Genomic DNA, 144179 nt, shown 5'->3' on the forward strand with positions numbered 1-144179 from the left:
AACCAATCATTTCTTGTTAACAATGAACCCCCAAATCTTGGGTAAATATCAACATTTTTAGGTGCCTGTGGAAGGCCAGTAGAGAGGGAACATTACAGATCTCAACCAGCGGGACCTTCTGCAATTGGGGGTAGCAGCAGAGAAGGCTCTGTAGCACATACTCAGTAATCTTGCTTCTTGAAGAGTCAACATGTGAAGCAGAGAGTAAGGGCAGAGTCATTCTGTGAATCAGTGTCCTCATGGAGCAAAACCTCCCCCTGCAATTCACCTCAAATGTTGTTCACTAATGCAGGTGGGTCAATTGCCTATGGCTGCTAGAGGGCCGGATTCACCTAGTGCGGGGCCTGCAGCATAAGTTATAAAGGGGCCCTAAATTATCCAATTAGATATTATAATTCCAATATCTCTGGTTCTATTGCTCATTGCTATTTGCAATGGGGGGAAATTAATGAAATATGCATTTGAAAACAAATAGTTTATGTAAATAAACATGTGAATGTCAGGAATAAAAAAGTATGATTTGCCAAGCAGCAAGCCAAGACCATATCAACAGTTTATGTTACAAAAGCTAAGCAGCGGTATCAACAAAGACTAGTGAACAATGAAATATTTATGTGACTGTTGTGGCTATGAGCGTGTGCGGATCACATGCACTCAACAACCAACTTGAACTAGGAATAGTGTTCTGAAAATTATCTGTTTAATTGATTATTGAAATTCATTTTAATTGAGGTTGTGAGGTTGAACCTCACAGTCTAATCCAAACTTGCATGTTCCTGAGCTGGTTCAGACTACCGAAAATCAGGAAAAAAATGAGGAATCATGAACTGAGTCATGCCACATAAAACTGTTGAAACATCCACCACATCTTCTCATCACTAACCACATCCACAACACTCTCTCACATCACACCACACTTTTACATAACACTCATCAGTCTAAACATATACTTAACTCATTCCATAAAGTTAAATTTGAATGAAATTATTTATTCGTATCATGTTATTAATGACGTCCATAATGACTACGTACGACTTCAGTCATGCTCGAGGAAGAACACCATGACGAGTTCGTATGTGTATTTTCTCTTTCCCCTTTCCCCCTCAAAGCAGGCATTTATGCATGGCACACAATCACACTTGCAAGTCACAAAGTGACAGTAATTAATTGACAGCCACTGATATATGACTGTGTCCAGCCCTGGAGTCACACATCCCTTGTGGGCTCGCCGTGCTGGCGCACCCTCCAGCGGCGTAACAGCGCACACTATAGCGGCTTGGGAGCATGGGAGATAGCACAAAGGACACCACGCCTACACACAACACAGCAAGGAGCCAACCAACACATGCCTGCACACACAAAATCAATTTGTGAATCATGATAAATAATGTTAAGTACTCGGACTGCACACGCAGAACCCACAACACGTACCATGCAGCATGCAGCACCCCAGCGTTGCCGGATTGTGAGAATACGGTGAGATGCCGATTTCACCAGACAGCTTGCAAACGTTTAGTGTGGGGCCCTTGAAAATGCGGAGCCCATAGCATATGCTACTTTTGCTACTAGGTTAATCCAGCACTGGTTCACAACTCATGTGGTGAACTCTAGCAGCCAATATGGCAACAGGAGTTTCTGGGAAGTGTGTCATGGGGATGTGAATTCCTGTGGTGAATGGGAAATCAAGATTAGTTCAAAAATGCTGAACAGTTTAGGTTTTTGTAACAGACAATACTATAAGATGGTGGTAGCATTCAGGATCGAACTGGAGTGGGTTAAAAAGTATAAGGCATCAATCTGTCTAAGAAAACACAACTATCTTATGAAAAAGATTGCCAGTCACAACTGTAAACAGACCCACTTAAGTCCTGGCGGCATTCTAACAAGAGACATCTGAGGACTTTCTGGAATCCTGTTATATGCCATCTAATTTAAGAAGCGTGAAGAGAAGGATAAATTAAAAAAAAAAAGCTCACATTTCATTGCTGCTCCAGTTTCAGCAATGGGGGCTGGCATCTTTTAGCTACCCATAGAATAGAGAGTCCAGTTAAGCTGCTGCTCTGCCAGCAGGAAGAAGTAATAAGAGCAAAAAGGAACCATTTCTGTCAGACTTGCATGCAAGGTTGCTGTGGCAATTGGCGTTTTATGTTTCGGATTTGAATGCCTCCCTCACTTAAAGACTGTGTAACTCACCATGCTGTGTATAAACAACCATATATCTTTTTACATGGCGTAGAAGTGCCGTGTCTCATTGTCCTGTTTACGATCAGCACCTGAAATCCTGGCAGTCTAATCTCTTTGTCTGGATTATTTTCTTTTCTCGGTGCTGAGCTACCTGGGAATGACTTAAGTGCACTTTCGGGTTGTTACAGATAGGTACGTTTGGGAAATCAATTTCTGACTCCTAAGCAAGAGTCAACTTGACTCACTTACCCTCATTGCTATTACATTTGGTGGAAGGATGCTGAAGTTCCAACAATGTACTAGACTCCGAGTACTTAACATTATTTATCATGATTCACAAATTGATTTTTCCCGTCCTACATATCTATAACAACCAGTTGGGGTTTTAAAATGCTATCTTTTTAAATATGCTAATGAATAAGACTGTGATTTATAGCCTTAGAACAAACACTCCGACTACAAGCCAGCACTTTAAAAGAACTCTGTTGTACCATGAATTCTTTAATTTGCCTTGTTTTATTCTCTCATTTTTTATGTATACACTATCCTTTTACATACTGTTATTTTAACCCTCCCCTCGCGTTTCCCCCAGCACCTCCCAGCAGGTTCTCTCCTTTTTATTTCCTGCTGCTATAGCAACACCATAAATTGCACCAATATTGTAGGTCTGGTTCTGCAGATAATAGTGTTAGACCTCCAGGCCAGTTAATACAGGATCGTAAATTAAGCAGAAATCCTATGTATGCTTGTATGTGCAAAGAAGTACCAATGAATTCAGTGGGATTTACTTCTGAGTAAATAAGAAGCGCAAGTAAGAGTGCCTGAGAAAAAGAGACATTATCATATTGCTTGGAGCAGGGTTACCCAACCTCTGGTACTCCAGATGCTGCAGAACAACCTCAAATCATCCCCAGCCACTGGGGATGATTTGAGGTCGTTCAGCAACATCTGGAGTACCAGAGGTTGGGAACCCCTGGCTTAGGGTGTTATGGTGCCTTGGTTTCCCCACTTCTCAAAGCTGAGAGGGAGGTTGCAGTGCACCTTGGATCCTGGTTTCCTTTGGTGGAGAGATTACAAAGACACCAAAAGTGTCTTTGTAATATTTGGCTATTTGCCCAAATATGCAAATTGAGCACTGGTTGTTGTTGGTAATACTAGAGCATTCCTAAAAGCAAGCAGCAGATAACATCAGGTTCCAGAGAGTCTTCCTCCTAATGCCAAAGCATCTGCCTAGGTGCTTCCTCTGTAAATCCAACAATTAATCTGTCTCCCTGTATTTGTCGCAATTGAGCTGCCTGAAACTGCTCAGGAGGAGGGAGGGGATAATGAAGAGAGGGAAGAGCTGCCTTATGCTTTCCCATCAGTCTCTTCTGTCAGAATGATGGGAGGCTCATCACTACAGTGATGATGCAATCCTTAGTAGCAACAGAGCCTCTCCTCCTTCACTAGCAGCATGCAGGACGTTTGAGGAAAGATTGAGCAAGTGTGCATTAGGGGTGTGCACGAATAAAAATCTGTGATTCGATTCAAGGTCAAATTGAATCACAGACCACTGAATTGATTTGTTGAAAGCAGCTGCCTTGGCCAGCTGCCTTAATGAATCAGCCCTAAATCCCCTGAATAGAGTAGGGTGATTCACACGCCAAATTGAAGCCCACTTTGCTGGGAAAATGGGCCTCAAAATGGCACCCCCCCAGGGAGGGCTGTCTACCATTTGGGATCGGTGGGTAGACTAACCTTACTCTCCAGACTTGGCATGTCAGCCCACCTTGGAGGGCAGGTCTACCTGGGTAGACCTGTCCTCTGTGGTGAGCTGACACGTTAGGTTGGGAGCGGAGAGTTGGTCTACCCACCGATTCCAATTGGTAGAACAGCTCTCCCCAGAAAAGTACCATTTTGAGGTCTGTTTTCCCAGAACAATGGGCCTCAAAATGGTGTTCCTATCACCCGAATCGATTTGGGTCAAATTGAAGGTGATTCTCCTTGACCCTGAATTGGGCCCTCTATTTCGAGGGTGATTCGATTCAGGGTCAAATATACAAATTACTTCTGATTCAACCCAAACTGATTTGATGGCAAATCAATTTACACACCCCTAGTGTGTGTGTTCTGATCTTGGATCAGCGGGGCACTGTACTGTATGTAAGCCACTCACCCAATAGCTGTCTATGACAAGTCAATAAAACAAACAAGCACACAAACAAATGGATACCATGCCTCCCATACATATTAACCTCTTGCTAGTTTCACCTATATTAGCCCCCATTTCAGCAGTGTGACACATGCTTAGTCGTATTATATACAAGTACATTGGGCAAAGGGCTGCTTCACATGTCCTGCAACAGCAAGGGATGATTTCCCCTCATGTGTATGTATAGCTATACACAGGGTAAACAAAACACTCCTTGCTGTTGCCGAACATGTGAAACAGCCTTTCACTCAAATTATTTGAGTACAAGATGTGTAATAATTCATGATATTCTTCCTTTCTTGAAGGAGTTCAGGGTGGCACATGTGGTTCCTTCGTCCGTCCTTCCTTTTCTTCCTCACAACAGCCATATGAGGTAGATTCAGCTAAGAGAAAAAGAAAATGACCGTGTGTATGTGTGTGTCCATGCAATGGAGAGATGCAATTGATCTCAACTCTTTGGCATGTGTACTGTAACACACATGGGTTGTACACATACACTTATTGCTACCTGTACATATAATGGCCTCAATCACATGAAGCTAGTCATGTGCCATATCAGAAGATGCCTTGAGTCAGTTTAATCATGTGCAAGTGGACATCATGATTCAGATGCACTTCCAAAGGTATGCATGAAAACCAGCTTCCACGTTTTTTCCAGACCATGCTGCACCTTTCCAGTCTCAGTGTCATCTGCACCTCTTTAACGTCTTGAATTGAATGCTGCTATGTGCTCTATGTGGGGCTGCCCTTGAAGACCACTCAGAAGCTAGGGCAGAGTTATGTTGCCTGCTTCTTTGGAAGTATGGGAAAGAATGAGACCATTTGACCAGTTTTTCAGTGAAAGCCCTATGAAAGCCTTTCATGGCTTGGGACCCACATACCAGGGGTGTGCACGGAACCAGTCTGGACGGGACTCAAACCTGCCCTGGCCAGTTCGGTCCAGCACCCCCTCGAACCCCCTGTGTTTGGTCCAGTCCGGGGGGTGGTGGTAGTCACAAACATTTTTTAAAAATTTAATTTTTTTAAACCTACCCCCTTTGGGGCAGTTGCTGGAGGCAGTGGCGTGGGGGGAGGGCGTCAGTGGAGGTTCCCCTCACCCCATTGACCTGCCTTACAGCCCAAACCGGCCCATTCAGCCGGTTCTTTGGCCCGTTGAGGCCTTTCCCCTCCGGCGCAGTGGCCATTTTGGAGGCCACTGAGTCCGCGATTGGCCTCTGTGTGACCCAGGCCATGCAGAGGCCAATTGTGCAGGCACAGCAGCCTCCAAAATGGCCACCACGCCAGAGGAGGAAGGCCCAAATGGGCCAAAGAGCCGGCAGAACGGGCTGGTTTGGGCTGTAAGGGCGGCCGGCGGGGGCAGGGGGAACCTCTGCGGATCCCCCCGCCACTTCCAACAACTCCTCCGAAGGGGGTAAGTTGTTGTTGTTGTTGTTGTTAATTTTTTTTAAAAAGTCCACAAACCCTCCTAACAGTTGGGGAGTGTTCAGTTTGGGGTCGGACTGAACAGGGGATGGTTCGGTTCGATCCCAAACCATTGAACCTGTTTACACATCCCTACGACATACCTCAGAAACCTTCTCAACACAGTTTTTAAATCTCCAGTTAAGATCTTGTCTGGGTGTCCATCTTTCTAGGAGCTCAAAGCAGCCCCATCAAGAAGCTGGGCTTTCTCAGTGGTTTCTCTGGAGTACTGGAACCGCCTCCTACAGGAAGTGTGACCTGATGGTGTCTGCAAAGGGTTATACACTTATTCTGGGGTTGGGGGAGCTGAAGCGATCTGGCTAGAGGTGACTGTTATATTTTTAATGCTAGGATTTTTAAAAAATATATATATTGTTGGGCTAATTTATTGTTTCAAACACTGTAGGAGAAGTGGGATAGAAATGTCCTGATTTACTAGGTAGAGGATAGAACTCCCTTGCTGGGATAGAGTTATAATAGACTTGCCCTGCCTACGACAATTTCCTAGTTTAAAGTGGCTACTTACCAGCAACAACAGACTTTATAACAGGGACACAAATACAGGCAGCAGACATTGCTGCAAATCTCAGTGCCTGCTCTGTCCCTGTATCTGCTCAAGCTATCATAGGACCTAATGACATCAGACACACGGGGGCTCGTTCATCTGCTCATCAATGCAATATATCACCTGTCGCCTGTCAACAGCGCCCTTCTCTGTCCACATAGAACAAACAGGTCTGTAGCTACATAAAAGAACAGAAGGACACAGATCGGAGATTTTAAAAATGGCAACACTCAGAAACCAGTGGAAGAACATTTAAGTCTCCCAGGACACTTGGCTGCTGACATGAAAGTCACCATTCTTTAGCAAGGGAGCTTCAAAGGAAAACTACAGTGCAAATCTACTGAATTAGAATTTCCCGAGAGGCCTGACTGCATTTGCACAGGCTTGAACAGAAATAATGGGTTTCTCTCACATTACAGGGTTATCTTAAAACCAGCTTGGAGGATTTTATCAATTACTGCGATTGTGAATTGCCATTGTGCTTATCTTATTTACATGGAATTGTCACAGACTTCAAACTTATTCAGACATTGGGCTGATACAGATGATACTGTTCTAGCACTTGTGATTAGGGAAGGGCTCCACCAGGAGTGTGGCCTTTTGCACATCCACTGAAGTCTTGACACATTCCCAGTGTATCCCATTATCTTGTGGGGAGGCTGTTCACCTGAATGGTCTCTCTACATGTTTTCCAAATGTCTGTTTAATCCAAATACTTATTTAAGAGTCCTGGAGCCTGTACTTTTCAACTTTCCCCTCTATACTTCTGAATTTTAATTTTTGCAGAAAAGTCCAAAAAAGGCGGGGGGGGGGTGTACCAAAAAACTCCACACAAAACCCAGATAGAGTTCAGCTCAGGGACAAATATAACACTTCAGTTTTTGGTTTTTTTATTACTTCACTTTAGAAATTTTAAAATACAATAACAATATAACTTGGAGGATGGAGTAGAAGTGATGTTTGTCACATTTGCACATGGCATGAAGTTGGGGATGATGGGTAGCTAATATCTTAGAAGACAGAATCAAGATTCAATCTGATCTGGACAGGTTCAAATATTGGGCCAAAACCAACAAGATGCATTTCCACAGAGAGAAACGTAATGGCCTTCATTTGGATAAGAAAAATCAAATGCACAAATATAGGATAACGGAGACCTGGTTTGGCAGCAATACAAATGAAAGGAACCTAGGTGTCACATTAAATATGAGCTAACAGTGTGATGCAGCTGCTAAAAAAAAGCTAGGCTGCATTAACAGAAGCATAGTGTCCAGATCATGAGAAGTAACCTCTCCACTCTATTCTGTGCTGGTCAGACCTTGCTTGGAATACTATTTCTAATTCTGGGCCCCACATATTTAGAAGGATAGTAATAAAATGAAACGGGTTCAGAGGAGGGCAATAAAGATGGTGAGGGGTTTGGAAAACAAGCCCTATGAGGAGCAGTTGAAGGAGTTGGGTATGGTTAGCCTGGAGAAGAGAAGACTTAAGGGGAGATATGATAGCTGTCTTCAGAAATCTGAAGGGCAGTCACAAAGAAGGAGTGGAGCTGTTCTCTGTTGCTCCTGAGAGAAGGGCCAGAACCAATGGGCTGAAATTATGAGGAAGCAGATCCATGTGAGACACTAGGAGGAGTTTGCTGAATATAAGAACTCTCTGCCATTGGAACAGTCTGCTTCACACAGTGGTGGGCTCTCTGTCTTGAGGTTGTCAAAGAGAGGCTAGGCAGCCATCTGTCAGGGATGCCTTAGCAGTTTCCTGCAATGAGTAGATGGTTGGATTAGGAGGCCTCCAAGGTCCCCTCCAACTCTAAAATGATATGATTCTATGACGTTGGTGCAGCCAAATGCCATGCACTCTATAGCGTCCATTCTTTTGTCTGGAAGAAGATTCTGATTTTGAGGTCCTGACTCTCTGTCATCAGAGCTGGTCTAGTGCAATGATTAAGGGACTGAGCTACAGATCAGGAAGGAAGTCCCTGGTTTGAATCTTGCTCTGTCTTAGGCATCTCTCTCTCTCTCTCTCTCTCTCTCTCTCTCTCTCTCTCTCTCTCAGAGCCTCTGCTGTCCCATCTGCAATACACACCTACTGTAAGGTTAACAACAAGATTGTCAGTGTGGAATGCTTTGAACACTCAAGGGTGCTATATTTGTATTGCTGATAGCCAAAGGTAACTGGAACCCTTTTCATGAAGTCTCCTTGAAAGGGACCAGCTTGTGACTAGTGCATGCTAGTGATGAAAGCACTTTATAGTAATGAACCCCACACTGGCAGATTGGATTGTTTGGCAACAGCACATCAAAAAAGCAAAGCAAAGCAGAGTCATGCTTTTTAAAGTGGCCGTCTTTATAAAACCAATCAATTGGACGCTGCTAAATTGCAATTTGAACATTTATTTGGACAGCCACCTGCTGTAACAGTGGGTCCCTCAGGCCTATTTTTCACATGATTACCTGCCTCCAAAAGCTACATAGCCTCTGGTTTATGCTTAGACACGTCATTAGCCACTGAGCGCCACAAGAGGGCTCTTCCCATAATTATTTTCTAGAAGATCAGAGCATCTCTGCTCAAAGAGTTTAGGTTTAATCTCTTACCTGAAGTGAATTTTGGATCTTTATTGCAGTCGTTTAACTGGCTCTGAACAGGTTTGAATGGCCATCTCATCATTTTATTTTCAAGCAGTCTTCTGCTTTTTTAAAAAAGGAAGCAGTTTTATGGGATTTTTATAGAATTTGTGGGATTGGATTCCACTTCTTGAAATGGGGCATCAAGTGGTTTGGTGTATAAATATAAGAGTAAAAACTCCCCAGGGTCCATAATGCATCTTCCCATGGATGCTGCTGCTTTTCTTCTACACAGTTCCTGAAGTTACATAGCGTCCCACTATGTCTTCTGTTTAGACATGGTAAGAAGAATTACAAATGGGTTCACCTTGCTTGAATGCACTGCAAAAATAAAATAAAAAGGAAAGTCTCCAGAAAATGCTGTTCCCATATTAGGAAGATGAACTCTAAGATTCATGAGGAGTTTTGGTCATTGTTCACCAACCAACCGATACTTCATCTGTCAAACACCAGTCAATAATACAAGCCTGCCCAAGAACTTTTTTCCACTATGGAGGCTCTCCTTTGGGTATCTCTGTAGATGGAGAGGGTCCTGGGAGAGGGTCTTCTCAGTTGTGGCACCTAAGCTCTAAATCAGCCTCCCAAAGGAGGTATGCCTGAAGCCCTTCACTGGCAATTTTGTTTTGATGAACTTTCCTAAAAGTCCAATTATTGTTGTTTCCAAAATTTATTAACCTATTCCTTAAGTTTGTGTAATATGTTGGTTTTTAAGGGCTTGGGGTTTTGTTTGTTTGCTGGATCTGAATGTGACATTATCTTTGTTTATAATTTGCCTTTAGCATCTTTATAGAAAAGCAGGGTATACACTTCAACAAATACATACATAAATAATACGTTCCTGTTTGTATACCTCTCTTACTGTATGCCAGGCTTGTTCAACTTTGACCCTACTGCAGATGTTGGCCTAGAACTCCCATAATTCCTGGCTTTTGGCTACTGTAGCTGGGGATTATGGGAGTTGTCATCCAAAAACAGCTGGGGGGCCAAAGCTGAGCAGGCCTTCTGTGTGCTGACACAGACAGGGTAGCCTTTTAAGCCACCCATCTCACAATCTGTCCCTCCCATTGCCAAGTTCCAATCATAGCAGGGTGTCCTCACGATGCTGAATCAGGCAGGAGACGTCTTCTACCCATGTTCGGGAGCTGTGCACACTCCTGTTTTCTGCTCTTGTATGAAGTGGGAGGGCAAGGGAGTAATTGTCTGCAAGGCTCCTGTTTGTTCAGAAGACTTCTCCTTTTGCCTCATAAAATAGCTGGGTACAGCTGCTGGGTTGGAGGGAGCTCTGACCAAACACATGCCTCACGGACTTCCTCCCCCTCCAACCTCCTTTTTAATTCACACACAAGCAGAAAACGGGAGTATGCACAGCTCCCGAGCTTGAGTAGCACACATCTCCTTGCGTATCCATCATTGTGAGAACTGTTATAGTAACAAGATTTCTAGACGTTTGAATTCATGGTTCTTCCAAAGTTCTTAGTTTTCCATCTCCCATTTCGTTTTTGATCCTCCTCCTCTTCTTCCTAAACTCCATTCCACCCCAGCTGCTATGGATTTAGGCAGGGGCGGATTAAATGAGAGGCAGGGGAGGCAGCTACCTGTGATGGCAAAATTCCCCCAGTGGCAAATTTTGGAAATAAATAAGTAATTGGTGCGGCTGACTGAGATTTATGTGTGTGTGTTACAACCAATATGCAGGGGGCGGGCTGCGGCAGCGGCAGACAGACGGTGGCACGACATGCAAACTCGTTGGGCTTGGGCAGAAACTAAGCAGCCTGATGTGGCAGTTGCGGGGGGGGGAAGTGTTCTGTGGCGATGAGCGGCATTATTTCTGTGCTCTCTCTGTGATCTCACTGTACATCAGCTTTGGTGGACATCAGTGTGTGCACGTGCAGGGCAGTCAGCCTAGGATTGCAACCAGGCTAGTTGTAATCATCATTGGTTGCCGCCTGGAGCCAGAAGGAAACAGCAACCAATTCAAGGCAGGTTGGCTGGGGGCTCTGCTTCTTGGCACGTGCGTGCGCGCGCGCGCACACACACACACACACACAACATGTCACGTTCTCACTCAATCAGTTTTACACCGCAGCAGATGAGAGAGAGTCATGTGTATTATTATTATTTATTTGCACAGTCAGACTGGTGTTATTGACTGGTTTGTTTTATCCAGACATCGAGTCCTTCCCAAGGACCTGGGATGCCAGAATTGTATTGTCAATGTTGTTGCTCTTGTTATTGATATCGTCGCAGAATATAGGCTGTTCCCAGTAAAGCTGCTTTTTGTAATTGGCTGATGGTGATTTCTGTGGCCCCTATGGTGTTGAGGTGCTCTTCAAGGTCTTTTGGAACTGCACCCAGGGCGCCAATTACCACTGGGATTATTTTGGTCTTCTTCTGCCACAGCCTTTCAATTTCAATTTGTAGATCTTTGTATTTTGTTATTTTTTCTATTGCTTTTTCTTCTATTCTGCTATCCCCTGGTATTGCTAACTTCTTGTTCTTTCTTCTCGACTACAGTTATATCTGGTGTATTGTGTGGCAGATGTTTATCTGTTTGTAGTTGGAAGTCCCATAATATTTTTGCATCTTCATTTTCTTCAACTTTTTCAATTTTATGGTCCCACCAATTCTTGGCTACAGGTAGCTTGTATTTTTTGCAGATGTTCCAGTGTATCATCCCTGCTACTTTGTCATGCCTTTGTTTGTAGTCAATCTGTGCGGTCTTTTTACAACATCTGATCAGGTGGTCCATGGTTTCATCTGCTTCTTTACAAAGGCGGCACTTGCTGTTTGTTGTGGATTTTTCGACTTTTGCTCTTATTGCATTTGTTCTTAGTGCCTGTTCTTGTACAGCCAGTATTAAACCTCTATTTCTTTATTCAAGTTGCCATTCTTAAGCCATTGCCAGGTCTTGGTGATGTCTGATTTTCCACTTATATTGTGCAAATATTGACCATGCAGGGGCTTATTTCTCAATTTTTCTGCTCGGTTCTTGACTTGTTCTTTCTTGAAGGCCTGCTTTGTTTCATTGGTGTTGGATAGTTTCTCGTTATTGACCATTTGAAGTGCATCTTCTTCACTGTCCTTGATATATTCTTCAAGGCCTCTTTTCTCATCCTCTACTGTTTGATGGACTTGCAGCATTCCTCTTCCACCTGAGCCGCGAGGGAGGTATAGCCTATCTACATCACTGCCGGGGTGGAGAGCATGATTGATGGTCATGATTTTCTTGGTCTTACGATGTAGCGTCTCTAGCTCTGCCTGGGTCCAGTCCATTATTCCTGCAGTGTATCTGATAACAGGTATAGCCCAGGTGTTTATGGCTTTTATGGTGTTCCTGCCATTGAGTTTGGACTTTAGGATCTTTCTAACTCTCCTGATGTATTCACTTCCAATTTTTCTTTGAACTTCAGTGTGTGCAATGTTATCAGCCTGGAGAATGCCCAAGTATTTGTAATGTTCTTTCTCTTCCAGGTTCTTGATCTTGCTTCCATTGGGTAGTTCTATTCCTTCTGTTTTTCTTATTTTTCCTCTGTTCATTATTAATGCAGCACACTTGTCTAGTCCAAACTCCATTGCTATATCGCTACTGAATATACGGACAGTGTTTAGCAGTGATTCAATTTCTGATTGGGACTTTCCATACAACTTCAGATCATCCATGTACAGCAGATGGTTGATTTTACTTGATGTTTTAGATGTTTGGTATCCGAGGCCTGTTTTGTTTAGTATTTGTGAAAGTGGGGTCACGGCGATTACAAACAAGAGGGGATAGTGAGTCCCCTTGGAAAATGCCTCTTCTAATGCTAACCTGTCCAAGTGTCTCACCATTGATTGTTAACTGTGTACTCCACATGCTCATTGCTTTTTTTAAATAAATATCTTAATGTTTTTGCTGACACCAGTTGTTTCTAAACATTTTAGTATCCATGTGTGAGGCAATGAATCAAAGGCTTTCTTGTAGTCAATCCATGCAACACTTAGATTTGTTTTTCTTCTCTTGCAGTTTTCTAAAATCATTTTGTCAATCAGCAGCTGGTCTTTTGTGCCTCTGGTGTTCGGGCAATTTCCTTTCTGTTCAGCTGGAAGCTGTTTGTTAGTTAATAAGTGTTGCATCACTTCATCTGCTCTTATTCCAGTTAATAATTTGAACATGGTTGGCAGGCAGGTTATCATTCTATAATTATTTGCAACTTCACCTTTTGCTGGGTCTTTCATGATGAGATGAGTTTTCCCAGTTCTTAGCCATTGTTCAATATCACCTCCTTGCAAAATGTGATTGAATTGTTTTGATAGTTGTTTATGAAGGCTTGTTAGGTGTTTAAGCCAAAAGCCATGCAGTTCATCGTCGCCTGGTCCAGTCCAATTTTTAATTTTCTTTGCTCTTTCACTTATTAATTCTGGTGTTATTATTAGGTCTTGCATTTGTTGGTTACATTTTTTGACCTCTTTCATCCAGCCTGCTTTTTTATTATAATCCATTGGATTGTCCCAATATTTCCCCAGAATTGCACTGTTTCTTCTTTATTTGGTGTTTCTAGCTTTCTTGCAGTTTCTCCTTCTATGCTTTGGTAGAAACGTCTCTGATTCGACTGGAATTGGAGATTCTGCCTGTGTTGTGTAATTCTGGCTTCGTATCTGCTACTCTTCTTGACACTGCTGTTATTTGCTGCTTTATTATTTCCAGGAATTCTCTAATTTTCCTTGAATCTAGATGGTATTTTTGGATCAGATACTGTTTGGTGTTTTCATTCTTCATCTTCTTGTATCTGATCTGAGCCTGGAGATTTTATTTTCTAATCTAATCTTCCATTTAGGTGATGTTGTTGTTGTTATTATTATTAATTTAATTTCTATACTGCCCTTCCAAAAATGGCTCAGGGTAGTTTACACAGAGAAATAACAATCAAATAAGATGGCTCCCTGTCCCCAAAGGGCTCATATTCTAAAAAGAAACACAAGATAGACACCAGCAACAGTCACTGGAAGTACTGTGCTGGGGGTGTTTCCATTCAGAGCTCTTAGGAAGGTAGAGTGATTGGTTTTTGATTTGACCAAAAAAGGTTAAGGGAGCTTGAAACCCTTTTGTCTTTAGTTTCTCCTGGACAAATAATTTCCCTCTCCCTGGTAATAACCAGTAGCTGTCTTGGCCTCCTCCCTGTCTGGTTCTCTGGATGGTTGTGGGGATAAACATAACCATGTAAATCACTCTGGGCTTTTGGAGGAAGAGCAGGATATAACTGTAAATATAAATAAAATCAAATAAATATTTGGAGGATTTATCAGGCACACAGAAACCCCATGCCCAAAGTCTGACAAGGATGGACATGTTCTTTGTCATTCAGGATCTACTGTCCAGGTCAACAGTGAGTGAGTGAGTGAGTGAGTGTGTGCATGCATGGTGGAACAGAGGAGCTCCAGCTGTGGTGGTGGGGTGGGCCTGGGGTGTGTGGGGAGCACAGTGGACTGCCTCAGCCTGGTCATTGGCCAAGGCTTCATTGTCAGACTTGGTCAGAGCAGAGGAGAGCAGAGGGTGCGCTCAGCCACCATGTGCCGGGGAGCCCCTGCCATGGCCTGTGGCAGGCAGAAAGGGGAGGAGGACATACACTCATGTGAGTCTGATTGATTTATATTCCTGGAGAAGTTTTGGGATTGGCTTTGGCTTGGGAGTGGGACACACATTTGTTGGAGAGGAGGGGGTGGCAAATTCCTTGCTTGCTTATGGGTGGTAAAAGGGTTAATCTGCCCCTGGATTTAGGAACTGCATCAGGTTATATCCATGATTTCCCAGAAAACACATTATATTGTCCATGTGCATGAATATTCAGGGGTGGTTAGGAGCACTCATGTGCAGAAGGAAACATCTGAGCCTAATTCTCCCTCAGAGCCTAATTCTCTACCATTGTTCAGTTGATGGGCACCATTTCCCCCCTGTAGGACTGAGTGTACAGAGCTGCTATATCCAAACATCGGAGGGGGGAGTTGAGCCTAGAGAGAACATTTGCAACCTTAAATATGCAACTGGGAATGCAGGGTTCTGAAGATGGACTTATAGTGGCAGTTCCTGAAGAGACAATCACTTTGCAGAGGAATGCCCTCTGCATTAAATAGAAAGCGAACACAGGAAGAAGTGATACATACAACATCATTTATCTTTAATCCTTTGAAAGAAAATATAGGAAGATTTATTCACTTCTATCCACACATTGATATGCTTTGCCTTCATTTACACAACCATAGTCCAGTTTAGGACAAACTGGAGTAACAGGGTTGTATCCTAAGGTGGCATTCCATGAAGCACAATGGGGGTTTTTTCACTGTAGGAATGTCCAAAATGTTTCACCTTGAAATGGGCCATTTTGAGTATTTCGAGCTCAAAACAAAACACCCTTTAAATAAAGGCCCTGTGAGTGCAGCTTGTTCCAGCCATAAGAAACAATGGGGAAACTCAAAACATCCCATTGTTCCCCTTGCGTAGCTCCTAGAGACACCAAAGTGGGTTGGATGGTAGCTCATGATGAGTGCCACCTACCACCCAACCCACAAAAGAAAAGGGCAAATCGGCAATTTTAAACAAATTTTTAACCTTTCCTCCAAACCCCCATATGATCCTAAGAGGGCTTTGGGGAAAGATTAAATAAAAAATAAAAAATAAAAAAATTGCCCGCTTTTTCTTTTGTGGGTTGGGTCAGGCCCATCCTTAGGGCGGGGCGACCGGGGTGGTTGCCCCAGGCCCCGTGTTTGGAGGGGCCCCACTATGCCAGTGAGTGGCAGGCAGCCTTGCAGACTGCCCACATGATCGGCTCCTGGTGGCGATGCTCGCAGCGGCCGCTGCAGCTGCCCACCACCTCCATGTGTGCTTGCCTGGGGGAGGGGGGAAGCAAGCCCCACGCCCTTTCACCTGACACAGGGGGTGCAGCATTGCTCTGAAATGGGGCTGCACGCTCCGTTTCAGAGCAAACACCAGCAGCGTTGCATTCACTGTGGCTGGGAGCTGCTTTCCCTGCCTTAAGGCAGGGAGAGCTGCTCCTGACCACGCAGCATACGCAGTGCTGGCCGGCATTTGCTCTGAAATGGGGCGTGTGGCCCTGTTTCAGAGCGAGGCCACACACCCTGCTCCATCTGACGTCAGAAGCTGCTGACGTCAGATGCAGGGGTGGGCCCCTTCACCACAAGCCCCACACTCCCCAAGGGACAGCGCTGGGTTGGGTAGTAGGTAGTACCCATCATGCCCTACCCTAGAACTCACTTTATTGATTGATTGATTGATTGATTGATTGATTGTTAAATTTATATACCGCCTTTCATTAAAGCAATCCCAAGGCGGTTTACAGCAAAAAATTTAAACATAAGATGGTAAAAAAGACAAAATTAAAATATTAAACGAAAAAAATATTAAACAGATCTGATTAAAAATTTAAAACAAAGGCATAAAAGCAGTACAGATTATAAAGAGCAGCAGCAGAGAATCAAATAAATGCCTGGGCAAAAAGCCAAGATTTTACACTTTTCCTAAAAGCTGTGATAGAGACCGAGGAGCGAATAGCCACCAGGAGAGCATTCCAGAGTCTGGAGGCAGCAACAGAGAAGGCCCTTTCCCGCGTGCACGAGGGACACTCATTGTCGGCACCTGGAGCAGAGCCCCCTCAGATGACCTCATCAAGCGGGCAGCAACCCTTGGGAGCAGGCAGTCCCTCAGGTATCCCGGGCCCAAACTGCTACGGGCTTTAAAGGTCAAAACTAGCACCTTGAATTGGACCCAGAAACAAACTGGTAGCCAGTGCAGCTCTTTCAAAATGGGTGTGATGTGCTCCCACAGGGCAGCTCCAGATAAAACCCTAGCTGCCGCATTTTGCACTAGCTGCAGTTTCCAGATATTCTTCAAGGGCAGCCCCACATAGAGTGCGTTACAATAATCCAGCCTTGACGTGACTAAAGCATGGGTAACTGTGGCCAGATCTGCCTTCTCAAGAAAAGGACGCAGCTGGCGCACTAGCCAAAGCCGTGAAAAGGTACATTTGGCCACCGCCTCCACCTGAGCTTCCAAAAGCAGAGCCGGGTCCAGTAATACCCCCAAGCTGTGTACTTGCTCCTTCAAGGGGAGTGCAACCCCATCCAGAACCGGTAAAATCTCCTCATCCCGATTGGCTCTCCTACTGACCAACATTACCTCCGTCTTGTCCAGATTCAATTTCAGTTTATTAGCCCACATCCAACCCATCACGGCCTCCAGCCCCTGATTCAGGACATCCACCACCTCCCTAGGATCAGGTGACAAGGAGAGATAGAGCTGAGTGTCATCCGCATATTGCTGACAACTCAGTCCAAGTCCCCAGATGACCTCTCCCAGTGGTTTCATGTAGATGTTAAACAGCATGGGGGACAAGACCGAACCCTGTGGGACCCCAAAGGCCAATGGCCACGGAGCCGAGCAGTAGTCCTCCAGCACCACCTTCTGGACCCCGCCCCCAAGAAAGGACCGGAACCACTGCAACGCAGTACCTCCGATTCCCATACTCGAGAGGCGGCCCAGAAGGATACCATGGTCAATGGTATCCAACGCTGCCAAGAGGTCCAGCAGAACCAACAGGGACACACTCCCCCTGTCTAGTTCCCGGCATAGGTCATCCACTAGAGCGACCAAGGCAGTCTCAGTCCTATATCCAGGGCAGAAGCCAGATTGAAAAGGGTCCAGATAATCCATATCATCCAAGACCCTCTGCAGCTGGGACACTACCACACGCTCCATCACCTTGCCAAAAAAGGGCAGGTTAGAGACCGGTCAATAGTTGTCCAGGTTGGAGGAATCAAGGGAGAAAAAAGAAATGCCTTTTCTCCGCCTCCATTGCTTCTGCTCAGTGCAGACCAGCGGAGCTGTTTCGTGTAGCTAAGACATTGCTCCACACATCCCCCCAGGTAATGGGGGAGGAACCATCCACAGCCCGCTGTGATCAATTTGCGTGTCACTTTGCGGATAAAGTCGCTCGCATCCGTGCTGATTTGGACTCCAGGGTTTTGGCAGTTCTGGCAGACGTGCCTCTGGTACCATCTGGTCCTATTGTGTTGGATTCTTTTCAGTTGGTGCAGCCTGAGGAAGTGGACAAGATCCTGGGCACTGTGTGGGCGACATCATGTGCCCAAACTTTGGTTTCCCTAGGAGCTAAACATGGGGAACAATGGGGTATTTTGGGTTTCCTAATTGTTCTCTGTTGCTGAAACACTCAAAACGTTTCAAGTTTGTTTCATCGAAACAACCAGGTTGACCGCTTTTTCAATGAAACATTTTGGCCATCTGTGTTTTGTTTCAAGCTTGAAACAAAACGCAAAATCCATTCCAGGCACATACCTAGTTCACTGATCCCCCCCCCCTTCCCACTGCAGTTCTGCATTCATCTTGCTCTGGAGGATCTCCCACCCCTCAGAGCCTGTTTCAGGGGGCTGTGGAGGGAAGACGATCAGCAACATTTCTCCCCTCCTCTTATGCAAATAGAAGTTCTATTTGTGGAAACAATCCATTGGGCGTTTTGACAAGTAAAAATACAAGGACTTCGAAAGCCCTTCATTTTTCATTCTCTTTTCTGTCTTTCCCCCTTTCCCCTCATAGGTTTATCTCGCTCCCCACACCATCTCCTTTGTCTAACAGCCTTGCCCCCACCCCTACACCCCATATGCCACATTCCATATTCCCCACATTCCATACTGTGCAATAAATGCTTAATATTGACTCTGAGGTAACCTTGGTAGACATGAGGTTTTGAACTCTAATCCATAAAAGTTGCTTTCCATTTCAGGCTCAGTGTTAAAGGGCATTCTCAGGCCTACATTCTGGGCTAGGTTTTCTTTAAAACACTCTCACCCACTTTTATTTTACTCAATCAGGTTAAAGAGCAGAAAGAGACAAAGCAGTACGTAATAGAACAGTTCTTTCCTCCACTCTTTCTGAAGAAAATACTGTATTAAGGCAAAGTGGTAGAGATTCTCTTTGTGTAGACCTCGAAGAAAACATTAGACATTATAGGTTTGTGAGAAGACCCCGTTGAATGTATGTATGTATGTATGTATGTATTTATTTATTTATTTATTTGAAACATTTAATATACCGCCCACTCCGAAGACTCTGGGTGGTGTACAAAAACATGCAAAGCAAGACAACATTAAAATTACATTCTAAATTAAAAACGAAGGTAACTAACAAAAGAGAAAAAACCAAATGGGTAAACTACAGGACAAAAGCCTGGCGAAAAAGAAAAGTCTTCAACAGAGATTTAAAAATCAGTAACGAAGGGGCTAAACAAATCTGAAGGGGAAGGGAGTTCCAGAGAAGTGGGGCAGCAACCGAAAAGGCCCTTTCATGGGTCCTAGCGCCCTGAACCTCTCAGAAATCAGGGACTGACAAAAGGGCCATCTGAAATGATCTGACTGGACGGGATGTAACTGGATGGGAGAAGCGGGTTCTGCAGGTAGACAGGCGTAAAACCCTGCAAGGCTTTGAAGGTCAAAACCAGGACCTTAAATTGAACTCGGAAGCGAATAGGCAACCAATGCAATGACTGCAGGAGAGGTATTACCCTGTCATATTTTCTGGCACCCAAGAGTAGGCGAGCTGCTGCATTCTGGACCCGTTGTAGCTTCAATATATGTTGAAAGAATGAAAGACACCCACTGAATAATAATTTTAACCACCCTGATAGCACACTCACATGAACAATTAAAATATGTTAAAAGTTTATTTCCACTACACACACTTGAGACTGCAGTCCAAACAGCTGTGTGTGATGGCCAGTCTAAGTTTTTCTTAGTAAACCCAGGTCTCAGAATCCCAGCGGTTGCTTCCCCATTGCAAAGAAGCAGCAAGAACCTTTGCAGAAGAGAAATGGCAGGCAGGGGTTTGTGTGTAACCCTTCCTCTTTCCGCTGCTTGCCCCATAAAATCCCCATGGATGCGAACTCTATCCCATCATGACCTGTCCAGATTTGCAGATGTGGGCTTGTTGTGAAAAGTGGAGAAAAGTGGCTACGGGGTGGAAGATTAGGAGAAGAGTAGTGTTAGGGGAAGGATTAAGTACACCCTGGCCTGCTGCGTCTCTCCTGCAAATCATGTCTTTTCCCTGCCTCTTTACAGCAGAAAAGTGGTAGACGGAATGTTCACACCTAAGTTTGCCAACAAAAGTATACACTGGTCCTTATGCTTAGGACCTTGCATTGCAGCAGTGGCAGATTTTTCAGACTCACGCTAGTCCTTTCTCTAATATTTAGTCATTGCGAGAACAGAGCCATGGGGTTGTATTTATTCGAGACAAAATTGTTTAAAGTGTGATTTGTTTAATTGTCCAAAGGTATAAGGAGGTAAAGAGTGAGTCTCCCAACCATACTCTAAATTCTCCACTTTTAATCACTGTGCGAAAGGAAGCAATAAGAATTGTTTCCTCCATAGCCACCAGGTGGCAGTGATGCAAACAGGTTGTAAGCAGAAGGGAGTTTACCCTGTCAGGAAACAGATTGTGTGACTGACTGTTATGGGAAGGTGTTATTTAATCTAAGGACAAAATTCTCTATTAATATTTACTCCTCTCAGATGGGTTTTACTGGTTTTCTACAAATTCAGGCAAAATGCATTTATTGCATTTTGTTCACATTTAAAAGGTTTTATTGGAAGGCAGAAAATATTTTGTTCTCAATCCACTTCTGAATCAATATAAATTAAACAGAGTTGTTTGTTTCACATTTATTTATTTTATTTTATTTTATTTTATTTTATTTTATTTTATTTTATTTAGTTGATTTCTATACCGCCCTTCCAAAAATGGCTCAGGGCAGTTTACACAGAGAAATAATGAATAAGATGAGTAAGATGGATCCCTATCCCCAAGGGGCTCACAATCTAAAAATAAACATCAGATAGACACCAGCAACAGTCCCTGGAGGTACTGTGCTGGGGGTGGAGAGGGCCAGTTACTCTCCCCCTGCTAAATAAAGAGAATCGCCACATTAAAAGGTGCCTCTTTGCCAAGTTAGCAGGGGAGAACACAAGGGGTCACAGTCTTAATGCAATTTGATCAACACTTACTGTTTCCAATTTAATGTGGTCATTTGAGTAGCAACAAATATCAAGCAAATAGGACATTGCACTACAGAGATACATGTGACAGAGTGACTATCCACTTCTGTGTCATGTTCTGCCAACCTCATGACAGTCAGCTTTCAAATGAGAACTGGAAGTGAGGGACTGGAGATGGTTTGCTACTATTCCTCTTAGCTAGAGTTAAACTGAAATGGTCCCCGAGTGCATCATCTCATTTGCAGACTGCAAAGGTGGGTACCATTTAGCAGTGGCAGCACTAGAAAAAAATTGAGGGGGTGCACAGATGGGGCAAAGTGCCTTTCCGGGTGGACAAGCTGTGTCTCACATGCTTAATTTCTGAAACAGAAATGCGGGGAGGGCAAACTCCTTGTCTGGAAGGGTGCCTGGCTTCCCTTCCCTTCCCTCTGGAACAGCCCTTGCCATTTTGGCATTTGGAGGGGAATGTGAACAGGAGTGAAGTTCTCCTGCACTCCCTTTGCCAATGATAGCATTTACGCTCTATGATGTCTACAGGCTGCCACCCCACTCCCTGCCTAGCCCTCTCAAATTTGAGCCAGTATTTTTTAAAGAGCTTTCAAGCTCAGCTTTACCCTTGTTTTCTTCTCTATGGAAAGCCTAATTCACATCTTGAGTCGGCCAAGAAATTTGCTTATACTAACACTACTGGTGATTAATGAGATATCTCTCTCATTCTGAAGGGTACATAAGTTGGTCCCAATGCACTAGGGCCCAAACTTAAATTGCCATTAAATTCTTCTTCCACATCTGAACCACTTCCCACTTCCTCCTCAGCTGACACCCACTTCCTGTTCCCTCCCTAGTTCCCTCCTGACTGCCATATCTTACAAGTTCAGAGAATGTCTACAACATTTTGCAACACATCCAACATTCTTCCAATATCATTCCTGTTGTCATGGTGACAAGGTGATCAGCTCCTGTTGTGTTCCTTCTCAACAGCTCTTTCCCTTTCCCAACCTTGGCTCTAAGGGCAGTGCACAAATGAGTGAATGCTACTCCCTACCAAAAAAACCCCACAACTTCTCAGACTGAAAACTTTATGGCAGGGAGAAGGTGAAACTCTCCCTGACATCTCATATTCTGTGTACAGTATGTGTATGTGTGTGTGTAGAATCATTCAGTCATATGAGCCTCCACTACCAGTTTGAAATAGTAGAACCCAGACACAGGTTTACCACCACGTTTGTGAGAATCAGACCTAGATTCTTGCTGATTATGTTTCGTTGTGGTCTTGTGGTGGCTAAAGCAGGAATGTCATATAAAGCAATTCCCTTTGACATCTACTATCTCTGAAGTTATTTGACTGGTGCAATGCATTTTTATAAGCAATGTTAATTACAGTCATTTTATTATATTTGTATTGATACTTTTATTGGGTACTAACTGACATCCCTGATATAAGATTGCATTATAATATGTTTTATCTCATTCTGCTTCATTATTGTCAGATGCCTTGAGTTTTGATGGAGTGTATAAATACATACATAAATATAAATGACACTATATCTTGAATATCTTATTGATTTTTAAATACAGAACAATCAAATAATTAACTGTCAAATCTGAAATCTATTAAATGCAGGGATAGTCTTTTTTGGAAAAACAGATTGTTTGGTCATTGAATATTGTTTTCTACTGTGATGTGTGTGATGTGTGATATGCTGCAACAGTATTCTTCTCTGTTGCTAGCAAAGCTTTTCTGTTGGCTCCCTGGAGCACTCTCATTTGTGTTTGAGTCTCCAGGCTTGGAGATATCACTCTGTATATGCTCAGGAGGCTCACAGCATCATGAGTTCTCTGTTTATATACATGGGGACAGGTTACTTAGTGACAGTGAGCCAGTCACTCCTAGATTTGACTCCTAACAAGCAAATTGTAAAGGGGAGCAGATGTATGCCCTCCCTAGCATCCTAAATAGACTCCAGAAGTTAACTAAAAGGAGGTTAAGTCTCTGCCAAGGCCATTCTGCACTCAGGGTGAACTGCCTTGTCTTTTGCCTCCTTTCACAAAAAGGATAGCAGCCAGCTAATCTGCCAATTAGCTCAACAGGAAGAACATAGATGAGGCTTGCAGAGGTAAATCTTCCCCCCACACAAAGGAGGTTGAGCAAGCGATATGAACCTAAGAGATGCACCCATCAAAAGTACTGATTAGATTATGTTTTTGCAGATGCACCTTCTCAGGTCTATGCACTCTGTTTTCATGACAAGAGCCTTGGCATACCTTGGCAATTCCCACATTGTTACACTTAGGAAGAAAGATCAGCAACAATGGGATCCCGGCTGGTCCCTCCCAACACACCTGTCAGACAGCAATGGTCAATTGGAATTTGGAACTTCTCTAAAAGCCTCTTTCTCTTGCTCACCTGGGAACTTACACAATTAGGACTCTAGGCTAAAACGCCTCATTGCAGTTAAATGTATTTTTTAAAATAGTAATATTGTTCTAACCACACATTTCTCTCCTCTGTACCCCTCCCTACAATAAATATCTTCTTTTTATTTTGAAACGTAAAATCTTGTCTCAGTCCACTTCATTTCCTGCATCCATAACTTTGCACAAATTAAAACTTATGTGAAACTGTTCCTTTCTGAGCTAAATTCCCCGCATGAACCCAAAAAGGTAGATTCACCCCGGAGCAGTTTCACTAACATCGCTCTTGGTAAAATTTCTACTCCCTACTGGGAGGGCCTCACCCCACCCCCAGTCCAAACTACCACAATGGGGCGATTCAAACATTACGCAGACATAAATGAAAGCCAGGATTCTGTGCATTGTCTCTGAGCCTTGGGAGTATGCAATTCCCCTCCCCATCTCTGTGTGAGCATTGACTTGTGCTCTAAAATAGATTAAAGTAAACTGAGATCGCCTGCTTGCATCAGATAAGCTGAGATCTGTAACATATTTCAAACCTTGGATACAGATCCTACTTACAGATAAATAGGCTAGAAGAAGCTGAGATTGGTGGGTTTGGATGTCGTAACCAATTTTGGTTCACCTTAACCTAGAGTGGAAGTGGACACTCGCACAGGGATTGTAGGAGGGATCATGCGCTCTTGAGTCTCAGAGGCTTTGTGCAGAGCCCAGCTTTAACTGAAGTTTAACGTGACATCTGAACCAACCCAACGTCACAGATAACCTCTTTTTTTACTATATGATAAGCCTACAAGAAACAATATGTTGACGTGTTGGGTGAGTTGCTGTTGGGGATGAACTAGATTTCAAATGAATTGTCTCTGCCTCCTGCTATATGGCACGGAAGCCCTAAAAAACCCCCAATGCAACCTCACAGGTAGCCTCTAAATAATATGACAAAACAACAAGGAATAACAAGGCTAGATGCAAGATCTCACAAATTCAATTGTATAAAGAAGGTGGGATGAGAGGCAGTAGAGGCAGGTTGGGAGAAAATGGTATTAAAATAAAATGCTCTCGCTAAAGGCAACCTCCAAACAAACTGGGAGAAAGACAGTGGATTTAATCAAAATACTAAACAGAACCAAAAGAGAGGAATTGTTTTGCTTTGCATGGAGAAAGGCAAAGCCCAGAAGCTTTTGTTTCTCTGTCAACAGAGCAACAAGGAAGAATGAAGGCAGGAAGAAGCAGCCACATGTTGCTTCTATGTTTTATATTCTTGCACATTGTTCCCCTTGCCATTCTGTGGCCTGGTGTCAAGAAGCCCTATCAGATTGTTGAACACTTTGACTAGAATATGTTTGAGTTGAAGATTAGAGCGTTTACGTTGTCAGTTTCCACCCTGCACTCTCTCTTTCCCTTCTCCCTCCCTGCAAGCTGCCGCTGGCAAGGCGAAACCAAACCAAAAGGAACAAAGGAGAAATGGACAATATCAAACAAACTGCTGCTCTCTCAGGTCTTACTTATTCCTATTGTGTGTGGTCTTTAGTAGGGCTGTGCATTCAATCAGGCTAAATGATAATCAGGCTGAATTCTGTGTGGGCCCTATCAGACCATTTTTCACCAGATTGGGTCCAATGGAAAATCTGCCTGATCAGACTCAGTCCAACTGGATCCGATACAAGCGTATCCGATACACCCTATATAAGATAAAATCAGATCAGATTGGGTGGGGGCTTACTTCGTGGCAGTGTGGTGAGCTCTCTTCTAAACTTCAAAAAATTGCTTTCTTCTGGGCAGCCAGCCCATAATTCTCGGGGGAAGGAGGCAGCATTTGTTGCCAGTAATGCACCAGAGAAAAGACACAACATCACCTTCCCCAGAGCAGTATGGGTCGGCTGCCAGGAAGATGGAGTTTTTAAACTCAATTTTTGCTGCCTATTGAGGCAGCATCTTTTTCAGGTTAGAAGAAAGAAGGATAGACCATCATGCTGCAGCCAAGTGAGGCCTGCAGTACATTGGCCCAGTTTGATGTGGGCACTGCCCCCCTCCCCCAAGTGCATTGGTAAGCTGAAGTACTTGATCAGAACCAGATCCAATCTGATAGGTTCCAGTCTTTTGAGCAATGTACAGCCCTAGTGTTTAGCCATGAATACCAAATTAAATGAAAGGGTGAAATCTCTTTTTTCCATTTATCATGAACCGAATTCAGCCCTCTGCATCATATGCCTCTGCAGAAGCTTCTGTGTTCGCAATCACAAACTGAATTTGCTGATTTACCCTTGGCCAGATTCTCATGCGTTCTTCTGAAGACTTTCATATATTTTTGATCTCTTTGTTATGTCACTTGGCTGCATTAGAGCGAAGAAAAAATAGATTTCCACATAGGCTGTGACTGAGTTGTCATCTAAGAGAGTGGGATGCTCACCGCTAGCTTACGTTCCTCAGCCTGTACAGAGGAGGCACTGGTTACTCCACTGCCTACTCAGAATTCTTCATTGAGCTTGAGAATTACAGTCGTCCCATTGGGCTGATGGTGAGAGTCCGATGCATGATAGAACTAGACTGCAAGGTAGTGGGGCTATTCACACAACCGACCGCATGCACGGGCGGGCGAGAAGGCAGGGTTCAACGATTGATGGTGAGCCTCTCAGTCTTTCAATCCAGACGATTGATCGTGAGCCTTTCGGCGCACAAGCCGCACACCCACACAACCTGTGCTGCCAAGAGCAGTGTGGAGCATCAGAGGATGGGACTCATTTTCCCAGCCTCCGCATATCCCACAAGGCACCACACAATAAGTACAGTGCCAGGGAGGATTCCCTGTCAAGCAGATAAATAAAGCATACTGGGATCTATGAAAACCCAAAGTCCACACAAAGGTGAGATATTGCTAAATTGGAACAAAAGAGCTCTAAGAGGGGTCATAATCTTACATTGGAAGAGAAGATAGCCATTAGGGAAGTGCGAATCAATTCAGATACAAATCGATTTGTACCCGAATCTAGCTGATTCGTGTGATTCAGAGACAAAACGAATCACCCCTGTGGTCCATTGGCTAGATTCGGGTACAAATCGAATCGCGGCTGATTCGATTTGAATCGATTCGGGTTTCGGATCTGTCCTGTAAATTTCCCCAGATTCCCAGCTTTCATTTTTAAAAAAAGCTAAGCTCTAGCCCTTATAGAAGTGGAGTTATGGAGCAAAATGTATGGTCACTATTTTTTAAGTGTTCGGATTCTTTGGTGTATAATAACTTTCACTCAATGAATCCTTATGAGGATTCATTACACACCTTTCATTTCTTTTATTCATTCTTCTGTCCTTTAGACAGTGCCGATTGTCAACTGCCATGTGCCAACTACACCCCACTCCCACCCGCAAGGCAGTGAGGTACTACTCAGTTTAAGTTAAGTGCCTAATGGGTAGAGGCTACCAACCAAATTTCAGAGGAATTGGACAAAGGGCTGGTTTTTGGTGAATTGTTGAAGGTTTGGTGTCTTTGAGGCAGATTTGGGGCATAAAGTGGGATCTGGGGTGGAAGAGTGTGGTGAGGTGGTAGTGCCTAATGGGTGGGGGCTACCACCCAAATTATTATTATTATTATTACTACATTTATAGCCCGCTCTTCATCCAAGGAACCCAGAGTGGTGGATCTTGCTTCTCAGTGTAATATCTTTCACATGGACTAGTATTTTTTGCCATTCACTCTGCATCATTTCTTTATTCTAACTGTAATTCCCTTTCCTTCTAGCCACCTAATGGAGCAGCGGGGAAATGGCTTGACTAGCAAGCCAGAGGTTGCCGGTTTTAACCCCCACTGGTATGTTTCCCGGACTATGGGAAACACCTATATCGGGCAGCAGCAATATAGGAAGATGCTGAAAGGCATCATCTCATACCGCACAGGAGGAGGCAATGGTCAACCCCTCCAGTATTCTACCAAAGACAACCACAGGGCTCTGTGGGCGCCAGGAGTTGACACTGACTCGACGGTGCCCTTTACCTTTCATTACCATGCAATTTCCTGAAAACCTTTCTCATCGCACACTCAGTTCAGTAGTATAGAGGATGAAAAAACAGTAGTCTTGAATTTGCAATTGTTCTGTGTTTTTGGACCAGCATATTTATTTTCCCCAAAGTAAAAGTGGGAAAATTTCCCCACATTTCCACAGTTAACTTAGTACTTGAGCCACTGTGCTTATATAGTCATACTGAATTTTCTTCTCTTCAATGGTGCTGCATACATTTCTCTTTTAATGGCTTTAATTGATCAACTTTGATCAGAATGCAACTCCTTTGGAATATTAATGTGGAGGCAGCTAATTTTGTTCATGCTGCATACATTCATACCTTGGATGTAAATCAACAAAGAAAATTCTCACAACAGTTACTTGGCAGGAGAAAAGACATAGAAGACTCTTTATGGTATTGGACTAGGGATTCTACTCAATGTTTAAGGACTAGATTTGAAGCAGTGGCCAAAGGTTTTGCATATTGGGCAGACATTTACATACAAACACTGGACAAGCTTTCTGACCCTGCATGATATTTTCCAAGGATGCAAGTCTAACTAGTGCCCCTTTCAGCCAACCCTCCCTCCAGAGGGATGCATGGAAGAAGTGAGACTATGCTCACTGACCAATCCACCAATGTCTGTAGGTTCAGTGTGATGTGCAAAATGGAAGCCTATTCACCTGCTTATATGGGAATAAGAAGGTATCTGGAAAGCCCTTAGTGGTGGAAAAATCACTTGCCCCTGGGGGCATGAAGATATACAGAAGGGGACAAAGAGTACTCCATGGATGGGTTTCTACATTGAGCATCTTTCCATCCCCCTGATAAGAGAATGGAACATACTGGGGAAGCAAAAGGGGGCTGCCATCTGGTGATCACTTGATGACCATTAGGACAAGAAGGTCTGCAGCAGGGGGGAGATTTTCATCACTGTGTTATATTCAGATTCAGTACACTTAAGTCAATTGAGCTTCCCAACTCCTCTCTCCATCTTTCCTTGGACTAGACGCAATCTTGCTGCAGGCCTGCATCAAGAGTACTACCAGAATTGTGTGGAACATTGGGTTCCCAATATTTCATTGCCAGAATGAGGGGCACAAATTTGGGGCTAGGGTGTGGGGCCTGGGAAAGGGAGAGGGGCTTGGGGGTGGGGCTGCGAGGTGTATGCAAGGATATTCAAGAACCTGAGTATCAGTGATGTATATGTAATTGAATTATATTAATAACAATGAATAATTAATCTGCAGGCTGAAATTAGGTCATTTATTTGCTCCAGTGGACTAACTAGTGGGAGAACATGTGGCTGGAAAAACAGACACTAAATCATTCCTGCTTGTGCAGTTGTTACATTTATAAGGTTTGCCTTTTCCTTTCCCCACATGCCTCCTTTTTCCAATTCCTACCACCACCACCCCAGCCAGCCCAGACAACATCCATACCTTAAATTTTATCAGATTAGTGCTGCTGTGTGTTCACACAACTGAGAGAGAGAGAGAGAGAGAGAGAGAGAGAGAGAGAGAAGCTGCTAGTTGCTGTCTCAAAGTCTGAAGAGGACTGAGCAGGCTCCTGTGCAAGCCCCGCCCACCCACAAACAGCTGATTGGACTGAACCGCTGCTCAGCTCTATAGCTGTAGCAGAAGTCTGCAAGCCAGCAAGGAAAGAGCCCTATGGAGCTCAGGCTGGTTGCCAGCCTGCTGCTGCATGCCCCTTGCCACCAAAATGTGGGAGAAATTGTCTCCAGAATGGGAGGAACATTTTCTCCCTGAAATGAGGGACTTCCCTTGTAATTAGGGACAGTTGGGAACCCTAAAATGCAGAAAGAAAGGAAAAACTTCCACAGACAACAAAGCTACCATCAAGGGGCTTCCAGATTGCAGCCTCTGTTTGTTCTCCATGCAAGTGGTGCTGTCCTAGAGAAAGGATTCTAAAGTGGTTAATTGTGGTGTTTGGGGCTAAAAGGCACATTCATAGCAAGATCTCTTTTTTAGACCATTAGGCAGGCTGATTGAGGCTGCTTGCAATCTAACAGTCAGTCAGTCATCCTGAATAAGCTGCTGTCAGCTGTGATGATTGTGGTTAAATTATAGTGATTTTATGCTAATTGAGGATTTGGGTTCAAAGCTGCTGTTTGTGATAAATCCGTGGCAACTTGCTGGACAGTGTAGTATGAAAACAGACACTGGCAGCAGGCATCTGCCAGAGATGGATTAGTGGATCTGAATGAGTTTGCCAAACATTTACAGCATCAATAATCATTTCTATATTGTGGCTGAAACTAAAGGGAGAGTGGGGGGAGGGAGATGAGATATCAAGGTCATGCCTCTCCAACACTCCCAAACTAATTACAAGTGTATTTGGTGAAAGTCAATTCCATTGAAATCAGTGCCTTCAGGATCAGGGAGTCAGATTGTTAACTACAATCATGGAATTACAGCCTCATTTGAAGGTCAGCAACCCACCAATTTAACATGAACTTGATCAGCTGGAATGATCAGCAATTAAAGTTTCCCTGAGCTTGTCATTTTTGGTTTGCAATGGAACTTCTTAGTTCTTTCAGCTAAGGCTAGGGATTTGTGGGATCTCCCTGTAGAACTTGTTTTCTATTTTTCATCTTTAGCAATGAGCTTCCACAGAAAATCCTGACCTTATTTCAAATTTCTCAGGATTCTATTTTATTTCAATTACTGGATCCTCCTTTTTATGTTAATGTGTGTTTTATGTGTGTTTGCATATTTTGCTCCCTAGTGTATGGATAATTAGCTGTTGTTCCTAATCACAGATCTGCTGGTACTGCTTATTCCTCCTTTCATGGAAGGAAACACACTCTAAAGTTGTTCACACAACTATGCAAAGCTGGGTGGGAGCAGGAAACCCAGGGTAAAGAGGCTTGTGTGGGACCTGCTTCTACTGACCTGCTCTAAAGCAGGGCTATCCTATCCTTTTGCCTTGGTTTCAACCAAGGTTACAGCCCCTTCCTACCTCAACGACCCTCATCGTGTGTGTGATCAGGGCTGTTTGCGGCAGCTCCCACCAGCCTGGCTGGCTCTCCACCATAGAGTGGCCAGGGAGCTGCTGCATTGATGTTGGCAGCCTCTCCACTGCCCACACAATGCATTGTGGGATAATGAAGGACTTCCTCCTCCAGATCCCTTCTTCAGAGATCACTGACACACCGATCATGTGCACGTGCAGTGTGGTGGAGCAAAGGTGAGCTCTTGCTCATGTGTGTGGTATAATCCTGCCTTCCCCTCAGCCCTCTGTAGTCCCAGGGATTTTTGGTGATGTGAATGACCTTTCTGTGTATGTTTGGGGTTTCTAGTTCTGTGACCACACATTCTTGCTCTTCCTCTGGAGCTTTCTGGTTGATTATTTTCAGACTACTAAGTCAAAAAAATTTTTTGGAGGAATGAAGGAAAAGGAAAAGTCTGGTAGGGGTTAAATTGATTTTAAAATAAACCATTTTCAGGCAATGAACATGTGAGGATTGTGGAGTGTGACAGACTCTGCCACCATCTAGACATGTTCATTGTAATTTCTGTAGGAATGTTTGGGTGCATCCTATAGAATGCTCATGGACATGCATGTGGGTGGAATATACTGTTGCAATGCCACCCACTCTTCCATATTCATTGTACACAACTTTGAACATGCAACGAGGGCTATGTTTCTCAAAGAGTTCCTGTTACTTTAAAAGATGCATGGGAAGATAAAATTCAGCAGCTGCTTTAAATTAAGTGGCTTTTTCTATACCAAAACGAAAGGACTGAGGCAAAAGTTCTCTCATAAGAACTCTTCATTCAAATTATTGGGGGTGGCAAACCAGTTGGCAAACCAGGAGACAAATCTCCTTTAACTGTTTTGCACTTCTTTCACAACCACCTGTTTCACAGCAGTGGCTGTGCTCTTCTCAGCAGTTGCTGCCTTGGAATGATACAACAAAAATGGCAAAGAATTGCTTCAGTCAGAGTTGGCAGCCCTATTGGAACATGCCTATTTCCCCCCCCAGGAATGCCTTCTCCCAGAGGCGTAACTAGGGAAAACGGCGCACGGGGCAAGCATTGAAATGGCTCCCCCCCCGCGCCCCCAACATACTACATTATACTTAGGTTTTTCCTCACAAGCGCCCACCGCCGCCGCCAAGCCAGGCCACTGACTGGCCGCCAGGCGCCAGCAAAGCAATGGGGGGGTGGCGCGGGTGGCGCAGAAGGGACCGCTCATGGGGGAGGGGGCACCGACACGCTCCCTTGACTGCTGCAGCGCTGCTGCACTGAGCAGGAAACATTTGTATTAACAAAAAATTTTAAAAAATTAAAAAAAAAATTGTCATGGCGGCGCCCCCCATGTGACCAAAAAAGATGGCGCCCAGGGCACGTGCCCCTCCTGCCCCCCCTATAGTTACGCCTCTGCCTTCTCCACATCTTGTCCTTGATATGGCGATCTGTAGTAGACTCCAATTGCAATGTTTTTATTTCCTTCTCTTCTCCATTTATTTTTACTCAGAAGCTCTCCACGGGGCTACCATGTTCATTCTCTTGGGTTTCTGTGTATGTGTATGCATTTTGGACATACTGTATAATACTATTCCCCCCTCTCTTTTTATCGCATCTATTCTTTTTGATCAAGTTATATCCTGTAGCTGCTACATTCCAATACTGGGGGCCATCCCAACAAGTTTTAGATACACCTATCAAGTCATATTTACCTCTGTAGTGGGAGTCCAAGATCATCTTGGTTAATTCCCATACTCTATGCATTAGTGTTTAGACATTACAAATCATGGATATTGTGCTCCATTGTCTCTTCTGCTATTTTATTGCGAGGTTTGCTAGGCAAGCCCCACACCATTTCCAATTTCTTCTGTTGTACACAAGTCCTTATCTTTAGTACTTACCTCTCTGCTTACTTTTGGGCTTTCATCTCCATCCCCAACAGGATGTAGTATACAGCCATCTTGTTGAGGTTTGTCAGGTTTCTGCCACACACATTTTCCCAGTCCTCACAAGATGCAACCTGTCTCTTGACAGTTGTCCTTCGTTAAGGAAGCTTAAACCATGCTCCCAGAAATGGAATATTTCTTGTCAGCACTGTCTGCATAACCAGTCATTCACCTGATGTATTCTTCCTTATCTTTGCAGTACCCTCTCTTTTACTGGAAGAATAGACGAGATCATCACCTCAGCCATAAAGTCCTCTACTTTCCTTCCTAGAACCATGTAGTCAGATGTGATGTTCGTAGCTGTGCCTGGCAGCAGCATCTGTTGTTACATGGATGAGCAAGAAGAGATAATGATCAGTGGGTTTGATAGTCTTGGCAATCTGCCATTGCTTCCTGGATCCACATTTGTTCTAAGCTAAAATGAAAGCAAACCTGTATGAAAGGTTTTCACTCAGCTCTGCTTAAAATATATTGCTGCATCTTTCCTCTAAAAATAGAATCCTTTCATTTGCATTCAGAAAATTTATTTGTTACTGTGTGAGCACCATGACAGTATTTACAATTTTATTAACATATCTTGATATATGTTTACCATGATCACCTTAGTGTGCCTAATTTACTTTTTAGAGAACCAAGCAGCAATTTGGAATGTATTCGGGTATTGCTGAATATTTCTCTTACCATGCAATTATTGCAGGGCATTCTAATCAACCCTGAAGAAGTCAAGGTAATACTGAAACATGCTTGAGATCCTTGTAATAAAAGCATGCTGTTGGAGGTCCCCTCCCCGCCAAAACCCCTCTGACTACCGTTTGCAAGGAGCTCTCCCATTGCTTTAGAGTGTGTGGCTGTTGTCAGTGATCAGAGAGGTACTGTTCATCTGATATGTTTGAAGTGCTATCCTCCCGTTCTCATTGGACACTAATCTTCAACAGACTGCAGGGCTGTTTGAAGAATTTGATATACATACAAGAATGTCATGCGTTTGCTTTCATATTATTTATTTATCATATTTGTATCTGTACCTCTTTCCAAGAAGCTTAGGCCAGCATACATGGAGCTTTATTTAGCCACCTTATCCTCACAACAACCTAGTGAGGTTGGTTAAGATGAGCAGTAATTCTTGGGCCAAAGTTACTTAGTAAGCTTCATGGCTGAGCAATGATCTGCTTTTATTTATTTTATCTATGTATATGTATGCATGTATTTAAATCTACTGTATATCCTGCTCTTCTATGGAACATACTCAAAAATGACAACAACTTCACTGAAATTGCATTGTCCAAGGGCTGCTTGTGAGAAGGAGGGAATCTGGGGTTGTGGAGATGTGGGCTGAGTTCAGATCTGATTTTGGGATTGGCTCAGAAATAAGCCAAACCATTTTCCAGGTTTGTGAGGAAAGTATGCAGCTTATTTCCAATCTGTTTCAAGCTGAAGGATGTTCACCAATCAGAACACCACACTGGCTTTCCTATGAGGCTAATCAGCCACTGTTCTGCAAAGTTGGAGATAACAGTGAAGGGAGTGTGTAAGCCCCTCCCCCATTAGAAGTTCAGGGTGTTCTATTTTAAAATTGCAATTAAAATGATGCACATGTCTGTAGGAGATTTGAAGTCATTGGTTCCATTGGATAATGGTCCACAGAGATGACTTCTTGGACCAAACATCCACATTTGAACATCAGTATCAGCTTGGACTGCTGTAGACTGGGATCTTGATTTTAGTTACCGTCAGACACAAAGCCTTTATTATTTAAGTTATAGTTGCACACCCACACAGCTCTATGGAAATATGGTAATAATTTTGTTTATATGTACACCTCAGGCAATGAGAATGTCCCACTTTTTATCTATTGTCAGTTCATGGCTTGGGGTTCTCTGTCCTTTTCCTCAGCCTGCCAGGAGGTGAATGTTTTTATATTCTCTCAAGAGGACCTGACTGAATCAAATGTACACAGACAAAAAGGGCTAGCAGATTCTGATAATTCTAAGGCTGAAAATGTGTACAGAAAAAGGGACTGTGAGCCCTGCTCCTACAAAAAAAAAGGGGGGGGGGGAGACTGATTTCATTTCCTTTGAATTATCTATTTCAGCATTCACATTTCTTAGACCCTCGTACATATAACTAAGATATTTTTCCAGGTTAGAAATACAGAATCCCAACTTTCAGCTAACTCTAACCAGCAACCTGATGTCAGACAGATCTTCCGGGCACAATTCAAGGCACAGGTTTTGACCCATAAAGCTCTTAATGATCTGGATCCTGTCTGCCTCAGAGAATACTTTCTTTCCTTTCTACCATCATGTCCATTATGATCAACAGAATAGCTTCTTGCCTGTATGCCTTGTGTGCTGGCATCAAACAGGAAGGTTATGTCAAGAGTCATGCCCATTGATTGCTGTACTATTGTAAATTCCCTTTCCTCTTGAGAGTCATGACAGGCATGGTCTACACATGCAGCAGAATGAGGTGGTAGAATGGTCTGTATTACTTTAGATTGCAGGTAGCAGATACAATATTTAGATTTTCTACTACATACAATAATTCCCTGCATGATGAAAACTAGGGCATCAGGCACTTCGGACCAGAAGTGTCTGGAAGTTGCCACTGCACTGCACATGCGCATGCACATATTGTGACATACGCAATTGCAGTTGCAACTTATGGTCACTTCTAGTCCAAGGTGGCATTGTGCGGCCAGGAGGTACGCTGCTGCTCCGCTGGACCATTTTAAAAGGCAGCGCCAGTGAGAGAAATGCAGCAAAAGGGGTAAGAACACCCTTCCATGTCCTTAGAGATCCTTCCCTTCAAACTGGCCGAACCGTCAATCTTTCAAAGCGGTTTGGAGGCCCATAAAGGGCCTCCAAACCAGTTCTGTGCACATCCCTAGTGCTGAGTAACAGATCAGACTAACTTCACCACAGATGACCATAGGACAAAAATCAGTAGGTCTTCTCTTTGAGCTATATGCACAGGTCTTAAATTGTGGGCATACATTCACTGGCTTTTACAGAGCTTATGAAAGAAAAGGCAGGATTTAGTGTCTAAGCCCTAGAATTTAGAGGGGCGCTGAGGAAATACAGGTATGGGACTGGACCAAATTCCTGATTTCCTCCTCCTGGAGTGCAGCCAACAGAGAATGTAATGCAGTGGTTGTTCCTTTGGAAGATCAGGGAGTTTGATATCTTTATCACTGTATATCAAACTGTCACTCATGAGGCCCACTCTCAGACATTAGTGCTGAGCATCATAGAAGTCATATGAAGATTATCCCGCTCTGGAGGTCACCTCAGCTGTGGCTTCATCTTGAATGACATTCTGCCTTTAATTTCCCTGGAAATCTGTGCTGTGTTCTCTTCTCCCTGAAACAAACAAACTACTTGGGAATTTTTTTAAAAAAATAATTATATGAATTTACAAGCCTTACAGTGCTTATGCAAAAACTATCAGGTGTCACTGTCTTCTTTGCCTCTCAACACCATGAGCCAAATCCTTTGCACCATATGCCGTCTCTACATGCAGATTTGTGTTGAGAGTTCACACCTGACACCACTATCCCTCCTCACCAAGACTGACCCACTGACTCACCCCTGAAATGCCTCCCAGAGCTACACTCGCACAATGGCATCCACACAACAGGATGCAGCTGTCGGATCAAGGTGGAAATAGCACCCAAAGCCAAAGAGTGTGCCTGGCAGAGTGCATAAGACAAGCCAAACTGCTTGCCACATAACAGGTGGAATTGGCCCAGAGGATCCTATGGGGTACAATGGCAGGGCAAGCCTAGGAGAAGACACAGGGTGGAAAGAATGGCTATTTAATTGGGGGAAGAGTGAATCAGAGGAGGAGTCAAGGACCAATGCCCTGACAGAGGAGGAGGAGGAGGAGGAGGAGGAGGAGGAGGAGGAAAAGGGTGATGACAGGTCCCTTCCCCTCTTTTGCTGAGGCCTTGTGGGATGCCCCAGGTGGGGAAAAGGGAAGACAGAAAGGGGCCTCTCACCCCACCAACCCTGGCATTTGTATATTACAAACTATCGATAAAACCTGTAGAGAAAGAGTGATCAATCTGATGTGATAACACAGTCAAGTGTGTACTGAAATATGTGTGATTTTTTAGGTTAATGATCCATTTTAACAGAGTGATGGCATTTGAAATCTTTTCTATCCCAATCTTTTGTAGCTTGTCTCAGGAAGTGAAGCGTCCTGGGACTTATTCAAACATGGCTTCATGCTGCAGGGTAAATGTTGAGCGAAACCACTTCGAATCGCACTCATGGCATTGAGGGAAGCAGCCCCTCCCCTCTGCTCTTGGGTTTTGTTTTGATGCAAGTTCACATGGCCTGCCTCTATGTTTTCCTTCTAGCCAATGGGGAGTGGGAGAGAGAGTACCAAAGAGCTACATCTGCATTTGTAAAGAGAGTATCTTTCTTATCATGCTAATGATTCCACATCAGTGCCTCTCCCTATTTGCTCCTGCATTTTCAGAAAAAGTAGCTTAAAACCAGCATTTTAAAAACCCAGAAATACCTTGAGATAAGCTAGAATTTGCATCACAAAGCCCAATTTGTGTGTGGATTGGGTCCAAGGTCAAAGGGACTTTGGGGTAAGTTTGGCTGGTGTGTGAACGCACACACACTCTTCTGAAAGAGATTCGGGGTAGAAGCCCTGTCTGTAAAGCCTCTTGATAATATATAATCAAGATATATAATGCAGGGCAACTCCTTTTCAGGGCTACTAAAGCAGTAAGAATGGAGCACATGTGTTCAAAAGATAGACTCTTCTTCAAATGCAGTACATGCAAAACAAAGAAACAAATCACCTTTATTATAATTTTGTGCAAATGCTGCAAGGAGAAGAAATACCAGGTAACAGCTTACAATTATACCCTTTAATTAGCTTCTTGTGTGAAACAATAGAAAACACCAACAGAGTAATATTTCATGAAGCCCAGTATCTGTCATAATAATTAATGTGTGCTTTGATTATGGAAATAACTCTTAGAATTAATTGTTGCAGCTTCAATGGTATCTTGGCATTGGGAAAGTAGACACCTCACTTTTGCAATTGCTTACTAATTCTGCAATACAAATTACACAACCAGCTTGAACTCGAGCCAGTTCACCGTCAAACTGGTCTAAGCCAAACCCCTTGAGCTGGCTCAGGGTTCTACAATTAATTTTTAAAAAACAAAACTCACCACTTCCAGGGGGTGCTGCTGCGGCTGCAGGTGTGTGTGTTGTCTCCGGTGGTTCCCCCTCCCCCTGCTGGCCACCCCCAGTCTCCCCCAGGCTCCGATGGAGGAGCATTGCCAATTCAGCCACTCGGCCCTGCTCATGAGTAAGCATGAGTAAGCAATGGAAGTGGGTGGGCCTTGTTTTCCCAATCTATGTGAAAAAAGTAGGACTTTGCAGCTCCTGAATTCCTGCTTGTGGCATCCCCCAGACAGGAGTGACTCTTGGACATAATGCCTTGGCAGTCAAACCTCAGGTTTCGGCGGCAAACCTTAGAAGTAACTGAAGGTTCAAGTTGGAGTTTGGCAAGGCAAACCAGAGGTTGCTTTTGGCCTGTAACCATGGTTTCCTGCGTTCAGGCTTAATGGAATTACAACCTTAGCCACGTTTAACTTTAGTTATCTGTTACCTCTGAATGCAGCCAGAGTGTTGTTTGAAGCTGCTGGTTTCAATTACAACAGGCTGCTCCAAAAGGTTAGCACCTCCTCTCCTATCCAATAAAGTTGGCCCTTGCTCATTTGTAGATGTTGATTTATTTAAATATATGCAAACATAAATTGCCTGGCACTGAGGACGTATTGTAGGAGAGAGAGAGAGAGAAACACACACACACGCCTGATAAGGCCAGTTTAAAACTGTAGCTATAACAAAAGGAGCCATTTCATTGCTTTGCAAAATGGAAACAATTTAAATGATACAGATAGAATCAAAGCTTATTTCCCCATGCTTTCAAAATTCCAATGCTTGTAGAATAAAACTCAGAAAGCCTTGTTAATGCTGAGCTTCATCCCTCAGTACCCAGCAAAACATTCTTTAGACATTAACAGCCACAGTAATCAACTGAGTGACTAGATACAAACAGGGATATGGAGCCCCTAACTTTAATAGTAGTGGGAATTTTGGCAGGTGCAGCTTGTTATGTAGGAGTGGGAAAAGCTGCACCTGCTGAAGTGGCTGTTTCCTCACTACCATTACAGGCACTGGAGTTACAAAATTCCCCTTGCTGACCCACTCAAGACACGAGTTGAGATTTTTCAGACCTTGGAAAGTGCCCACCAAAACAGAGAGGCGAGAGAAGAGATATAGAGGCAGAGAAGTGAGAAAACTATGGGCCACAACAGTTTCATTGCCATTTGCTGCTTGAGGTGAATGGCAACAAGCCACCCAACTCCTCCCACTGACCCTATTTAGCACCAAACTTGAACCAAACCTGACAGGAAACCAAGCAGACATATTTGATGCTGGTGGGCGGGGAGACAGGAGAGAGCGAGAGAGAGAGAGCGCACTGGCACTATCACAGTAGCAGAGAAAACAGAGCAAGTGCATAAAGCTGCTGGTGCTTGAATGCACACTAACCACTGCCTTGCGTCATGCAAGCTGCAGTGACGTGACCATCTAGCAGCAAGCAAGGGGGAAGAAAGGCAGCATCTGGGCTGGTGAGTAGGGAGACACAGAAGTGGGGGTGGAGCTGCACAGGGAGGTGGTGGTGTGGTGCTGCAGGGGGTCGTAGGGCAAGTTGCCCACTCCTGTGGTGCACCTGCCACTTGAGGCTGTCGCTTCACATGGCCCCATGACAGAGCTGCCCTGCTGATGGCAGAGGGAATGTTAATCAGTACTTGGGATTAGCTAGGCTCATGACTCATATCCTCCTGCCAGCAGAAATATTTCACCACCAAAAGGACTTTTTACATCTCTGGCTGCCTGTTCCAACTATCTCCCAAAGATCATATAGGTTCCCAATGATCCCCCTGTACCGGAGTCCTAGCTCAGCCAGGAAAAAACAGAGAGGCTGCATCCAGGCATAACAGCTAACCACAGTTAAACCTGGCCGAGGTTATAACTCAGTTATGCCTGAATGTGCGGAGCTGCAGTTACAGGCCAAAAGCGATCTCCAGTCTGCTTTGGCAAACTCCAATTTGAACCTTTGGTTATCTCTAATGTTCACGGCTGACAAATGAGGTTTTGCTGCCGAGGGCTTACGTTCAAGTGCTGAGGCAGCTATAACCGTAGTTTTACACTGATTTGTGAACCACAATCATAGAGGGTCACAAACCCACCCAAGGATGTGACAGCTCCATGCTTTTGGTGCCTCTTGCTGGTAACCTCTTGGGGAAACCAGCCACACCCCTCCTGTCAGCTATGCAGCTATGGAGTTGCCATGCCCCATCCTGGACTTGTCAGCCTGTCAAGCTGCGCAGTCACTCAGGGGCAGCCCCAATTCCCACTGTCCCTTGCTCCCCCACCTTGCAAGTGGGGGGGGGAGGAGACGGGAGGACAGGATGGGCACTAAGTGAGAAGGGAGCAACACATGAGCAGGGCACCATATCACAGTGCTGGGAGGGGAACATATTGTGTATGTTTGTGTGTGGCCATGGTGAGGTTTAAAAGGCAGTCCCAAGCAGGGAGGCATCAAAGTTCTATTATTTTGCATACGGGTTGGGGAAGGGGCGGTCAGCCCCTTCCCCAGGTGGGAATATTTGCTCCCCAGGTTTTGCTCATGAGAAGAACCATTAGTAAGGACTAAGTGCAAATGCACGGGATGGCATCCCTGTTGTATGTGAAATGACCAGCACCATGCTGGAGACCTAGCCTTTTATACCAAGGTCTGCTCTCTCATGAGACTGGCAGACTATGGGCAGCGAGGGAGGATGCTCTGTGCAGGAATGCCTTGAGAATGGGTATCTTGGTGAGTGCTGTCCTGGTTTCGGTGACTGCCACCAAGCTACTGTCAAACGCTGCACCCTGCCAGCCCACGCACCCATGTGGAGATGTGCGCCCCTGCCCATGGCCCTAAAGGGCGAGCCCAAGGTCCCAGATGCGCTGGAAACTGGGTTTCCCTCCCGGGAATCCCTTTGCCGGGAGATCTGCATACAGCACCATGCTGGGCCAGACCTGGGAAATTTTAATGGGTTTAAAGGTGCATGCCCGACCCTGTGTCTCCACCATCCATAGAAGTGGGTATGCCCTAGCAAAGGGCCCCTTCAGTCCCAGCATGAACAGGGAATCCCCTCTCCAGGTGTGGAGCACTTTTGGGGGGGGGGTTGCTCCTGTACAGGTTGGAGAGGCTGACACAGGCAGGGATTCTGGAGCAGCCATCTTTTCAACAGAAAATTCTCCCCTCCCTCTTGGGAGAAAGTGTGTGGTCAGTTGGCTTATTCATGAGCAAGGCCAGGCAGCTGGATCAGCAATTCTCTACCATCTGAACCCTGGGTGAAAAATGCCAGCTTAAGAGAGTGCCAGGGCACGGGGACACCCACACACAACTCATGAGAAGAATCATCCAAAGGAAGGGGAAAGAACAGCCAACCACATCACCAATATCATGTGGTGGCACAGCATCCCCTTCTTCCACAGACAGCCCTCTCATGAGAGTGTCAGGCCATTTGGCTCTATATAGAGTTGGGGTGTGCATTTCAGATTTTTGTTTTGTTTTGTTTTTGGCTGAATCTGAAGGCCCCCCCCCCATTCGGATAGGGTCCGAAATAAAGCCCCCGAAACCGCAAATTGTTGGTTTTGGAGCTGACTTGCTCCGAAACTGAAGTCAAATTACAGGCTGTCAATCTCCCCACCACTTCCCCCCTCCCTTCCGCCCCAGTCCGTTCCCCGTTCCCCATGGTTCTGTTCTCCTTCCCCAGTCTGTTCCCCGCCTTCTGTTCTCCTCCCCCAGTCCGTTCTCCTGTCCGTTCTCTCCCCGGCGCCAGACTCCCTCCTTCCCTCCCTGCCATTTTCACCCACTCACCTCCTCTGCCTGGGCCCACCACCACCACCTCCTCACCCCACCATCCGCCGAAAACCCATGATGGCTGTGTGTCACCCTTGGGACAATTGTGCCTGCCGCCTCTGCCTGCACTAAGCAGCTCTCAGGCCGGCAAGCCAAGCAACTTGTCCCTGTCCCTGACACTCAGGAAACTTCCTGCAACATCTGGCCCTGCTTGCGCCTGCCAATCTGCAGGCCTAAAAGGCGGGAAATTCAAACTGACATCAGAACAAGAACTAAAGGGAGACTCTTGAGAGACTGCTAGCAATCGCAAAACAGGTCCAAGTTTCCCCCCTGAAAAACAAAGCTTCGTTTCCAAAATGTGTTTGTTTCGATTCGGCTACAAAAATCTTCATTGTGGCATTTTCCATTTTCGGTAGGTGTACAAAATGTCTGAAAGTGCCATTTTTGGACACAAAACATTTTGTAGCCGAATCGAAATGCACATCCCTAATATAGAGCAAGATTGCTTTGTGGCTGGCAGCCATCAGGAGGGTTACCCCAGAGATAGCCTTCCATGTTTTGGGGACCATGGCCAAGATGCTGCAAAAATGTGCCACCTGCCAGCCCATCAGCCCATGTGGAGATGTGCACCCCTGCCCACACTCCCAGTGGCAATCACACCGTTCCAGGGCAGCTGGAAACCAGAGATCCTCTCTCCCACCGATCAACATGCCAGGAGATCTGCATACGGAGGCATGCCGGGCCAGACCTGGGAATTTAGAATGTATTTAAGGGTCCATGCCACAGCCTGGTGTCTACACTGTCCAAGTCAATGTTTTGGGTGTGGGTCCTATTGGCAGGGTTTGAAAGACAGCCCCCCAACAGGGATTCCCTAGCAACCAAGTTATATTCTTTTCACAGAAAGGTTGGGGATGCGGGGCAGCCCCTTCCCCTTTGGGGTGTTCTTTCCTCCCAGGCTTACTCATGGTCAAGACTGCTCACCTGGGTCAGTCCTGGGAAAGCTGAGATCCTTTTTCAAGGACACAGCCACCAGACCCAGGGTTCATTGGCCAGGCATGAAAGGGAAAGGCCACAGGGACACCCGCAGGCAACTCATGAGAAGGATCATCATAGGGGAGGGGAGAGAATTGCCCGGACAAATCTGATATGAATACAAATGGCAAAGCATCCCCTTCTCCCACTAGCACCTCCCTCACACAAATGCCAGGCCATGGGGGCTCTAAATAGAGCCAGGTTGCTGTGTGCAGGTGACCTGCGGGTAGGCATGCCCTGGAGACTGCTTGGGGAGACTGGTCTTGGGGACTGCAGCATAGCTGCTGCAAAGCCCCCTGCCTGCCCACCCTGCCATATGTACATGTCCACCCTTGCCATCACCCCAAAGGGCGAGCCCACTGTCCCAGGGTGGCCGGAGAATGGGTGCTCCCCTCTCCCAGGAATCCACATGCCGGGAGATCTGCATACAGTGCAACAATGGACTGGAATTTTGAATGGGTTTAAATATCGTCCCAGTGTCTCCCGCTCCCCTCCACGTACACATCCAGGCAATGGAAGGTGGAGTGTCCAGATGCCCTCTGAGTGCATGAAAGTTTGCACAGGGGAAGAGGGTGGGAAGGTTTTGGGGGGGGTATTCTATTTTTTTTTTTAATATACAAAGACAGGGTGGGGAAGTGGGGCCCAGCCACTTCCCCTGCAAGATGGGGTGTTTACAACACTGGCTTACTCGGTGCAGGGCCAGCAGGGATCAGGATTGATCTAGTTTCTGGCAATGATGGGCACCAAAGCCCATGTGTACTACGCCCACTCTCAAGATTGTCAGGCAATGGGTGCTCTCAGTAGAGCTGTGCTGTGTTGGTGCGAGCTGAGAAGTGGTGGGCAGAGGTATTCCAGAGACTGCTTTGCTGAGACAGAGGCCATGGAAACAAGCACCCTGCCTGGCTGTCCTCACCTGTGCACAGGTGCTCCCTCGCCAGCAGCCCTTGCAGTCAACCCGGCTGCCCTGGGGTCAGAGGAGAAGAGGAAAGTGTCCTCCCCTGTAATTCCCCGCATCCGCTTATCTGCATAGGGCACACAGACGAAGCAGACCCGGGATTTTTGAATTTGTGTAAATGTATTCCTGTTGGCCCACTCCATGGCCGTGCACGCAGCCAGGCAATGGCACATGGGGTGTCAGGATCTCCTCTGGGGTGCGTGCAAGGTTTCAGAGGGATTTGGAGAGAGGAAGATAGTGGAGAATATTTTGTATATAATTTTTACCATAGACAGTTTACCATAGGCACTAAAGTGGGACCCCCTTGGATTAACTGCTGGTTAAGTGGGCTGGCTCAAATCATGAGCAAACAGTCCACAGGGTGGGAATTGCCCTTCAGCGGGCACAGCACAGCTCAACCATATTCCCAGCAGACTGGCCCTCTCATGAGAGGGCTAACCCGCTCAGCAGCAAGCTGCCAGACAGCGGATTTCAGATGGTTCTCCATGGACTGCTTTGCCAGGGTCACCCCTCACAACATCCTCCCTGGTTATGGTGGGACAGACCCCAGCAGCAACCTTTGCCCTCGCCCATCTGCATATCCCATACTAGCAAAAGCGGGTTTTCCCCATCCCTCCCATACTGAAAGTGGAATCTTCCTCCCCCACAGGTCCCAAAGCTGCCCAAGAATCCATGCTTGTGGGATTTTCAAGATGTGGGGCTACTGGAGGGGGATCAGTGGTGCCATCATTGGCAGAGGAAGTGCTGGCATTGTCGGGCATTTACTGGGCTTGAAATGCCCTTTCCCTGATGTGGGTGGGCAGAGAGCTCTGAAAAGGCATGATCGTGTTCAGCACTCTCCCTTCAAGATAGTGGCCAATCACAGCCAACCCGCTGATGTGGTGATACTTTGCCCCAAGTCTGGCCGTGGAGCTGGCTGGGATCAGCCTCGGAGGCTGAGCAGCAGGGAGGGGCTCCCTCTCCTGCAACTGGAGTTTGGCAGGCTGCGGTTTGGTGACCATCTGTGGCACGATGTGGAGTTCCAAATCGAAACTTCGGCCACTTTTGGCTGCAGTTATCCATTACGTCTGAATGCGGCTTCCATGTTAAATTTAAACTACTGTTCAGACATGGGTCAACAGAAACCTTTGTATGCTCCCGTCAGTGAAAGACTTAAAGAGGTTGTATTTTTATATGTGATGTTAGCCTCTCAGATTTTAAAAGGGAGTTCCTCTTTCTGCTTTTGAAAATTTGCAGTTTGGTTTACATTTATAATATTTCTGATTGTTCCCTTAGATAAGGAGACAAAGTATGCTAGGTCCCCCTCCCCCCACCAAATTTCTCTCTGAGGTTTGATGTATCTTTGGTAAAAGTCCTCCTGTCTCCACCTTGCACGCTAAATAGAAATCACAAACACTGTTAAATGGTTCTGTTTCCTGGTTTAGAAAAAGTCTGTGTAACTCACTGTCATTCACTCCACCACTTACAAAGAGTTACCTACATATTTTACACAACTTGTCCTCAAAATCACAACTACAAAGTGCCCAGTATGGTTACCTAGCAGTAAGGCTGGCCCTAAAACAATTTAAGAAAATGTTGTCATTTAAGTGTTTGTCAACATTAGAAGAAATGCATCTATAAAAACCTCCAATTAACTGAAGATCTTTCCAGCAGATGTTCTTTCTGTGCTAGGAACCGACAATTCATTACAGCTGTTATGGAAGATCAAGATGAAATTCACTAACATACTGAGTTGGTTAGGAGATATCTGTAGCCAAGCAAGTGCTTCTTCTACTGGAAAATCACATTTTCCCATCAATAAATTGTTATATTTTGGTTGCTTGGAAAATGCACTCTGCCATCTGCCTTGCAAGGTCTGGGGATCAGGAGTGGTTCCTATCTCCCCTATATGTGGCACCCTGACACTGTTTATTGCAGCAAAATACTCTACAAAGCCTCCCTGGTACCATGCAGAGGCGACTGTTCCTACTGCATAATACTGCATTTTGCCCTACTCTGGTGGGGTGCCTTTAAGGAAAACAGAACCCTCTCAAGCCCCAGTGCATCTTGGAAGGTGTGCAGGGAGCACTGGGAAATGTAGTCTTTCCCAGCACTTTCCCTATAGAGTTCTATTAAATTAATTTTTAAAAAGATTTTAAAAACTTGTTTCCCCTCTTTTAAGGCTTAGCCCTTCCACTATCTCACTTGAGTGCAGACCATTTTGCAAACCTGTGAAACCCCCTCTCTCCTACAATGGAGTTCATACACCTTGCACAAACAGATCTTGCAAAAGGCACATCTCTGAGCTTGACAGTGTCCCTGTAGCTTGACAATGCAGGTTCCCCATCTGTGCAGAGGGGACGTAATATTATATAACTGGTCCTTATTAGACTAAACTACTTTAGCATGATCTTGAAGCACTAATGGACAATTCGGGGGGGTGGGTTCTCTAGAAAATTCCTTACTCGTGAAAATGTTCAATATACAGAGCAGCACAAAAGCACCTTTATTAAACTGATGCTGGCCATGCCTATTTATCTGAATGCTGTGAGGAAGGGCACTACCATTACTTTAACCTGGGATACAGGAGGAAGTCATGAGACCAGCTTCATGTCCAACATCTCCAGTATTTGGGTTTCTGTTTTCCCTTCTGTCAGTGCTTAAAGCCCAGCATTTCCATACTCAGGATAGCTTTGACACACTTTTTTTCTTAAATAAAATTAGCATAGCATAGAATATGTAAGAACTACCTGAAATCGGAAGGATCCATCCCCTGTGTTTCTGCATGAGTCACTGTTCTGTGCTTCCCTCCTCTGAAGGCCACTATGTCCACTGTTGTTTCTCCACCTTGGGAATGACTGAATGATCGATCACACCAGACAAGAGACACAGCACTGGAGGCTGATTGCTCTTCACCTTCTCTTCTTCCAGGGAATCATGCAGCTTTCTCTGCAGGTGAGTGCTTTGGGCTCACCGGAAACTTCATCACATCAGCTGTTCCCTTATGGCACACCAGTGTGCCCCTGCATGTGATTTGAGAATTACCGAGTTAACCAGTGTGAGACCAAGTGGGTTTCAAAACTCCATAACCTTCATTAGTTGAATACTATAACATCTTTGCCACCGCACCTCTTCTAATTAGGGCCTATCCATGTTTGTCAGAGGAGCTTTTGTGACCTTCATCCAGATGGCTCTCCAAGTCATAAGACAAGTCTGTTTAAATTCTTTTATGTCAGCTTGCAGCCTTGGTTGCAGCTTGGACCTATGTATCAAAGCATGCTGGCACTGAGACTGGAAATATCTGTAACTATATGAAAGATAACAGAAATATGCATGTTTTAATATTAGAAGAATCTCCCCCCCCCTCAGCTTTTGAAAGTATTGCATTAAAATGACTTATTTGTGCATATACTTAATGACACACCTATACTGAGATGAAGAACCTCTAATAGGTTCACTCTAGGCATTTTCTACACCTTTTTAACAAAAGTGATTTTGGGCTGGCTTTGTAATATACAGATGGCCCTCATTATTTGTGGTTCCGGCACCTGTGGTTTTACATATCTATGGCTGGGTCATAGAGACCCAGTTTCTTTATTCGTGGGGCAAAAATAGGATTATTTTCACCTGTCCACAGTGAGTGGCCGGAAATGACTTCTGATGTCATTTCCTGCCACCATTTTGTAGTGCTGAACCTTATTTCTACTCCCCGCCACCACCACCAGCTTTTTCTTGTGATTTTCAGCACAAATTAGGTGCTTAGGAACCAACACCGCCCCCCTGCCCCCGCACACACACTGCAATCTCCCTAGGGTTAAGGTTTCTTTATTTGCAGTTTTGTTAGCGATGGAAATTGGCAGGAACGAAACCCTCACAAATAATGTGGGCCATCTGTACAATCATGAATGAAGACAATGAGCCCTTTCCCACAATAACATGAAAGGGCTGCAGGGTGGGTGAAAGGTCAGGGCATGTGATTCCGCACACCTAAATGGTCTAGCGTTTTTCCCAGCAGCACAAAGGTGCGGGGATCGGGACACATCATCCTGGCTGCCAGAACTCTCACAATGTACCGTGAGAGTGCGCAGTGCATTGTGGGGATAACCCCAGCAACGGGCGGGCACCCATCAGTGTTGCAGCATTGGCTTTGAGCAGCCAACAATTCATACGATTTTTAAAAAAAACTGGGCTAAGGGAGTTCTTACTGCCTTAACCTCGTTCAGGGCGTGGATTCCACGATGGGGTTAGGTGGTGCTGGCCCGCCAGGATCGGGCCTGATTCCGGTGGTTCTCATGCACAGCCTAAACCAGGCTGGGTGTCCCTAACCTCATGTAGGCTGCTTGTCAGAATAGCCTCAATGTTGGGTTCAAGAACAAATTTATTTAAATTGAACATTGAGGTTTAGAATATGTAGATGTTTAAAGAGAGAAAACACTAAGAATCTTAATAGCTATTCTTATTATAAGATATATCAGAGCCAGTGTCTACACTCCCTATGGTCCTATGTTCCCATGTGCTATGATGAAAGGAGAGCTGGTCTTGTGGTAGCAAGCATGACTTGTCTCCATAGCTAAGCAGGATCTGCCCTGGTTGCATATGAATGGGAGACTTGATGTGTGAGCACTGCAAGATATTCCCCTCAGGGGATGAAGCTGCTCTGGGAAGAGCAGAAGGTTTCAAGTTCCCTCCTTGGCTTCTCCAAGATAGGGCTGAGAGAGATTCCTGCCTGCAACCCTGGAGAAGCTGCTTCCAGTCTGTGAAGACAATACTGAGCTAGATAGACCCATGGTCTGACTCAGTATATGGCAGTTTCCTACGTTCCTATGTTCCCATGGCAGATATGTGTAATAAACATTTGAATGGTTTTTAAAGTTGGTATGGTATAACTATTTTTTTTTCTTTTTAATTCTGAAAGCATTCAGTATCTATTATATATTCTGAATAATTTGTTTGTTGTTCGTTTGATTGTGTGAAATAAAGTCATACTTTCAAGTGACCCATAGATACCAATTTTTGCATGCACAATCCTGCCACTTAAATTAGCTGAATACATTGCTTTTTCGCTGGAATATGTTCTGGAAAGGTGTGTTTTTGTTTTGTTTTTAAAGAAGAAATTCTGAATATAATCATATTTTTCTCAACAGATTTTTAACACTCAATAATCAGATCAATAATTCCAAAGCAACATCATGCCCAAAGAAATCTTTCTCAGATTCACATTTACTATGATTCAAACTGGTGTGGTGTATGATTACTATGATTCAAATTGGCATGGTGTCGTGGTTAGAGTGCTGGACTAGGACCGGGGAGACCCGAGTTCAAATCCCCTGACTCTGGGCCAGTCAATTCTGTCTCAGCCTAACCTACTTCACAGGGTTATTGTGAGGAGAAACTTAAGTATGTAGTACACCACCCTGGGCTCCTTGGAAGAAGGGATATAAATGTAACAAACATACAAACAAATAATTTGCCATATATGGTAATTAGTCAATACAATGAATAATGTTTGAATTTGAAATCCTAAAAATTTCAAACTGTACTATTACTTCCCTTTTGTAAGCACATTAATAAAAACCTAGCTGACCTGGCAGAGACCATCTATGCCCCTCGTTCTCCCTGTCTCCCCGCCCCCCACCGGATCCCTTCAAGTCCTTCTGCCCCAGTTTGTTCTCCCCCCTACCTTCAGCCCCAGCTGTCCCTTCTTCTCGGCAGGTGGCTGGCCAGCCCTAGCCACCGCTTCCTCTCACTGGACAGCGCTTCGACGGCCAACCTGGCCGCCTCCTTCTCTTGCTGCCCAGCAGCCACTGCTTCCTCTCGCTGGCCAGCTCTTTCCCCAGTGGCCAACCTGGCCACCACTTCCTCTCGCTGGGCGGTGCTTTCCCCGGCGGGCTACCTGGCCGCCGCTTCCTCTCACCGGGCAGTGCACTTGCCACCCGACGGTGGTCAGCCTGGCCACCACTTCCTCTTGCTGCCCAGCACTTTCTCCCAGCAGCCAGTGCCACTGCTTCCTTTCACCGGCCAGTGGCCACTCACCTTCCTTTCCCCCTCCCCTCGCTCATGAAATCTCACGAGAGCTGCCATGCATGGGATTAGCCACGGTATTAGCGAATTAAATATATTGATTCTATAACATATGCGCAGATGTCCTCGATTCATGATTTCATCCATTCACGGGCCAGCTGCCTGTATACCAATCTAGTGGGGATAGTTTTGGTTATTTGTGGTTTGCTACTCCCCCAACTAAATTGGTATACAATTTAAATAGCCACTCTTCTCATGCAGGCTGCTATATCCACTCTTGCTATGTGAGTGGATTGTTTAACTAAGAAAGCTAAGCCCATTTGGGGGGGTAGGTGAAGCACTCAAGTTTGCAGTTTCTGCAAATATTACCCCCCCCCATTATATTAGAGGGCCTCCTAGATTTCATTTCTTGAACTTTCCTATAAATGTAATTACTCAAAATGACTTTGCTGGGTCAATGGCAGGCTGCACCTACTAGTTTTAATATCTTTGGAAAGACATGTTTGTAAAATTATTATTTTAATCCATTTTGCTTCCATTTTCAGTTTGTTTCTGAGGCAGAGCCTATTAGCGTGAAATGTATCAGGTGTGTACAAAGTCATTAGAGCATTTTATGTTAAAACTTCTTTCAGCACTTTGAGGTCCTTCCCACTTTTTTGCCTCTGATACAGAATTAGTCCCAAGAGGTATACAAGTTATTTCAAGAATGGGGAACGTTTTCTAACTCTTAGATTACTGTACAGTCCCATAACTGCATTCAGTCACATAATCAGTAGGTAGTGAAACAAGAATTATTATTGCAACTTTTACAGTTTCCGAAAATATACTTTAAAGTTAGCCTGGCAACAGTGAAGACTGAAAGCACACCTCATTGGCTGATATGATTATGACATCACCTCCCTGTTGTTCTCTGGGGCAGATATACTGCAGTTTATTCTGCTGTTTTTCCTCTGCCTTCTTTGCTGCCAACTAAGAGCCCCCAAAATTATTAAGGAGAGAAACTACATGGGAGGGTGGGAGGTAGAGGATTCATCCAACTTTGCTACCAGTTAATGAGGAGGTTGCAGTTCCGATTTGGGTGGGATACTGCTGGGATGGAGGGACTGAGGAACTCTTTTTTACCACCATCTCCAGTGATCTTGGGAGTGGAGTTGGAGTGTCGGGGGAGTAGAAGGCAAACAACAGACAGCATCTATGCAAGGGGGTGTTACACTGAAAGACCAAGAAAACTGAGGGGCAGATCTCATCCACAACTGAAAGTCTAGTCTTCAAGCATAACTCTGCTCTCAAACTAGACTATCCTTTCTGCAGGACAGGGAGAGACTTTCTAGAGAGGTATATCAATATAAAACTATACACTACTTATCATTTGTTCTGCACTGTTTTACTGTAGCAGACTTAGCACCAGAATGTTCTCTGTTATCCATTATGTACGAGTAATGCCAAGCAAAGCAACACAGTAGGGATGTATGAGCTAGCTTGCTTCTGTTGGAGATAGAGATCCAGTGCATCGACCTTTTGCACCAACTATCCCAATGACCACTAGGGGCATTAGGAGTAGAGACAGTGAGTCAGGGTCTCCCTATCTGTCCCTACTTTCTGACCCCTGATCTGTCTCTTCCCCACTTCCTGTGCTGAGTCACAATCCTTCCTTTCTCCTTAGAAAGCAGAAAGCATCTCTCTCTCTCTCTCTCCTTAACTACTTATTATGTAGTCCTTTAGATTAGGATTAGGACTTTCCTATCCAAGTGTACTTAATCAATAAATACTTAGTATTTAGTTCTACAAGAATTTCCATGTGTTTTCTCTAAATAGCTGCAGCAACACAACCATCCTCTGCTACGTACTCTGTAACTGGATTGTGTGCTCTCTTCCTTTGTGCTCTGTTGATTACCTACTGAGGGTAAAACTAACAACCCCCAACAGGTTCAAGCAGGTTTGGGGTCAAATCGGGCATGGTTCAAACTGAGCCAGCTTGGAGTCACACTGGTGATGGGGAATCTGGTGAGGATTCCCCTTTACTAATACAGGCAGGGGCAGGGGCTGCTGCTGTGGTGGTGGGAGTGGTGGCGGCTTGGGGAGCAGCAGGGTGGCAGAGGCTCCCTCCACCTCTGCTGGCCTCCCCCTGAGTAGCCTGGGCTGGCAGTGGCCTTCTCTGGCCCAGTTAGGGCCTCTGCGCACGTGCGGGGGCCATTTCACTGACCTCCATGCATGCACAGAGGCTATTTGCATGACCTGATATCTCTGGAGTTGAAGTCCCATAAGATCAGGATTCCGTGCTCCTCCACAAAGTAAAAGTCACTATAATCTCTGTAAACTTGTTAGCCACCCCCTCCTCCTGCTCTGCTCCTATCTTCATAGGAACATCATTGGTCCATCTATCTCAGTATTCTCTACACAGACTGGCAGCAGCTTATCCAAGGCTACAGGCAGGAGTCTCTCAGCCCTATCTTGGAGATGCCAAGAGGGAACCTGGAACCTTCTGCATGCAAACATCCAGATGTTCTTCCTAGAGCAGCCCCATCCCCTAAGCGGAATATCTTACAGTAGTCTCCCATTCAAATGCAAACAATGGGAGAAACTCAGGAAACTCAACTTCCTTGGTCTTTCAGTGTAACTGAGTAAACACCCCCTTTCACAGATGCTGTCTGTTGCTTGTCTTCTGCTCCCCCAACACTCCAACCCCACTCCCAGGATCACTAGAGATGGTGGTAAAGAAAAAGTTCCTCAGGTCCCCTCCAATATCCCACCCAAATCAGAGCTGCAACCTCATTAGTTGGTAGCAAAGTTGGATGAATCCTCCCTCCTCCCTCCATGTAGTTTCTCACCTTAATAATTTTGGGGCCAGTTAGTTGGCAGTAAATAAGAAGGCAGAGAAAACCTAGCAGAATAAACTGAAGTATGTATGTCCCAGAAAAGAACAGGAAAGTGATGCCATAATTACATCAGCCAATGGGCCTGTTTTTCAATCTCTTTCCAGGACCATAGCTTTCAGCTAACTTTAAAGTAAATTTTTAAAGGAAAACTCTAACAGCTAGAGCACTGGTTCTTTTTTCTATAGGTATTGTATGAGTAACAGCTAACAACACAATGAGGTGGGGTTTGTGCAGGGAGAGTGGGCCTAGCCCACTCTCTCTGCACACGAGCAGTCGCTTGTTGCTGGGTGGGCACATTGGCCGCAACCCACGCCAGGCCGCAACTCTGTTTGGAGCTCCAGAGGAAGGAGGAAGGAGAGCGCTGCTGTGTGGTGCCCCGCCCCCTGAACCCCAGGAAGGCGCCATGCAAGTGCAGGCAGCGGCTGACAACAATAAAAAAGAACTAGGTTAATGGAGCACTTGCTCCGTTAACCTCATTTAGGGGTAGGGGTTTTTAGGCAGGCTAGCCGCCAGAGAACCACCGGGCTCTCCCAAGAGCCTGGTGGTTCTCACAATTGCTCATAACCAGGCTGGGCTCCCGTAGCCTGGTTTTGAGCAACTGCTTAAATAGCTTCAATGAATTCTGAAATTTAGGGGAAATCCCCATTCAAAAGTTTATATAAACTTTGGGGGTTTGTGCTTCTAAAGCCACCCACGAGTCAGATGAAATGCACTGCAGTGGTTTTGCTAATGCTGCTGCTGGAAGCTAGCCAAAGAGTTACACTCCATCTTAAAGAATTGCTTCAACATAGCAGGGAATAATTAACTTATTTAAAGTATGCAGCTAGATCAGTTTGCCCTCATGTCTGAACTTCAAGCATGGCTCAAGCAAAGGATGAAGCCTGAGTTCAGATTGTCCATTCACATAAATGTGTTGCAAAAAAATACCACCGGCTGACATCCAGACTAACATTGTGTGTGCTGGAAAATATTTTGTGGAAGCAGTGGGGGAGGAGTGATTTTTGCTGATATCCCCTTCCCCTTCCAGCCCACTGTGCCTCTCAAAAATATGTCCCTGAAGGTTGCAGGACCCTCAGGGACATATTTTCAGGAGTCACTGTGGGCTATAAGATCAGTTCAAATTGCCCCTCCCCCTTTTCATGTGAGAAATATTTTTCAGTATGTGCAGTGTTACTCTGGATGTCAGCTTCTGCCTGAATTTCCTTTACACAACACATTTAGCTGTTATCGGAACTGCTCCCAGTAATGGCTTATAATTTCAGTTCAGGAAACTGTTGCTGACATTCTGACTAAATTACTTAATATACCTACTTAGAAGTTTGACGACTACTAAAGTTCATTAGGACTTCCATTAGCAAATTTCATCAGGATGTCAACCTGTATGCTTAATTGCTTGCAAGGGTTAGCATGGAAGCCAACTTTTGTTTCTTGTTCATTGGCTAATTAGTACATAGAATTCTACCAACCTAAGCTAGATTTCACAATCCATTGCTAAGAATGTGTGACAAAAATATTTCTCAAGAGTTGATTGCCAGCATCACACCAGTGTTGGCTTCCTTGCCATTATAACTAACAATTTCCCTCATTTAATAACAATTTTGGTGAAACCCAGAAAACACCGTCAATCCTAAAGGAAAACAAGTCTGTAATTTCCACTCCCTTCCTGTGATCACAAAGGATTACTGTCTGCAGAGATGAGTGATGGGGTAGGTTATTGTATTACAGATTGCTGCCAACAGTCTACCTAAAGAATATCATTGCAAACTATTTGCATTTTGAAATCAGGGATTTCTGTGTTAGAGATTCATGTCAAATTAGCCTTTAAAAGGCATTACAACAATGTAAAGCTTCCATGGAGGCTAAAGTTTAAAGCAAATGTGCAACACAGAGCCTTAAATAGATCCATAAGATCATGGAATGAACTAAAATATACAAATCCGTACTCAACATTTCTGCAACCATCAGGGGCAGAGAGCAGGATTTGCCTCCACCTTAGTGGTTTCTCTAAGTGTTACCTCTTAACATTTTTCTGTATAAGTACCACAAGAGCTGGTCTTGTGGTAGCAGGCATGAATTGTCCCCTTTGCTAAGCAGGATCTGCCCTGGTTTGCATTTGAATGGGAGACTACATATGTGAGCACTGTAAAATATTCCCCTTAGGGGATGGGGCCGCTCTGGGAAGAGCACCTGCTTGCTTGCATGCAAGTTTCCACCCTGGCATCTCCAAGATAGTGCTGAGAGAGACTCCTGCCTGCAACCTTGGGGAAGCCGCTACCAGTCTGGGTGGACATTACTGAGCTAAATAGACTCAGAATGGTCTGACTCGATATAAGGCAGCTTCCTATGTCCCTCCCTATGTTCCTAAGTGAATTATTCCTATGGACAAAAGTGCTGCCCTTGAGAAGGTTTTTTCTTTCTTTCTTGTAAATTTGTGTCAATTACATTCCGCTTCACACCTACACCTGCCCTGCCCCCCACCTCCCAAAGCAGCTGACACTGAAAGAACCAGAGGAATAAAATTAAGACTAATTAACGTAGAAAAACAATTGCAAACAGCAGTAAAAAGACCAGCCCTCACTAACAGAAAACCAGTGGTAGTAATTCAACCATAAAACAGAAATAGAAGAAGCAGAAAACATCAACCAATCCCAAATGCCTTGCAAAATATCCAGGTCTTAATTTGATGTGTGAAAATGAGGATAGCAGGGCCACATGGTGCTTCAATAAGAGGAAGTTTTAAAATGTTGGGGCCACCACTGAAAAGGTCCTGCTGTTATTGTATCCTCCAGCCCTGAGTGGAGGAGCCATCACAGCCTTGTTCAGGTGTCATTAAATCTGTGGATGCTGCACCCAGGTACAACACCCATGGGAGAGTCCAAGCAAGCTCCATGTGCCACACTGATGCACTCTTAAACCATGCCCCAGTGTTCTTAGTGATTGGCATTTATTTGCAGGGACAAATGCTGTACCTGAAGAGAGAGCCTCCTTATGAGTAAGAATGCACAGTGCCAGACCTTTAACTAATGATCTGAAGGGTTACCAGTTATGGTAGCAAGCATGATTTGTCTCCTTAGCTAAGCAGGGTCCACCCTGGTTGCATTTGAATGGGAGACTTTAAGATATTCCCCTTAGGGGATGGAGCCACTCTGGGAAGAGCAGAAGGTTCCAAGTTCTGCCCCAGTCTGTATAGACAATACTGAGCTAGATGGACCTATGGGCCTGTCTGTCAGGGTCTGGCCAACTGCCAGGGAAGATCACGGGACAAAATGGAGCTGCTGCAACAGGATACGGCTCGGAAAGTTTGTCTTGACCAGACTTGGCTGCACGCTGTCGACACGGTGGTTGACAAATGTTGCTTTTCAGCAGTGAGTAGAAAGCTGGTGACGTGATTTATAGTGCAAGCCGAGAGCTCCCAGCTGGCAGGAATTCAAGGCTTATCAGCCCTCTGTAAGAGGCGTTTGCTCCTCCTAATAGTCTCTAATTGCGTCCTGCGTCTCGTAATATGCCGCTGTTGTGGAGTCAGTGGGGGTTGATTGCATAGTTCCTCTTCGGATTGGTCCATCACGATTTCTGCTGTCTCAGGTTGTTGTGCCTGCTCTGAATCATTAGCTGGCTCTACCACAGCCGTTTCATGAACACTGACAGCTGGGCCCTGCCCCTCAGACACTCCTGAATCGGCTGGAAAGTTGACAGCTTCCCCTTCCTCCTCGCTGTCAGAGATCGAGGGCGTGACACTGCCCTTCCTTGCTGTGGCCATCCCATTGGGCATGTGCGGTGGCCTCCAAAATGGCTGCCACGACAGAGGACAGGCCCAGAATGGGCCAAAGACTGCCTGAACTGGGTGATTTGGGGCTTTAATGGAGGCCAGCAGTGGGAGGGGGAGCATCCGAAGCTGCTCCCCCACCGCAGCCATGGCAGCGCCCCTTGGAAGGGGTAAGTTAATTTTAATTTTTTTAAAAAAACTTAGAAACCCCGAAACAGGTTGGGGGGTTCAGCTTGATATTGAGCCATTGAACCAAACCAGTTTGATGTTAAACCGGTCCCGTTCTGAACCAGTTTGCACATCCCTGTCATTCATGTGAAATGAAAATTTGATTTGATTTTCCTTGCTGGAAATAGAAGAGCCACCAGTCCCAAGTTCAGTGGCTATCAGCTGGTCCTACTTTCCAAAAGTTTATTTAGAGGATATTCCCCAGAATCTGTCCAGCTGAATTTCAGAGGTGGGCCAAAGCCCTTTCAAAAGGACTCCAGGCATCCAGGGGCTTCAGTCATAATAAAGGGCCGATATTTAAAAAGTGTTGGTGGGGATAAAATTTAGAGAGGCTGTTCTCACGCACAGCCTAACCCAGGCTAGGGAAGCCCTCCATGGGTTAGGCTGTGCATGAGAACTGTCAGGATTGGGCCCTCTGCCTAGCCTGGCTGTTTAGTCTGGCTGTTAGCCTGGATTAATGGCACCAATGCACTGTTAGCCCAGGCTCTGGGATCATGTGTCTTCTTGGGCTTTGTTTAGCCCATGGAGACACAGAGACGGGTGGCTTCAGCACTCATCTCCTGGGGGAATACCTCAGGGCACTGCACTCAATGCATGGTGCCTTGTGGAACACCCGGAAGCTGGTATACCTAACCCACAACAGAGGGTTGTCTGGGAGCAGGTTCAGGCTCTCAGCAATGATATATCATCTGGGGGAAGGTAAGCTTCGTGCAGCTTTCTCCCCACCCACCTGCTCCCCCACCCACCTTGTCGTGTGAATGGCCCCCCAGAGTTACTTGCTTAGACAGGGTTTTGGAGTGTGTGTAGAGGGGCCATTCAGATGAACAGCACTCCATTCATTGAGTCCTCCAGTGCTGCCAAGATGGGAGTTCTCTCAGCACAACCCCATTCAGATTGCATATTGTAGGTATTGAGGTGAGTCTCACGATCATTGAGACTTGCCGAGAGCAGGTTTGCGAGGAGAGCTTAGCCCGCTCTCCCTGTAGAGGATCGTTCAGGCAGCCCTGGGAGGCTGGATTGGCCACTCACACGACTGCCAGCTCTGTCATGGAGCCGGCGGGGGCTGCCGGGATCGGGGGCCGTGTGGCCCCTGGAAGTTCCAGGATGCCTCGCACATGTGCGCAGGGCATCCTGGAGAGACCCCCAGGGCCAGGTGTCTTGTTTCAGCCTCCCGGTGGGGGTCTCCTCGTGTGTTGCCGCGCCGCGAAGCTGTGCTGCAGCAATACATGACCAAAAAACTCAGGTTAGCGGAGCACTCACTCCACTAACCTGGGCAAAGGGGAGGCGGAGTTCAGCGGGTGACCCATTTTGGGGGAACTGGGCTCGCCTGAGAGCCCGGTGGTTCCCACGATCCTGAGAATACCCTCGGTGTCTCATTTAAACCAGCCCTGAGTGCTCTTGGGCAACTTCCTGTCTGTTAGCCTAACTTAACTCATAAGGTTATTTTGAGGTAAAATAGCTATGATTCCATTATGCTGTCCTGAGCTTTCTGTGGGATACAAACATGATGAAAAAGTATTAATAAAAGTATTACCACATGGGTTTACTGGCTTTTGTATCCAGGGCAAAGTATCCTCTAAGGAACACTGCAAATTCATGGTTGGAGTAAAATTTAACCAGATGATGCGCTATATTTAATTCTGAATTCCTTCAAATGCATGTGATGGGAGGGCATGATGGGAGCAAAACTCCTCACAGGAATGTGCCTAATATATCTCTGTAAACCATATTGCTGATAGTGATATGACAGGAAAGAAGGAAGTGTTGCTGTAGTATTTACTAATACCATCAGCCACTTCTACTTTATTGGCTTAAGGATTTGTTTTTGCTGGGATAGTTTTGCTTAAAACGTTGATATTTTCAAGGTAAATATCTATGTGCATATGTTTGTGCACATGTACTTTAGTGCTTGAAGTCATACGTCTTGATATTTGCTGTGCTGTCTTTCTTTTAACTGTGCTCTCCCTGTAAAGTGACCTTTGGTACAGGGTGCCGTGGTGCAGGAGTCCTCCTATGTAAAAGGGCTTTCCTATTCATTTCAGTGGAAGGTGGCAGGTTGGCTTATGCGAAGGGTTGCCTGTGTGGGCCTGAGTGGGACTCCTGACAAAAGTTCCATTGGTTTATAAAAAAGCAGAGAATAGGAAATGCCTGAGAATAGCCAAAGAGAGTGGGGTGGGGACAGCGAGAGAAAGGTGTTTGTAAAATGAAGGTCAGCTAGAGTAAAGGGAAAACATCATTTTATAGATATATTTGCAGTTACATTCTATAGTGAAAAGCAATTTCCTTGCTTGGTCCATTTTAAAAGCCGCCATTGGTGGGAAGTGTTTACCACTCTGCCGTTAAAATATGATTTAGGAGGAAGCTGCACCCATAAGCACTCGCTGATATTTTCTTCCCTACCAAATTTGGTTTAAATTGGATCTTCTATATTTTAATGAAATCATTTTGCAGGTTTCAAATGTAGTTTTCTGACACCCTGGGGAAAATGGAACAAATTATATTTTATGTTCACGGAACACCTTTTGCTGACACTTTTTTTGTATAGTTTGTTGTTCAGTTTTAAGCTGACATATTGTTTCCATTTTTAAAGAAAGCCTGTCCATCTGTATGCTTAGTAATTACTATAGTTATGGTTAGTACCTCTTATTACCATATGCTCAATTTTCATGGACGAGAGAATTACTTTGAACAGTGATCTATTACAGAGGCCTTTCTGTCTGATTTAAAAGGTAATTTATATATATTACTAGTAATTTCCTAGTGGAACTGAGAACTGGTTCACATGATTGGCTTCATCCCAGTGTCCTCCTCTTGCATATGGGTCTGTGTCCAGGGATTTCCATAACAGAAGCTGCTGACTGATAAACACTTAGTGATATGGTGGCAATGCAATGGTTTCTCACATCGCCAAGATTTTATTTCAGAAACTGCATTGGGTTAACCTAGGTTTACCTAAACAACAGACTAGATATGTCTTCTCCCCAGGAAACTATAGTACTTTGAGGAGGGATTTCTAACAAAGAATTTTCAGCGCCCTCAAGAAACTACAAATTCCCAGATGCTTTGGGGAACCATGACAGTTAAACATGCATAAAACTGATACAAGTTTATTGCATAGATATTAGGGGTATGTAGCTGGACAGATTAGAAGATCCAACATGGTCATTCCCTCCCTCCCCCCCCCCACACACAGAGGTGGCAACCGATCATGGGGCAATTGCCCTGGGTGGTATGATGGGTGGTGGTTCTTTAGACGCTGACCCAGCAGTGGCACAGGGAAAGCTGGGCAGTTGTAGGGAACGTTTGTACAGAGGGCAGGGAGTGACACAGGGGAGGATGGGAATGAGCACGGGGCAGATGGGAAACAGAGCAGGGATGTCTGGGGATTGTAGTTCCTTCTAGAGGCTCATGGGAGAGGCTCTGAGAGGTGGTTCCTTCTTGAGACTCATGGGAGAGGCTCTGGGAGGAACTGCAGTCCTCAGGCATCCCCATGCTGTTTCCCAGCCACCCCACACTCGTTCCCAGCCTCCCCTGTGTTACTCTCCACCTTCTGCATGAATGTTTCCATTATTCCCCGCAGCCGCCTAGCCTTCCCTGCACCACTGCTGGGTCAGCATTTAAAGAACTCACCACTGTTGTACTACCCGGTGCATTTGCAGCACATTTGCCTGCTGCCCCATGTTGCAGGGAGGGAATGGCCATGTCAAACCTTCCAATCTGTCTGACTACACACCCTTAATAGATATGCCTTTAAGTCTGTAATTCTACTAATGCCATTGGCTGATATTCTGATGAATACTGTGTGTGTACTTTAAGAACAGTGCACAACAACATTAGCCCTCATGCTAGTCTCCACCCTTCTGAAGATGGGCTCTCTTGTGCAAGAGTGTGACTGTTTGGGGGTTCTCCCCTCACTCCAGAAGCACTCTTTCCCAGCAGAAACATACCCCTGCAGGTCAGGGAAATCTTACCACTGTAACAGAGCACTTCCAGAGTCCAAGGAGAGTGCTGAAAATAGTTGTACTCTTGCATAAAAGCGCCCATGTTCAGAAGTGTGGGGACTAGCACGAGTCTAACATGGCATGTGTGCTGCTGTTAGAAGCATGCCCACAGTGTTTGTCCGGATGTCAGCCATTGATTTTGGCAAAGATTATGAACTTGTTCTGGGGCTTCCCGTGTATTTGTATTCTGTGCTGAGGATCGTATTAACAAGAATGTCTTTTATCTCAATCAGATCTCCAATTATTATGAAAGAATGGCCATAACTCACAAGGATTTATTTTTCCCGTACAAGTCCTATTAAAATGAATTAGAGAATAGCCTAGGAGAATAGCTATTTAAATACCATGCTCTTGCACATTTCAAAAGGTTTTGTGCATGAAACACTTCCAGCAGAATCTGCCCATTGTGAAGACTGGGACACTATTAGATGCCATGATTTTTTTTAATTTTTATTACTTACTATATGTTCATGTGCCATTCCCTGATATTTGCTGTGATTGCAGGAATCCAACTGCAAGGGCTTTCTGATTAGTTTCAATGGAAGGGGGCAACTACACACACACACACACAAACACACACACAAACACACACACACACACAGCCTATGTGTTCTAATGCTCTATATAGGACTGACCACAAAAGTTCCAAGAGTTTATCCAATAAATGCATGGCTCTCTGGATGATTGTGATCGTTGCTCAATACAGTAGAGGCCTATCACAAATTACAGTGGCTGACATTCCCCACAGCTTTCTGAAAATATAAGGAGCCCCATGGGCATGCACAGAGCTCAGGAACTGGTTGTTTGTCTTCTTTCCTCTACAGCCTAGCAACAGCAGAGGGGGAGTGATTTTAGCTGCTTTCCTCTCCCTCCTTAAAAGGAGTATTCATTCGATGGAATGTTCTCTGGGACACGCAACTAATTCCTGAGCGCTTTGAATCCCTGCAGGGCTCCTTCCGTTGTGTGAGTACTGTGGAGATTGTCAGCCATTGAATCTGTCTTGCTGCAGAAACATAGAAAAAAGTCCCTTCCAATTCGTCTCCAACTTGCATAAATAAAAAACAGAATTCACCGTGTACTTATTTATATAAGGCAGCTTCACACATCATGCCAAACCTGAAGTTTGATGGAGCCCCAGGAACAAGCATGTGCCTCAGCTCTGGCGTCAGGAAGGATATGTCAACGTATATACCCTATTTGCAGTTCTGAACCCATTCGTCCTGCACTTCAAATCTAGGTTATACATGTTGGATTCTGAATCACAAGTAGGGTAGAATATGCTGATCCTGGTGAGTTCACACATCATGCCCAATGTTGGCAAATTCTTCCTGATACCAGAAGTTGGGTGTGCATGTGTTCCTGGGGCTGTGTTAGCTCCATTGAAATTTAGGGTCAGCATGACATGTTTGAATTCACCCATACTGTCAGCTTATAACTATGGGAAGCCATTTTCTTTTTTGACTTCTGTAAAGTTGAAGAATGGAGCTCTAAGCTGACTTATGTTTTTAGTCCAGCAGAGAGGTATACCTGTCAACTTCAAGAAACTCAGTGTTTCATATTAATTCTATTTTTGTTCCAATAAATAGCAACATCTGCCTCTTATCATACCACCAGATTGTAATTACAATTGGTTACTCCCAATAAATACTATATTGATATAGTTAATCCCACATGGAGGAAAGTCTACAGACATCTGGACATACTGAAGATGTTGTTGTCCAGAACAAACAAACAAGTTAAAAAACGTGCCCAAGACAAAATGGTTTCAGACAATTCTGAGAAAGGGGAAAACTGCAATATTACCTGAAAAAATGGAATATGTGGAGAAATGTCAGTAATAATGCGGTGAAACAGACTGATTTCAACAGTTAGAGAGAGAAGAGAGCATCAGGGAAAACCCCCAGTGAGTGCTGATGTGTATTAAGCAGTCAAGTGCACTGACCAGATTTGTGTGATGTAATCCATTACTATAACAGACACAAATGAGGCTGTTACATTTCTCTACACTCAAGGGATATTGGTAATTTACTCTTTTGAGTCTTTCTGGAAAGAACTCAATAGAGAAATACAGCATACGAGCAACAACAGCTGCACAAACAGAAATAGAGTGCATTGTGATATGTTTTGGCATGAGCTCATTAGCTGGGTCAGAATTCAAAAAATCTACTATTTGACATGGACAACTGAAAGAAAAAAGCACTGGAAATGAGGCTCAGCCAACCAGGATGAATAATCAAGAGTGAATTGAAGGATGTGCGTATGCACCCTGTGTGTGTGTGTGATGATATTGTTCTACAGTCTGCTTGAGATTGTCCATAAAATCAGAGTCTCACTTAGAGGATGTCTAAAAATCAAATCAAGGTTATTACTGTGTCTACCAGAAAGCAGCTAACATTGGAGACCATATGGAAAAAAGTGTTACATTATTTATGAGACTACAGTTTTCAAAAAGAGAGGAAGACAGAGGGGGGGAAATAACAACCAGACTTGCTATGAATGGTGCATGGAAAAAGCCAGTAAAGCTGAATCACCAGAAAATATTTTCATAATATTTTTTTTCACATTCAAGAAATATTGAAAAGAATTATGTGAAGATCGATAATTACGTAAAATTATTGAAGAAACCTATGAATAAAACATGGAGTCGCTGGGTTTTGCATCCCTAAGGCATTGTGCTTTTAGAAGATAGTCCTATTTTAAAAAAATTAAAGGTTTGCATTTCTATATTTTAAAAATGATGTTGTTATAGAGGATGAATCTCACATACTTTGTTAGGAATATACATTATGCTAAAATGAAAACCTATAGTTTTTCTTACCATATATTACCCAAATACAGAATTATTTGAAATGCTAATATTTTTGCATAATATATAATCCACACTTTTTGCATAACCCTGACCCACATTTGATCCATTCATAGGTAACTACTTTTATCCAGCAACTAGCAACCCTGCATGATGCACATAACCATCTGCATGTAAAAGATGTATCCAGCCAGTTAAAAGTGACTCAACTGAGCATCCAGATGGGGATGCATGTACACATCTGCATTAGTTGATCAGGATGACCAAATCAGTTCCTGTTGCAACTGTGCACTGTATGCTGAAGATATTTGTGCAGATAATGCATAGCTAGTGGTGTGCCTTTGTTCAAGAATTCATTCAAAGCTCATTGGGTTGAAGAGGATTTAAAGAACTTGCTCCTCTGCAGCAGGTGAGCTTCTGGTCCCTAGCAGCCATTCCATTTTCTGGGGTGTAAGTAAAATAAAGTGTGCTGTCGAGTTGGTGTCGACTCCTGGTGACCACAGAGCCGTGTGGTTTTCTTTGGTAGACTACAGGAGGGGTTTACCATGGCCATTTCCCGTGCAGTTTGAGATGATGCCTTTCAGCATCTTCCTATATCGCTGCTGCCCAATATAGGTGCTTCCCATAGTCTGGGAAACATACCAGCGGGAATTCAAACCAGCAACCTCTGACTTGCTAGTCAAGTCATTTCCCCACTGCGACATTAGGTGGCGTGTAGCGTCTTTAAATTCCCCCTAGACTCTAATGAGTTGCTTCCCTCCATTAGAGTATTTGGGAAATGGGAAACTACAGTAAAATGAATCAGAGTTACAAAAACAAATGAAATAATAATGAACAAAATCTATGTGATTTACTTGAATAACTACACAAAGTTCTTCATAAAGAAAAGGAATGGAATCACTAAATGAAAAACATTTTCTTGCTCACTCTTAACACTTAGCTTTGCTTGTACACTGTTGACTCAGCATGCTTTGGCATTTGCCCACCATTCCTGGTGTGTGTGCAAGATGGCAATCCTATTACTAGGTTTAGTAGCACACCTCTGCAAACCAATGAAAAAGGAGCCCTTTGAACTCACTGAAGCTGTTCCCACGCTCCACAGGAAGCAGGCTAAGGGAGCTTAGCCCGCTTTCTGTGGAGTCTGGGAACCACCAGGCTCGCGGGCCAGCCCGGTGTTCCCAAGGCGGCTAGCCCGACTAAACCACCCTGCCCTTAAATGAAGTTAATGGAGTGAGCGCTCTGTCAACCTCATTTCGTTGCTTGTGTGTCGCCGCGGCGCACGGTGACACACGAGTAGACTCCTGAGCTTGGGGATCTCCTCAGGATGCCCCATGCACTTGCGTGGGGCATTCTGGGACTTCCGGGGGCAGCACAGCCCCCGATCCTCACAGCCCCCGCCGGCTCCATGATGGAGGCGGCAGCTGTGTGGGCAGCCGATCAGGCCACCCAGCTACAAGCGGCTGCTAGTCTGTGGAACTCCGTCAGGCACTCCGCACATGTCGTGTGAAGTGCCTCATTCTCTCTCCACATATCAGTGAACACAGAGGGGAGAATGAGGGCACACACACAGCCCAGCCCCCCTTTTCCCAACTGCCTCTCCCAACATCCATACATTCATTGAGATGTCTGCAAAGAGATGCCTTAATTTGTACAGTTGTCTATGCACAACCTCTCCATGTGATAGGGAGCCCCATGCAATGCTGAGACAAGTGACTGTGTGGTCCCACTTCTCCCTCTATGCATTTGTGTATATGTGGTGGGGAGTGCATGAAAAGGGCTCTAGTCCCATGATGTATTTTCATTGGTGCTATGTGAGGAAGCAGAAAATCAGGGAAGCGATGTATGTAGAGCAGCTGTGTCCCACCATAAATGTTAAAGAAGAAATGAAGGAAGGGATGGAATTCATGGGCTACTGAGTGATGGTGTGAATTTTAACTCTTTCCCTCCCATTAGTACTTTCCCTTTCTATTATGTAAGGGTGGATATTTTTACTCTCCCCCTCTGCTTATGAGACATTGGGGGTTTTGTAATAGGACTGATTGACATTGCAACAGGATTGGCTAATTACTGTCAGCTTTGCTGAGTCATGATGTTGAGTTATTGTTTTAAGAGCATGTTTCAGTCACCACTGTATAGCACTGGTGCTGATGTGTAGCATTGAAATGTTTGCTATTGTTAACTTCTGTTTTATTTTACTTACCTGCACGTTAAAGAGGTCTTGGAAAAAAGCTTGCGTTCTTTTGGAGAATGCGTATTTCATCGCCATTATACTGACTTATTCAATGGTGCTATAAACAGAGAAATTGTTTATGAAACAAAATGAAAGTAATATCCCATCCCTTCACACTTGTGCCTCTCTGCATGGTGTGGAGCACCAAACAAGAAAACAAACCCAAAGTGTATGTATGAAACCACCTTTCATTATGCACAAGAAGTTCAGACTTCTTCAGATAATCTCTCTACTCAAGTCTGATTCCTTCAAACGTATATTACAAGTGAGGCCACCACTTTTATTTCAGATTATGGTGGCGGAGCTTGTGAAAAATGCCAGTAGCAGTCAGATACACTAATGCATATGTCAAAAGTCATTGATTCTCATGATCACAGTAGCACTGTTTTGTGCTGCCATTGACACCATATGAAGAATAAGGAAGGTGCCTGCAAAGATGAATAGTGTCAAGAAGGCTAAAAAAAATTCCTCCCAAAATCCGTGTGGTCCTTTGGTTACTAAGCAAATGCTATGATATTAGGAGCCTATTGTGTGCAAGATTCTCTTAAACAAAAGGTTACAAGCCTTTTTTAAGCAGGCAGGCTGTCCTCCGTGGTGGGGGTGCAACTTGCCCTGGCCCCCACAAAGCAAGGGGACCCTGCATCAGCTCCTGTGCATATTAATCTCTGTTGCAGCCCTGCCACATTTTTCAGCAGAATTCCTAGTATTTCCCCCCCCAGTTTTCATTTTAAAAGCAAGAGAGAACATATGGTTTTTGAAAGGATATGAAATGGCATTGAATTGGAACATGTAGACCCCGATTCAGCCAACCATGATAAAGTAAATATTATACTCTTAAGAGTTGGGGGGATTGATCGGAATCACCTCCCAGAGTCTTTCGAGCTCAGAAATCTAGACTGTTAAGATTCCCCTGAATGGATTTTCTATCAGTAGAGATTGCCTGAGACATACCTATTTAAGCCTTGTCCACATCCAGCCACACTTTGCTTAACAATCTGTTGCCATAAGAACTAATGACTGGAGGAAGGAGTATGTGTAACAATGCATAGCTGTGTGTGTGAAACAGAATTTGATGCTAATTTGAGGCTTAAGTGATTGTTTAAAGCATTGATTGGGTGGCCATGCTGGTCTTGTGGTATCAAGCATGAACTGTGCCCTTTGCTAAGTAGGGTCTGCTTACATCTGAGCACTGTAAGATATTCCCCTTTGCAATGATTGGCTGGGCCCTGCCCCCAGGCGTGAAGGAGGAGTCAGTTGGCCTGGTGGAACTTGAAGACTCCACATATAGGCCACGTTCACATGCAACACAGAACCGGAGGTGAAGGGGCCTCTGCTTTCAGTTTCTGTATGTCTGAATGCGGGCTACCACAGTTTCCCTCCCCAGACTTCGATTTGTACCTTCTGTTTATAGTGAGTTTTGTCCCCTGTAGCTCCAGTTCTACAGTGCCAGCATTACGTCCAAATGCGGTACTGCAGTCTTGCTGTCCGGCAACTGGAGCTGAGGGAGGAAGCTCCTCCCTCGCTCCAGCTGCTATTGGACGGATTATGGTCATTGAGAGCTCCCTCTCTGCAGTCAGTGAGACTGCAGAGAGGAGGGGAAACTGGCTGTCCTTTTATCAAGAAGGAAGCCCAGGCAGCCAGTTTCCCCTCCTCTCTGCAGTCTCACTGACTGCAGAGAGGGAGCTCTCAATGACCCTAATGCAACCATAATCGTCCTTTGCTCTTTGAACAGACCATAAGGCTCTGCTAGTTCAGGCTAGTTAGCTTCTTTATTAGATTTGGTTTAATGTGGAGTGTTGTAACTTCTATCTCCCCCACCCCTATTCAAATCCAGACCCCTTTGGTAAAATAAACCAGTTTTTGATTTTGTAACTGCTGGTCTGCATTAGTGTGTCTATGATTTATTTATTTATTTATTTAGTTATTAGATATATATACCGCCCTTCCATCATGGCTCAGGGCGGTTCACAACATGATAAAAACAATTAAAACAAATTAACAATTAAAATCAAACTATTAAAACACAATAAAACCAATAAAACAGCTAAAAGCCCTGAAAATCAGGGCAACAGTTTAAAACAGTTTAAAACAATTAATCATTTAAAACTCTGGAAGGCCAGGCCAAATAAGTACGTTTCAAGGGCTCTCTTGAAGGACAACAATGATCTCAAATTATGAATTTCTGCTGGGATTGCATTCAATAGCCCAGGAGCAGTTACAGAGAAGGCCCTACACCTCTCGCATGTAGCTCCCAGAACAGGCTCCAGGTCTGATTGTGATTGTGCTTGAGCCGATCATAAGCCTTCCTGTCCAATCTTAATTCAGATGCTAAGACATTAAGAACGATTTTACTTTACCATGATTGGTTTAGACACCCTTACAACTGAGGTGTAGGTCTAGGTAATGCAGGCTCATCTTTTCAGCCATCCAAGGATACATTTGGCTGCAATTAGAAGACCCAAGGGACTGACGCCCAAGAAGGTGAGAGAAAATCTGGCCAAATTTGGAGGAGGTACTCAGCAGGATGAAGAAGAAAGTCATTTCACTTTAGTAATCTGACTCTGAAACTTTTTCTACCTAGCCACTCTTGCCGTGGGAATGAGCAGCCCACGGCAAGCCCATTTGTTACCACAGCAACTGGGCAAGGAGGAGCTGCATGTGAGAATTCTCACGTATGGACCATCCGTGCATATGGTCCCGCAACTTTGTAGGCATAGGCATGGGACCTTTTAGAGGGGCCCCAACTTCATACCTGCCCCAGGCCCAATAAATCCCCTGGGCAGCCCTGCTTTAATGTTCTCCCATCTAAAAGCAGCACTGTGAACAAACTTACTAATGAATCCTTTCATTGGCCTAGGTTGACTTCAGAATAAATTATGATCAAAGTTATAGCATGTCTTGTATGCTACACTGATTGTGCTTTATAAACTTTTCATTATGCAATAGGGAGGAGAGCTGGTCCTGTGGCAGCAAGCATGAATTGTCCCCTTTGCTAAGCAAGGTTCACCCTGGTTTGTGTTTGAATAGTATTACATGTATGAGCACTATAATATATACTCCTTAGAGAATAAGGCCACTCTGGGAAGAGAACCTGCATGCTTGCATGCAGAAGGTTCCAAGCTCCCTCCCTGGCATCTCCAAGATAGGGCTGAGAGAGATTCCTGCCTGCAACCTTGGAGAAGCCGCTGCCAGTCTGTGTAGACAATACTGAGCTTGATGGGCCAATGGTCTGACTGAGTATAAGGCAGCTTCATATGTTCCTATGTTCAGGGGCATAGTTATGATTGAGCGGATGGGTTCAAAGAACCCAGGCCCACAGCTCCCGAGAGTCCTCCAGCCCCGCCTCTCCCTGTTTTCTTCATTTTCTTCCTAACTTTGAGGGGCCACCCGGGTGAGGGGCGAACACGGGCCCCTCTCTCCCCTAGCTACGCCCCGGTCTGTGTTCCTATATTGTGCGCTGATAATGTGCCTGATTTCAATAGTCTTATGATGTATGTGTGCTAGAGGATAAATCATGGCCTTAATTGTGCCAGTAAATGTAAACATTATTTCATTGTGTATGATCTATCCATTTCAGCTGCTTATATAATTCATCTTGTTCAAATGCACGTATTTTCTGCCTTCCTGTTCTTCTTATGTGTAGCTGGTTATTTGTTTTTGAACGCAGACCTATTAGGAGCTTGCACCATTCTTTTTATTCAACTCTCACTTCTCCCCAGAATGAATTTTGTATCCATGAATCATTGTCTCCGGTGTAACGATGATTGCTAACAAGCCTGTTTTAATTCTTTAGCATCCAAGTCGTCCCCGCCCCCTAAAATATGGAAACTAATATATAAATTTAGAGGACTCAAACATTAAAGCTTTACAAGACTTTATAGGATGTGGAGAAACGTCTGAGAAAATTCTCTAATGTTTCTCCTTGGAAAGAATCCTGACATTCTCTTTTGCATTTCAGTAATTGTCTTTCAAATTTCCCTTTGGAGAAACTTCAGTTCCAACTCTAGGAAGCTCTTCTCATGATCAGTGAGAAGCGCTTTGGGGCTAACTGCGGGGAAGGAGGGTTAACCTTCCCTTCCCCGCAGACGATCCTCACTTGGTCTGTGCATCTTGTCCACCTGTCTGTGCCGCTCATCTGTGCAGATGAGTGGCGGCTTCCCTGCGGTGTTCCCTTGCCTCACACGGGTGCTCCAGGGGTCAGGTGCAGGGAAGCACCACTGCGTGCCACCTGCCCTTGGAGCCCCAATAATGCACCGTGCAAGTGCGCAGTGCATTACTGCAAGCCCCCTCACTCCAAGTGTTTCAGCCATGGCTGCAAGCAGCCGTGGCAGACACACAATCACTTATCCCAGTTTTGGGGCATGCTCGCACCCAAAACATGGGTTAAGTGGTGAGCTACTTAAGCGGGCTCACCACTGTGCCACTGCCACGAGCCGCCTGGTTTTCGCTGCATGTGTGAATAGTTTCTAGGTTTGCATGTTTGGGTGTTAATCCACAAAGAATCTCCTTACCTGCAGAAAACTAGCATGTAAGGAAGAAATGTTCACCCTAGTCTTCTCTCTTGCATGCCATTTTTATTTGCTTACAGTGACTGTTTTTGTGGATGGCATTCAAAAATGTGATTTCCCCACCTGCAGCCAACAGTGACCCAATACAAGCAAAGCTTTGGCACTTGAATATATATAATATTGAATGTATGAAAAGGCCCTGAGTCTTCCTCCACTGAGGGTTGAACATTGATCCCCTTGATACAGAAAAAACTGGACACATGTACAGCATACTTTGACAATGCAGAGAATGTAAAGGTAAAAGGTAAAGTGTGCTGTCAAGTCAATTTGGACTCCTGCCATCCACAGAATCCTGTGGTTTTCTTTGGTAGAATACAGGAGGGGTTTACCATTGCCTCCTCCCGCCCAGTGTGAGATTATGACTATCAGCATCTTCCTATATCACTGCTGCCCGATATAGTACCAGTGAGGATTCGAACCGGCAACCTTCTGCTTGTTAGTAAGCATTTCCCTCTGCGCCACTTAAAGTGGTGTAGCAGCCCATGTTTGTGTGGAGCTCTATGCAAATATTGGAGTCTCACATGCACAAGGTAGCCAGTATCCAGGAATGTTTTTTAGTGGGAGGCCTAATAGTACAGTGCAGAGACCATTATAAGTCAGTGCAGGGCAGCAGAACCTGAAAAGCAAGCAGCTTAATGCATATAAAATATCTTAACATATCAAATAATTACAGTATTTGTTATTTTAATACCATTTTGTGGTGTGGTAAATAATTTTTATGCTGGGGGATTTTATTGCACCTCAGGCAATAATTTTCCCAAGGGGTTTCTTTGCAACTACAGATGTTATTGTCTACTAGCCCTAGGATGAGTCTCTTATTGAGTCCCCAGGCACCTGCTCAATACTAAATACTAAATATTAAATGATCTTCTAAGGGATTGTTTTAAACATCCAGCTGGTTTACCCCCAGAAAGCTTTGCGGAGAACTCACTAGAGTTCTGGATTAGTGAGGATGTCAGCCATTGTTTTTAACTAGTACTAATCTGGCCCTGGTTCTGGCAAGTTAATACAGAGAAGCCAGGGTGCCATTTTCGGCTTCAGTGAGTGGAAGGTGGCAACACGCAAAGGCTTGCTCTTGAATATATCCAAGATTTAATTACAAAAGCGAGAAAGAGGGAGGGAGGGAGGGAGGGAAGGGGAGAGAGACAGAGAAGCAGTGCACTGCATTTTGAAAGCATCGTTTGGAGTTACTTTTTTAAACCTCAGAGATATGAGTTTGGAGAAAGAAAGCAGTCACCCTCCTTTGGCCTCCCTAAATGGCATATCATCTTGTTTCATTGCCCTGCCTAGAGTTCACACATTACATCTTCCCTCCCCCAGTTTTATTAGTGGCACTGATATATTTGGAACATATTTTACATTTCCTACACTCCACAATTCAATTGGCTCCTCTGCCCCTATTTTTTTAAGCGATGTAAACCATTTCTATATAAACACAGTTTTATCTTCATGCTATACATTATATTGCACTCCATTTACATATGCACACAGAGAAAACCTCCTCAGAGTTTCATTGTTTGTGGGCTCAATGAGGTTTGAGACAAGTGAGTTAGTTTTTCCTCAGCAGCTTTACATTAGCTTTGAAACTGGAAAGACTGGGCAAGGCGGAATATGGATAGCAGGATAGCAGATTGGAGATGTGTTGTTGTAGTGAGTAGGTGGTGGAGGAGGAGGAGGAGGAGGGAGAGAGGGAGGGCAAAGAGTGTTTCAGAGTTGTAATGCAATTTCTAGTGAGATTTGTGGCTTATTTTAAAGTGCAGATTCAGATATTCACATGGTTGCACAGGCTGAGTCGCTGAGGTGACTCAACACAGTCTGGTTTTTCAAAGGCAATATTGACATGTTTTGACCCCAGGTCAGCAAAACAGGGTTGTAAATAAATCTGGAACTCAAGACACATGTTCTGGATTTATTTGTAACAACCCATGTGCTTGGTCCTTCTCCAGTGACGTTTCCTAGCGAGCCTATTTATAATTGGAATAGTCACGCAGTGGTGGCTGGTGCCATACAGGCGAGGGGAGGAGGTGGCTCTCTCCCAGCGCCAGAAAGTACACGTTGCTCCAGAATGGCTGGCTTGCTCTTAGAGACACGGAGCTCACTTCCCTTAACTGTGGCTTGACTATGTGCAAGGTATTTGCTTTCACTTCATTCTCAGTTGTTGTGTCCTATAAGGCTGCACTGGGAAAAGCCATTCTTATATAACAGATATTTTCCTTGGGGGGGGGCTAAGAGCAGCACAAGAATTTGCTTCAACAGGTCCATGTGACGTGATGCTCCCTTGATTCCACTTCCAGACACCTTTTGTTGCCTCCTTCACTTGTGTGGATTGTCAGTGCTGGGACTCCAGGGGTGTTGCCACCGTTGCCTGGGAGTGGGCTAATGCCCGGGGGCCATAGGGATCTGGGGGCTGCCAGCCACCTCCTCCCACTCCCCCTGCTCTGGGTGCACCAGCTATTCTTCAGCATCACTGAGGTGATATGGAGTGACCCTAATTTCATCAGCAATAGGCGGCCCCTTTAAAGCAGGCTTGTCTGACTGGCATGGGGCAGCACGGCCACGCTGGCTCAGTGATATAATCAGGTCATGCCAGTGCAGCTGGTGTGGAGTGGAGGCTGGGTGCCAACAGGTAGGAGCTGCTGGGCAAAGGCAGGCCAGTGGCAGCAGAGGCAGTATGCAAGTGTGCAGGCAGGCACTGATAGGCCACAAAGGCCAGAGAGGATGCACTGACAGGCCACAAAGGCCAGCTCCTGAGGGCGCCCCCGCTCCAACCCTCCCTCTTTTCTTCATTATCTCCCTCAGTCTGAGGGGCCGCCAGGGAGAGGGGCAAACACGGGCCCCTTCTTCCCTAGCGACGCCCCTCCCCCTTATACTGCTTACTTATTTGGACTGATTCAAATGATGGGAGAATTGGAGTGGTGTGCTGGTGGGGGAAGGCTACATGCACATCTATATCACATGTGGATGGGATCTGATCAGATATGTAGTCTAAATCAGGGCTGCACAACTTCGGCCCTCCAGCTATTGCTGTACTAAATTCCCATCATCCCCAGCCACAGTGCCCGATAAAGATGATGGGAGTTGTAGTCCAGCATCTGCAGGAGGGCCAAAGTTGCACAGCCCTGGTCTTCATTAATGCCCAGCTTTTGTTTTAGATAAATCCTGGGTGGCTCAGACCACTGGTTTTCTTGACTTGAAGAGGCTCACTATGGATGTTCCAAGATCCCATTGTATAGTGTACTGGAGAGAGTTTTGGACTCAAACAGGGAGGCTTGGATCAGTTGCATATTTTTGCTCTTTCTAAACGTCAGTGTAAAAGTTTCTCTATACATTTTAAATAGACCTTGACAATCCCCCTGGCTTTCTGATAAATCATGTCTCTATAGCTTATGCTGGCAAATTTGAAAGAACAACAGGAGGAATAAACTGTAATGTCTTATTAAAGGGCACATTCATTTTAATAAGAAAGGTACATTGCAAGCAAATGCTAACCATATATTTCATTCCCATTCACTGCAGGAATTTAGTATTCAACTGAGTTTCTCATCACACGGGAAAGAATAACAATAAAACATGGCAACTGCTGCCTAGATTATGAAACTTTAATATCCATCTTCACCTAGTTTTGCTTTCTGTAAATCAAGCTATTGCTAAATATTATGCAACACAGACCTGTGCATATTTACTCAGAAGTAAATCCCACTGTGTTCAATGGGGATTACTTCCAGGCAAGTGTACATACTCTGCCTGTTAGGCTATAATTCCTATGCATGCTTACTTCAGAACAAGACCCACTGGGAAAAGAACATGAGATTTCTTCAGAGAACATGAAGGGGGGAAGAGCTGATCTTGTGACAGTGATCATGAATTGTCCCCATTTCGATTTGCATTTGGATGGGTGGCTACATGTGAGTGTTATATGATATTCCCCTTAGAGGATAGGGCATAGCTCAGAGCAAAAACCTCTGAAGTTCCCAGGTTTACTCCCTGGTATCTCCACAGGTAGGGCTTTGGAAATTGCTGCCAGTCTGTGTAGACAATACTGAGTTAGATGGACCAATGCTCTGACTCAGTATAAGGCAGCTTCCTATTAACTTGAACATAGGAAGTATTCCTATGAAAGACTTTAGTAACAAAAGGGGAACTCGCAGCCTGAGCCATGGTCCAGGGGCCCGGACCCCAGAACTTTTAAGTGCCTAACAATGCCCATGTTCCTGGCTTTTTGGAAGCCTAACTCCAGTTCTTTAAACTGAGTTATATGTTTAATAAAGCTTCAAAAGGAGTGCTTGCTTAGGCTGACTTCATCCCTTTGGCCCCCTTCCTTCATCCTTGGGCCAGGCCACTAGCTTGTGGTGAGATTCCCAGAGCAAATGAACTTGTGCATGCTGAGCAAAGTAACTGCATTTAATGGAAGCACTTAGGGGTGAAATAAGGGCAGCATGCTGTGCTCCAAACAAAGTAACTGTCATTATAACCAATGCTTAATTGAAACAAAATGTAATTTTAAAAGGGAAAGGAAATTATTCACCTCATTAGTGAAATCCAGGGAACTACAGGCCAGTCTCTTGGAATAAATCAAAAAGTAGTCCTGCAAGATATAAATGTCACTTGAAAAACAAACCAACATAAACAATAACAAAAAAAAAAAACCCCAGCCAATAACAAATCCCTGTTAGAAGCAGAATGATTCATAAGAGTAAATAAAGACTTTACTAACTGATTAACGGTGGCCTCTAGTAAATAATGTTAGACCAATCTAGGAGTCACAGTCATAAAAGAAAGTGCTGGAACTTTAAGGTAAGGTCTGAGTGTTGCCTTTACGTTGGATCCAATCAGTTTGGTGATTTGGGGGCAATAGAAAGCGGCTGATAGCGCTCTCACTACCTATTATTATTATTTATAGCACTTTTGGAAGCATTCAAAAGTGCTTCATGGCCTCTACCTTGTTCATCCTTGTGATTTCCCCATAATCTTTATTATTTCTAATTTAAAGCGGTGGAGCTGCTCAAGGTCAGCAAGAGAAATCAAACGTGAGCTGGGACTTAAGCCCATTCCTCCCTGGTGCAAGTGCAACATCATACAGTCGCTGTGTTTACATTTCCTGCAGCAAATGATTGAAACGGGGCCTTAGAGACTGAAGTAACTGTACACTAAAAGAGGGTTTGGGTTTTTGTTTTAACATTGTGCAACTCTTGCCTTAAAATGGCTGCTACACTGGGTTCATTCACTGGATTTAAAATGGCTGCTGCTACACTGGGTTCATTTATCTTGCTGAACAAGCCTGGCCAAGTTCCGGCCCCCAGCATGTGAGGCAGCCTGGTCAGCGACCAACCACCATCTCAGGGGACGTGGAAGATGTCACACACTGATTCCCTCCACTCATCTGGTCTCCTCCCACCTGATCTTCCCTCTGTCTTAACCCTGCAGCATGCAGAGTGCACTGTGTACCTCTTTCCCCAAATCCACCGAATCATCTCAGCTCTTCCCTCTCTTCCCGCCCGCATCTACCCCACTCCTTCCTTGACTGTAAGCAGCTGCTACCAGCCTTCTCCTCCTCCACTCTTTTGCCTCCGGGCTCCAAAGGTGAAGAGAAGGGCATGGAAGCAAAATTCTTTGGTGTACTGCTCCTTTCCCTTGGCTTTTCAGAACCCAGAGATAGGAGAGTGGAGGAGGAGGAGGGTGGCAGCAGCTTGCATACTGCTGGTGGGTTAGGTTCAGGGAGGCGATGGGCTGTCTCTTCTGCCAATCCACATCTTTTGTTGGCAACCTTACCCAGCCTCATTTACATGCCGAGTGTTTCCTTAGAGCACTGCTGACTTTCAGTATTTCAGCATCTGGAGTGAAAAGCTGAAATGGCACCCCTCTCCAATATGTGGTAGCTGCAGGTGATTCTAAAAATCTGTTGCTAAGGAGCACCTATGGGGTTTCAGGCTACCCCCCCCCCAATGGAGGTGCCTTGCTGCCACATCCATACCTTGGATCACTTTGCATAATTTTGACTGTAGTGTGTCTAGTTATTATTAATACTTGATGTGTAGCCCAAATCCATGCAAATTTGGTCAAGTCAGCATTCATAATAAAAAAGCTTGAGTAATGTTGACAGACATTTCATATTGGATTCCCACTACTTTTCAGGCTTCAGAAATATTCCCAACTAGCTGATCCGGCACAGAGCATCTGCATGCCTAGTCCCCCCTCCCCCTGCTGCTTTTTTGCTTGCCACCCCTCTTCTTCTCTCCCCGCCCGCAACTGCTGCCTTCTCCTTCTTCCCTGCCAGTCTCAGCCGCTGCGGCCGCCCACCGGGCCCACCTGCCATTCGCGACCACTTTGGCCACCTGCCAGTTGCCACTCTGCCCACTCACCTGTTGCAGTCGCTCCGGCTGGCCAGCTGCCTGCCATTCGTGGCCGCCCACATTTCACAGCCACCTGTCTGCTGGGCCTGCTTGTCGGTTGCGGCTGCTCCGGCCGGGGCCACTTGCCTGTCCACCAGCCACTCGTCTTCTCCCCGCCTCCCCTGGTGGCCGGGCATTTGCCGGGCTGCCACTTCTTCCCACACACACGGCCCCTCGTTGCTAATCAGCTGCTCTCACGAGAGCTGCCATGCATGGGATTTGCGATCGGTGCACCTGAGAGAATAGGAAAAGAAATATTAAATCCTCGGTCACAAGAAGTAAGGTTGCCAGGTCAGCAGCAGCCAAAGCCTGAGGGCCGGCCCACCAAGGAGGCCTGGTGAGATGGCCACCTCAGGCAGATTGGAGGAGAAGCTGGCAGAGGCATTCTGCTGACTCACTGGCCGCTCACCAGACCTCACCTTTCCTGACTTGGCGGCAGCAGCAACACTGCCATCATCTAGGCTTGGGTTGATCAAAGCCATCATGACATATACTATGCTAAGATTCCTTATAACCAAGTTTTAACATTCAGAGGTTTTTGTCTTTTTATATGTGTGGAAGTTTTAATTTATGATTATTTGTATGTGTGTGTGCATGCGTGTATTTATAAGGTTGATGGTTATATAATAAGGTGGTTCTTCACATGACCTGTGAGCAGGGTGGGGAGAGTTATCTCCCTGCCCCCACCCCCTTCATTTTTCACTGGGCTGATTGGCTCACATGCACACACAAGCAGCGTTGCTCCCGGCAGCGCAGCCATCTGGAGGCCGGGGGAACACAGCCCGGCCGCCAGAAATCCCTCAGTGCACCACAGGAGGAGCGTGGTACCTTGTGGGATTTCCCCGCAAGCTGGGCGCTCTTTGGAGGGCAGAAATCTGGCAACAGGGCAGAACCCAGGAGCAAAAGGGCATAGCCTAGTGATGATGAGAAAGTTCAAAAGTGGACAGTTGCTGCTTTCTGGCCACACACTCCTGGAGGGGAGCTCTTTAGGGCTTACCCAAGAATCCTAAAGACAGCTGCTGGCAGGAGCAGGAACACCAGGAACTGGAGAAAGATCTAATAACATGTTCCCCCAGCATGTCTTGGCAGTTTCAGCACTATGACCCAGAAGCCACACTGAGTCTTGGCCTATATGAGGAGAGGCCCCCAGCCATAGAATGACAGTTGCATCATTGGGGGCTACCTGGCAGCACATTCCTGGAGGGGGGGATGCTCTTTCCTGGGCTCACCAGAAACCAGCAACTTGAGCTACATCTCCCTTAGGTGTCCCACAAATGTCGCTTTTATTGTACTGTGCAACTCATTCTATGCTGCTTTGGAGATCTTTTATATGAAGGCAAAGTATAAATCTTTAAAAGAAAGGAATATAAGTAATTCAATGCTGAGGGGAAATAATCAGGAAAAAGAGCCAGTTTTTAAATTCTAATTATGAGAGTGATTTTTTGTCTCTTAATTTTTTTACTGGGAAAATAGGAAATGTTGGGGGAAATGGAAAAACCACGTGTAAAACGTTCTCTTTCCATATAATGAGTGATTTTTTTTTAAAGAGTTCAAATTATATTACATAGGAAGCTGCTATATACTGAGTCAGACCATTCATCTATCTAGCTCAGTACTGTCTTCACAGACTGGTGGTGGCTTCTCCAAGGTTGCAGGCAGGAATCTCTCTCAGCCCTATCTTGGAGATGCCAGGGAGGGAATTTGGAACCTTCTGATGCTCTTCCCAGAGTGGCTCCATCCCCTAAGGGGAATATCTTACAGTGCTCACACTTCTAGTCTCCCATTCATTTGTAACCAGGGCAGACCCTGCTTAGCTAAGGAGACATGTCATGCTTGCTACCACAAGACCAGCTCTCTTCCCATAATATTGTTACAGCTAATAACACTGCTGCAGATCTTCTAGTCCAAAATTTAAAGGCAATCATATTAGCTATGATCACCTGCTATCATGTCCCTGTCTTCATGTGGGAAATGTTGGAGGGCATGGTTAAAAATCTAGTGTTCTGGATTCTTAACAATGCCCTCCACTGTTTCACAGATAAAGACAGGGATGTGACTGTAATACCCCAATTATTATTTATTATTATTATTTATTCGATTTCTATACCACCCTTCCAAAAATGGCTCAGGGCAGTTTACACAGAGAAATAACAAATAAATAAATAAGATGGATTCCTGTCCCCAAAGGGCTCACAATCTAAAAGAAACACAAGATATACACCAGCCACGGTCACTGGAGATACTGTGCTGGGGCTGGATAGGGCCAGTTATTCTCCCCCTGCTAAATAAAGAGAATCACCACATTAAAAGGTGCCTCTTTGCCAAGTTAGCAGGGGTGCTAACTTGCCAATAACAATACCAAGAATCACTGGCTGAGCTCCACCCCCCACCCCATGAGGCAGGGTGATAGCCTCAGATGGTGCCTGCACCAGTACAAGGCACCCTGCCCCCGCAGACAGTCATCTTCATCTTTGTGCTGCTGCCACCCCCTAGATCTTCGCTGCCCTGCTACCTTCCTTTTGTATGCTGGTTATACCCCTGACACAGAACTGACCTCACCTTCCTTGCTGGCGCCACGCTCTTGCCCATCACCTGTGTGCCTTACCTTCTGGTGCACTGCTGCTTTAAATCGCAGGTCAGCAGTGCAGGTGGCGAGAATGGAGCTCTAGCATTGAGTGGTGGCCTCTCCTCGTTGCCACTGCTTCACTAGCTCCAGTAGCTGGATCATTTTCTTTCTTACTCTCTTCCCCTGTGCCTTCCACCAACAGACGTATGTTTGTTTGCTTCATTTTGGGAGCAAAGCACAGGGCACAAGTCTGGCGTCAGCACCAGGGGCCAGCATCAGGATCAGGAGTGGGGCCGTTGTTGCGGGAGGGCCCAGCAGCTTCTTGGCTTTTGTCTCTAGTGGCAGAAGGCAATGATGTGGCACTGCCACCCACACACTGTCACACGTTTCTGAAGGCTCTACTCTGCTTGCTGTATTTGTTTACTCTGCAACAGATGGTCCCACACATATTTAAAATTCAAGATTGTGCTTGCTTTTTGGCTAAAGATATACTTGAAAAACATAATTGTCCTATAATAAATAATATATAACTCACAGCTGAAAATGAGCCTTACCAGCTTGTGAAATAGCAGGCTGCGTACTGCATGATGCCTTAGTGTTAGTGTGCATGCATTTACATGCATGTGCACTAAACACGATATTCATGGCCAGGTCATGACTCAGCCATGCAGAGGCTCATTGGGCATGCACAGCAGCCTCCAAAATGGCTGTTGCAATGGCGGTCAGGCCCAGAACAGGCTGAAGACCACCCGAACCAGGTAATCAGGGCATAAATGGAGTCTGACAGGGGAGGGAGAACCTCCAGAGACCCCCCTAGCACTGCAGCAGTGCCCCCTGGAGGGGATGAGTAAATTTTTCAAAAATATTTTTTTTACTTGGACCCCACCCACCCCCCGTGCAGGCTGGGGATGGGTGGGTCCAGTTTGATATCTAACTGAACCGGTCCTATGTCAAACAGGTTCAGAATCAAACCTATTCACACATCCCTAGTTTGAGTCCCCATTATTCCCTATGATGAACATTTCAGAACTGGTTTGAGTGTGGTTCAAATTCAAACAGAACCATGGGTCAGTTTGACCGAACCAGATCTTGAGCCATGGCACTTGGTTTGAGTCTGGTTTGAATTCAAACTGAACCACTCAAACCCGTTTTGTGCACAAGCCTAGAGCACATGCTAAAGAAGCAACACTCTCAGGACATGGTGTCAGACAAGTAGGGATGTGCATAAAACCGGTTCTCCCGGTTCGGTTCGGGTCCGAACCGGGTCCGGACCGGACCGGGGTGGTTCGGTTTTGGTTTTGCCAGACCACCCCCCCGGTCCGGTTCGGTTTCAAACCGGTTCGGATCTGAACCGAACTGGTTCGGATCACAAAAAGTGGCTGGTTTTGAAGGGGACATTGTGTTCTACCTGCCACCCAAATTTCAAGTCGATTGGACCTTCCTCTGATTTTTTACAAATTTTTTTCAAAAAATAAATTTTTGCCCATAACTCACAATGTGGAGCCCTTAGGGGCAAAAAAGCTGGGGTGGGTGGTAGCCACCCATGGGTGTCCTCCACCCCAAAAATCCCAAGGCAATTGGTGGCTCCTAGTATTATTGGTGAATTTCTGAAGAAAATTTTTTTTCCATTGGCTAGAATGGGGGTTTGGGGCTGCCCCAGACCCACCTCTGTGGGGTGGCAGCACCCCCAAAGTGGGTCCGGGGCCATGGCAAAAATGCCCTCAGTCCCTCCCAGCAATCCCCGTAGAGATAGGAGTGATGGTTCTGTTGTTTTTCTGAGGTGTTCTGAGTGAGTGTGGATTCTGTGATAGCAAATGAGAGTGGATTCATGGTGTCTCATTGGAAATCTCATAAGCTATCATAGAATCTACACTCAGAATACCTCAGAAAAACAACAGAACCATCACTCCTATCTCTACGGGGATTGCTGGGAGGGACTGAGGGCATTTTTGCCATGGCCCCGGACCCACTTTGGCGGTGCTGCCACCCCACAGAGGCGGGTCTGGGGCAGCCCCGAACCCCCATTCTAGCCAATGGAAAAAAAAATTTTCTTCAGAAATTCACCAATAATACTAGGAGCAACCCAACAATTGCCACCCCATCTTTTTGGCCCCTCTCTCTGGGCGCCCTAACACGTAACACCTAGTCAGTCCATCTTAATGCCTACCTACTACCACCACTCCTATCCAAGCAAGTAAGAGGAGGACACTCAGAGAGACAACACCCACTCTCTGATCTAACAAAAAGGCCACTGCTGTGCTGCCTGCCAGCACAGCAGCAGCAGCGGAGCAGCACACTAAGCACAAGAGCAGCACACACAGAGAAGAAGCAGGAGGCGGAGCAGCAGAGCAGCAGACCTGCCGCTCTGCATGATGGGTGACGTGATGCCCAAAGAAACCACCGCCTCACTCAGTGCCTGCCACTGACTAGGCCCGACAGACAGAAGCCAGCCAACCTGCTCTGCTCTGCTCTGATGCTCCCCATGGATGATGCACACACACCCTACATCTGCATCCCAATGACCAGACCAGACCAGACCAAGTGCGCAGAGTCAGCACAGGCCAGCAGCCACCAGCCCAGCAACAACAACAGCTACTACTGCTACCACCACAACCAGTGTTGCCGCTACAATAACATTCCCAGTCCAGTCACGCGCGCCACAGCCTGAGCCTAGCACACAGCCAACAGCTGCTGCCAGCCAGTGCCTGGCAAGCCCAGCCAACATGAGGAGGAGAGAGCTAAGTAGACGGCGCACGCACATCACCAACCCATCACGACGGCGCAACTGCAAGGGGAGAGGGCACAATTACAGGCAGGAGGAGGAGGAGGAGGCAAGGCAATCCTAGCACAGATTTGAAAGTTTAAAATCCACCAGGACATCTTCTAGAATCTAGACTTCTGTTTTTTCTACCACCAGCTGTAGTGTCTAGTTAGTCAGTGTGCTGTGCAGCTGAGCTGCGTGTGAGGAAGGATGATTGTAGCTAGTTCTTTAGTTTCAGCAGACTGAGCATCGAGCATGGGCAGTGGCCTTGGGAAGCAACACAATTACACGACACTCACCTGCTGCTGCTGGTTCTAGAAGTTGCCTCTTCTCGTCTTTTCACCTCTTCGTGTGTGTGTGTGTGTGTGTGTGTGTGTGCAGTGAGTGCATGCCTTTTGCCTTGCTGGAAAGAAATGCTTCTCTGGTCCACCACCACATATCTGCTCAAGGACACAGAGGCCCAAGGCAGAGGTGGTGGCACCAGTGTGAGTGCATGTGTGCTGGTGGTGTTTGCCACCACAGGTGTTCTGTGTGTGTATGTGTGCGCTGCTAGCTAGGAGGGGGGAGGGAGGCAGGCAGGGAGGCAGGGGGGAGGAAAGGGGAGGGGGAGAGGGATGTAGAGGGGATTGAAGGGGGGAGGGTCCGGCTCAGAGTTGGTCAGCCACATATTTGTGCACACACGTGCTCACGTGTGTGCTTCGGTGGGAGAGACCAGACTCTCATCATCTGCCAGACCGGGGTTGGGGGCAGGTGAGGCGGTGGTGGGCTGGAAGGGAGGGAGGATGGAAGGTGGTGAAGAGGAAGGGGAGAGGATGAGAGGGGAAGGATGGAGGGAGGCATGGGGGGGAGGGAAAAAAACATGTAGACAGACACACACCACACTACACACAGAAAGCATCCACACACAGAGACAGTGCTAGGCATCCATTCACACAGACAGACAGACAGACACACAACAGGAAGAGACAGACTGAGCCTGCACCACACACACACACACACAGACCCAATTCCCCCCCTGCACAGTTATCAATCAATATGTTGTGTTGGCAGCCAGTTCATTGCTATTCTGATGGTTTTGGGTTTTTTGCCATCAGCCAACATCAACAGTGACCACAATCAAGATGAACATAAGATGATAATAATTCATTCGTTTCATTTGAAAAAATCACCCAGTCATTTTCTCCATGTAAACCAAGCCCCCCACACATGATTTCTGGCAACATTTTCAATAAAATCAATTCATTTGGCATTCATCATTTTGTTCTCCCTCTGTCACCTTTTTTTCTTTCTTTTGCATAATTTTGAGGCTTGATTTTGACATGGGGTTTTTAAAGAAAAAATTATTTACATGTTTATTTACATACAGTATTTACATATCTACACTGCATTTTAGAACGTATACCCGCCGCTGCCGCTAAGTCTAGTACTCCGTGGGCTGTGCTACTTTGGGGGGGTGTGCCGTGCCCACGCCAGGTCCCCAAATGCTGACAGGTGGATAGATAAAGGGCCTGTGCTGGTCAGCATTGGGTTTCTTTTTAGGTGGGCGTGGGCATTGTAAACATCTGGCCAGTCGCAGCACTACAACTACTACTACAACTGCATCTCTGTGTGGGCACACTACACGCTGCGACTGGCTGGCACGGCTCAGCATCTGTCACGTCAGCTCAGCTAGAGGTGGAAGGGGGGAGGGTAGGGATAAGCACAGAGGTCGAGCCAGGCAGGTGACCAACCATGGGGCAACCCACGGTAATCACTCGCCCGTCTCAAACTGCAGCTTGGGGTAGCCCAACAGGGGGAGGTTCACCTTAAGGAAGACCAGCTGCTCCACCAGACCAGGGTCCAAGCGGGAGCGAGAGGGTGTCACCACGTCCCCGGCACGTGAAAACACCCGCTCGCTCTGGACACTGGTTGGGGGGCAGGAGAGGAGGCGCACAGCCACCACCGCCATGTCCGGCCAGACTTGGCGGCGGCTCGCCCAGAACTGTGCGCAGTCCACGCCGTCTCCCTCCACAGGCTCCTCCAAGTACTGCGCAACGCATTGCTCAGCACTGGAGGGGGGCCTGGCAGGTCGAGCCTCCCGCATACCAGGCATGGTGCCATAGCAGAACCGCTGAAACCACTGGGCGGATCTCGAGTCGGTAGCAAATGGCTGCTGCGATGGCGCCGCCTGGGATGCCACGCTGCTGGACTGGGAAGAGGGAGGGGAAGGGGAAGCTGACGCCGGCTGGCCGCCCATGCTGCTGCTGGGTGCGGGTTGGGCCGCGAGGGCTGCCCCCGCACCACTACCAACACCCTGGTCTCTGCGGGCCCTAGCGGCCTCCTCCTCCCTAACCTTCTCGACCAGGATGCCCTTCCACCTGGGCAAGTCGTCGGCACTCACGGCATTGCCCTTGAGGGCTGGGTGACAGAGACAAGCGAGGACATACTCCTCCCTGTCTCCCAGCACATCAATGAGCCGCTTGTCAACCCCAGACCTCAGCCTCCCAGCCAGAGCACGACCCTCTGGCGTGGTCAGAGAGATATGGAGTCCACCCATCAGCTTCTCGAGACCAACAGCTGTGGGCAGCGCCTGGCTCAAGGGAGTGGTGTCGCCACACAAGCCCTTCGTGGCAAGCTGGAAGGGCTCGAGTGCCGACACCGCCTCGGACATCTGCTTCCACTCTGCGTTCGAGAAGTCGCAGACATCCAAGGACTCGTCCCTCGCCAGGGCGACAAGGGCTCTCTCCTGCTCCAACAGGCGCTGGAACAGGAGGAAGGTGGAGTTCCACCGCGTCTCCACATCCGTAGGGATGAGATGGCGAGGAAGGCCAAGGTCATCCTGCTTCTGGCGAAGCAGTCTCCTGGACTTCTCGCTGCGGTGGAAGTGGGCGGCCAGCTTGCGGGACTTATCCACAAGCGTGGCCGTGGCAGCAACAGCAGCTGGGATGGGGCGGGCCCCCTTCTCCTGGGACGCCTTCAGCTCCTTAAGGCCAAGGGCGTCCCTGACGGTCAGATGGAGCGTGTGTGCCATACACCGTATGTTCACACAGTCCATGACTGTCTCGACAGCGGCGGTAACGTTGGCTCCATTGTCGGTGACAATGAAGCCGCGGGAGAGGTGTGGACACCCGCCAATCCACTCCTCTATCTGGCGGTCGAGTACGGCCGCCACCTCCTCCGCGGTGTGCCTCGTGTCCATCGTCTCCACGTGCAGGACGGCCCACCTGTGCCGTAGTGCAGCGGGAGCCGCGCCGGACCCGGAAGCATCGCCCGCGGAGGTCCCCTCACTCTCCGGTCCCCACCAGTGGGCAGTGAGGGCCAGGAAAGAAGCGTGCATCCCACTGACACTGGTCCAGAGGTCAGTCGTGAAATGCACGCTTGTCCCGGCCGGAGCTGCACGCAGCTCGGCCGACACGAGCTCCCTGCACCGGCGGTACAGGGAGGGGACCACGTTCCGGCTGAACGTCGTCCTTGAGGGGATGACGTATTCGGGAGCCAGGTATTGGAGAATCCGGCGGAAGCCGTTGTTCTCGACCACCTGAAACGGCTGGTCATCGGTGGAAATCATCTCCCCTATGAGGCGGGTGAGGTGATGATGGTCCACGCGAACAATACGCTGGCTGCCCGAGGACTGCGTCCACCGCTGGACGGGCAGTGTAGCCTGCCTGCTGGCTGGCACACTGCCGCTGCCCGCCCTAGTGGCAGATGCACAAGGCGCACTAGCGCTGCCAGCCTGTCCCCTGAGACCTGGGTGGTGACGCTCTAGGTGTCTCCACATAGGCGTCGTACCCAGGTGCGCAGGGTCCCTTCCACGGCTGACAAGCATCCTGCAGTGGACACAGCGGGCGTGGAATGGGTCATCTTGAGGGACCTCAAAATGCACCCATGCACCACTGCCCTTGGCCTCCTGCGCCCTGGGCGCCGTCCTAGGCCGTTTCTCGCAGGGTGGCTGCAGTCCTGGGGGGGGCGGCCGCCGCTGCCTGCCCACTGCTGCCACCCAACCCGCCCCTTCCGCCCTCCACAGCGGAGGAAGGGCCCGGCTGAACTGGCATCGGAGAGGCAGGCCTCTCCTCCACCACCTCGCCAGACCGCTCCCCACCAGAGTGTCGGGCTTCATGAGGGGGGGCCCCACTGAGCGGCGAAAGGATAGGGGGAAGGGGCCCCAGAGGGAGGGAGAACCTGGCTGCATCGCTGCCAGCCGCACGGTCCTCACCGCCCTCTACCTGCTCTTCCAACTCCACAGTCTCCTCCACCTCAACAACTGGCGGTAGCTCAGCAGCACCTGGTGCCGCCGGCGAGGAGGGACCCGCCACAGCCCTAACGGTGCCTCTGCCTCTGCCGCGATTGGCGGCAGCAGGCGTGGGGAACTGAATCCTGCGCACCAAAGATGGGGCCGGAGCAAAGAATTCTCCAATGGGGAGAACTGGGGTGTCCTCAGGCTCCCCGCGTCCTCTCCCTCCCCGTGCCTCAGGCGCACCCCGCACCTGGCCTCTCCCACCTCTGCCTGCCAGCCTTGAGCGAGCCCTGCCCGCCACACGGCGCTCAGACATGCTGCTAGGTCAGAAGGAGGGAGACTTTAGGAGGAAGGCCAGAGACAGGGTCAAAAAAATAATTTGGAGGGGCTTAGGGGCCAAAAAAAAGGCAGCTGATTTGGAGACGGCGGGGGGGGAGAGTTTGTTTTTAAAAAAGGAAGCCAATTGGGGGGAAAGGAAGACTTTTTGATGGGGGGGGGAAGCCAATTGAAGTGAGGGGGAGGGTGTCCTTTTAGAATTTGGGACTCGGGAGTCAACCAGGCCAATTGGGGAGATGGGTCTGGGAGGGTTTTTTTTAAAAAATAGGGGGTTAAAGGGTGGACCCCTGGTGTGGGTGGCACGGGCAGTTGGGTGGAGTAGTTGTGGTGTGGGTGGCAAGTTTTTAACTTTTTTGGGGGGGAGAGTGGATGGGGGGAGGGCACAGCACCTACCGGGGGTGGGGGAGGGACGCAGTCAACGCTTGGGAACCTGCAGATCAAAGGAGGAAAGCCTTATTTAGTGAACTGGAACACAAAGTGTGGGTTCTGGGGGGTGGTTCTCAAGTAATGCTCCTGTGGGGGGAGCATCAAACTCAATGCAGCCTATTTAGTGACTCTAAATTGCACACAACCAAAACCAGAACCCAGTCACACCTAAACAGAGGTTGAACCCACCCACTCTGTGACTCTGCCCGCCCAATGCCATGGCAAGCAAGCAGCAGCAAACACTTGATGGCAGCATCATGGATTGAACATAATCATCATATGTGTGTATTGGCCCAGCATGTAGTGGCAGCATCCGATCCCCTGACCCCACTCAGACTGCCCCAGAGGCAAGGAAGCACTCTGGCATGGCATTGGCCCAGCATGTAGTGGCAGCATCCGATCCCCTGACCCCACTCAGACTGCCCCAGAGGCAAGGAAACACTCTGGAAGAAGGCACCTGTTCAAAAACCACCTGCAAGATGCATGCAATGCAACGCAACACACAGCAGCAGCAATTTCTTTATTGGGCATGAAGACACAAGTTACAACGGTACATCTCCTCTCCCTCCTCCCCACACCCAAATGCATTTCAAGATAGGGGTGTCCCTATTTAAAACCGCCAGCTAGGGAGAGAAAGGGGGCAACAAAAGGTGCACAATTGCACATGCACTAACCCCTCTTCTTCCGGTCCTTCTCCTGCCGCTCACTGCTGGTCACGGATGCGCCGCCACCAGCCAACCCCCTGGGCTGGGACACAACAGGGCGGCCGCACGAGGCACAGGCAACCGGGGTAGTTCAACGATGGAGGGGCAGAAGTGAGGAGACCACACTATTTATGTGTTGTTGCTCAACTCACCCCCAAGCAGAGACAAATGAAATAAAACAACTTTCAAAAGAAAAATAACCGATGGCGGGGACCTCCAGGTGAGGTCGGAGGTAGGATACTGTGTGGCTGCAGCTGTGGGAGGAAGAAGAAGTGAAGGGATGAGGAGAGAGAAAGAGAGAGAGAGAGGAAGAAGAGAGGAGGAGCTGTAATGTAGCAGCAGGGAGGGGGATTCGGGTGTGGGAGGAGGACAGCAGCAGCAGCGGTGACGGTCCCAAGAGGGGGAGAGACCAACAGAGGGTGTTTGGGGGGGTGGAGTGTGTTTCAGGGGGTCTGGGGTATGTAGCGGGGAGTCGGGGGGCAAGAGGGGGAGAGACCAGAGGGTGTTTGGGAGGTGGAGTGTGTTTCAGGGGGTCTGGGGTATGTAGCGGGGAGTCAGGGGGGCAAGAGGGGGAGAGACCAACAGAGGGTGTTTGGGGGGTGGAGTGTGTTTCAGGGGGTCTGGGGTATGTAGCGGGGAGTCAGGGGGGCAAGAGGGGGAGAGACCAACAGAGGGTGTTTGGGGGGTGGAGTGTGTTTCAGGGGGTCTGGGGTATGTAGCAGGGAGTCGGGGGGCAAGAGGGGGAGAGACCAACAGAGGGTGTTTGGGGGGTGGAGTGTGTTTCAGGGGGTCTGGGGTATGTAGCAGGGAGTCGGGGGGCAAGAGGGGGAGAGACCAGAGGGCAGGGTGTGTTTTGGGGGGATTAGTATGCGTCAAGGGGGATGAATCTGGGTGGGAGGGGGCAGGCAGGGCAGGAGTGGAGGAGGAGGAGGTGGCAGTGGGGGGAGTGGGTTTCTGGAGGGGAGGGAGGGGGGAAGCTGGGAGCAGAGGGCCACACAGAGAGGGGAACAATCAATGAATGAATCAAAGCAAACCAAACAATATGAAAAAAAGTCCAAAAAAAAACCACCTGGGAACAATGGGCAGAAAGTTTGGGGGGGGGGGGAGAGGAACCAACAACAACCAGCAGGGAGGAATGGGACACACACACAGCAAAACCAGAACCAAAAGAAGCTAATTGATTTCACACAAAAAACCAAAGTAACTAAGACAGGACTCAACAGGCAGCAGCAGCAGCACCAGGGAGGATGGGGAACAACACTCAGTCTGGGTGGGAGGGGGCAGGCAGGGCAGGAGTGGAGGAGGAGGAGGTGGCAGTGGGGGGAGTGGGTTTCTGGAGGGGAGGGAGGGGGTAAGCTAGGAGCAGGACCACACAGGGGAACAATCAAATTTGAATCAAAACAATCTATACACAAAGTAAAAAAAAGGAAACCAAAGGGCAGCCAGAAAGTCTCAGGGCGGGGGGGGGGGGGTAAACAACTACCAGGGGGAGGGACTGGGGGAGTGGGTGGGACACACACAGGGAGCAAAACCAAAACCAGAACCTAATTCCACAAAGAAATCCAAAGAATGCAAGGCTCAACAGGCAGCAGCACAGGAGGGGAAACAATCTTATCTGGGTGGGAGGGAGGGAGGGGGGAAGCTAGGAGCAGGGCCAGAGGGGAACAAATTAACAATCAAAATCAGAACACAAGGAATCAAATTGCAGCAATAATATAAACTAAATCCTCAGAAACACAACTCAGACAGGCAGCCAGCAATAACAATAACAGAAGTTATTAATTAAAAACCAAAATCAGCAAATATATAAATTTACACAGAAGCAATAATTGAATGAAACTCAAAAAGTGGAACAAAAGGCAGGCAAGGCACAAAAACAGGAAAGCAATGCAGAAGATGGGGGGGGGGGAGGAGGGAAAGCCAAAACTTTGGGAGAAGGGTTGAGAGAGAAAGGGTGAAGAGAACAGAAAACACAACAGGAAAAGTTGGAAAAATTGGGGGGAAAGTATTAAAGAGGTTTGGACAGAGACAGACAGAGGGCAGATGGACAAGGTGGCACACAACAACACACAGAGAGAGCAGAGAGACAGACACACACTAATGTGACACACAGTCAGCAGGGACTCACAGCAGACACCAGCAGCAAAAGAGCAAGCAAGGTCTCAGAGATGATCCCACAACTGCAGCCAAGAGAAGTTTCCAGAGAAGAGGCTTGGGTTTATACAGGTTTGAAATTCCCTCCTTTGGGAGCCCCCACCTTTGCACTCCCCCCACGGCCAACAGGGTGCCAGCTCTCAACAGTGCAACAGCCAAGCAGCCTACCAGACCAAAGGACTCATCCTGGCCAATCAAAGGATCAATAGCGCAGCCAATACAATGCCTGAAAATAGCATCACAAAATGGATGCTAGGAGCAAAAGTTTCAGGAATGAGCCACAAAATGGAGGACACACTTCAAACTTTAAAGGGACACTCCACTGACTCCAGAGACTCAATTGAACTCCCGAACCGGTTCGGGAAACCCGAGCCGGTTCGGAGTCGAACCGACTCGGATTCGGTCCGGATCGGTCCCAGAAGGGCCCGATTCGGTCCAGGATCGAACCGCCGGATCCGGACCGGTTCGGGACGAACCGGTCCGGATCCGGACCGAACCGCACATCACTACAGACAAGTGTTAAAGAACTGCAGAACATAGAATTTCTTTGGATACATATTTATTCCAAAGTAACTAGAAATCTGTCACATATTTTGCTCCTGCAAGATGGTGGTAGCAGTGCTTTTGTACAACCTAGCCTCTTGCTTCAGATTCTTCCTTCTCTAGTTTCAAGCGAGGTGTGTGATACACACACACACACACACACACACACACACATATATATACACATATATATACATACATACTGAGCATTTAGGAGAACAGCCAAGATTATACTTTTTAAAAAAATCTCATGACACAACTACAACTGTAATGTTTTTAAAAATAAAGTTGATTATTCTCTCTTACTCATAATTTGAGAGAAATGTCAGATTTTGTGCCTTGCAGGTATGCAAAACTCATCTAGGAGCAGAAAACACAACTTTATGATTCTTTTCAATATACAGTTGTATACAAACTAAGCATGTCATCAGCATCATAATTGTCCTTAGAGGGTTCCTGTGTAGAAAAATATAGCTCCGTCTTTTAGACTCCAAGAATGCCTGTACTCAAAGATAACATTGCAGGCAGAGTTTCTTCAAAGATCACAGGCCCAGTTTCTGTTTTTTTTTTTAAAAATAAACACAACAACAACAACAACAAAACAGTCTAATTGCAGAGCAGGGACATATGACGACAAAAGGTTATTATTTCAAAAATTATTTCCAAAATCCTGCAAATTTGTACATTATGGCTTTTCCCCAGAACTTTGCATTAGTTCCATTGGGTACACTATTATGAATATGGTAGTTCTGCGTGTGTGTTAGACATTTATATTCAAGCATGGAGTTTATAGTTGGCAGATTTACAGGATGTTCTTTTAGTTGTGAATTTCTTAATATTGTATGTACAGGTGAAACTCGGAAAATTAGAATATCGTGCAAAAGACCATTAATTTCAGTAATGCAAATTAAAAGGTGAAACTGATATATGAGACAGACGCATTACATGCAAAGCGAGATAAGTCAAGCCTTAATTTGTTATAATTGTGATGATCATGGCGTACAGCTCATGAAAACCCCAAATCCACAATCTCAGAAAATTAGAATATTACATGGAACCAAGAAGACAAGGATTGAAGAATAGAACAATATCGGACCTCTGAAAAGTATACAGTGTACTGTGCTTGATTGGCCAGCAAACTCGCCTGACCTGACCCCATAGAGAATCTATGGGGCATTGCCAAGAGAAGGATGAGAGACATGAGACCAAACAATGCAGAATTGCTGAAGGCCGCTAATGAAGCATCCTGGTCTTCCATAATACCTCATCAGTGCCACAGGCTGATAGCATCCATGCCACGCCGCATTGAGGCAGTAATTGCTGCAAAAGGGGCCCAAACCAAGTACTGAATACATATGCATGCTTATACTTTTCAGAGGTCCGATATTGTTCTATTCTTCAATCCTTGTCTTCTTGGTTCCATGTAATATTCTAATTTTCTGAGATTGTGGATTTGGGGTTTTCATGAGCTGTACGCCATGATCATCACAATTATAACAAATTAAGGCTTGACTTATCTCGCTTTGCATGTAATGCGTCTGTCTCATATATCAGTTTCACCTTTTAATTTGCATTACTGAAATTAATGGACTTTTGCACGATATTCTAATTTTCCAAGTTTCACCTGTATTTTCAGAAGTAGTTAAGTGTTTTGATTATATGTTTTAAAAATATTATATCCTATGTATCTAATTCTGAAGTGATGAGGGGGTCTTGAACTAGCACTCTTAACAGCAGGAGCCAAACACTTTCCTCTCTATGCCATCATGGTAACATACCAGAGAAGAGGGCTGCTGACCTCCCCTCTATTATGTGTCAGCAGCACCACTATGAATGGCTTGAGAGTGGTACTGCAGATATCTTCTCAGCAGGTATCAGGTGACTGAAGGGACCAATAGGGTTATACCTGCTTCTATAAAGCTTCTGCCTAAGGCCTGGCTCTTTAGTTTGCAGCCCAGCTGTAATAACACAGTTTGTTTCTTCCAAAAAGAAATGCTTCCTGGAATTTGGTTCATCTTCCTTGATGTGTATGCTACAGCATTTCAGGAAGCAGAAGGTGAATCTATTCTTAATTAGCTTATTAGTTTTTCTGAGAGCTTATTTTTACAACACCAACAGCTGGATGTGAAAATATAATTTATTTAGGCCCCTGCATATAAGTGAATGTGATTGTATTGTCCTTTGCTTAGAAGTGAGAACATATGTTTGCAAATTTTCTCAAATTAACTTTAATTCTTGCTGCATATTTAATAATATTATTATTCCTACTTTGCTTCTTGAGTATAAGAAGGCTATGATAATTTTGGTAATAGTTTAATGACTGGGAAGATAGTAAAACAAACACAATGGAATGTCTTTTTGCATCATTTTCTTGTTTCATAGGCTGGGTTCAGAGGTAGCATGGAACTGCAGGTCCAATGGACCCCTAGATCTGCATTCCCCCCTCCCCCTGCACAATTGGACATTGGAGAGAGGGGCCTCTTTGCATCAGAGAGACTGCAGAGAGCCGAGGGAGCTGGCTGCGCTCCCCTTTTTGTGCTGTGCTGTCCTTGCTTGACAGAAGGACAGGCTGCACAGCCAGTCGGGCTGGGGTGAGGGAGAATCTTCAACTCCAGTCCCCTTGGGCCCAAACTACAGTGTCAGCTTTTGGACGTAATGCTGGCGCCTCAAACCTGGCGTTAGGGATGGCAAAACTCCACTCTGACCAAATGTCAGAGTTTGGTGAGGAGAACCTCGGGTCACTTTTTGCCCTTAACCTCCAGTTTGCCAAGTTCAGACATGAGGGTTTGGAAACTGGAGGTGAAGGGACCTCTGTTTTCCTATTTTGTCTGAACTCTGCCATAGAGCGCGCAACAATCTGAAGGTGGAGAGAATGTGTTTTTACTGAGTGAAACAAAGTATGACCATATAATCAGTTTTAATGATGAGATTACTTAATCCCTAGCAGAAATTCATCTTGTATCTTAGACTAATCCTAAAAGCAAGGGCTGCAATCCAAATAAGTAAGTCAGCATCTTATTTTCTGTAATAACCAGCCAGGTGCCTCCAGTAAGCTGTGGTGGGGCATGACAGCTTTAGGCTCAAGTGCCATGAATTTGTCTAATCCTTTTCTGAAGTCATCTGGGCTAGTGGCTGTCTCAACATTCTGGGGCCGTGAATTCCACAAATTCAGTACGTTGAGACAGCCACTAGCCTAGATGACATGCCTCACCAGAGCTTACTGGAGGCACCTGACTGGTTATTACAGGAAATAAGATGCTGAACTAAATCTTGTTGACTACAACTCCCATAATCCACAGCCCAAAGCCATTGCAGATCCAAAATAAGATGCCGAACTAGATGTTAAACTGGGAATGCCAGTGGCAGGACTGAAGCGCTTTACTTTACTCTGTTACCATAGCAGCTTGCAAACAGTGGGAACGATTGACCTGATTTCAGCTGCATTGTAGTGCTACAATTGCAGATGGCTGAGAGTGACATTACAACTTCAGTTCAGGAGGAATCAAGTGATCTCAAGAGTCCTGTTCAGACATTGTGTTATATTAGTGTAAAAAGGCCTGTACATTCATACATGTTGTGCAAATGACTGTACTTGCATTCATGTTAAATCTGGGCACAGATCCCCTCAAATGCATGATACAGATAGGAAATATGCTGTTATACTTGCATTTAAGATAACATAAAATCTGAACTTTCGTATGGTGTCCCTCAGGGCTCCATATTGTCTCTGATATTGTTTAACATCTACATGAGACCACTGGGGGAGATCATCAGGAGATTTGGTGCAGGGTGTTATCAGTATGCTGATGACACCCAAATCTATTTCTCCATGTCAACATCATCGGGAGAAGGCATAACCTCCCTAAATGCCTGCCTGGAGGAAGTGATGGGCTGGATGAGGGATAACAAACTGAGACTGAATCCAGATAAGACAGAGATACTTATTGTGTGGGGTTGAAACTCGGGAGATGAGTTTGATCTGTCTGTTCTGGATGGGGTCACACTTCCCCAGAAGGAACAGGTGCGCAGTCTGAGGGTGCTTCTGGATCTGATCCTCTCCCTGGTGTCCCAGTTTGAGGCAGTGGCCAGAGGTGCCTATTATCAGCTCCGGCTGATACGCCAGCTGCGTCCGTTTCTTGAGATAGATGACCTCAAAACAGTGGTACATCTGCTGGTAACCTCCAGACTGGATTACTGCAATGCGCTCTATGTGGGGCTGCCTTTGTATGTAGTCCAGAAACTACAGCTGGTTCAGAATGCGGCAGCCAGGCTGGTCTCCAGATCATCTCAGAGAGACCATTTTACTCCTGTATTGAAAGAGCTACACTAGCAGCCAATAAGATTCTGGGGAAAATACAAGGTGCTGATTATAACCTATAAAGCCCTAAACAGCTTGGGCCCTGGGTATTTAAGAGAACGTCTTCTTCGTCATGAACCCCACCACCTATTGCGATCATCAGGAGAGGTCCGACTGCATTTGCCACTGGATTGCCTGATGGCTACTCGGGGACAGGCCTTCTCAGTTGCTGCCCCGATGCTTTGGAATACGCTCCCTACTGAAATAAGAGCTTCCCCATTTCTGACAATTAAAAAAAAAAATTAAGGACACATTTGTTCACCCAGGCTTTTAATTAAATACCGTTTTCATAGTTTTAACATTGTTTTAAAGTATTGTTTTAAGGTTTTAAATTGTTGTAATGTTTTAACTTTTTGCTGTCATTTATTTTAACCACTGTTTTAATGTCTTTGTTGTCATTTATCTGTTTTAACTAACATTTTAACTTTTCTCTTTTTGTTGTAAACCGCTGAGAGACACAAGTTTTAGATGGTATTAAAATATGTTAAATAAATAAAATAATAAGTAACGTGAATAATTGCACCTGTGTACAGATCTGTACCTGTGTACACAGTGCACTCATGGTACAAGTGTTCAACATAATTTCCAAATAGGGCGAAGGCATCCATAGAATTGATTCCAGTCTGGCCAGTGAAGCTGCGGATTCTGGCCCAGTCCCAGTCCTCATTGCTAGGTGCAGACCTGACTGCAGACAATTCCAGCTGCCTGCTTCCGGGCCATGTAACTTGAGATGGACATGTTCCCCCATTCTCTTGCCCTTCTCTAAAACAACGTCCACAGCTTAGTTCACTTAAAGAAGTGGGGCTCCTCCCCCCCGCCCCCGCTGCTGCCAAGAATGCTTTGGCAATTGATCCATGCAATGCTGAGAAACACTTCCAGTCTGCATTTCCCTCCACCAGGTTGAACAAGTTTACTCTTCATACTGTGCCCAAACCTGCCCGTTTACTTGAAGGATGAGGGTGGGTGGGGGAAGGTGACTTTGAATGTGTTATAGTATTGCAGTATGTTAATTCTTGCAATAAACATGACAGTGAAATAAGCCTCCCTATTAAAGAGAGCTCCGATGACAAGTTGCTATATATGAATTTTAAAATTCTCAGTTGACAGACACTATTTCTGCACCTCAACTGTGACAAGAAAAAAGCATCCTAGAGGCTCAGCTGTCCACCTTGTAGTGATCTCCAGTTTCCTGCACCATCTCTGTTGTTGGCATAGACATCACTCTAAGTTACTGACATTGTTCAGACCTGGGCCTCCTTTAAAACTGGCTGCATTTTAACATGAAAATGAAATCCATTCAGCTTGCTGTACTTCTACATGATTCTGCTTTCATGATCACCTTTACGTTCTTGGTTGCCTGCCTGCTTCCGAATGCCATTAGTGCTGTTCTTCTAACTCAAATGCTAATATGCAAAACAAAAGTGAGGCAAGGCATTATGGAAGCTAGGGCTCCAATTTCTGTCCACCTGCTAGAGGAGAGGGGGGCAATGTCTGGTGTGCCAGGTCCCTGGAGCTGCCTTCTTCTGTTGACACTGCAAGCAGCATTTGCTTCAAGAGATGGACCAGAGGGAGACTTGCATGGCTTCAGTCCCTCTTTGGTACATTTTGGGACAAACAAGATGTAGTTCTGATCTTCCTCCCATTTCTTCCTTATCAGAGCTTCATCAAGGTTGCCATTTTATTCAGGTCACTGCCAACTCAACAGTTTAATGGGTTGGGGAAGAACTTCTCCTTTAACCCCATGACTGGCTTTAAGGCTCCAAGATGTTTTTCTTCCTTATCTGAATCCTGTGACTCTGGGGTCTTATTCAGTCCATGTTCTCTTGCTGTCACTACCAGTAACCACCATTAGAGTCAGCATGAGAACACAAGCAATGAAAACAATGGCGCAAACTCCCACAGTCAGCCATGCCAATGGTCTCTGCAGTCTCTGGGGGCCACCTTTTGGGACTTTGTGGGGCCTGAAATGGTCAGAGAATCAGATGGTTTAAGCTACAGATGAAGGTAGTGTTCAAAAGCAACAGACACAGGCTCACTTCTGCCATGCCACCCTTTTCCTGATATTCTGTCTGTGGGCTATGTGTATCCCTTTCTTGGACTCCTAGGCACATATAGGAATTGTGTGATAAACTGAAGTTTTTGAGGAAAAGCTTTGCTCCAACTTGGTATATTGCAGACCTCTTCTTCATCCCCAACCCTCATTCTGCTTACACTCCCTCCCCACTACCACATAGTGTAGGCCTAATTACTTCCAGAGTATGGGCAGAGTGTTGAAAATTGTTGTGCTCATGCACAACAGCTCCCATGCTTTGGAAGCACTGGGGTGGGGTGGGGGCCAGTGCTGCATGCATGTTGTTAGAAGCATGACTGCAGTGTTAGGCTATCAGCCAGTGTAAAATTCAAGCACAGAGGAAGCAGATAAATCATCCAACTCTACAACAAAGATGCAAAGGGTTGAAAAATTGGTCTGGATACTTCAGATGTCTCAGAAAATGCTAACTGTTATCACATGGCACTATCAAATTGTCACTTGCATCCACTTTGAAAGCTACAATAGACAGCGGGAAAGGCAAACACCTGACATTGTCGCTCTGACATAGTGATAGTCATGGCCAATTAAAATGTGGTTAACAATGCAGGTTTGAAAAGGAATTGAACTCTGGTCCTTTGGATGTAATGTTCTTAAATGGCTTGGGGTGTTTCACACTGGCCTTTCGCATTGATTGAGAACAATGGCTACTATGATGCACAACCTCAGATGGGGGTGGGAGGGGATTGCAATGCTGCTGCTGTGGACATGGAAGCAGTGGCACTGCTGGGGAGGATGCAGATGGTGCTACTAGCATTGCCATATAGGGATATGCACAAATCAGTTTTTTTGATTTGATTTGTGCCTAAAACAAATCACCCTGATTTGTTTTGTATCCAAATCTACCGCCTCCAAATCACCCCAGATTCGATTTGTATTTGTTTTGATTCAACTCAGGTTTGGACTGAGAGAGAGAGAAATTTATTTGGTCATTGACCAGCAAATGGACTGATTCGGACCACTTAACAAGGTCTTAGGGGCACCAAATTTGGGTGGTGGGTAGGTCCCCATGGATTCCACCTTCCACCCAAATTTCAAGACAGTGGGACACTTGGTTGATTTTTAATGAATTGTTTTAGTTTTTACTGATTTTGAACATTTCCACCATAGGAAACAATGGGGATTTGAAGTTGCCGTATCCTTACCCTAAAACAGATCCCCAGCTTTCTTTATTTTTTAAGCTAAGCTCTAGCCCTTGTAGACGTGGAGTTATGGATCAAAATGTGCAATCATTGAGCCGGGTCTCATGATCAGTGAGACCCGGTTTGGGGCAGTGAGTGAGCCCTGGGCAGCTGGATCGGCTGCCCACATGATTGCCGGCTCTGTGACAGAGCCAGCGGGGGCTGGGGGTGTTACAGACCAGGCCTGATCTATATACTAAATATGCTCATTAGCTAGTATATAAAATAGGTCTGGGCCAAGTTCTTTTATATTGGTGACCACGTTTGATCTGGAAACAAGGAAGAAAAGAGATCCAACCACTCAAAGATTCAATGGGCTTTATTGAGTATAAAGACTAACAACATAATCTAGCAAAGCAGAAAGCAGAACACTCTATTAATATTAGCAACAGTATTTAAACAGAACATCCTAACCAGTACCAATATATTCCACCCAGTGTGCCTAACTGACATATGTGCGTGCAATTAAATCTTCCTAGAACCTAGTACAGTTTAGATACAGGCGGAAAAAGGGGGAGGGAGGAAGGAAGGCTCAGGGCTGGTATGGTTTTGGGGGGTCAGAAATTAGTAGGGGGGAGAGGTGAAGGGTGTAGGAGAAGGGGAAGGGATGAGGGAATTCCAGGTCTGTATGAGCCGCATATTTACCAGGCTTGAGAATGGTGGATCTTTCAGCTGAAGAGGAGAGACTGTAGCTGGGAGCAGCAACAGAGTGATGGTCTGGCTTCTGGTGGTCAAGCAGACAGTTTGCTCAGAGCAAGGCAGAGAGTGAAGGTGCCATGGCTGGGGAAAAGTCTTGACTTCTCACTGCGCAGTAGAAGTCACAGACAGTTCCTGTTCATGAGCAGAGTTCCTGAGCAAATCTTGCTGTAGGCACAAGATAGTTAGCGTGTGAGCAGAATGCCCGTAGGCACAGAACTGCTCAACTGCCATGTCCAAAGACTCCTTCTTATAGTGGTTCCATCCCTTGATGTCCATTTTGAGTCTTCTGGATCACAAAAGGCATTTATTTCTGCTATCTTCTAAATGTTGTCTTTTAATTACCAAAATTAGCTCAGGATATTTGGTCAGTTCAGAGGGATCTCACTCTCATCTCCTGTTAGCTGTTATCTTGAGGAGGGGACAAAGTCCAAAAGGAAATCTGCATCCCAGATGTGCTAGCCTGGTCCCAGAAGGTGTTAAAAGTTAGCAATTAGTGAGAGGGAGTTAGTTCTATTTGTGTGAGACATTATTTCTTGTATACCTCTATCTAGTGTGTATTTGCAACAAAAGAATATTCAAAGTATCATCAAAAGGGTAAGCATGAGTGAGGCAAGTTAATCAACACATTTGACTTAAGGCAGAAGCATCCTGTTACTGGACAACAGGTTAATTTCAGCAGTGTGAGACTGGTAATTAAGCCTGACCCATTGTCTCAGTGAGTTTCCGCAAACCCTGATAAACAATGCTAGATTCCCCTGCCTCTACAAATCACTGACCAGGCAGTCATGAGATTCACCTCCAGAACTGAACTCTTAATATAAATGAAATCAGACATAGGCCTATATTCTATATACGTATTAGTATTTTGGGGTGCTCATAACATAGGGACCCCCGGCAAGCTCCAGCATGCCCTGCGCGAGTGCGCAGGGCATGCTGGTGAGACCCCTGGAGCTGGGAGGTGGCTTTTCACCTCCCCTCCGGGGGTCTCCTCATGAGTAGCCATGGCGTGGAGCCGCGCCACGGCTACTCACAATCAGAAAGCCCAGGTTTGTGGAGCTCTCGCTCCACAAACCCGGGCTTTAGGGAGGGCTACCAAAGCGGGTGACTTGCTTGTAAGCCACTGGGCACGCCTGTGAGCCCGGTGGTTTACATGATCAACAAAAATTGGGGTAGGTTCTCCTAGCCTGATTTTTGTTGATCGTGAGAATAGCCCCATAATTTTTCAATGTTTTGATTCTCTAGTGTATAATAACTTTCCCTCAATGAATCCCTATGAGGATTCATTGCACACCTTCATTTCTTCTGTTCATTTTGACTGTCACTGGACAGTGCCAAGTGTCAACTGCCATGTGTCGTGTCAATACACACACACACACACACACACACACACACTGGGGTACTCAGTTTATTTTAAAGGTATTTTTGAAGTGTTTAGATTCTTTGGTGTCTTCATTACACACCTTCATTTCTTCTGTTCATTTTGACCCCACTGTTTTGCAGGTGGGGAATTAGTGGTATCTCATGTTCCAACTACTCCGCAACCCACAAGCCACTGGGTACTCAGTTTATATTTTAGGGATTTTTGAGGTGTTTAGACTCTTTGGTGTGTAATGAATCCTCATAGGGATTCATTATGAGGAAAGGTTATTAGACACCAAAGAGCCTAAACACTTAGAAAAAATCCTAGAATATAAACTGAGTAGTACCCCACTGCCTTGCGGGTGGGCGGGAGGTGTAGTTGGCACATGGCAGTTGACAGTCAGCACTGTTGAAAAGACAGTCAAAATGAATAGAAGAAATGAAGGTGTGTAATGAATCCTCATGGGGATTCATTGAGGGAAAGTTATTATACACTAGAGAATCCAAAAACTTGAAAAATAGTGACCACACATTTTGCTCCATAACTTAACTTCTACAAGGGCTAGAGCTTAGTTTTTTGTTTTTTTTTAATGAAAGCTGGGAATCTGGGGGAATTAATAGGAGGGATCCAAATCTCAAATTGATTGGAATCGAATCAGGCATGAATCAGGCATGATTTGATTTGTACTCGAATCTAGCCAATGGACAACAGGGGTGATTTGTCTCCAAATCAGTTAGATTCGGGTACAAATCGATTTGTACCTGAATCAATTTGCACATCCCTATTGCCATAGTTTCTTTTATTCACCACAATAGGAGAAACTACAATAAAACTGTTAGTGCAACCACCATCCTCCCCAGTGATGTTGCTGCTTGCATGTACTTGCCAGTGTTGTCTCATCACTGTGTTGAGGCTACGCATCATGTCAGTGACTTTTTGTTACCATATCGTCCATCACCATGTTTCAACATCAAGGTCACTTTCAGAGGTGTTCTTGGGTGCTGCTCCACACCAGTGAAACTCCCCTTGGAATTCCACCAAGCTATAGACATGAATAGTTTCTGGAGGTAGTGTCTGAGCCTCCTGTTCAAGCTCCCTCTTGTTGACCCAGGAGCAACATGTTATGAAACTGTTTAATCTGCCTGTTTTGTCATTGCTTCATTTACATATTTTAATTTAAAATGTCTCTTTGTTTCAAACATGCCTCCCATCCTGAGCCTTCATGCAAGCAGGATACACATTTAAATAAACCATCAAAATGTAGGACAAATTGCAAGTTTTCACCTGGCTGACCTTAAAGCAGTTTGATTGGGTTGCTTGTCTTCTAGTTTGTGTTATTTCAACATCCTTGCATACATTTACATTATTAAAACATGCTAGAGCACAGTGGTCAATTTTTCCTTCAGTGAGAGATAGCTACCCTGAGGATAGATGATTAAGGTGAGACAGAATCTCTTGTGCTGTCTGGATGGCAGGAGAATGAAAATATGTTCCTATTTTTCCCTTCAGCCTGAAGGGAAGTATATAATATATGTATCGTATTGGCAGACAAGTAAAATAAATAGATAAAAATGTATAGCCAGGTCACTACATTCACTCAGCCTTGCTTTCTAATGGTGCCTACAAAGCAGAGAAAATATATTCTTCACTTGGCTTTGATTTGTGAAAGTTAAGCATGAATTCCTAATGTGTTGTCAGGAATTTGAAGGGCACACTATTGTTCATACAATCCTCAGTAGCAGATATTAATAAATCAGCATCTCTCAAAAGTTTACCCACAGGGAACATGATTATAATGTACAACTTGAGATTCATGGGCACTTTACATTTTGGGGCCTGAGCTATGTTATTTATATAAATAATGCATTTCCCCCCTGTCCAGTGTTTGTCTTTCATTAAAAGCTATGTTCATTCTATTTTTGCACAACATCATACCACATTCTGACATGTTTTGTAAGCTCTGTTCTCACCATGCTCTCCTGCCATCATAAAGCCATTACTGCAATATCAATCTCTCCTGGAGTTTAGCAAGAAAATAGAAGGGACTCAAAGCCCGATCATCTCTTTATATTTTGTAAGTGGGTTTGTGATATCAAATCCATCGTGCATTCAACAGAATCATTCACATAAGCATGGAGCACATCTGGGGGAAAAGTCAGTAACATGCCTTCACCTGGGGATAAAGGTGCAGCTATACCAAATAGCCCATATTCAGAAGGCTGATTCCAGGCCCAGTGTCACAGGCAGCATCCTCAGGCAGTTGCCAAATCAGCATCCCAAATCTCCTATTACAGATGCCTGTTCTGTCTCTGAATACTCCCTGGGACTCATCAGCCCCTCTGGGTCCCAATCTAGGTTTATGCATAGCCTATGCCCAAAACCAAACCTGTACCCAAAACCAAGCCAAAACACAAAAGACAAGTGTTAGGGTAAGTGATTGCCTGGGAGGGCTACCTTGGGCAGTGTGTCTGCTAGCAAGCCCATATCTGGGCCCTCCAGGTTCTAAGCTAGGCTTGTGCACAAACAGATTTGGGGTGGGGGGAGGGGAGAGCACAGAGGCAGGCACTCAGCTGGGAGTTTCCAAGGCAATATTGAGGGAGTGTCAGAAATCCCACTTTTGGAAGCAGTCCAGGTTCTGGGTGGCCTGACCAATTAAAGGGGTTCAAAGAAAAGAAAAGTGCTGGAGTGGGTAAATTTCAAGTTCTCAAAAGGTGGGAATAGAAATAGCAATATCTTGTCAGAAGCGTTGAAAGGGTGAGTCAGCACTACCAGGTGTGTGTGTGTGTGTGTGTGTGTGTGTGTTGGGGGGAGCCAATTCCGTCTTAGCCAATTCAATCAGTGGCCAGAAGTTGCTCTGATTGCATCAAGGTAGGGTTGGTTGGTTGGTCTGCCAGAACATTTCCCTTGTCCTGGAACCCCAGCTTGCTGGGCTAGCAATTTAGCCTTAGTGTAATATGATGTAAAATAGAAGGACATAATTTAACTGAATATGTTAATCAAATCCTAGACCTTACAAGGAGGTGTTCAGAATAAAATGTTAAATTAACAGATTTTTTTTTAATATTCTGCCAGAGAGACTTCAATGGATACATTACATTTTTGAATCAATAGAACTGGTTGATTTAGAATTTCTGATTTCTAGACTTCAGGATTTTGATTGAAGATCAGATGCAATCCCTAGTAGAGTCTCTGACCAAAAGAATCAGGTTAAAGCATTTCAAACCAAACAAAAGAGCAAGGTGTGTTGGCTGTGTAAGAAGCCAGGCTGTTTACAAGTAAATAGTTCTCAGAACAAAAGCCCTGGCCAAAGCAGCCCTGCTGAAAGCAATTCCAAGAGGGGTGTGATAATACATACATGCAGAAGCTGGAGAGAGGGTGACGGAGAGTGTGTGAGCTTGGCTGCTGTAGCAATCAAGCATGGGATGTTCAGAGAGGTATTTAAACAAGGAGTTGGTGACAGAGAATTAGTTGGATGTGGGGTTAGGAGAAAGAGGTTGGACAGTACATAGCTGAGAGATTGATTTTTGTGGTAACTGAACAAGGGAGATTGTTCAGGGATTTGTGAGAAACTTGGTTGGTGAATGTGTGGATACTGTAGAACTAGCAGTACACTGGTGCAGTGCTCTAGAAATCTGGAATGTTAAGCCTGGGAAAGAAACCTTGAGTGAGAAAGGTGCCCAGACGTGAAAACTCCTGGTAACAGACAGAAAGGTTATTTAACCAAGTCTGCAAACCAAGTTTAAATACCTCTGTCCCAAGTTATGTACCTCCCTAAGCATTACATTGGTAAAGAAGGAATAAACTCCAAGAGAGTCCAACAGTTAACTTATTTAGCAACATTGTAGAGAAGTTGATGTGCCCTGCCTTGCAGAGATCTTTATTTCAGTCCTTTGCAAATAATAAACTTATTCTTATTTTGTTCTATACCTTAAGCTTTGTTTCTTTTCTGCATTGAACATATTTGCCTATCCAGTACTCGTGAGGCTACATGACCAAAGAGTTAAGTACTGAGAGCAGGGTAATATGGTGGCAGTGAAAGAAAGTAATAATAAATTCCCAGAACATAAAGGGCAAGTTGATATAAAATAATATAAAACAAATTACGTCCCTGGACTTGGGAGGGACATCAGGGTGGGTTCCTGACAAGGAATGACTCAGTACCCAGAGCTCAAATTACTCCAAAACATGAACACAAAGCTAAAAGTGATTCAAAGGAAACAGCAGAAAAGGGATATGGAGTAAACTCAGAAATTTTGAAACTGTTGAATCTGCTAAAAATGACAATGGGAATCTAATTGTTGATAATGCCCCGATTGCATATCTGATTAAAGACAAGTCTGGTGAGCTGGACTTGAATTATAAAGCCCCAATAAGCCTGGCAGATGGCAGAAAGATCATCGCAGAGGGCAAGAAAAAATCAGATGCACACTGCCGAAGGGAAGAAGCATAGCTTTGAGAATTTCAAGTCCCTGCACTTGAAAGCAGTTTACTTTCAGTCAAATATGCCACACACAGAGGCTATCAAGTAATATTCAAGCATGGTTACTGTTATATCAGAAACAAATGGGGTTTGTTCATGAGAGGTTCTTTAAAGGAAAGTGGCTTATATGAGAATGATTGCATTACTGAGAAAGCCAATGTTGCAAAGCGATGTCTGCATTTGTACCACAGAAAATCTGGACACAGATAAAGTAATTTCTCAGTTTGAGAAGAGGGATTTAGCAAGAGGCTTGACATTTCAGCCATGCAAAAATAATGACTCACAATGTATATGCTGTTTAAAAAGCAAGAGGACCAATATAGGCTTTCACCAGAAAACAGAGAAAGAGTCACAATGCCCCCTAGAATTGATTCATGGTGATGTCTGTGTACCAATGCAAATTGATCATCAGGAGGAAAGTTATTTCTTTACTTTCATTTATGACTACTCCAGATACACTTTTACTTATATGTTTCTGGAGATATTTAAGGAATATGTTGCAATAGTGAGCAATTTTGGCAGAAAACCTCAAAGACTAATAAGTGATAATGGGGGGGGGGTGAGTTCACATCAAAGGAAATTGCCAAATAACCTAAAGGAACAAGGCATTGAACATGAATGCATAGTGCCTTATACTGCACAACAGAATGATGTAGCAGAGAGAAAGAATCATTCCCTATTAGAGATTACAAGGTGCATGTTGCAGGATGCAGGACTGGCAAGCAAATTTTGGGGAGAAGCAGTCATGACTGCCAGTTACCTACAGAGCAGACTGCCAACCAAAGCAACAGACGCAACAACCTTTGAATTATGGCATGGGAACAAACCCAACTTAGGACATATCCAAGTGTTTGGCTCAAAATGCAGATATATATATATATATATATATATATATATATATATATATATATTCCTAAAGATAAAAGAAATAAACTGAATTGCAGATATATGATGAAGGAATACTCTCTGGATATACACTAGGAGGATACGGATACAGAATCCTTAATGTGGCCACTGGAACAGTGAAAATATGCAATGAGTATACTTTGATGAAAGACAAAGGCCAATCACAAGTGAAGTGCCAGAAATTGGATCATTAGAGATACAGATGGGGGAAAAACAAGAGTAGAAGAAATTCCCATAAGCCTAGAGCTAACCAGTGAGCCTGAACCAGAAGGGGAAAGCAGAAGTTGAGCCAGATGCTCAAAAGACCCAACAAAGGGGTTCCATCCAGAAGGCTCTCCTACATGGCCAGAAAGGAAGAAACCCAGGAACCCTGCAGATGGAAAGACATTGAAAGATTGCCAACACATGAAGCTAAAAGCTGCAGAAGAAGAGATTCTATCTCTACACACACACACACAAAATTTGGACACTTGTGGGACTACCTGCTGGAAGAAAGGCAGTAGGATCCAAACGGGTCTTCAAAACCAAATACAATGCAGGAGACATTGAGCACTACAAAGCCAGATTAGTAGCCAAAGGATATCCTCAAAAATATGGTGAAGACTATGATGAGATATTTGCACCTGCCATGAAGCATACTTCAGTAAGAACTAGGGATGTGCACAACCTGTTTGGAGGCCCTTTTACAGGCCTCCAAACAGGTTTGAATACAGGCTGGTTTGAATGTTCGATGGGGGCAGACTTTAAGGGTAGGGGAGTGTGCACTTGCCCCTCCCCCGCTCCCCCACTCCCCCCCCCACCAGTGCTCAGTTCCTGTAAAATCCTTCAGGGTGACAGCGTACCTCCCTGCCGCCCCTTCCCCTCCTCGGCCAGAAGTAGCTGGTGCACGTGCACACGCCAGACACGTGTGTGCACATGTCGCATGCTTGCTTGTGCTCGTCAGATAGACTCACGTGTAATCTCAACATGTGCACATGCGCCCCTGGCATGCGCACGTGCACCAGGTACTTCCAGCCACTTCCGGCTGAAGGGGGGAGGGGTGGCAGGAAGATACACTGCCACCCCGAAGGATTTTACAGGAACCAGGTGCTGGCGGGGGGAGGGGTGAGTGCACCCTCCCACACCCTTAAAGTCCTACCCCCACCCCTTCGAACCACCTCCGCCTGTGTCCATGCACATCACTAGTAAGAACACTTTTCAGAATAGCAGCAGCAAGAAAGGTGCAAGTTGATCACCTAGATGTGAAAACTGCATTTCTGCATGGAGAAATAGAGGAAGGCTTCTCCATGGAGCAGCCACCGGTATTTGAAGAACCTGGAAAAGAGAGGCTTGTATGCAAACTCCTGAAAAGAATCTATGGCTTGAAGCAAGCTGCTAGAGCATGCTCTAGCAGTGAGAAACTGAACCAGATGTTACTCAAGGAGGAGCTCATGCAAGGAAAAGCTGACCCCTGCCTATACTCAAGATTTAAGTATGACAGATAGACATATTTTGACTTATGTTGATGAGTTGATTATTTACTATGAAAGGAAACAAAACAGCCATGAGATTGTAGAGCACCTGAACAAAGAAGTAGAAGTGAAAGATCTAGGAAGCATTTCCTATTAACTTGGCATTCAAATAGAAAGAGAAGAGGATGGAAGTTACCTTCTCAACAAGAAACAGAAGATAAAGGATCTTCTAGAATGTCTGAAACTGACAGAAGCCAAAGCGGTCAGTAGTACACCAGTGAAGACAAACTTCCTGAAGCAAGATCAGGACAGTTAGCCATTGCTAGACAACAGTCTATACAGAATAGCAATTGGGAAACTTCTGTACATAGCAACAGTCACAAGGCCAGGCATAGCTGCAGCAGTGGGAAAACGGAGCAGAAGAGTAAGTGCACCAACCAAGAATGACTGGAGCACAGACACAATGCTAGGAAGATACTTGAAGGGTACAGTGCACTTCAAACTCTTGATACCAGCAAGCAGCAACCCCAGACTAGTGGGATACATGGATACAGAGTGGGCCAAGGACAGAACTGATCGCAAGTCCACGAGCAGAAATCGGTTTTTCTATGGAGGCAGAGCCATCACATGGACTAGCTAGGAGCAATAGATTGTTGCCCTTTCATCCACAGAAGCGGAGTACATATCAGCTGGCCAAGCTTGTCAAGTAGCCACATGGCTAGACAAGTTACAGTTAGACTTTGGAATCAATGCGCCAAAGCCAACAGAGAAATGTAAGGACAACCAAGGGTGCATCCAACTCTCTCTGATGGAAAATACTATGTCTTGAACAAAGCATATAGACACAAAGCACCACTGTGTTCGAGAGGCACAAAAGAGTGGGCTGTCAAGACATGATAGCAGATGGACTGACCAAGCCACTACCCAGAGACTAGTTCCAGAATATTCGAGAGAAGATGGGAGTCACAGATCAGTGCATGAGATGATGAGAAGGGATATTGGAGATGCAGTTCCTGATGGCATCAAGACTTAGTACCAGCAACCCTATTGACCACTAGAGGCATTAGGGGGAGAGACAGCCAGTAAGGGCATTCCCTCTCTGACCATGCTTTTTCTACTCCCACTTCATTCTCTCACCTGAGAGACAGACTTCCTTCTTCTCCCTTCCCTCTTCCTTTATGTAGCTAGCAATGAAGCATGTAGGTCTTCTCAATCTGTCTCCCTGATGGATTTCCAAAATAAACTACTTTAATATTGTCCAGAGACATGATGTTAATTAGCAGTGCTCCCTTACCTGTGCACATCCGCTGTAGCTGGGGCAGATAAAGAAATCTCCCCGCCCCCGAGCTCCCTAACAAATATTAGTTGGCCTACTCTTTCCCTCGGTCCACTTTAAGTGGCACAGCAGGGAAATACTTGACTAACAAGTAGAAGGCTGCCAGTTTGAATCCCCACTGGTACTATATCGAGCAGCTGCAATATAGGAAGATGCTGAAAAGCATCATCTCATACTGCGCAGAAGGAGGCAATGATAAACCCCTCCTGTATTCTACCAAAGAAAACCACAGGGCTCTGTGGGCGCCAGGAGTTGAAATCGACTTGATGGCACACTTTACCTTTACTCCTTCCCTCAGCATTTAAAAAACAAACAACACTTGAAGACCCATCTTTTTAAAACTGCAATTTAGTTTTTATTCATTGTAAGTTTTTAATTTATAAATGTGGTTTTAATTGAATCTTTTCCGTGACATATTTTTATTCATTTTATATTGTTTTATTTTGTTGTAAGCCACCTTGAGCATTATTGCACTGGAGCGGCAGGACACAAATATTTTAAATAAATAAATGTTAGAGGGAGACTATTAAAAGCACTTTGGAGGGCGCTCTGGAGCCAGCTTTGTCAACAGAAGATGTACTGTACATCTGAAAGCAACCATCAATCTCTTGCACTTCACCTGAGTTTGTCTTTATTGGCCTTTGTTTTGGGGTTTAAACTTTGTTCACTGTTAAGTCTTTCCTGGGTTTTTTCATCAATATAAAATATGATCAATTGCAATTAAGCTTTAGCCTCCCCCCCACCTTTTTTTAAACTATTGAACACCATTTCATGGCCTCAACTTGCAACCATTAGGTTTGCACATGAAATATAATACTGGGGTTAATAAAGCAAGTTCTCTGTTGCTGGGTTATTTTGTACAATTATTGTAATTCAAAAAAGATGTGCTTCGAAAGGGAGATGGGTTGTACTTTCTTTTCATCAATAAATTCCCACTTGCAGAGCCTCAGCAGTAGCCAAACTTACTAAACACTTTTGTTAGATTTCCCCCTCCATATGGAGAAGCTTTTACTGTTGTTTTCTCAACTTTCTTTTTTAAGCGTAGCTTCTGTCTCTTTTAATGTAATCACCTCCCTCTGCAAGGATACATAGCTTGGAAGTTATTCAATATTAATATATAGATCTGAAGTTTTAAAGGATAAGTTAAAGCTTATATGGTAATAACTGGAAAGAATTAACTGACAAGTTAGGTTAGACACAATAATACATAATCTAACTATATAATTCTCTTAGTCGTAACCATTGCTAATCTCATGCGTGGCAGCTCTCATGAGAGTTCGCAAGCGAGGGGAGTGGGGAGAGGAAATTGACGGTGGTGGGGAACATAAGACCAATGGACGTGCCAGCGAATGGGCAGGCAGGTGGGTGGGGAGAGAAAGCAGCGGTGGTGGTGGTCGGAGAAAGTGAAAGTGGCTGCGGTGGCAGCTGGAAAAGAAAGCAAAAGCAAGGGCGGTGGAAGAGAAAGCGGTGGTGGCCGGGGGAGAGGGGAGAAAGCAGCGGGCAGCCAGAAAAAGTGGCTGGCCAGGCGGCTGGCCAGAGAGAAGAAAACACTGGAGGGAGGAAGAGGGAAGAGTAGGGGGGAGGGCAGAGAATGAGGGAGGGGAGCCAAGAACAAGGGAGAACTAGAGGCACAGATGCTCTGCACCAGGGCCAATAAAAGGCATCTAAGTTGACTGAGTAGAAAATAAATGCAGAAAAAATAATTTACACTGCAATTGTATGCATATTTACACGGGTTTAAGTCCCATTGTTTTCCATGGGGCTAACTCCTCCATAGGTGTGCATAGGTCTGCAGCCCATGAGTATGAGCCAACCAAAGTCCAACAACTTAAACTCCCACTGATTTTAATAAAGGAGATTGTATCATGTTCTTAATGGCTGACACCCAGACTAAGTTATTTAACAGTACTACTCAGGAGTTACTCTAAAGGACCACATAATTTCAGTAAGACTTCTGTTGAGTAATTTAGTCAGGATGTCAGCCAATATCCCTAATGAAGTCCGTGGAATTTAAGCAACTCTGGCTGGATTATGCCCTTAATTTTGCATTGCAAATTCTTACAGAATGGGTTTAGGGGGGAAATATCTGTCTACTCCAATCTCTCATTTTCTTTTGAAAGAAAGAGCGTAATTTATTTATTTTTATTTATTTGATTTATATACTTTCCCTCCAAAAATGGCTCAGAGTGGTTTACAACAAATAAAAACAATTAAAATCAATTAACAGTTTAAATAAAAACTAAATCAATTAAAATCATTTAAACATTAAAAACATTAATATTAAAATCATTTAAAACCAGCATTAAAAATTTAAACGACAAATCTAATTAAAAGCCTGGATGAATAAATGCATCTTCAGTGCCTTTTTAAAAGTTGCCAGAGATGGGGAGGCTCTTATTTCAACAGAGAGCACATTCCAAAGACCGGGGCAGTAACGGAGAAGGCAGGTTTCTGAGTAGCTACCAAATGAGTTGGTGGCAACTGCAGGTGAACCTCTCTAGATGACCTCAAAAGGAGGTGGGGCTCATGGTGAATAAGACGTTCTCTTAAACACCCAGGGCCGAAGCTGTTTAGGACTTTATAGGTAATAACCAGCGCCCTGTATTTTGCCTGGAAACATATCGGTAGCCAGTGTAATTCTTTCAACACAGGAGTGATATGGTCTCTCCTAGATGACCCAGAGACCAACCTGGCCACCACATTCTGGACCAACTGCAGTTTCCGGACTATGTATTTAGGCAGCCCCACATAAAACACATTGCAGTAATCCAGCCTAAAAGTTACAAGCATATGTACTACCATTTTGAGGTTGTTCATCTTAAGAAACAGACACAGCCAGCGTATCAGCTGAAGCTGATGAAAAGCACCTCTGGCCACTGCCTCAACCTGAGAGACCAGATAGAGGTTTGAACCCAGAAGCACCTCCAGACTGCGAAGCTGTTCCTTTGGAGGAGCGTGACCCCATCCAGAACTGGAAGATCAATATCGTCTTCTGAGTTCTGACCACACACAATAAGTACTTCCGTCTTATCTGGATTCAGCCTCAGTTTATTATCCCTCATCCCGCCCATCACTGCCTCCAGGCAGGCATTTAGTGAGGTTATGCCTTCTCCTGATGAGGTTATGTATGTATGTATGTATGTATGTATGTATGTATGTATGTGTGTATTTGATTTCTATACCGCCCTTTGTTGACAGGGAGAAGTAGATTTGGGTGTCATCAGCATACTGATAACACCCTGCACCAAATCTCCTGATGATCTCTCCAGGCAGTGTTATGTAGATGTTATGTAGATCAGCATACTGATAACACCCTGCACCAAATCTCCTGATGATCTCTCCAAGCAGTGTTATGTAGATGTTAAACAACATCGGAGACAATACGGAGCCCTGAGGGACACCATACAGAAGTTCAGATTTGGAAAAACAACAGTCTTCAAGGGACATTATCTGGAATCTGCCTGTGAGGTAGGAGCGGAACCACTGCAAAGCAATGCCTCCCACCCCCAATCCCCTCAGATGTTCCAGAAGGATACTATGGTCAATAGTATCGAAAACCACTGAAAGATCCAAAAGGACCAACAGAGTCACACTCCCTCTGTCAATTCCCAATTGGAGATCACCCATCAGGCCGACCAAGGCAGTCTCCACCCTATAGACCACCCGAAAGCCAGTTTGAAATGGGTCTAGATAATCAGTTTCCTCCAAGACAACCTGGAGCTGGGAGGCCACCACCTTCTCAATCACCTTGCCCAGCCATGGAAGATTGGAAACAGGTCTGTACTTGCTTAAAACTCTGAGGGATCCAGGGTAGGCTTCTTCAGAAGCATTCTAATGATTGCCTCCTTCAGACAAGGGGGCATCCTGCCCTCCCTCAGAAAAGCATTTATAATCTCTACCAGGCCCTCTACAACAGTCTCCTTGCCAGATAGTATAAGCCATGTCAGGCAAGGATCAAGAGGACAGGTGGTAGGCTGCATCATTCCAAGCAACTTGTCCACATCCTCAGGAGTCACACACTGAAATTGATCCAGGGTGATCACATAAGAGGAGCTGCTGGACACCTTGGCATCAGACTCTGTAAAAATGGTGGAGTTTGAATCTAAGTTGGCCCGAATATGAGAGATTTTTATCCATGAAAAAACCATTAAAAACATCACAGCAAGTAATTGTTGGTTCCAAGTACCGATTCAAGAGGGAAGGGGCACAGATTAGCCCCTTCACAACCCTGGACAACTCCGCCAGACATGAACTTGCGGACATGATATGGGAGGAAAAGAATTGCTCCTTTGCCGCATGTATCACCTGAGCATAGATCTTCAAATGCACTCTATGCAGTAATCTGTCGGATTCGAGTCTTTCTCCACATGCGCTCAAGTTGTCTACCTCGCTGCTTCAGCCCCCGTAGTTCTTCCATATACCAAGAGGCCAGTTTCAAAGCGGGTGTCTTAAATCTCTCAGGCTAGTCAGACGAAGCGCAAGAGAGACAGAAACAGAACAGCAAAATCCAACAGGAATAAATTCTCCAAACTATGTCCAGTCCGAGTCAGTCCAATAAGATCCAACAGAGTCCAAAACGAAATCCACAGGCAAGGTCAACCCAGTCCAGGGTCCAAATACGATCAAGGCAATACAGGAACATAGCCGAGTAGCTCTCAGGAAACTGTTGTTGCTATCAGTAGGGTAGCTATGTTACAGCCTTTTTAAATAGGCTGAGACCCTGGTGCTGTTAATTAAGAGTTGCTGTCTCAGCAGCTTTGCCTGTTGTTCTACGCATGCGGCTTCTTAGCTCTTGCTGTCTCTTGGATCGGTGCCTCTCCACAGCTGAGACTGGTTGTGCCTCCTCCACAAGAGCTGCCTCACTCATCTCTAACTCATCTTTGACTCCTTGTGCATCAGATCCACTCTCCTTTGCAACCTCTGGTCCTTGCCCACCCTCCTCTGCGGTCAGCTCTGTCTCTATCTCCAACTCTTCCTTGGAGTCTTCCAGCATGCCCATGACAGCGGGTTGGAGAAGACGCTTAGGAGCGATCGTGTCCACTGCCCTAGTGAGTTGATTATTCCAATTCTCCACCAGAGTATCAAGAGGATCACCAGCAGAGCCAACATTAAATCCCTCCAAGGCTTCTCAGAATCCTATTGGATCCAATAACCTTCTCGGGTGGACCATCCTAATGGGCCCCCAGACCCTGCAGAGGTGGAACGTGGTCATGAGTCCAACCATACTGAAAGCTGGATTGCTTCTCTCCTTGACTCAAGGGATGAACAGGCTCAAACAGAACAGTAGGGATGTGCGAATTGATTCGGGTACAAAATTATTTGTACCCAAATCTATCTGTTTTGGGTGATTTGTGGACAAAACAAATAACCCCTGTGCTAGCTGGTCAGATTCGCCCAGATTTTGGAACTGAAAATTTTGTAGATTCAGACCACCATTTTGTGGTGATCTCTTTTGCTGTCTCCATTTTGTTTCAGGAAAATATTCTGAAAATCCCACCCTCCCAAGCTTCAGCTTGGTGACTTACAGTGTGCAACGACTGGCTGGAGATTCCCCCCTGGTTCCAGATTGGCTCATTTCCATTCAAATCTTGTGTTGCCAGGAGTGATTGACTCTGCATTGGCTAGAGGAAGAGTCAAAGAAGGGACAAGGGTGGGGGGAGTTTGAAGGAGGGATTTTTAAATGTACTTAAGGTGGCAGCCAGCCACCATTCTGCCTTTCTGCCTCGTGGGAGAAGAGAGAGAGAGCGTCAGAGGAGCTTTGCTTTGTCTTGTTTGCCTACTGCCTGGAGCAGATTCTTTACTTTTTTGTTCCTGCTTTCCTGATTGGGGAAAAGAGAAGAGAATATTTTTTCACCCCCTTCCTGATGCTGAGAGAATCACTGCCTGCTCCTGCTGTCTGTGAAAATTGATTTGGGTACAAAATGATTTGTACCCTAATCTACCTGTTTTGGGAGATTTGTAGCCCTGTGCTAGCAGGCCAGATTCAGACCCAAAACAAATTGAACTGAAAAAAATGATTTGTGCACATCCTTACAGAACAGTCTTCCTGCCTAAACCATTAAGGATCTTGTTGGCTGATTTTTTGGGTCTCATGGCTGCCAATCTCTAGAGATCGTAGCCCCTGCCCAATGGGTGTACAGATGGTCAGTTCCCACACTAATTATAATCTGAAATACCATGTGCCTTAGTCTTAATCAGGTATTAGATAACTGGATACACTATACCTATGGTGGGAGAAATGTAGCAGCCAGCCCCACCACCATGCTCATGCAACTCCTTAGTTCTGCCCCAGGTGTCCTTGCATTCAGCGCTTGTCTGAAGAGGCAAGTATTGAATTCAGAGATACTTTCTCCTCACATTTTAGAAAGTCTCAGAATACTGAAATACTTATAAGAGGAAACTTACTCCAGTGTATTCCCATCTAATGTCCACTTGTACTTTCTGTAACATTTACTGAAAATGTAGTAAACAAAAACCCACCAGGCAGCATAAGCCTTCTTCTACCTGAAAGAGGGCAGGGATGTGCGAGCAGGTTCAGAACTGAACTGGTTTGAAGTCAAACCACCCCTGGTTTGGCTCGCCCCGGCCTGTTTGGAAGGTTCGCGGACCTTTTACAAACAATGTTTTTTTAAATATATTTTTTAAACTTACCCCTCCCCCAGGGGGCTTCCCCGAGGTGTGTCCATGGAGCGTGTGTGTGTCCATGGAGGTTCCCCCTCCCCCACTGGCTTTCCTTTAAAAATGGTGCCATTACACGGGGCGGTAGCCTCCAAAATGGCCACCGTACCGGGGGAAAGGCCCAAACAGACTGAAGAACGGCCAAATGGGGTCATTTTTGAAGGAAGAAAGGCTGGTGGGGGAGGGGGAATCTCTGCAAGCCCCACCTCCGCCACCTTGGAGAAGCCCCCTGGAGGGGTAAGTTTTTTTAACTGATTTTTTTTTTTTTTTTGGTAAACTGTTTGGGAACTCCCGTGAACCGAACTGGGGTGGGAGGGTGTGTTTTGAAGGGGTGCAGGACTGAACTGGCCCAGTCCGGACTCGAACTGAGCAGGACCAGCCGGTTCCATGCACACCCCTACAAGAGGGAAGAGGACACAGCTTCACACGGGAGCCCAGGTGGACTGATTAACAGCAGCCTTCTTCCCACTCATTGCACTGCTTCTCTACCAGATTATCCTTTTATTTATAGTTTTCAAAAAATTACATTTTCTTTCAAGCCCCAAAATGGATGCTTTCCCCTTGATATGTCTTGCTATAATAAATTCTACAAGCAATTGGGAGTGCCAAGGGAAAGAGACAAATCAAAAAGACATCCAACAAAATCATAAGCACAGTGGAACACTGGTTGAGAGCTATGGGAGGAAAAGCTAGCCAGCAACACAGAAAAAGTGCATGTTTGCCAATGTCTGAAGGGGCAATCAGAGTCTTTGGAGAGAATAAGAAAGCAATGTAAGCATTCTGTTAGAGCATACTCTAACTTTAGGAAAGAAAGACACTCTTTTATATGCAACTGAAGGGAAATTCTTAAGGCACAAACTTCCAATTTTAGGTGAACTGAGATTTCTCTAAATTCCACCCTTTATTTTCAGTAGGCTCTCAGTAGCTGTCAAAATACACATGTTGGAAAGAGGATAGGATTCCATCTTTGCTTAAGGACATGTTTAAAGCTGTAGTCCTTCATACAAATATTAATAAGAATAAATTAATCAGTCAACAAGTAATTCTGGGAAGAACTAATCTGCCTATTTTTCTTTCACTATCACTACAACTGGACTAAATTTGGTCCAAATCATTTAGGCAGTTCACAAGCTAGCCCACTTGCACCTCAAATGTTCACATGTCTGCCTTCTTGATTTGGGATGGATAACATCATCACAAACTATGCCACTGAGTTGTCCCTATGTCTCATTCAATACTGTACCAAATTTGGTTCAGAGTGGTTAGACGGTGCACAAGTTTGCCCACTTGCACCTCAAACAGTTAGGTGTCCACCATCTTGGATCGGGGTGGATGACCTTATTACAAACTATGCCACTGAAGTGTCCATATGTGTCCCTATAGCTGTAATAAATTTGGTTCAAATTGGTTGGTGGTCCATAAGTTAGCCCTCTTGCACCTCGAACATTTACACATTAATCTTGAATTGCGGTGAATGACATCATTACAAACTAGGCCACTGAGGTGTTCCTATGTGTCCATACAGCTGTAGCAAATTTGCTTCATATTGGTCCAGGCATTGTGAAGTTGATGGGAGGGGACACACACACAGAAACACACACAGAATGCCGGGTAATCTCATAAGTGTACTTTCACAAACACTCCCCCTGAAGGACCTGGTTCGCAGTCTAGGGGTGCTCATCAATCTAGCACTGTCGCTAGAATCTCAAGTGGTCTCTATAGTAGCTTGGAGCACTTTTTATCAGCTTTCGCTGATATGCCAACCTGGATAGATATAGCTTGGCCACAGTTACTCATGCTCTGGTAACTGCTTGTTTAGATTACTGCAGTGTGGGGCTGCCTTTGAAAATGGTCCAGAAACTGCAGCTGGTACAAAATAGGGCTGCAAAACCATTAACTGGGGCTAGATGTTTTGATTAGGGTTGTGCGATTTGTATTTTTTTCTGTTTTGTTTTTGGCCCGAATCCGAAACACCCCCATTTTGTTCTTTGTCCGAAATTGCAAAATCCGAATCTGAAATGTTGTGGATTTTTAAAATGGCCCTGGGGAAAAACGAGTGGATGGGGGTGGTAGTGCCCAGTGGGTGGAAACTACCACCCAAATTTCAGAGGAATTGGGCAAAGGGCTGATCTTTGGTGAATTTTTGAAGTATAGGATTTTTCCCATAGGGAAGAATGGAGGTTTCAGCAAAAGTATAGCTTCATGTTGGGGGGAAAGGGGTGGCCCAGAGCAGAGTAGGGTGGGTGGTAGTGCCCAGTGGGGGCAAGGAAGCTGCCAGAATTATTCAAAGGAATAGGACAGAGGGTTGATTTTTAAAGATGTAATGGAGTTTGAGCGTCTGTAAAGTTCTTCCCCATAGGGAATGATGGACCTCCATAATTCCTGCCCCATAACTGCACTTGGGGGGCACCAGGGTGGCCCAGAGCGAGTGGTGGTGTAGAGCACATAGGGTGCCAACCATCCCATGGGTTGCTAACCCATGGGGTACTGGGTTCTGTTGTTTCTGAGATGTTTTGAGTGTAGATTCAGATTCTCTGGTAGCATATGAGAGTGGATTCATGGTTTGCCGTTGAAAAGCTCACATACTACCAGAGAATCTACACTCAGAACACCTCAGAAACAACAGAACCCAGCACCCCATGGGTTAGCAACCCATGGGAGTGGTTGGCACCCTATGTGCACTACACCACCACTCACACCCGGCCACCCCAGTGCCCCCCATGTGGAAATAACATCAACATCACACATCAACAGCAGAGCTTTGGAAAAAATCAGGCAGATTTCCAAAGGTCATGCACATCCACATCCCCCCCCCCCGCCCGAAATGTAATTGATCTACACACAACAGTGTGAAACAACAACAATGAAATGCACACTGCCCCACTGGCCAATGAGGGTAAAATTTACCCTTAAATTTGCTTAAAAGGAATAAGGAGGCAATTGCCAGCAGATCAGCCCGTGCTTTCACTGGCCAATCTGCAGGCTGGAAGGGCTGGAAATTCAAACAGATGTCAGAACTCAAAATGGAGACTGAATGAGAAAGACGTTTTGCGATTGTATCCGAAACAGGGACGTTTTGTTTTGGCTACAAAATTTTCTGTTTTGAGCATTGGGTGTTTTGTTTTGGCTACAAAACAGCCGAAATGGCCTGTTTTGTGCACAAAACGTTTTGTATCCAAAACGAAATTCACATCCCTAGTTTTGATCATATTACGCCAGTGCTTTGTCAGCTGCACTGGGTCCCAGTCTGTTTCCAGGCCCAATTCAAAGGGCTGGCTTTAACCTTGAAAGCCCTAAATGGCTTGGGACCCAGTTACCTGAGAGAGTGCCTTGCAACATATGTCCTGACTCAGACTCTAAGATCTTCTTCAGAGGCCCTCCTCTGAGTGCCCCAACCAAACAAAGTGAGGCGGGTGGCAACTAGGGAGAGGGCCTTTTCAGGAGTTGCACCCTGTTTATGGAACAGCCTCCCAATGAGGTTCACCCAGCACCATCACTTGGTTCTTTTAGACAACAGGTGAAGACCTTTCTATTCACTCAGGCTTATAAAATTTGGTTTTTAAAACTGACTTTAAAAAACAAGTTTTTAAATTGTTTTGTACAGTATTTTGTATTCTTTTTTGGTGTGCTGTGATTTGTTACCTTTTATGTATTTTTATTGGATGTTTTAATGTTGTGTTGTGAGCTGCCCAGAAAACATTTTGTTATGGGGTGGCTAACAAAATAAAGATTGTTTGTTTATCTGTTTATTACTTTCTCTGTTTAGAAAAATCAGGTATTTCCATGATGCCCAAACTCAGCAAATCCCAGTTTGTTCTAACCAAAGTTTCTGAAAAGGCACAGGGGCAATTCTCATGGCCACTTGGAACCGGGCGGCAAGCCTGCTTAAATGCCCCCCCCCCAAATGAGGATAGAGGAGCATGTGCTCCGTTAACCCCATTTTTCTGATCGTGTGTCTGCCACGGCATCTTGCAGCTGCGGTGGACACACTCGGGAAGGGGGGGAGGAGGGGCACCCCAGGAATGCACTGCACACTCATGTGGGGCATTACTGGGGCTCTGGGGGCGGGGCACCACACGGCGGTGCTTCCCTTCGCCCAGCTCCTGGAGCTGTTGGGCGAGGTGCGGGGGGATGGCAGGTGAGCCACCACTCGTCAGCATCACCGATCTGCCCATACAGGGGACCTCCCCTGGATTGTCTGCAGGAAAGTTAAGGTAAACCTTTCTTCCCCGCAGTTACCCTGGCGGCTCTCCTTACTGATTGGGAGGAGAGCTTCATAATGTGAAATTGGGTCCAGGTTCATATCTTAGCTTTTCAGATCCCCTGGTTAAAATTTGCTGGGTTTGGACATTATGGCAAATCCTGGCTTGTTTTAAACAGAGAGCTGAAGTAGAAAATTTCCTTTCCTTATATGTGCAGAAGGGGGGGGGGGGCATGCAGGGCAAGGACTGTGAATATTGCCCGATTCCAGGATTAAACAATGATTCCTCATGATGCCTGAAATGGGCCACTGACACAAATGCTTAGGGAAATGTTTCAGAAATAGAAGTACTGAAGGCTTTTAATACAATCCTCCCCTTCTCCTCATGTTAAAATAATGTCCAATGTCATCAACTGAATCCTGCCAGAAGAATTTGAATGGCTTATTTGCAGAATTTCACATCATGCGTTTACATCAGCACAAGGTGGCCCCATATTTAGTTATCATCTGTTGCAGACTCAGCGGAGCATTTTGACCTAAACATGAAGGAGGAAACAGAAACTTAGGAAAGAGTTATGCATGTCCTTTTAGATGCTTACATTACTCATCTTCTCAGGAACGACACAAACATGAAATTTGAGAAATACCTAACTAAGAGGACATGCAATTCTACAGATACTTCTCAGCTTGCTAAAGGCAATTGTTTTATTGCGTTTGTTTATTTTTGTAGAAAGCCAGAGCTACACTGAGGAGCACAAAACCATGTAGAAGGAAAAAGAATGGCAAGAGCTGATCTGCATTCACTTGGTATTCTTCTTTGCACAAAATATACCTTGTGGGTGCCTCCGCTGAAAACAACACTGGATAAAACAGCCACGGAAGTGGTTTAGAGCAACTTGGAAAGGACAATCAAAGGGTGATTATTATTAGTTTATAACTTTATTAAAAATGCATTTGATTTGCATTATCTTTCAGAGACCCAGTGCTATTTAATTTCTTCCACTGTAGGCTTCCCACTGGCAAGCGGACAGATTAATGACGGGCTATAGGGCTCCCTGTGGTGGTGAATTGTATAGTTAGCCTAATTATACTAGGCTTCCTCTTGGCTCACTACAGATTGACTATTCATTTTTATTTTTTAACTATTGGAAGGAATGACATTACAAAAGTAATATACTAACTTCCTAGCAGTACTGGACATTTCCTTGTGTATTGAGAGAGCAGGAGTAGGGATAGACCACAAAGCTCCATTCCTAATCATTTAACATTCTTATTATTTTTCTACAGCTGCTAGTGCTGTTTACTAACAGCAAAATCTAGTTGTAATATTGCAGTTCCAAAAAACTCAGAACCTTACTTTGAACATTATGGCACCCATAACAAAATCGACTAGATTGTCAAATCTGTCCCTGTTCATCTTATAAATTCTCTTTGTTTTCAAGTTTATGTCAACAAGCATGTGCTTGGTGATCATCATTATCCTGCTACTTGCATTCTCATACATAATAGCTTCACCCTATTGTTCCAATTCCCCACCCCCCTACAATCTCATTGAGTCCTGCAATGTTACCTTTTAGTCTCAAAGTTTTTACAATCTCTTAAACATTTACTCCATTGTATTATTATTATTATTATTATTATTATTATTATTATTATTATTATTATTTTATTTCTTGTTTAAACAGTCAGACAGGTGTTATTGACTGGTTTGTTTTATACAGACATCGAGTCCTTCCCAAGGACCTAGGATGGCTGGATTTTGTTATCAATGTTGTTGCGGTTATAGATATTGTCGCAGAATATAGGCTGTTCCCAGTAAAGTTGCTTTTTGTAATTGGCTGATGGTGTATTCTGTGGCCCCTATGGTATTGAGGTGCTCTTCAAGTTGTTTTGGAATTGCACCAAGGGTGCCAATTACGACTGGAATTATTTTGGTCTTCTTCTGCCACAGCCTTTCAATTTCAATTTGTAGATCTTTGTATTTTGTTATTTTTTCTATTTCTTTTTCTTCTATTCTGCTATTCCCTGGTATTGCTATGTCGATTATTTTAACTTGTTTTTCTTTCTTCCTGACTACAGTTATATCTGGTGTATTGTGTGACAGACGTTTGTCTGTTTGTAGTTGGAAGTCCCATAATATTTTTACATCTTCATTTTCTACAACTTTTTCAATTTTATGGTTCCACCAATCTTTGGCTACAGGTAGCTTGTATTTTTTGCAGATGTTCCAGTGTATCATCCCTGCTACTTTGTCATGCCTTTGTTTGTAGTCAGTCTGTGTGATCATTTTACAACAGCTGATTAGGTGGTCCACGGTTTCATCTGCTTCTTTACCAAGGCGGCACTTGCTGTTTGTGGTGGATTTTTCGACTTTTGCTCTTATTGCATTTGTTCTTAGTGCCTGTTCTTGTGCAGCCAGTATTAAACCCTCTGTTTCTTTCTTCAAGTTGCCATTCTTAAGCCATTGCCAGGTCTTGGTGATGTCTGATTTTCCACTTATATTGTGCAAATATTGACCATGCAGGGGCTTATTTCTCAATTTTTCTGCTCGGTTCTTGACTTGTTCTTTCTTGTAGGCCTGCTTTCTTTCATTGGTGTTGAATAGTTTTGCATTATTGACCATTTGAAGTGCATCTTCTTCACTGTCCTTGATATATTCTCCAAGGCCTCTTTTCTCCTCCTCTACTGTTTGATGGATTTGCAGCATTCCTCTTCCACCTGAGCTGTGAGGGAGGTATAGCCTATCTACATCACTGTGGAGGTGCAGAGCATGATTGATGGTCATGATTTTCCTGGTCTTACGATCTAGCGTCTCTAGCTCTGCCTGGGTCCAGTCTATTATTCCTGCAGTGTATCTGATAACAGGTATAGCCCAGGTGTTTATGGCTTGTATAGTGTTCCCGCCACTGAGTTTGGACTTGAGGATTTTTCTGACTCTCCTGATGTATTCACTTCCAATTTTTCTTTTAACTTCAGTGTGTGTGATGTTATCAGCCTGGAGAATGCCCAAGTATTTGTGATGTTCTTTCTCTTCCAGGTTCTTGATGTTGCTTCCATTGGGCAGTTCTATTCCTTCTGTTGTTGTTATTTTTCCTCTGTTCATTATTAATGCAGTACACTTGTCTAATCCAAACTCCTTTGCTATATCGCTACTGAATATACGGACAGTGTTTAGCAGTGATTCGATTTCTGACTGGGACTTTCCATACAACTTCAGATTGTCCATGTACAGCAGATGGTTGATTTGACTTGATGTTTTAGATGTTTGGTATCCGAGGCCTGTTTTGTTTAGTATTTGTGAAAGTGGGGTCATGGCGATTACAAACAACAGAGGGATAGTGAGTCCCCTTGGAAAATGCCTCTTCTAATGCTAATCTGTCCAATTGTCTCACCATTTATTGTTAACTGTTTACTCCACATGCTCATTGCTTTTTTCATAAATATCTGCATGTTTTTGCTGACACCAGTTGTTTCTAAACATTTTAGTATCCATGTGTGAGGCAATGAATCGAAGGCTTTCTTGTAGTCAATTCATGCAACACTTAGATTTGTTTTTCTTCTCTTGCAATTTTCTAAAATCATTTTGTCAATCAGCAGCTGGTCTTTTGTGCCTCTGGTGTTCGGGCAATTTCCTTTCTGTTCAACTGGAAGCTGTTTGTTAGTTAATAAGTGTTGCATCACTTCATCTGCTATTATTCCAGTTAATAATGTGAACATGTTTGGCAGGCAGGTTATTGGTCTATAATTACTTGGAACTGCACCTTTTGCTGGGTCTTTCATGATGAGATGAGTTTTCCCAGTTGTTAGCCATTGTTCAATATCACCTCCTTGCAAAATGTGATTGAACTGTTTTGATTATTATTGTTACTGTTGTTGTTGTTGTTGTTGTTGTTATTACCTGAAAAAATGGGTAGCTCTCTGTCAACTTTAGTGACCAGCTGGGGCTTATGCACAACTTAAAGGGCATTTCTGTCAGTATAGCACAATAGGCTGCTGCAAAATGACTTAAAACAGCTTCTGGGCAGGGCCAGCCCAAGGATGGGGGCACTTCAGGTGCTTTAGCACCCCCTGTCCCCCTCACCCGTGTGGGCAGGTGCCTCCTGGCAGGTGGGCAAACAGGTGGGCGGTCCCTGTTGCTCACCCACCTGCTCTTCTTGCCGCCTCCACCTGCTGCTCCTGCCACAGCAGGCCTGCTGCGACATGGCAACCTTATAATGTGCCACGGCAGGAGCAGTGGGCGGAGGCAGTGCAATCAGTCAGTCAATCTTTATTACGGTCCTAGACCAGCATAAAGTACAAGGGTGATTACATGTTAAAAGTGAGAGTAGATAAAAAGTGATTACATATGGAATGGTACTTAAGATACATAATAATACTTAAAATAGTAGATAAAGTATACCAGAAGCATGAGGGCAGGGTGGAGGCAGTGAGGAGAGTGGGCGGGTGGACCCAACTGCCCACCCGCTCTCCCCATCACCTCTGACCACCACTCTCTACTCTGCTGGCTGCTTCTGGGCAGCTGTGGAACATTATAATGATGTCTCCACATGGCATGGCAATGTCATTATAATACGCCACAGCAGGAGTGGCAGGCGGAAGTGGGGAAGTGGGTGGATGGGTGGGTGACAGTGATCGGGACCACCTGCTTGGTCACCTGCCTACTCAATCTGGCAATAGCAGGCAATAGCAGGTGTGCACACAATAGCAGGTGTGCACACAATCTGGCAATAGCAGGTGTGCACACCTGCCTGTAGGGGCAATGGGCGCTGGCATGGGTAGCTCGTCACCCAGGCCATTGGCACCCCTCCCAGCTTGGCACTCTAGGTGACCACCTAGTTGGACCACCTTGCATTCCTTCCATTGTTTCCACTGGAAGGAGTGCTGCATGGAACTAGTTTTAAGTCATTCAGCAGCCACCCGTTGTGCTACACCATTGGGGCTGCCTTTCATATTGCACAGAAGCCTGAGTAGGTCTCTAACATGGATGGAGGGCTGCCCATCATGTCAAGCATTGTATATTATTATTAATAGCTCCCATAGTGGCACCTGATGTGCCTAAAAGGAGCAAAGTAGAGTTGTGCTTTGCTGCAACAACTCTTTGGGGCACTTAGCCATTTCATGGTGGATGAGATTCTGGAGAGTTTATTTTTTGCTCCCACTAGGACTGTCTTTGTTTATGCTGGCAAAGCATGAGGAAGGGTACCATGATGGCACAGAAAGGGGGTCCACAGAGCTCCTGGTGCTTGGAGCCCACAAAAAAAACTAGAATCTACCTCTGCAAGGTCAGATTAGAGCAGTTTTAAACATTCCCCTTTCTTTTATTCAGAAATTTCCTTGTACTCTCACACTTGACTGACTTAGTCTTTTCCATAGGCATCTTGGGCTGTAAATTGTCCAGTTCTTTTGAATGGTTATTTCTCTGCCCTCTTAAAGTTACCATTAGACCCTATGTCGTTTCTTATCATTACTACAAAACATCTCTATTCAGCTGCTCTTCTCTTTAATGATCCTCATGGAAGGTTATCCTTGCATAGAACCATAAGCTAACTTCTCCAAATAGTACTCATTTCAATATTGACTTCATGTAGCAGGGGAAATCAGCCAAGAATAACATCATATGCAGCTCAATTTATTGGAAAAACTGATTCCTTGTCACTGAATTTACTATTTACCCGGGAACAACACTATGAACTATACTTCTACCCTAAGATGTTCTTTGTTTTCCTTTAGGGAAGCCTGTGCTTTATATCATCTGTTCCACATTCTCCTTCATTTGGGAGGAACATGTACTGGCTTGATTGACTGGAAACAGTTAAAATCTTTTGCTTGTTGCAGAAGATTAAATGGAAACTGGAGCTAATTTTTTCTGTGCTCTCTGTTGTCTCTGTACCACTAATGGAAGTAAATAGTAGCAGTGCTGGACTTTCTCTCAAATGCAGTACATTTGAGGGAAAGTCTAGTATATAATGGGCTGATTCTTACAATCATAAAGCCAGGTGGAGGAGCCCCAGGCAAGATTCAGGAGCTGTGTGAGCTCCTGATAATGGATCATGTCAGGATGGCTGGGCTGTGGCCAGCGGTACTTGCAAGTGTGAGTCCAGAACTAAAAGACTCTGGAACCCAGAGGGTTGAGTCGATAAGGCACGTCTGGAGGGTTGAGGCAGAAGTCAGGATCCATATATACACCAGGGGTCAGCTTATTTGCCAGGAATCAAAAGGCTTAGGCAGGAGGCAAGGGCCAGAGTAAGCAAGGGGTCAGAACCAGTAGTGGCTGGTGGGCACTTGAGCGGTGGAGAGGGGGAGGGGACAACCTGGTCACCGAAGCTGGATGGAGCCTAGCCCCCTTTCCTCCATGCCAGTGGGCTTGAGTATTTACCCAAGCCTGCCAGCTTGAAGGAAAACAGGAAGGGGGAAACAGCAGAAAAGCAGGGCCAAAAGCAGAAAACAGAAATGTTTTGCGGGGTGGGATGGGAAGAAGGCAGAAGCAAAAAAGCCAGGGCAAAAAGCAGGAAGAAAGGCAGAAAGAAGAAAAGGAAGGGGCAAAGGCAGACACAAAAGGCAGAGAGAGGGACAGAAGGGAGAAAGCAGGGATTGCATTCCCCCTCTCACCAAACAAACAAGCTGGTAAAAGATCAGACTTCCCAGCAGCCAGGAAATCCTCTAGAGCAGGGAGTTTCCTATAGTCCCTCCTCCCTGCCTACAACTTCCTCTTTTGGTCTTACTGGCTGGAACAGCTGCTACTCAAGCTGTTCCAACCAATCTGATTCCTAGGGGGCTCCTTCTGGCACTGACCCCAGGAAAAAGGGAAAACACCTATTAAAAATATACTCCCTGAAGCAACCAGGAAGTGCAAATTTAACCCAATATTTTAGTTCTTCCTGGGGGCAGTGCCTGGAGGAGCCCCCTAGGAATTAGATTGGCTGGAGCAGCTTGAGTAGCAGCTGTTCCAGCCTGTAAGACCAAAGCAAGCAGGGGAGGATGGGCTGGAAGAAACTCCCTGCTTTGGAGGATTCCCTGGCTGCTGGTAAGTCTGAATCGTTACTAGCATGTTTGTTTTTGTTGTGGAGGAAACAGCCCCTCTTGCCCTTACTGATCAGCCACTACTGGTCAGAACCAAGGATCTGTTAGGTCAGACGGTCAAACCAGAAGTCAGTAGTTGTTGGCCAGGAGTTTCTGTGGCTGTTTTGTTATTTGGTGGCTCATAGTCACAGCCACTAAAGCTTTGAGCGGTTCATACTATTCCTTCCTCCAGAAAGCTCAAACTGTACCAAGATAACCCAAATTCAGTGACAAGAAAAGCTGGATTCTGCTGCCTGTATAAAGTAAAGTAGATTCATGTGGTTTATCTTATTTTGCTTAATTTATTCTGCATTTTCATCCATAGGAAAAAGAAACTTACTCTTCTTTTAAAATGAGAGCAGTCAGTCTTATGAAACAGAATCCTGTGGCTGCTGTCACATTCTGTGACTTTTCTGCATTTCTGTGGAACTGTAGCATAGATTCTATCCTGTGACCAATGGAGTAATTAATGGCACGCACAAAGCTTTGTAAGTATTTATTTACAAAATTAATGTAATTTTAATCGTATATGTAACAATGGATAACTGATATTCAACGAACCAAAGGTCCTTTTGGACAATGTAGCAGGTGCCCAATAAACCACTGAATATTTCTGTATAACATATAAGAACACATTTCTTATTCAAATCAGGCCCAATGGTGGCATTTTTAATTATAAATGAAAACAGCAGCAGTGGCAAAAGTCTAGTGCCTTGGCCTGCAACTAAGTTAGTTTTTGAACATTATTCCTATGTACATTTGGTGATTGCTATTTCTACTGTAGTTTTTATACATTGACGGGGCCATTTCAAAACTTTTTAGATGTTCGGGGTTGCAGTAATGTGACACTGGATATGGTGTAAGGTTCACATTTGTTATCCCCCTGGGGCCCATAACCATATGGATCTAGTTCCATTCAACAATGCCATTCTCCTTACTAAGTGTGTATTTTCGAGCTGGATGCCACGTAATAAAGCTTAATATTTATGTTCTTGTAGGATTAAAATGCAGATGGACATAAAAGTTGTCATGCAGCCCAGAAAAAATGAACTCTCCAGGTGGCTTTTCTCTACCACAGTGGTCAAATACGATTCACATCTATGCTTCGGAGCATTTAGTTCTTCTGAAACCAGCATCAGCAAAAATTCTGGAGCTCTTCCACAAGTATTTTAAACATTTTAATCAACTTGAAATGATAATGGCCTCCAGCATGAAGCTTTGCTTCCCCCTCACTACTGCAGAAATTGAACAAGAGGTACATCTTAGCCCTGATGTACAGAGAGAGAAAAACCAGTGAGGTCACCTCAGGATTGGGAATCCTGTAGTGGCACTACAGGCTGGATCAACGCTTTACTAATAAGGGAAAGTAAATTTGGTGCATTTGGAATCCCCAAAGTGCTGACATTTTGAGACCTTTTGCACACAGACACCCCCCCCCCTGTTCATCATAGACATCTTAAGTGTTCTGCTGTTCTTGCAAAAATGAGGTGCTCTGCAGGAAGTCTGCTTTATAATACTATTGCCTGCAGGGAGGTTTCTCACTTTTCAGAATCGCAAGTTCTTTAAATGAACTTTGAAACATGCTGAAAAAAATCTCCTTGCAGGGAAGGGGGAAAAATAGTTATATTTCATATTATTTCATATACTTTAATGGCTCCATGTTCTGGTTTTCTTGGACATAAATCTGGAAGTGTCTCGTGTTATTGTAAGGATGTGTGAACCAGCTCGACCTTGAGCTGGTTTGACATTGAGCTAGCCTAGCAGTTACCCCTCCCCCCACTGGTCTCCCCCAGTCTTAAAAGAGGGAGACCAGTGGGGCCTTCCTGGGCCAGGCCTAGCCTAATCTGACTCCCCTACGGTTTAATCAGAGGAGACAACTCTTGTCTCTCAGAAGACACTGTTGCTGCTCAGTGGAAGGAGGAAAGGAAGGAAGGAGGCATGGTGAAATGAGCCTAGAGCAGGCGTGCACAAGGGCCAGGTCTTACCAAGTGGGGCCTGTTTTCTGATCCCCCAATTAGAAATATCATGTCGCAACAGTAGGGACCATGAAGAGCTGTTGGCTTGTCCCTTGTGGCTGACAAACAGCAACAGCTCACTTCAGTTGGGGTCTTGAGACCAGATGTGCTGCATGTGGCAGTGAAGGACTGACCAATGAACCAGTTGCTGCTGCTTCAGCAGCAGTGGATCAAGATCAGGTGGGCACAGGCAGAGTGCACCCCAGAAAGGCACGCTTTTTTCAATTGGTTACCTCTTCTCTGAGGGGATTATCTTCTGTTCTCTCTGGAAACTGTCTTACAGTGCCATCTTATGCATGTTTATTTGGAAATATGTCCCATGGTGTATCCAATAAGGCTTACTCCCAAGTAAGCATGCCTAGAATCACAGTTTGAAAGCAAGAGCAATTTAGGGAGGACTTGGCATTGGTTTGGGGCTGGCATGCACTGCAAATGCCCCCTTGACTGAGCACGGACAGGGCCTATTTTCTGGCCACTATCCTTGGTGGGTAAAATTGTGGGTCTCTTTTTGTGGGGTGTGTGGCGGGGGGGGGATGATTCACAAGTAGCTAATAATTTCTTTCATTAATATTGTTAGATAATATTAATGTAAAAATGTGCTAATATTGGACCTCGGCCCTGTTTAGTTCCAGCCCACCGGAGCATTTGAGTTGTGCACCTCTGACCTTGGGCCTATGCTACGGCTGCTGGTCACTAGTTATGGTCAGTCACAGTCACTTTTGCTTGCTGAAAGAAGTTGCCTGGAGTAATAGGGTCCAAAGTTTGCTTTATTTGCTTACTATACTGATGGATGTGGGATGGAGAAACTCTGCAATTACATCACATAATTATTGCCTTTTGCTCAACATTAGCAGGGAGATATAAGTTGGAAACATGAGTCTCTGGCTGCCACACATCCCTGTAACCTGTAAGAGAGCCAGCGTGGTCTAGTGGTTAGAGTGCTGCACTAGGACTGGGGAGACCCGAGTTCAAATCCCCATTCAGCCATGATACTAGCTGGGTGACTCTGGGCCAGTCACTTCTCTCTCAGCCTAGTCTACTTCAAAGGGTTGTTGTGAAAGAGAAACTTAAGTGTGTAGTACACCGCTCTGGGCTCCTTGGAGGAAGAGCGGGATATAAATGTAATAATAATAACAACAACAACAACAACAACAACAACAACCTCTACTATGAGCCTCCAGGTGTGGAATAAGCAGGCTGCAGATAACCCTTGGGAAACTACTTTTGGAGTGTGCATTTGAAAGCAAAGAAATGTCAAGGTAAGGGAGCTCTTAAACATTGCCTTCCCTGACTTTCCCTTTCTCCAAATCACCCACAATCAGCTTTCACTCATATGGATTCCCAGTGTACGCTTGTCCTTGTACAAGTACATTTGAAACCCTGCTGAGGGCAGGGGAGAAAGTTGCTTGGTGGGGGTGGGGGGATATGAACTGGATAAACAGGAGGTATGGAAAGGGTTAAATAGTCCTCTTTCTTCCCTTCTTCACTTCACCTTGCTTCCTCCCAAAATGTCTTTTGAAGGCGGGGGAGCGGGGAAGGGGAATTGGGCTACCATTACATACATTTCAATTAACATGTTGTTTGGCTGCAATATACACTCTATTTCCTCCATTATTGATGGTTTCAGAAAATAAATTACTAGGGAAAGTGTACTTTCATTCCTGCATATAAGCCTGCCAAAGTTTTGTCCCAGGAGTAGAGAAAGTATAACATAATATGGACTTCTTTTATTTAAGCAACACTTTTCCTGTCAGCTTTGTTTTATGTTTCAGCTGGTCAAATGTAAATAATTTAGAAAAATGTGATAATAACTGAAGGTTTGTGTAGACTGAAAATGATGGAATGCTAAGGGCCATATTAGACATTACAACAGCACATGTTTCTCTGCCCCTACACCTAATGGCTCAGCAGCAAATGACTTGACTAGCAAGCCAGAGGTTGCTGGTTCGAATCCCAGCTGGTATGTTTCCTAGACTATGGGGAAAACCTATATCAGGCAACAGCGATTTAGGAAGATGCTGAAAGGCATCGTCTTCTCATACTTCACAGGAAATGGCAATGGCAAAACCCTCCTGTATTCTACCAAAGACAACCACAGGGCTCTGTGGGTGCCAGGAGTCCACACCGAATCAACAGCACACTTTACTTCACTTCAGACCACTGGTTGACAGCCATGGGGTGGGGAATCCCACTGTGATGAGACCTAACTAAATGTTTACAGAGTAAAAGATCAAGGAGTAGGAGTAGCTCTGTGTTTCTTGTAATCCATTTAGGCTCTAAATGGTCACAATTTCTGCCACAGGGGTCTGTTATAGGACTGGAAAATGAGAAGAAATAGTGGGTTGCTTTGTAGTTCTCATGGAACCCTCTGCTGGTCTCAAATAACTTGTAAAACATTAACGATGCTTGAAGCATAAGTGCACACAAAGCATTCTCTAATTAGATTAAGGCTACAGAGGCCCTTGTTTTTCCCCCTCCCAGACCTCTGACCTGCCCCTCAGTGAGCTTCTGAGTAATATTTACTCCAGACCACAAGGGAGAGATAGCAAGCCACTTCTCAGTAACCCCAAGAAATTGGTCATGAAAGTAATGATCTCCAATCAAGCCACTTCTGTGTTGCTATTGACCATATGGTTCAGAGGATATTAAGTCATTTATCACTCCACTGCAGATCTCTGCAAGTAGAGAGAGTTGCTGGGAGGAGCAATTTAAAGTGGTCTCCACATAATGGCCATTTTGTGTACATTGGCCCAGCATTCACTCTGAGCTGAGGTACACATTTCCTCCTTCTGGTTTTGGGCATATTTCTTAATATAATGTTTATAAGCATATAAATGCTCAGGATCACAAAGGATTGTATGGGTTTGATTAATTACTACACATAGAATTATGGAAGTGGAAGGCACCAAATGGGCATCTAGTCCTATCCTCTCTGCTGCTAAGGCAGGACTGCCACCAAGTCTGCACACTCAGTTCACAGTGAGGCACAGACAGCACGTACATCACCTCATGGTGCAGGCAGAACCATATGCTCCAGGTGACTCAAGCAAGCAAATCAAGACCCATATGACAGAGAGCCCATACAAACAATTAATTTATCGCACATTCTACCACACAATGCCAGCTAATGTGTGGCAAAATCATCCTCACCAGTTGCTTTTCCTCTGTACTTGCCATCCCCCACAACACTTTTACCTCACCTGGGGTTCCTGAGCAGATATTTTCCATAATGAAACATAAGTGTGTAGGAAGTTGTGGGTGGGGGGCAACCCTGTAACCCCCTGTAAACCACACCCCCACCATTTTTTGGCCAATACATGGGGAAACAGCAGCTGGAGTTCCCAGCTCCAGGTTTGCTGCTGCTGCTGCAGCTCAATCCTTAAATACTGCTAGCCCGACAGTATGAGGACTGAAATACTCTCTTACTAGAAACTGGGCTAAGGGAGACCAGCTTGGTTTCTAGTGAGCATCAGAACCACTGGGTGAGCCGGGTGGTTCTGTGGCAGCTAGCCCGCCTTATTCACCCTCCCCTTAAACTTTCCTGGTTGTGAGACGCTGCGGCATGACTTTGCACCATGGTGACTTGCAAGGAGATCCCTGACCAGGAGGCTCCTACAAGCCTCCTGGCCTCGGGCGTCTCCCCAGAATGCCCCATGTGCTCACACATGGCATCCTGGGACTTCCGGGGGTCAGGCGATTTATGATCCTTGCATCCCCAGATTTATGATCCCTGCAACCCCAACTGGCTCCGTGACAGAGCCTGTAGTTGTGTAGGCAGCTGATCTGGCCGCCCAGGGCGAGCACTCTGCTCTTGTGCAGGGAGAGCGGGCTAAGCCCATTCTCCCCGCACACCACCTTGAGGTGCTCCACTTTGATTGTGAGAAGCGCCTCTCTCTTTCTGTTCTGAAAGATGTTTGAATCAGGGCAGCATATGCAGCATATTAGAAGCTGGAGACATGGCATGAGGGCACACGAGCTGAAGCTAAGCACGTATAGGTCTGTTCGGTCCTTGGAGGGGTGACTGCCTGAGGACACCATGTTGTTGCCTTGAGATTTATGATGGAGGACATGTGGGATATAAATGCAATAAGCAATGGGGGTGGGTGGGCTATGTGGAATTCAGGCATGTGTATCTTCTAACACATATACTCAGATTAGCTTTGAGCAAAAAGGCTGGGTCTCATAATTTAGGCATCATTGGTAGGCTTTTGAGAAAAGATGGAAGAACCCCATTGTGGGAAGCATTTAGAGCAGGGCTGTTCAACTTTGGCCCTCCTGCAGATGTTGGCCTACAACTCCCATAATCTCTGGCTAATGGTCACTGTGGCTGGGGATTATGCGAGTTGCAGTCCAAAAACAGTTGGATGGCCGAAGCTGAGCAGTCCTGAAGCTTTGGAACAAAAAATTGATTTGCCAGTTGGGACATTCCAGTAGCTTATTCCCCTCCCCCCATACCCCGAATTCCTGAATCCTTTCTGGCAGGATTGATTGATAATGAAGTAAAAAATAGTTAATTCTAATGCGTAGCTGAGTGTGAATGGTTTATATTGATGATCATCAGCCAACTTGATCAGGCAAGAACTGTAAAATAATACTTGTGGTATATGCTGCAATTTTGTAGTTCATTTCTCTCATGGGGCTAATGCCTAGTGTATAGCCGTCTAATGTTATAGCGGGGAAATGACTTGACTAGCAAGCCAGAGGTTGCCAATCCAAATCCCTGCTGGTATGTTTTCCCAGACTGTGTTTCCCAGACTATGGGAAACACCTACATTGGGCAGCAGCGATATAGGCACCATCTCATACTGCACGGGAGGAGGCAATGGTAAACCCCTCCTGTATTCTACCAAAGACAACCACAGGGCTCTGTGGTCACCAGGAGTCGACACCGACTCAATGGCACACTTTTGTTTACTAATGCCTCGTGTATTGGCCAGATAGTTAATTTCCCTTGTAGAGTAAGGAAGATTTCTAAAGAAAAGAAAGGCAACCTACTGACTTGCTTAAGCTTGGCTGCTGTGACTCATCCTTTTTTTGGTGCATTTCCATAATGGACTATATCAGCTGTGTTGAATCAAGGAACCAGCAGGTGAAATGCAAGTCAAACTGTTACTTTCAAATATAAGGGAAATTTGTGCCTGTGAGCAAAGTTATATGATTTACTCCAATACAATCTTAAATATAAGTATTTGTTCATATGGACATTAATGTGTATTCTCCTGCAAATGGCCAGCTGGATCCATACTTTGACTATAGGTTTTCCTCTTTGGACTACCTCCAGTGTGTTGGAGCTAGGACCCTGGCAGCATCAGTTCTCAGCTGCAATGTCCACTGGGGTTAGTGTCATGGATAAAAGTGCTGGACTCCTCCCCATTTTATTCCTCCAGTGTTAGTCTCCATTTTGTCTCTCCAGAGATGGCTGTTTGTTTCTCTTTCTTCAGCTATGAGCTACAGCCAAAATTAAGCAGAAGGTTTTTTCACATTAGTTTGTAACCTTTTCTTTAAATAAATCCTTGTAGTTCTTCAATACTAAAGAACTGTCTCCAGACCTCTTGATTTTCTGCTTTCCCACCAAAAGTTTTGCTTTGCTTTTTGGGGACTGAACTGCCATTCTTCCCCTACACAGTGCCACTTCAAAACTGTTGGCTTTGGCCTCCTATCCTGAACTGGAGCTACACATTCAGGATGTACGAATTGATTCAAATACAAATTTATTCAGCTTGCAATTTGAGTAATTCAAATTTGAATTGAATCAGCCCAATTCAAATTGAATCAATCTAAACCAACTAGACCTATTTTCTAAATTTAAATTCTATGGGGAGGACAGAGGGGGAGGAGAGCCTCTTTTCATCACTGATAGACCTGTGCTCTAATTTAATTCATGGAGGACAGGTCTATCAATGGCTACTAGTCTGGTGGCTATAGATCACCTCCAACCTCAGAGGCAAGATGCCTCTGAATACTGGTTGCTGGGGAGCAACAGCAGGAGAGAGGGCATGCCCTCACCTCTTGCCTGTGAGTTTCTCAGAGTCATGTAGTGAGTGGGTCACTGTGTGTAACAGGATGCTGGACTAGATGGGCCTTTGGCCTGATCCAGCATAGCTGTTCTTATGCTTTTAAAAAAAGGGGGGGGGGAGAAAGAGGTGCTGGGAAAGTACCTTTTGAAATGCAGAGAGCACAGTGGTGGGGCGGCAACCTGACCCACCCAAAAAGGGACCTCTAGTTTAAGTTCAAAATGAATCAAACTGGTTTGAATTGAATTGATGGTTTGGATGGCCTGGAGGCCACCATTTTATATGCTTTATTTACATATATTCTCCCTTGCTCATTGATTTTCTGCCACGGCTTTCCAATAGGCTAGCACTCTCCTTTATCCTGGTTGGCTTTGTGTTGTCGTAGCAACTCTCTCCCCATTGGCTAGCAGGGAGGGACGAGGGAGTGGGGAGAAAAAAGGAGGGAGTTTCAAAGTGTATTTACTCTCGCTTCAGGAGGAAGAGAGCTGCCTTGCTTTGCCGCCTTGCTCTGCTGCTGCTGGACCCCTGGAGCCCTTGCAAGCCTGCCTAGAGACCTTGTCTACTGATCCCCCACTCTTATGGATTATCTTGCTGTTGTGTTAGAACCCCATTATTGTGGATTATCTTGCTGTTGTTGGACCCCCACTCCTGTGGATTATCTTGCTGCTGGACCCCTGCTGTGCTGTTGAGTGCCTGTGTGTAATTCGCCTGGAGCCTCTGGTCAGAGACTCCAGCTGAAGATGCTGAAAGTATATGATGGTTTTGGTGAGTGAGCCTATCACTTTATTTTAAATAGGGCCTAGTTTGGAGGAAGGGATTCAGGTTGGTTGATGCTAGGAGGGTACTAGAGTAGAGCTAGAGATTAATTTAATTTAAGACCCCAAGGGGAAGATGCTCTCAATAAGGGTGCTGGACCAGAGTACCAGGCAGAAGGAGGGACGAGAATGCTGGTTGGGGTGGTAAGTGTGGACAAGGGAGGCAAGAGGGGCAGCCACCTACTCCCCTAATCTTTGGCCCCAACAAGACTTCTGTGCACAGGCTCTCCTTTCTGAAGTCCCTGTGACTGGCAGCTGAGATAAAAGTAGGGTGGGGCCTCCCCTGCCAGGGAAGAAGCTCTTCCCATGGTGGAGTGGAGGAGGAGGTGTTGACAGCTACTACCCAGCCAGACGCCTCTCTCCATCCTCCCCCCCCACTAATCCCCACTCTCAGTGCAACCCCTGCCCAGTCTGAGGAGGATCAGGAGGAATTCATTCCTGTTGAGCCTGGACGTACTCGGCCCCGGATGGAGGGTGGTAGTGGTGGGGGTGGTGGCCAGCCAGCAGGCCCAGTAGTACCGCCAGCACCCAAATGGTACAGGACCAGTGGCAGCACTGTGTGGGACCACTTTGAGTGCTGCCAAGGTGAGCCTGCATGTGCTGTCTGCAGCCACTGCAGGGCACAGGTCAGCAGGGGCAAGGACACCAAGCATCTGTGGATGTCATCGATGTGGAGGCACATCGAACAGCATCATCTAGATGTCCTTGCTACTGCTGGTGGCACTAGGCTGCCTGCTGTGCCCTTGACTAGTGCTCCTGCACGTGCATTGCACATGCTCCTGCTCTCAAACAGAGGGCGTCACCGGGTGTGCAGTGGGTGCAGCTGGTGGACAAGCAGTCTGGTCACCCTGAGGCATGCCTCATTATGGCGCACTCTGCACCTGGTTGTGACGGATGCGCTTGGACTCAAAGATCTTAGGGCCAGGGAATATAGAGGGCTCTGTCCTGCTGGGTCTGCTGCTGCCATGGCTGCTGTTGTGGACAAATGCCACAAGATAGCAGCCCACTTCCACTACAGCAAGAAGGGTAGATGCTCAGGAAGAGGCAGCTTCAGCTTGGCCTACCCTAACACATTATCCCTAGGGATGTTGAGGCATGGTGGTACTCCACCTTTCTCTTGCTCCAGCACCTGCAAGAGCAAGAGGCAGCCATCCATGCCCTGTAGAGGAGCTTTAGCTTGGGAGTGTGTGGACTGTACAACATGGACTAGAAGCTCATTTCCAAGCTGGTCTTAACACTTGAGCCATTCCTTTTTGCAATGAGGAGCTTGTGTGCCAAGGCAACAGCTCTGAGCCAGGATTGCCCACCCTCTTCTCCTGGAGAAGACGATGGGTGAGCTCCAGACCACGCTGGCCACTGCAGAAGCCTGCGCCCTGGCAGGTCATTTGAGGACTGGAGTGGTAGATTGGCTCAGCAGCAAGTTGGGTCAATCAGCAGAACATGTTTTGGCCTGCCTATGTGACCCAATTATGAAGGGAAATGCCATCACCTCTGGTGAGCTGCCCAGGTGGAGGGCCCTCTTGGTTCAAGAGGTTAGGCTGGCAGAGAAGAGCAGGCTGGGTCTGAACCAGGAGGTGTGTGCGAGAACACCTTGGAGTGTGCAGTCCTCACCAAGCAACAGTGTGCACCGCTTCTAGGTCCAGCAGTGTAGTGTCCCTAGCTGTGTCAACACAGCCGACACTTCCACCTGTGCATTCCACCCTGTGATTCAAATGGGAGTGCCTTGGCACCATGCCAGGGGAATGGGTGACACTGGCCATACCCTGCAGCAGTTCTGAGCAGAGCGTTCTGCTGTGTCTGCAGGAGCCGATGGTGGCGGAGCCTGAAATGGATCTTATCCAGTTTGGGGCAATGCGTCACTAAGTCTGGCCAGACTTGGCAATGGTTGCTGGACGGCTCCTCTCATGCCCACCAACCAATGTCCCAAGCGAGAGGGTGTTCTACATGGCCAGGGATGTGGTGACACCTCACCACCTGGATGTTGGCTTGGTGGAGCAGCTGGTCTTCTTCAAGGCTGACCTCCCCACTGCTGGGCAATACTGAGCTGGACATGGAGAGTGCTGAATGACTCATGGTCACCCCCACCCATCGCAACATCACTGTCAGCTCACCTTGGCCAGCCAAAAACAGAATGTGTCACAGTCTGCCCATCAGTGCTGCTGACACACACAGACATGCACACCCACTACCACCAGGCCTGGGATAATAATGGAATGGTGGCCATGGCCCAACACCAACCGGAGGCCGTGGTGGAGTACAGGCTTTGATTTTGGTCACGTTTACTGCTAAACCTTTTTCAGAGCAGCACAACCAGACATGATGAGTGTAGATTGGTGCCCTGACATGTATCAGCCTGGCATGCTGTCAGCACAGCTAGGGCCCAGCCAACCTGAGGCCAACTTACACCAGACATGAAGAGGAGAAAGAAGGCTTCTTTCTCAGTACTGTTTATTTAATATGCTTGCTGTGCTATTGCTGCTGCTATGATTTATTAGGACTGACTATCTGCTTTTGCTGGATCTCAGATGGGAAAAGGCAGGACTTGGTGGTCTGCCTTTGGTGTATGTCATGGAATGGTCATGAAATGGTAGTGTTGTGGTGAGAAGAAATGGACAGTGGAAATCTGATCTTTCTAGTGTGTGCATAATATTTTTTTGGGTGATTATTTGCCGTGAGATTAGTTCCATGTGTCTTCCAGTCGAGACTAACCAAATTGTGCTCCATTCACTGCTTTAGTCTGGTCTAGTGGTTTGTGCTCTCTCTGCCTGCAATTTGCATTCTGCATTGCGAGATGTACACTCAGTCAAAATGTAGCTGAAGATGGAGAGGGTTGTTCTTCGACTTGAGCTAGGGTGCTGCTGTTGCTATGGAGTCAAAATTGTGTGTCTCAGTGTGCAGGAGAACAAATTGTGCAAATGATGCAGCACGGGCAGGGTACCTAGCACTGTGTGGCTCACAGAATCTGGGTCAATGATTCTTCTTTGGACTGTGTTTTGCGCCATATTCTGTGTTGGGACGTGTGAGATTTCCTCTTTTCTCCCCCCCCCTTTTTGTATTTTGAGTGTGTTTTGTTTGTGTGGCTGTGCATGCTGTTTTTGGCATAGGGAATAATTGGGATATGAACAGGCCCATTATTCCCCATTGGTAGTGCCTAAGGACACCAAAGTGGGTTGGGTGATAGGGCATGGTGGGTGCTACCTATCACCCAACCTGCAAAACAATCGGGCAATTGGGTGATTTTTAATGAATCTTTAATTTGTTCTGGGACAGTAGGTCAACCCTCATCTCCTGATGTATCTTCCTTAAGGGCACATTAAGGGCTCTTACTGCCTCCCAGGCCCTTTGAAAACATTTTGAAATTCCATCCTTTTTTGTTCCCTTCCCTCCCCTCAGCCACAGGTGGGCACAATTGATTTGAATGACAACGAGCCACCATGATCTCAAGCCAATCGGAAGCCAGTGCCAGAAAACCAGTCAGCAAGGGGGGAAAGCCCGTCAAAATGGCTGTTCAAATCATGCGGATTGATTCGTGTTGAATTGGGGTTAATTTGATTCTAACACAAATCAGCCTCTTTATTTTAAGGATGATTTGATTCACGTTAGAATAATGTGAATTGCTTCAATTCAGCATGAATTCAGCGAGCGCTCCTGCAAACCTGCTTTTTGCGATCGTGAGTAGCCACGGCGCACCTTCGCACCGCGCCTACTCACAAGTAGACCCCTGGCCGGGAGGCTTAAAAGCACCGGGGGTCTCCCCAGTATGCCCTGCGCACTTGCGCAGGGCATACTGGGGCTTGCGGGGGCCACGTGGACCCCGCTCCCCCCACCCCCTGCCGGCTCCGTCACAGAGCCGGCAATCGTGTGAGCAGCTGATCCGGACGCCCAGGACTCCCTGCCTGCTCAGCGCCCTAAACCGGGTCTCACTGATCGTGAGACCTGGTCCTTTGTTTATATATTTGTAAAGAAAATATATTGCAAAGACACCAGAAGTCTCCATTATGCCCTCCCATTCATAGAACTGGTTGAGGAAGTGGGGCATTCATGGCACTATTGAGCCTCCTCCTCTAAGACACGAAAAAGGTTTAGTGGTCTTCTGTTTAGAAATGTTAAGGTGTGAAGAGAAGGGAAGAAAGAACTAACATGTCTCTTCCTTTTTAAATTTCTTTCTAACAGGCTTATCTCTGTTCTCAAATGCTTGTCACAGATGGATGGATCTCACTTTCTCTAAAAATGCTGGAATTATAAATTTTTAATGTAAAAAACCAATATGAAATGCAAGATACTGGGATTTCCTCCTGTGTTCACTGAAGTTAGTGAAAAGAGTGGGAAGCCTGTGTACGCAGCAGCTGAAGTTCAGATCCTCTAAGAAACTTCTGAAATGTTCATTATTTTTAAAGAACAATATATAAATCCTCTAACCTCATAGCCCAATAGGCAAACCTTCATGCTATTGATTTCACTGAGAATTATGCCATAAAACAGTAGATAGGCTTTGGCTCACAGCCATAGCCTTCATGCTAACAAAACTCTTCCAATAGCACTCTCTCCCACTTAGCTCCAGAAAGCTGTTTCCACACTCCATATATTGTCAGTCCTTTTCTCAAGTTTCTTGGAGACAATGCAGTGTTTCTTTTCGCAGTTTGAATAAACTGTTTCTTCTGAGCGTATAAACAAGAAAATCTGTTTCTTTGTCACACTGCTCTGATTAGATGGGGGTGGGGGAGACTATATTTGTTCACCCAAGAAGCACTGTAAGGGCCAAATTACATTTTATGTTAAGCCTGTCAAAAAAGGGAGACAGGTTAAAAACCAGAAGTACACCTGTTTTGGCAAGCTGCCTCAAGGGAGCAATCTGAATCCAGACCACAATACACAGGAACAGAAGGTATAGGAACACAGGAACCAGTAGAGGTCAGTGGCGCAGGTGCTGCCAGGGAGGCAGTGAGAGGCACCTTTAAGCATCAATTAGAAGGGGCTTACCTGTGCTCCGGCAGCACCCACAAGCTGCTCCAAGCAGCAGCAGCAGCAGCACAGTGCCCAGCACTCCCTGCAGTGGGGGATCAGCTCCACAATTCACCTGGCTTCCGCAGATGTGACCACCACCACCCCCCCCCCCCGCCAGCGACCAGGTGAGTGACAGAGCCGATCCCACACCAGAGGGAGTGCTGGGCAGCGCGCTGCTGCTTGGAGCAGCTTGCGGGTGCTGGTGGAGCGGAGGTGAGCACCTTCTAATTGATGCTTAAAGGTGCCTCTCGCCGGCCTCCCTTGGCGGTGCCCCCACCAGTCGCTACTGACAGGGACCTGTTCAGAATTGTCACACTGATTGGCAACAGCTTCTCTAAGGTTTCAGGCAGGAGTCTCTCCCAGCCCTACCTGGAGATACCAGGGAATGAACCTGGAACCTTCTGCATGCAAAACAGATGCTCTGCCACTGAGCTATGGCCCTGTCTCTGATGTCAGCCCTTCCCCCTGTGCTGTCTTCCTATGGAGAGTTTCCTACCAAAGCGGTGATTTGTCTCCAAAGCAGCTTTGGGCAGCAAACTGCAGCTGCAGTTACATCTAGTAGCAGCCATTTCTGTCTGCCCCCCTTTGCCCGGAAAAGGAGAAAGAAAGAGGAGAAAGAAAAGGAACCACTACAAACAGTAGCAGCGCAGATGAAGGAGTGAAGGGAGGGAGCCAGGCTTTCCAGGAGGTGGCGTCGGGAGAGGTGCTGTGGTACTGCCCGTAGCTATGGTGTGCCTGCTAAAGGGCCCCACCACATGGCATCCTCCACAACCTGGAGATGCTGCTGCATTCATTCAGCTACTCTGACATCTCCACATGCTGGCCTTGGGCTGAAATAAACAAATACATACACAAGTTTTCCTTACACACCGTCAGCCCTCTGTATTTCTCAATCACACACATTTACAAAGGCCTTGGCAAGATGAGCTACGATATGACTTCAAAGCAAAGAAGAGCGCAAATAATGACTACTTGTTGAGACAGTGCAAACACGTAGAGGAAATTATTTTCTACAAAACGGGAAGATGTGTTCCATTGTGTCATAATGAAGAAGAGAGCACAATAGCTATTAAACTCCTTAGGGAAAATTTAAGGGGAATGCAGATTTTCTTTTGTTACTAGTAAATGTTTCCTATTGGGCTCTTTGTATCTTGATCGCTAATTGAATGCCTTAGTCGTTGTTAGTTCCCAGGGGGGGAAAATTAACAAGAAAAATTTAATAGGCATCCTTCAGTGCAATTTAATGTACCTGCTGAGCAAAGTCGGGAAAGAAGGCCAGACTTAAATGAATAATAAGTTGGTATAGCCGAAAAATCAATGTGACTCAAGTCACAGCCATCCAGTGTGATTCAAGTCATAGCTAAGACAGCCATCCCCATACCAGATCTTACTCTAGAGCAGTGGTTCCTCTGCTGAACCTCAACTCCCAGCATCTCCAGCCACAATAAATTGTAGCTGGGGATGATGGGAGTTGTAGTTCAGCAACATCTGGAGGAAGCTTGGTTGGGAACCTCTAGAGCCTAACTATCTGGAACTCTGTACTCCCCCTGCAGAAACATCAAAAACAGAGGTTTAAAAAGGAGGCAACAATAAGAATGACAACAATGCCTAGATTGTCCCTAGTAACTCTGCTGCCACCCATCAGTCACAGTGCCACTCACTGATGACACCCCTGTATTAACCATACAAAAAAGGCACTGGTGATGAAGACAGCAACCCCATGATTATATCATAGAACCCAGTCCCTATCTCTTCCCATTTAAAACACACAAGCATGCGACCAGGAAGCATCCACATTATGTTCTTTGAGTCTCACCTCTTGGAGATATCCATGTGGCATCCATGTGGCAAACCCTATTTTTTCAGGGTCCAGCTGCTAAGAATTTTAGATGGAGAAAGTGCAAGGTAGCAGGAGCAGAGTGCAAACACTGTACTGAGCAATGCTTTAACCACTCACCTAGAACAGCTAGAGAGAGGTGCGGGGTGGGGGAATAGTGGAGCATTTTTACTTATAGTGTCCCAAGGGCTCTGAACACTAGACTAATATGGTCTCTTTCCTCCCATGATTGAGGCACAGGGGATCCCAGCAGTTGAGCTCTTTATTGAAGAAGCTGTATATTTGTTTGTTTGTTTGTTTGTTTGTTTGTTTGTTTGTTTTATTCGATTTCTATACCGCCCTTCCAAAAATGGCTCAGGGAGGTTTACACAAAGAAATAATAAATAAATAAGATACGATGGATCCCTGTCCCCAAAGGGCTCACAAGCTAAAAAGAGACATAAGATAGACACCAGCAACAGTCACTGGAGGTAATGTGCTGGGGGTAGATAGGGCCAGTTACTCTCCCCCTGCTAAATAAAGAGAATCACCACATTAAAAGGTGCCTCTTTGCCAAGTTAGATGGCAAAGTTAGTTATATGGAACTGTAGCCCAGTGCAAAAGTACAGTCCTCACATTTACGAGACTAGATTCAACCCCAGGCTACAAGCTCCCAGAATAAAGGAATGGGAAGACACCTAGTGTAAGCACAACTCTCTTTCCATTCATAGCAGAAGCACTACCTCCCAAAAGGTTTGGAAATAATTCCATGCGTATGAACCATTTTGGGGTGAGACTGAAAGATTTAATATTGTTATTATGGTTGTTTTCTGTTGTTAATTATTATTGGCCTAACACATGTAATTATGTTTTTATGAAAACAAAATCAATAACATTATAAGTTAACAGATAAGTATGGCCTCTCATTTTGGAAGGATGAAGAATGCATTATTGTAAATGTTGGTCTCTATAATGGAGTGTGACTGATTAAATGCTATTGTCTTTGCTATAGTGTTAAGAGAAAACGCTATTTGCCATCATCAGCTATATTTTAATGGACAACTATTGTCCCATGAAATCAAGTCTGTCCCATGAAATCAAATGTGTTATTTTAAGTGAGAATGAAGTGCTGCAATCGTAAAACTATTATTAATACAGTTGTAACACGTCCTAACCAATAATCTATCCAGCTGTATTTTCCCCCATTTGCAAAATAATTGGACACTGGAAGAGGGGATTTCAATCAGTTTGAATCATGCCCTGATTCTGAAAGTGTCTTCCAAGTATGTTTTATATGATACTGGTGATCATCCAGTGTTCATACATTTCCAATAGTATCTGCTGTTCTAATTAATATGTTCATGTAAAGCTGAACTCTGTATAGTTGTGGTTCATAACTCGTTTTAAAAGTGGCAATATTATGGAATTCCATTTTCAAATTAATTTGCACCTAACAGTAAGAGCAAAGCTATCGGATCCCACCTCTGTTTGCATCATTAACACACAGTTTTGGGCTCCCCATCTCTTGTTTTTACTTTTTGGGAAATAATTTGTTGAACCTTGGGTGCCCAGATGTTGATGGACTATAACTCCCATCATCCCCAGCTTTCAGCCATTGTAGGCGGGGAGGTGGAGTGGCTGTGGTCTATAAGAATAACCTTTCCCTTACCAGGATCCCTATTAGAGTGTCGGACCATATCAAATGTGTGTACTTAAGTCTGGGGACCAGGGATAGACTGGGACTTCTGTTGGTGTACCGATCGCCCCGCTGCTCAACGGAGTCCTTAACTGAGCTGACAGACTTGGTCTCGGACTTGGTGTTGGAGTCCCCCAGGCTTGTGGTGCTGGGGGACTTGAATGTTCACTTTGGGACTGATTTGTCCAGGGCGGCTCAGGACTTCATAGTGGCCATGATGACTATGGGCCTATCCCAAGTGGTCTCGGGGCCGACACACATTGCTGGTCACACGCTTGATTTGGACTTTCACTCTGATCAGGATGGTGTTCCGTGGGTGGGGAATCCTGTGATTTCCCCATTGTCATGGACAGACCACCATCTGGTTAAGCTTGGACTCACAATCACTTCCCACCTTTGCAGGGGTGAGGGACCTATTAGAATGGTCCACCTGATAAGGTTATTGGATCCAATTGGATTTCAAGAAGCTTTGGAGGGATTTAGTGTGGGCTCTGCTGGTGATCCGGTTGATGCCCTGGTGGAGAATTGGAACAGCAAACTTACCAGGGCAGTAGATGTGATTGCTCCTAAGCGTTCTCTCCGACCCACTTCAAAACTGGCCCCTTGGTATATGGAAGAACTATGGTGGCTGAAGCGGCGAGGTAGACGATTGGAGCGCAAGTGGAGAAAGACTCGGCTTGAATCCGACAGATTGCAACATAGAGCTCATTTGAAGACCTATGCTCAGGCCATACGTGTGGCAAAGAAGCAATTCTTTTCTGCCCGTATTGCATCCGCAAGTTCACGTCCAGCGGAGTTGTCCAGGGTTGTGAGAGGGCTTGTATGTGCCCCTCCTCCCTTGAATCAGAATCTGGAACCATCAATTACCCACTGTGATATGTTTAATGAATTCTTTGTGGAAACAATCTCTCATATTTGGGCCGACTTAGACTCCGTCTCCACAATTACTTCAGTGTCTGATGTGAAGGTGTCCAGCGACTCCTCTTGTGTGGTTAGGTTGGATCAGTTCCAGTTTGTGACTCCTGAAGATATGGACAAACTGATCGGAACGGTGCGGCCTACCACCTGTTCTCTTGAACCTTGCACGACA

General features: G+C 45.5%; 2 long non-coding RNA genes across 5 annotated transcripts; one reads left to right on the top strand and one right to left on the bottom strand.

Moving 5' to 3' along the window:
* Positions 1–4040: 4040 nt before the first annotated feature.
* Positions 4041–76496, bottom strand: LOC128331304 (uncharacterized). Of its 4 annotated transcripts, none has more exons than XR_008310275.1 (7): positions 76200–76496; positions 74366–74425; positions 65243–65330; positions 46098–46654; positions 35718–35791; positions 32385–32748; positions 4041–4758 (listed from the first exon to the last, which is right to left on the bottom strand). It is a non-coding gene; the product is annotated as an uncharacterized LOC128331304 (long non-coding RNA). The 4 variants fall into 4 exon arrangements; XR_008310276.1 differs by lacking the exons at positions 74366–74425; positions 76200–76496 and adding an exon at positions 66671–66757 and having other exon boundaries at positions 46098–46370; positions 46477–46654; XR_008310277.1 differs by lacking the exons at positions 74366–74425; positions 76200–76496 and adding an exon at positions 66671–66757 and having other exon boundaries at positions 46098–46370.
* A 15395-nt stretch (positions 76497–91891) lies between these two features.
* LOC128331329 (uncharacterized) lies at positions 91892–139222 on the top strand. Its single transcript, XR_008310280.1, has 7 exons — positions 91892–91988; positions 119401–119586; positions 126055–126217; positions 126728–126984; positions 128926–129003; positions 134233–134523; positions 138747–139222. It is a non-coding gene; the product is annotated as an uncharacterized LOC128331329 (long non-coding RNA).
* The last annotated feature ends 4957 nt before the right edge of the window (positions 139223–144179 follow it).

The sequence above is a fragment of the Hemicordylus capensis genome, chromosome 1 (genome assembly GCF_027244095.1).
Source record: "Hemicordylus capensis ecotype Gifberg chromosome 1, rHemCap1.1.pri, whole genome shotgun sequence".
In the NCBI taxonomy this organism is placed as follows: Eukaryota; Metazoa; Chordata; class Lepidosauria; order Squamata; family Cordylidae; genus Hemicordylus; species Hemicordylus capensis.